The 133,262-nt window shown below is 40.7% G+C and overlaps 1 protein-coding gene across 1 annotated transcript; it reads left to right on the top strand.

Annotated features, from left to right (window-relative positions):
* Positions 1-21,458: 21,458 nt before the first annotated feature.
* LOC113998785 (thrombospondin type-1 domain-containing protein 4-like) lies at positions 21,459-96,904 on the top strand. Its single transcript, XM_039390066.1, has 8 exons — positions 21,459-21,639; positions 41,651-41,758; positions 45,564-45,633; positions 61,035-61,558; positions 75,911-76,325; positions 95,358-95,460; positions 95,645-95,656; positions 96,763-96,904. Exons 2-8 carry the CDS (start codon positions 41,730-41,732, stop codon positions 96,789-96,791), a joined length of 1,182 nt encoding a protein of 393 aa, XP_039246000.1. The 5' UTR covers positions 21,459-21,639; positions 41,651-41,729; the 3' UTR covers positions 96,792-96,904.
* The last annotated feature ends 36,358 nt before the right edge of the window (positions 96,905-133,262 follow it).

The raw sequence follows: 133,262 nt of genomic DNA, 5'->3' as shown, positions 1-133,262 counted from the left end.
CTGGCCCAGAGTCAGTCAGCTGTGCTTTGAGCAAATGTTGCTCCAGATGAAGTTCTGAGAGTTCTGTTATTCTCTATTGTTAATAGGAGCAGAATTAGATTTCCAATTGTATTGTCCTGTCTTAGAGTTCCTCTTCAACAAAAAATTACTTTCAGTATTTAAACTGATGCTAAAAACGTGTTTAAGCAATTCTAAGGTGGTTTTTAACTTGAAACAGTCATTCTTTTTGTCTGTGTTCCCCTGAAATAGCATTTACTTACCTATTACTAATGGATTTTGAAAATGTATGAGTAATCATTAACTCAATTTCATTAATTTCACCATGACCTTTTATGATTGTTATTTGCAGTTGAAAATAGCCAAGCATCTGTGACAAATTTGGGTAAGGAAATTAATTTGACATTCCTTCATTCTCCATGTGTGTTGTAACTGTGCATTGATTTTTTATTTATTTATTTCTTTTTTGATCTTACATTGTTAATACAATGCTGTGCACTGAAGAAAGAAAGATTTATGAGAACTTCCAGGTCAAGTTCAAAGCTGGACAGGCTTCAGGTTTTCTGCCTGCTACCTACAGGCCTTCCACTGGTAACTTAAGATTGTTTGTGGGCTGCAGATTGGTGCAAAGCAATGATTTCTTGCCAAGTGCCAGTCAGTGTTGGCAGACCTTTCACCAGCCCTGTTGCCCTTCTCTGGCCTTGCTCCAGCCTCTCAATGTCCTTCCTGAACTGAGGGGCCCAGAACTGGGCACAGCACTTGAGGTGTGGCCTCACCAGTGCCAAGAACGGAGGGAAAAACACTTCCTTAGTAGGGAATCAGTGAATGGGTGTCTAGGGAAGGACCTGGAAGGCACATGCTAAGATGGGTTTGGAGCCAGTTAGTAGGATTATTGCCTTCTCAGGTTATTATGCAGAGTATTGTTTGTGAAACATTACCTAAATGCTGCAGTGGGGGCTGCAGTTTCAGCTTAGACTGCAGCAGGGGAAAGGAAGGGCTTGGCTGTACTGCTTTACCTACTGGGCAGGAGTAGGTTGTCCTGGAATGCAGGAAAAAGAAAGTCACAGAATAGTTTCTGCTGTTTAGTTTAGTGAAAACTGCGAGAAGGATGGTGTTTAGTTATATGGTGCTAATTTAGGGCACCCGAGCTTGCTTCCCAGAGAGCTGGGCAGGCTCTTCAGTCTCTCTGTTTTCCTCACCTTAAAGTGAGTAAGAATATTCTGTCTGGGGTTTGTCTAACTCTTGCTAGGCTGTCAGCTTTTAGGGATGGTGGTTTGCACTTGACATTTGTAGTTGTCTGGCATTATGGGTCTTGATCTTTCTCAGGGCTCTTAGAAGCTACTGTTACACTGGTGCTGCTTCTCATTTTTAGAAGGTCTCCTTAAATCTGAATTGGTGTAGAAAATACAATTGTGTAGCTTTTTCTGATTTCTACTGGTCAGTAGCACTTGAAGAAAATGTTTGGTAATTGCAGTCCAGTTGTTAGTGGACAGATGTCTCTCTCTCTCTCTCTTGCAAAGTCTGTGTCTGCAAGTGGACTCTTTCCCTGGCAGTCTCCTCAGCTAAGTGAGACATAAGCATCCTCTTCCTGGTTACATACTTGAGGAAGAATTGCATTTGATTTCTGACTAGCAGAGCAAAATTTTGAAAAGGGACAGAAATCAGTATACCTTCTAAAGATTAACAGCACAGACACGTCCTCTGTTCTAGGAATGCAGCTGTGCTTTCTGGACATCTACTCTTCCTGAGACCAGAAAGATGCATGAGAGTAAGTATAAGTGGCTCTTGAAGGGATTTTGACTGCTGCTTTTGCCAGATGACAACCAGAGACTCTGGCTTGCTGATCACAGTATGTGGGGTGCACCCAACAGCTAGCAGAGTTCAACTTAGGAGAGTCTGGTTATTTCATTGCCATTCAATATTTGTTGTAATCAATAGTTTTTGTATGATTTTAGGATTAAGATGAACATAGCATACTACATTAATAAAAGGGAAGGAGAAATGTGAATTTAAAATATGCTCCATGCTCTTGTATGGGCCTTCTTGGCACCATCAACAGAAATGCCCAGATTTAAACCATTCAGAAATCTGGCCTTTTATTTCATTGACTTTTTTTCAACCCTTTAAACAATGAGAGGCAAAATGAGTTCAAGTCAAAATTATTCCCATGGGTTCTGTGGCAAAGTGGCTTTGCCTAATGTTATGAATGACACAAGTTTAATATCTGGCAAGAAGAAAGCCATGTTTATGCTAGGAAAATTATCTCTTGCTGATATTAAGTGTCAGCAGTATTGCAGCAGAATCACAGATGAATGTGGGTTTGCTGCCAGGATACACAAGGACAAAGTGTTCAGAACCATTTGGGGAACTGGCATTAATCTGGCACATTCTGCACTTAACTTGCAGTTGCATCCATCAGAACCAGCAATAAGTGATTTCTGTAATGTAAACAAGGATAAAGAGAAGAAAATAGTCTGAAATTATGGGAGTAAAGCAGAACTGTCGATGCAGGGTCCAGTTGCAGAACAGCAAAAACCAGGGAAGCAGCTGCTGGGAGTGATTGCCCTCACAGCAGCTTTCTGAAAGTCTGCAGACACCATTACACATTCTGAAGAAAAGAAACTCTGTGAATAAAAGATCACTAAATGTGTTTTTCTAAGCTGTTAAATGGTCATATTGGAACTTCATTTAAATTTTGAAGTTCTCAGGAATGGTGATAAATTTTGACAATTTGAATGCAAACCTTAGCACAATGTATTATATTTTACATTAATGCTGCATAGTAGAAGAGACAGAGTGAAGATCCTCTGGGGTGCAGGATGCAGACAGCTGACAGTGAATTGAATAACTGGGTTTAGAGGACTTGCTCAATATTAAGCAACAATCAGAGATGCAAGTAAGCTGTGTAGATGTTTAAAGAAAAAGATGGAAAGTAACACTGATCTTATAATGTTTTAAAAGTGAAGTTTACTGTGGCTGTACCGCCGTGTTATGAGGAGATGGAAGGGGAACAAAGGGACCTCAAGCCCCAGAAGGACACAAGTGAGAGGAAAGTAGAACTGTGTGGGTTGAAGAGAAGAGAGAAGGCCTGACTGGTGTGTTTGTACTGGTGGGTGCTCTGAATAAGTCCACCTGTGTTTCTTTTCACCTTTGCTATAACACATGGCCAAGAACATTCAAACAGGTTGGAAAGCAGTGTTTTTACAGTGGCTTTTTCCCTTCTTTTTGTGTGTGAGCAATAAGCAATGAAAATGAAACTTGTCACCATCAGATGTCAGTGAGGCCAAAAGAACTGCTGAATTCTTGTGCTTTTCTCCAAAGCAGTATCATTAGTCACAGTAAGGGGGAAAACAATAGGAGATCTGACTGGACTAATAGCCTGGTTTACAATGGCAGTTCCTGTATTTCAGTGGTATTTCTATTAGTGTTACATACAAATCTTAACTCTTGGTCAAACTTCCCTAAATGTAGTGCACATATCAAACATTTATTTAGGGGTATTTCAAAGCCCATGCAACATTCTGCCAGTTCTTAGTGAAGAACCTTAATATCGAAATGTTTGTCTTTAAAAAGCAGGTGTCTTCCTTTAAACACTCCTCCTTTAAACTCTACAAAACAATTATTCTTTCTAACTCCATATCACTGTTATTAACAGAGTAAAGCTTCACAGTGTGTTAGGGCAGGTAGTTATAGGTGCTCAGTTTTTAAAAGATTATAAATAAGGGTTGCAACCTGGCTCTGCAGCTGAGAAAATGTCACTAATTTCAGGGCACCAGAATTTGAGCCACTGGTGCTATCTTTACTGAAAAATGTGGGTGTTTTGTTGCAGTTTATCAAGATTCAATTGGTTTTTAGTTCTTGTAAGGGTTCTGTGAGAACAACAATACGCTCTTATTCTTGCTAGAGTGAAATGGAAGCCAGTGACTGTTTTTTTGAGTCTTACAGAATATGGGCTCTGACTTGTTTCAACACTGGACAGAGTTTGAGAACAGTTTTTGTGCCTGTTTGCTGTACATATTCACAGCTACAGTGAGAGTGTTTTATTGTCAGAAAGCTGTCATCTGCTGGGTTGAATTGAAAACAGTCAGGGTCGTGATTCTTTGTTGTTTGGGTTCTTGAAAGGCTTGACATCATTAACATTCTTAGAATGACATGGATTATAAACCACAGCATAGGAAAATTATGAGGATTCACTCAGGTACATGAAATTTCAGTTGCAAGGTGTGAGAAGACAATGATGTTCTTATGCTCTCCCCAGATAGTTGTTTTTTGTGCTCTGATTGCCAGCACAAAGTTCTCTGATATCCATGATTTCTCTGTCCCACTCCTTATATTGGCCAGAATGAAAAAGGATTGGAGTTAAAAGGAAAAAGACATAGTTGCAGCTCATAGATGTTCCAGCTGCTCCCCAGAGACCCTGTAGTGTCATCACACAATGTGCTTTTCTGACCTGTGCCCAAGGTCCAGGGAAACAGTCCCTCACTCTGCACCCTTTGCGGCGAATGAATTCAAGCGGGACAGACTTTTGTCCAGGCAGAACTCTCTTGTAACTTTATTACTCCATACCTATATCCAGACTCTCTACTGACCCTGGGCCCAGGCTACCCAGCCAGGCAGATGTTTCTTTATCTCCCCACATACCACACACCCATGTGACTGCTTCCAGCCACAGAGAACAGCCATGCTCCAAGCGCCTTTCCAGCTTGACCTTCTGATTCTTTTCTCACACACACTAATCTTAGCTCTGGCTCTCTCAGGACCACAATATTTTTGCTTTAGTGTTTTCTTCTTTTCTCATCCAGGTGGCTGGTGTTGTCTATCCAGCTGCTCCTACAGTCCAGGACACAAGTAAGCCACTAGTGTTACTTGTTACCCACAAGTAACACTACAAGCTATTCATTTCGAAGCTGCATAGAAGAAGAAGGGCCAGTGAGTCACTTTGGAAATTCTGGCGTGGTCAAGGTTGATTGCATCATTTGTACTTGGTCACTACACAATACTTGGTGTAGAAACAGCTGTGTCAAATATGTTCCGAAATAAACCAGTATTTTGGAGCTCCCAGAAGGTCTAAATATGTTTCTTTCATCTTTCAGCAGTGACAGTGCTCTCTCAGAAAGCTCAGTTCTCTGACCAAGAGAACAAAATTTCCCTCCTTAATATCTAAAAAACTACTGCAAAGTAGAAAGGATGACGTGTTTTCAAGTTTTTATAGGAAAACATATGAAGGACTTGAATGGCAATAAGATAAATTCTGCTTAGTGCTGGTTAATGCTTAGTTAGGGAAAATGTACTATTTCTTTGGAAGATTGTAAAATCTCTGTCACTTGGGCTTTTAAAAACAGCTCTAACAGGCAATGCCAGGTAGCTCTGATCCTGCTGTGGGACAGGGGTCCCTGGAGTCCCTGGCATGAGCATTTTCTATGACTCTGTGACTGCAGGATTCACAGCCTCTGGGGGTTTGGTTACTCTTTGAAGTAGAATTATTGGGCAACTTAATAACACGGACACAAATGAAGACATTAGAGAGACAAGTAGTCCTGCATATCAAGAAAATTACAGCTATTTTGATTTAATATAGGAAATGTAGTGAGATTGCAAGGACAGTATAGAAATAGTTTAGTCTGCATTTGGGTGCCAGAATGTCTGCACATCAGCTTTTGGGAATTACTTCTTTTTGCTGTCCATAGCTGATGCTTACTGACTCCAGCTGTGACAAAATTCTCTCCTTAGATTAATGACATCTAGACCAATTCCAGGAATGAGGATAATTTGGACGTGAAAGCAAGGAAAAGAGTTAGCTTAGAATGTAGGGTAGTTTTACAGGCAAAATTAAACTGTTGCTCCTGTTCCTTGAGACTTAAAAACTAAAATGGACTTCCAATATGTAGTATAGGAGCAGTGGTACTGAGGGCCTGGCTTGATAACTTAAGATTCTATAATGTATTGTTCTTCAGGGATATTGCAAAATCTATATCAAATTTTTCAAGCCACATTTCAGAGTATGGTTTGTTATATGATATCTTCAACTGATATATAGGATTATTTTTGCACTGCAGAGCTTGAGAAATAACTTCTGGCTTGAACATTAAATCCATGTTATTTTTGATCAGCTTTATCTTCACACATCATAACTTTGATAAGAAGTCAGAGTACAGGAAGAATGGGTAAGATGGTACTTGGCCAGTGCTGAGCAGAGGTTTGGTTTTGGAAGCCTTATTGGAATGGTGTGAGTGGACAACAAGCTCCACATCTCCTCTGGCCTGGCAGTGGTGAGGAGGGGATAAGTGATGCTGTTTCCCCCTTGATTGCTGAACATCTCTGTGACCCTTCCTTAGGGGGAATGAGCACATCACTGACTGGTAAAGCAGTGCACTGGCATCAAACCAGTGTGTGGGAGTTGGAAACAAACCTGCTGAAATGGGTGTCCCGGCAGCAGCAGTGAGTTTGAAAACAGAACAAAAAATCAACAACAAGGCTGTACAAGAACAAAAATTAGAACCCCAAGAGTCTACGTGCTTATGGTGCTGTGACAGTGAGTGCCCACAGCCACGGGAGAACAGGGAGTGTAAAGGAATGACTGCTGGAGTAAATACTGAGGAGGGAGCGTGACTGAGCCAGGGCTGATCCTCACACCCTCCTCCTGGGCCAGCACTGGCAATGGGCCAGAGTAGGTGAAACTGTTGCATCAGTTTATCATAGAAACAACAAATCAGGCCAGATTTATCTAATCAGCTTTTTGTGATTAAAATATGTCTAGGCTCCTTTTTCCAAAACTGCAAGGGTTGCAGCACCAGCGAGATTAGGGATAGACTCCCTGTCTGTGTATGTATATGTATGCATGCATCTATTTCATTTTTCTTTGAGCATTTGCCCTTTTGAGAGAATAGATGGTAAAAAAGGGATAAAACAACATAGGAGTAAGTAATGGGGAATAGTTAACAAGAGTTGGCGCTTCATCTTGGCACCCTGGAAAGCTTTCAACAGCTAGGACATTTTATTTTTATTTTTCTATTTTGAGCAGGGTGGTGGTGGTTCAAGCTGAGCTGGCAGAAGCTTTCTAGATAGCATCAGATCTTGGATGAAAATGGGTGTAATGTCCTTTGGAAATGAAGCAGGGAGGAAGCTGATATAAATTTCTTCTGTCACTTACTTTTGATTGACTTAGTGTTTAACTCATCCTTCAGCACCTGGGGGACTGCAGTCCTCTTCTGCTTCTTGGTGCTCTGGCTTCTCTCTTTCAGTGCATGATTATCAGTGATCCATGTCTGGGTCATGACTCACCTTGTTGTGTTAAAGCTGGCCTTTGGAAGTGCTCTGCTTTCCCAGGACACGCTGCTTTATGCCAAGAGCCAAGCCAAGTGGTGTAGCAGGTGTGAATGTCTGTATAGAATGGACACTTTTGAAGCCTTCTATGTTTTAAAGGGAATAGATCAATCTTTCCCATGTTATTTAGTCCAGGGAAGGCTTTTCCCTTCTCACTCCATCTCCTGTCACTTTTGGCCCTTCTATCCTTCTCAGCAGAATAAGTGTTTTTCCAAGCCTTGGGATCCTGACATCAAGAGAAGAGTGAGAATGCCAAGATTCTCACAATCCTGTGCATTGCCATAAGGATTTAAAGTTGGATGTTGTTTGGTTTTAAGTGTTACTGGTTGTGTCTTAAATGTAACAGGTCTTAGTGCTGCTCTTCAGAAGTCCGTGGAAATGTTCTTGCTTTCCTTTGAGTTACCAAGCCTTTCATAATGATTCTGGTGGCTCTACAGGCCAGGCCTCTGGGAGAAGCAAAACAGATAAAACAATATCTAGAATGCTTTTGGATTCCCTGGAGGGAAGTATTTCCAAGGGAGAGTTAAAAAAAAAAAAAAAAAGATAAAAATCTGAATAAGTAAATCTGATTAAGTGATGTGATGAGTCTATTTTGTGTTCATTTTGTGACATGGACCATGAGTCTCACAGGAGCCCTGAAGGTGCAGAATTCTGGGAGCCATGGATGATTCATAGCTTGTTTCCTACAGACCATTCCTAACTGAGCCATCCTTGGACAGCCCAGCTGGGTAAGTTTTGGGATCACTTTAAGATAGAGCTCCAGGAAGAGACAGTTCTTCCACCTTGTCAAAAAAAATCCACTGATGTTGAGATTCTTTGGTTTCTGTGGTGGTCACAGAGGTGTTCAAAGGTGCAGTACACATTTGGCTGTTTGTTCTGTGTTTCCCTATCTCCTGCAGTGAAATGGTATAATTTCCTGAAGCACGCCTAAGAATCTTAAGGCTTAGTTCTTTTTTATAGGTTCTTCCTATCAGTTCTTCCTATCAAAGGTTATTATTTTTTTTTATGATAAATATCCTTGAAAAACTAAGCCATTGTACTTCCTGGCTAGAAGGTGCTCTCAAGAGAACACTCATGTGTGAGATAAAGGATTTAATTTAATTTGAACCAATTCTGAACAAAGGACACTGATGTGTTTGCAACCTAACACACCTTTTATTACCATATTAAAACAGCCCTCGATTTTATGTCTTGATCTTTCAACAGTAGAGGAAGTGGTATAGAACTTCATTTGTCACCAGGTAAAAAAGATCTTGGCTTAGCATATGAGGAAGAATTGTATCTGTCCACTGAAACGCCTAATTTTGCGAGACACCAGGAAATTTTCTGTTGGAAAATATTGGACCCTTTTAGCAACTGAAGTTCAGTATTCTCACTTTTCAACAGTAGTGATTTTAGCACTTCTTACAATTGAGCTTTCTAGGGTTACTTTTGATGTTGCAAGCCCAAAGTAACATGAATCAAAATTAGTCTGACTAAAAGAACATAAAAGCAGTAGTTCCTACTATGAAACTGCCTGCATCTGACTTCATTTATTTGCCCTACTTTTTATTTCCCATTTATTTTTTACACAAGTGACCATACAAGTGTTCTCTCCTTGCAAAAAAAACCCCAAATAAACAACAACAAAAAACCCCCCAAACCCAATGTATTTTTAAAAAAAAGTCAGAAATTCTGTTTCTTTTGTTTCAAGATTTTTTAAATTCTTAACATTGTATTTCCATTTCTTTTTTATTGCTTGAAGTTCTAATCCCTTATGATATAGTATTTTCTGCATCAGTCTACTGTGACTCTAATAAAGCAGAAATATTTCTAAATCGTGTGTATTTAGGTTTTGTTTGGGTTTAGTTTTTCCATCTTTTTTTTTCCCCCAGGTATTTCCATCTGGCATCAGCAGAGTTCAAAAGGCCTGATTATTTTTTGGGTTATCAAAAGTTTCCTTCTGCCTGCCTCTAAAGAAGCTCTTTTAGAGCTTGGTTTTACCTTGTACTAACAGTAATCTTGGAATCCCAAAACCTCTGTAATTATTTGCATTTCACTACTGTGATGGATTATACTTTACAGTTTGAATCTTGGCACTCTTCTGGGTTGTATTTGGGTTATCTCAGCAATTAGAAAAAGGCTGGTTTTGCACCTACATAGTATTAAGCCACAGGTTTTATTTGATACATGAAAACTAGTTGGGGAGAAGATCGCTTTCGTTCTCTCTTCCTTCCCCAACCTCCTTTCCTCCCAACTCCTTTCTTTCTAAAAGAAATTGTAGTACAAAAGTGAGAAAACCAGAAAAGTATAGGAAAAATAACAAACAGGAAACTTATGATTTTTTCAGTGTAACTTCTAACTTCTTTGGAAAACTCATTATCTCAAGACTATCAACTTTCCCCTAGGGATTAAAACCCCCTGCTTTTCTGTCCAGCTCCAGTCAGAGATTGTGAGGGAATAAAATTTGTCTTCCTACTGAATGAGCCCAGGACTGGATCTCTGGCCAACTAATTATTTCCTAATCTGTCAGCAAATTCTCTAGATCTCCAAGTATGCAGAGGATTGTCTCATCTAAAACCGAATGTCCTGGCAGAACAGCTTCATATTCTTCCCTGCACATACCAGGGAACTGTGAGCTTGTGCAGGTAGAAAAACAAATATTGCAGTTGACTCAGAGTTACTTCTGCAGAGCATCTCTGTGGAGGTGCCAGAAACCTCAGCTGTGCAGAGCCAGGCTTTGCTGCTTCTCCAGCCACATTGGAACCTGGAATCCCCAAACACACAGAGCCTTGGGAGCATGGGAAGCAGAGCACAGTGCTAGTTAAGATTTAAGATCTCTCTCGACCTCTGGCAGATTTCTGGACATTGTAATGCATTTTCTATTCCTTTCATCGAGTCCACACCTTAAAGTGGAGGTTATGATGTGGCTCGAGGTGCTTGTGCTGTGCTTTGACTCACTGTCCAGACAGTGTATGTGTAACATATAGAGAGGAGCAGGTTCCTTTCTAGCTCTCTCAGAGTTGAAATTGCATCCATAATTTTAATAGGAAATGCTAAACTTTCAAGAGGAAGGCCATTGAAGAGAACTAAAGGGAACCATACTGTTTTTAAAAGTTGAACATTGAACCCTGGCAAGCGTGACATAAAGTAGGCGAGATGTAAAGATGCTTCATTGTGCAGGATGGAATTTTGGGAGTGGGTTCAATTGTCTGTGGCTCTGAACTGCAAAATGCTGCAAAAGATGCAGTGGTTACTAAAGAAATACTGGAAGTAAATTACATAATAACATGGAAAGTAATAACCAAGTGACCTGTAACAATTTTAATAGCCCATTAAAAAAAAGTCTGTTTTGCTTCAGCCTACTTGGTAGTTATGTAAGCTCCAGAAATTCTGTGTGTTATCTACGTGCTGGACTAGAGAACTGTTGCTCTGTAGAAACAGAGATTGTTAACAAAGACAGATTCTCTTACTGGTTGTTGTGTCGTTTTATAATGTGATAGTGTCCTACTGGATCAAGGGAGTTGTAGCATCTTATCACAGAATGATTTATCAAAAATAATCTTCAAAATTTACATGACATGGAAAATCTACTTTTGACTTCAGGTAAAAGCATCTAAAAGTCCCTTATGCAAAAAGCTGCTTTTATGTGACCATAATATTTCCTCTTCTTTTACACTCTGCCTGCATTTTCAACTGCACAGCCAATGTGCCCACTAATGCTGTTTCAGTGAAGATGTTTTACTCTGTTCCGTGTTTACCACAGCACAGGGATGTGCCAGGGATGCAGATGTGGAACTCTTGCGACCCAAGAATGCAGCTCAGTCTTGACAAATGAGACCAGAATGGGCAGAATTTAGTTTAGCTCTTTGCATGAGTCTCTTAAAGGTTTATGGAGAACTAGGCAGATTCTTCTTTCCCAGCCAGCAGTAGGTGTGCTTTCTCTGTTGGTAGAGTTCTCTTAGCTCAATGGTGATATTGGCCTAAAACACTGTCATCTCAGAGCCCTCAAAGTCCAAAGGCAAGGCTGTTGGTATGACTAAAGAAGTTTCATTCAGAGCTTATCTGAGAAGAGCAAAATGCCAGATTCCCCCAGAAGGAGCAACACTTAGTTGATGAAATTAATGACTTTGACAGGTGAAGATACCAGGACTAGAAAACAAGCCATGCTCTTCAGAGCTCTGAGGAATATGAGTTCTTAAGCAACCATGAGCCCATTTTTCTGTGTAAAATCATTACTTAAGAGCTGAGCATAAGCTGTTTCTTCCTTGCAGTGTACAGGTCTGACCCAGCTGCCCGAAATCCACGCGGTGTTTCTTCATTGATTTAATTCCATTTTGGATCATCTCATGTATTGAAAGGTCCTATGCATATGCAGAGGGTAGATATAATCTAGATTGATTTATGTGATTGTATTGACTGCTCTCACATCAATATGTGACTTACCTATGACTTACAAAGGCTACTTCCTAATTTGTATAAAATCTCAGAGTAGAAGTTTCGAAAACATTATCTGTTTGCAATTTAAAGCCTGAAGGGTTTTTTTTGGCTTTTACCTTAATAAAATGTCATGTAAATTGTCTTTTATTTTTCTGTGAAAAAGGTGTTGAAACCTCATATGTTTTTATGCATACGTACACACACACAAAATTCAAGAGAAGAACCCACTACTAAAGCTGGAATGTAAAAAGTCCTTGCTCTGGTGGAAATGCAGGCTCTGCACAGATGTTGATTATACACATGGGACAGGCTTCGTTCAAGATGAATAGACAATCCATAAAATGCACACTTTCCCTCCCTCATTCTTCTTGTCTATCTGATTTTTGTAGAATGATTTTAATTAACCCCACAGAACTGCAATAAACTGCAGGAATTGTAAAGTGAACATCCAGAAACGCTACAGATAGAAAAATTGCTGCATAGCTGTAAGGTTATGCTTTTCTTCTTTTGTGCCTGTAAACACATCTGTTCAAAGCTACACATGAACTTCTTTTCTTCTCTGGGCAGCTGAAAGGCATAAGGGAATATTTTTCATGAAAAAACTTAGCAGTGCCTACTTCAAAGAAATTGGGAATTAGAGATATTTAGATAGTGAGGAGTATTGCACTCACTCTCTAAACATCTCTAAGTTGCTTTTCCAACATGAGAAATGTGCCTCCCATGATAGTACTTCTACTTACTTCTTTATAGAATGTGATAAACTGTCTAATATGAGGCTCTATGTGTGCTTATATATAAAAAATACACTTACATGTCTAATTGTCCTGCTGGACAGATGCTGATATTATGTAGATTAGGTTTTATGGGAAGGTAGGTCAGTGAAGCAGAGTTTGGGTGTCTTGCTATGTGGTTTGTAGTGCATAATAGCTCTGAGAGTATGTCTGGCATGTTCCAAGCACCCTGGTCCTCCTCATCCATTTGTGCTTGACTGTGCTTGTCCCTTGTTTCAAGTGCTTGGAGTCTGTGGACCATCTGCTTGAAGTGAACTGAGCCCTGTTTACATTGAGCACAAAGAAAGGCAATATATGAGATCTTGTTTACTAAATTATTCTCATGTTAATGTTTAAATGAAATAGAATATCTTCCCTCTGGTCTCCACTCTCTTTTTTTCTCCCTTTATTTCACTGGAGCAAATAAATTAAACGCGATTCAAGTTTTATCAAGGGTTTTTTGAGAGGCCACGTTGTGTGTGTTGCTGCAGAGGGCAGGCAGAGAACAGGCAGCTCACGAGCTGCTTGTTGGGAGGGATTATCACCAGGGCTCAGCCTTTGGCTCTGGGGAGTCCAGCTCTGCTTGGGCCAGACTTTTATGTTGACAGCTCATCCTCATGCTGTGCCTGGCTGGGGAGCAGCCTGGGGATAGCTGGCTCTGCTCCGCTGGGGGAGAGAAACACAGGAGGGCTGAGGTTCTTAGGTAGCTCAGCAATGCTCAAAGGATCATCCCAGGGAAAAGATCCTTCCTGCTGTGCATTACCTGTTATTTGTGTCAGGTGTTTGGAGGAGGGCAGGAAGAAGACTATCTGATAATCAATTTTATAACCATATGTAGGGATAAATAAAGAGAGAGTTAAAAAACAGGGCGGGATTTTAACAATTCACAACAGCTTAATGCTTTTTAAGAGTCTAAACTGAAATAAATGTGTTTTGTATAGTAAGTGTTTGGCACTTGTTAATCAGACCCAATTAAACTGTTGAATATTAGACTTAGAAATTGTGCATCCTGTAGTTGCTAAATTATATATTGCTGAATTTATGGTCTGAATCTCTAGCATAGAAATTATATCCAAGACTCTTAGGACTTCTTCTAGTTACTCTGTTGGTAAACTTCTCAAGAATAAACCCTAGGGTGGGCTTATTAGATGAGGGAATTGCTGTTCGTGACTTATATGGAACATGTCTTGGTTTCTTGCCCCAGAATGACTCCCTGTTTCTAAGAAGACAGGGTAAAATCTTGTTCACATTATGCTCATAGAGATTTGGCTGTAAAGATGACTTTTCACGGTGTAGAAAGTGTGTTACAAAGCAGCTGGACAGTCTTGGCCATGACCATTTCTGTAAAAGCGTAACCTGTCCATACCCTCCCCGATGCTGTGTGCACATGGCTCATCCTAAAAGAACCTTCTTTTCCAAGAGGGAAATCGAGCACACTTCCATTTTCCACTGTCCTGTCTTTTTCTCTCTTTGATAAACTAATAATTCATTCAGTACACAGTGTTCAAGTGCACTCTTCTCAGTGCAGAATGGAAATCTTTACTGTATGAGGGCTCACAGCCTCCAGTGAGAGTAAAAGATGATGCAGATCTTATAATGTCCAGGGGGCACAGGGGAGGGGGCCACCACAGTGTTTTCTTTCATGCTGTTCCTCGTGCATTGGAAATGTTTTGAGGACAGACCAATGTTTTGACATCAGATTTGCCTGCAGATCAGCACGCAGGTTGCCTGTGATCCAACTGTTTTCATGAATCAGGGGAAAAGCATCCAGGCATGTCCACTCTAATGGGGAGGCAAGCTCCATAGCTCAGTACTTATATCATCCATAAGCCTTTTATTTATTTTTGGTAAACAGCTCTCTTCTGCTTCAAATTAATATCCTGATTGAGTTGCTGATACAAATGTTAAACTATGTAGCATCAAGTTGCCAGAAGACAGCAAGACAAGAAACTGATAGGAGTGTTCCTGCCAATGACTCGGATTCAAGTATCTGATCAGAGCATAGCACAGAGTCTGGATCTCTGGATGTTGTACAGTCATGCAGTATAGATAGCAAAATTTTTCTCAGTGGCAATGGTTTTCAGGTAATTTTAAGTTCGGCCAACAATCAGTAAATCAGAAAAGTGGGTAATGTTAGGGAGAAAAACTGTCTGAAAAGAGCCTCTATTCCAAGCTACACATGTGAGTTCAGTCTGTGTGTGTGTGTGTGTGTTTATGATATAGGGACTGTGGTCCACACTGAAGTGCAGGGGCAAGAAATAATGAGTAAAAATTAAATACTAATACTTGACTCTTGCATTCCTGGAAATACAGTTATTGTAGTGCACTAAGGCAATTAAAATCATGCCACAGAGCGAAAAATAATAATACTTTTCTAAAGTTCATTAGACCTAATTCTAATGTACTGTATGGGAATCATTTCACTGAAATAAATTATGTCGTTTTAATTTTCTTACTGCTGCAGATGAGAAAAGAACGAGGCCTAGCATGTGGCTAGTTGTAGCTGAGAAGATTTCTATAATGAAAGAGATTCATGGCTAAATTTGCATTGCTTCTGTGGGGAGGGGGAGGGAAACTGATAAGTCTAAAATTAAAAAAATAATTTGAAACAGTATTTCACCCCATAATTGGTAGTGTTCTGACATGTGTTGGCAGGAAAGCACTGAGGTGACAAAGAATACGGAGTAAATCAAATGAACAGCATGAGCTCCAACTATCAATCAAAATCCAGATTTTTTTTCCTTTCATGACCAAGCAATTGCATCGCTATTCCAAGGTCTTATTCTCGTGTCACGTATGTTGCCTTAAGCAAATTACCCCTGGGAACCCACTTGGGATGAAAAAGGAAAAATATAAAAGAAACAAGCAGAATTTTGTCAGAAGATTTATCCAAAGTCAATATTTTTGAAGTTGTAACAGCCCAGGAGGAATCCATGCTGTTCCAGTACCACAAGCAGTGCCATTGCTTCCACAGTGTTTTTTAGAGTTTCACACCTCTGAAACAGCAAATAACTTCACAAAGGCACCTCATGTGCCAGGGACTCATCCAGACCATGTGGCTCATGTTCCCTGCCCGGAAGGGTCAAAGCTCACGCTCAAGAACAATTTCCTCAGTGTCATCCTGTTATTCTCACACTTAAAGGCTCGAGAGTTGAGCTCCAGCACGGGGAGAAACGCTCAAATTTGTGGTAAGAGAGGAGGTGGAGAGCAAGGAGGACCAGTGTGTGGGTTCTCCCCCCACCGTCTTTGTGAGGCTTAAGGGAAGGGGTTGTCTTGGCTGTAGAGCTTCTCACTGGGAGCTTCTGGCCACATCTGCCCATTGTATCGAGCAGCACTACGTGTTTGTACTGCAAGCACTGCTACTTGTGCTGTCCCATTGATAAATCCCTGAGGTAGGAGCATCCTGAGGGAGTTGGGTGTTTATAACTACTCTTCTATTCAGCATATCCAGTTCTTTGTCTCATAGCTGCTTTTCAGCAGGAATACAAGATGTTTTGATTCTTAATCATAGGTCTTTGTAATTATCCCTTTGCATCCAGAGGAAATAAAGATGTCTTAGGTAAAGCTTGTTGGTGACTGGGCATCTGCAGTTTCTAACCTGTGAAAGATGCTAAAGTCCATGATTATTTCTAAGGTCCAAGAGCTGAGTTCTTACCTCTTTTCCATGGCAGTATTAAGCAATAATAGTCCTGCTGCCCAGCACAGTGCCTTCCTTCCTGCCTGCTTGTTTCTGAACAGCTTGGGCACCCTTTGCTCCCAGTTATCATGGGATATCTGGTTGACCACTAAAAGGTTTTTAACCAATGTTTTGGTCTAAATCTCGAGTTGTTTAACAGTTTTCAATAGACCTACAGCTGTGCATGGCTATTTTTGGAGGAAGTTAGGTTTTAAATAAACGGTTCAGATCTCCCAGCTCTTGCAGCGGGCAGGTCCGTTTGAAGAATGCCTCTCTGATGGCAGACAGGCTGCACCCAAGATTGTGCCAAGTCACTCTCCATTTGTAAATATTAGAATGTGTTGTAGTTACAGATATAGCAAAAGAAAGAAGGTTTAAATTATACAGCTGAGAAACAACAAAGGAAAATAAATGTAAAACAGCACATGGTGTGTGTGCTGTAGGTCTTCAGTCTTGCTTTTAGATAGGAAAGATAAGAAACACAAGCTAAAAATGTCACTCGGTTGAATGACTTTCTTGTTTTCCTAAAGGCATATTTTTGCTTCACCTAAATCTGTGTAACCTTCTGCTTGTCCTTCACTCATATTTTCTGCTGTGAATGTGTTCTAAAAGGAAGGCTTAAGCAGGAAACATGTGTAGACAGGTTATTTGACATAAATTTTGTAATGCTAGCTCTAAATGACTAAAGATGGTGATTAGCAAGAGGCAATGGAAAAAAGTAATGAGTGTGTCCACATAAAGAATACTCTTGAGGTTTTTATATGTAGCACAGTGGTAAGAGCAAGGGGTGTGGTCTGTGTAGTTTTACATGACCTGTCTGGTGCTTATCTGGAACATGGAGAACTCCTCCAGTGTGGCCAGAGAGAAATGTTTAGTATGGAGGAGGAAGGGGGAAGTCCTTTTTTTCTTTGGGTAGAAACTAAACCTGCCCTGCTGTGCTGTCGTGAAGTTTGCCTTAAGAGTGAGGTGTTGGTACCACCTACCAGGGCAGCTGCTGGTCCCAGGGAAATGTGCCATCCCTGGAACGTGCCCTCACATGCAAAGTACAATGAATATAAAATAGGCATGTTCTCCCATTCCTGTAATGTGACATATTAATTGGAAAACTTTCCATCTTCTATGTGTCTCCACTGTTCTCAAACAAGGATCTGACAGGAACAGCTGATCTAGCACCGGGGACAGGCATGGATGGGGACATGCAACAGAGGCTTTTCTGGACAGAGTTTCTGAGTTTGAACTAAAAAACACTGCTGCTGTTCAGGGATAGCTAAGCTGTAACTGAGCTAGCTACTATTCTTTTTCTTTTGTGTCGTGTGCTCTTTCTACTAAGTACTCCTGCTTGAAGAGAACAGATCAAGGGGTGAAGAGAAAACTTGTAAAACTACCCTGTCTTTCTTCCAAGCCAGCCAGCTAACTCATTGTCTCCATTTTATTTCTTTTTTTTTTTTTTTCTGTTTGCTTTTTGGATTTGCAATAGTGGGTTTTTTTCCCCTCAAGATCTTGAAATCTAATGCTCGTATAAAAGGCATTTTCCAAGGCTTAACCATGCCACTGACCTGTGCTGGACATGTTGCAAATCGGACATTGTCCTCTGTGTACCAGGCTGCAGATTTCTAACTCTTTGCAGTGTTGACGCCTGCTCTCACAAAGAGAGGGAAATGAAGCAGAAAGATCCCACTGCGACAATTAGTGGCTCACAGAGAAGTATTGAAACAAGTAATAAGTGGCTGAAACAATTCAAGGGAGGGAAACTCTAGCTTCCTACTCTACCACAATCTAATCTTCTTTCTCAGATTCTCTCTTTCCTTATCCCAATGGGGATTTTCACACACTTTCATTCTCACTGCTAGTGTGAGATGATTCTTTGTGACTAGTGAGCAGCAGTTCAGTCCTGCAGGGCAGTCCCCTGTTCTACCCTCTCATGTTTGCCAGTCTTATCATTTTATGCTGTGCTCTAGTCTGAATTTTTGAAGTAGCACTAATGTCTTGTTCCCAAGCTGCTGTAACCCAAAGAATTTTAATGAAACCAACTGAAGTAGATTCCTCCTCTTTCACTAAGGCAGCTGGCCAAAGAACTGGCTCACGGGCAGGGAAGTCTTTCAGCTCTGGAAGTAAAAATACCCCAATACCTCTTACATCTCAAACCAGAATCTTTGAAATTTGCTATGTGAGTGGTGCTGGTGGCTCTCCCTGCCCTCACTAGAGGAGACAAGATGTGGCTGGATCACCATGTGCTGAAGAAATGATCGAGTAGCTGATTCGTGTGGTTACATGTAGATGTGGCACTTTGATTTGGTTCAGTGCTGGGAGTGGCAGTGCTGGGTTTACAGCTGGATTCAATGATCCTTGAGTTATTTTCCAACCTAAATGATTTTATGATTCTGTGATTCTTGTCCTACTCAGATCTTTCTTTCCTTGGTGAGTTGATACCTCCCTTAAATACATTATTTTCTATGGCATCTTCTGCTAGCAAACTAAAGCTTTAAACAAGCTTTTCCTTTGTGAGTTACTGCAATTACATTTAATCTAGCGAATGCTGTTTTCTTTCAAGCATTATGTTTTACTCTCCATTTAAAAGATTGATGCTATTTCATATTCTCCTACACATCCATCTCTTATTAAAAAGCAACCAGTAGACTGAGCATATTGGGTTTTTTTCCTCAGATAGCCCCATTTGTTACATGAGACCACGAAAAACCTCGGATAACGTTTCAGTATAATGAGGAAACTCATAGCTCTGCAGTTGTTCAGAACAAATTGAGTGTCAGCTGCTCTGATGCACAGATAAGGTGTGGGAAGTGCTGCTCCTGCCCCCTCAGCAGCGTGACAACTTCCCGGAAAACACCGTGCACGCTGTTGGGAGCAGCAAGGGGAGGAGGAGGTGCAGGGATGAGAGACGGGATTCTGCATCAGCTCTTGGGAGGGAGCAATCACTCCAAAAGTCAAATGGAAAGCAAGAGGGAGATTAGGGAAATTAAAGGCAACAAAAGAGATTGGAAGGGAAAACAGTGGCAAGTGTATGTTCCTTGGCTTTTCAAAAGGCCTCCTTGTGGTCTCTGCTTTAATGTACCAAGGCTCCAGCTCTTCTGATGCTATTTAGTGCCCAGCTGAACCAGGACCTCCAGGGTGCAGGCTAATGCTTTTCAGCTTCCCTTTATATAGAAGCAACTCCTCCTCCCCCGAGGGCTCATAGAGTTTGGTAGCTAGTTTTCAGATTGGCACAGTTAAAGTAATCTTTCTTCAATATCAGGAGTTAGGGACTGTCTCAAGCTGAGCGTTCCAGTGTTAGTTAAGTACAGTAATTAATACCTTAGTACTTAGGTCTTTGCTCTTGAAAAGAAACTTGTCTGCAGTCCCTCTGGCTACAGTTCTGTCTCTCCCTGAAGTAAACAGGAGTCAAGTAATTGGCAGAGTAGATGAAGTAGAACATGTGCTCTGCAGCAGCAATTAGAACTAAAATACTGTAACCTGCCAGAGCTAGTCTTGCTCACATGCTACCTGGCTTAGCAATTAGTCACTTATGTATGTACTTCATTAGATCATGGTCAGAGTAGAGCAGCATTTGCTTCCTGACAGATTGGCTACCACTGCCAAACAGGCTTCAGTGCCTTCAGTGCACTTCTGATGCAGAGGTGCAGGCTTACGTGGTACCAAACCAACTCATAACTCAGGAGGGACTGGCGGAATTCCTTCTAAATTAAAGCTGTGCTTTCCAAAGCCATTTGCTTCCTACAAATCTCAGTCTCTTGGAGGTAGTATAGCTACCCCTCTCTTAGTGTTATAATGCAGCTTTTCTTTGCCTGTGAGAAAACTTTAATATGCAGCTGTATACAGCTGTCTTTCTGCAGCCAAGATCTGCCATGGTGCCTACAAGGTGTCTGAAGCTGTTTGGGAGTGCTGTGCTCTGGCAATTGCCTGCTGAACACACAGGGGAAAGTAAGTTTTCTGCAGTAGATCTTTTGCTTAGAGCCTGTTGCTATATGTGGACTTGCGAATGGACAAGTTTTTCTGGTGCAATGAACAGCACAATCAACACATCATCTTTTACTGTTTTGGCTCTGTTCAAGTGTAATTGAGCCCAAAATGTTGCCAAGGAAAAAACAACTTGTTTGCTGTGCTTTAAAGCAAATGGGTTCACCTGATTGGGCCAGTTCCAGCACAAAAATAATGGTTTTGTGGGTTTTTTAAAGCATAAAACTAAATGTTGCAATGAACTGCTGCGAGTGACTATCTGGTTCTAAGGTTTAGAGCTCGTGCTAGACACTTTATTGCTCTGTTCAATAAAAATGCCCTCAGGGGTCTTAGGTCCAGTACACTTAATATAAAGCAGGAACAGAGACACAAATCCATTTTTTTCCTGAGATGCCAACTCAAAAGTTTTCAAGAAAAGATCCTCCTCGTAGTTGCTTGTGGCTCGCTTTCCACAGTGTCAGTGTACCACTGTCACTGGCTCTGTTTCAAATCTCGGGCTTTTAAGCAAACACTATCAGGAACGCATATTATCTCCTAGCTATCAGTATTTTTGCTGGAAGCAGATGGTCTTTCATCCAGCCGGTGGGCAGGGAGATGACAATTGTCTCCCGTGTTTTCTTGTAGCGTCTGAAGGCAGCAGCGTGGGGTGCGTTAGTGTCTCCAACAGCGAAGGGCTGGAGGAGCTGAGAGATGACAATGTCCCGCATTCCCGCTGCGGTGGCGGAGCCCGGACGGCCCCGGCAGCGGCACCTGCCCAGCCGCTCCCGCAGGGGCACCGCTCCCTGACACCTCTGGATGTCACCGCACCGCGCGGGGATGGGCGCGGGGGGGATGGACACGGGTGGGATGAGCGCAGGGGGGGAAGGACGCCCGTGGGGACGGACGCGGGGGGGGGGGGGGGGCGGAGGGGGGGTGGACGCGGGGGCGGACGGACGGGGGTGAGGACGGACGCGGGTGATCCGCGGGGCAGCCCCCGCACCGCCCCCGCCACACGCCGCCTTCTCCCCCGCACGTCCGCGCACCGGCGCCGCTGGAAGGTGCCGTGCTTCCCCCCCCCCCGGTCCCCGCTGGGCATCCATCCCCGCTGGACACCCATCCCCGCTGGACACCCATCCCCGCTGGACACCCATCCCCGCTGGACACCCACCCTCTGGAGCGCCGGGGGAGGGCTCGGGACGTGCCGGGCTCGTGCCGGCAGGTGGCGGCCGCGGGCGCGAGCGGCGCCGTGCGCGGGCGGGCGCGAGGGGAGCGGGAGAGGCTGAGCCTGAGCCCCGGAGCCGCCGGGAACCTGCTCGGGTCCGGCGGGGCTCCGGCATTCCCGGCCCAGGGCGCGCCGCCTCCCATGCGCCGGAGGCCGCGCGGGGTCTCAGCCCTCTCGCCCCCCTCCCTCCCTCCCACCGAGAGCGCCTCGTCGCGGGGCGCCCGGCCGGGACGCCGGGCACGGAGCGGTGAGGAGAGGCCGGGCGGGGAGCCCCGCGCCAGGTGGGCGGTGGGCGCCGGGCGGGGGCAGCGGGGCGGGGGCGGCGGGGCCGCGCTGAGGGGTCGCGGCCCGCGGGGCTCCGGCGCTGCCCCGGCTGCGGGAGCGCGGTCCGGGCTGACCCGCGGGGCTCCTGCGCCGCGTGTCTGGGCTCTGTAAGTAGCCATTTCAAAGCTGCTCCCCTCGCACGCTCGGCTTCCAGGAGCTGCATCCAGGGGCTCCGCGAGGAGCTGCTGCGCTTCGCCTCGGTGTCCCACCAGAAGCCGTGGCTGCACGTAGTCTGAGCCGAATCCAGCAGTTTGTGCGAGAGAGGGGAAGAAGGGAATAACTCTCCTCGCGAAGAGTGCGTGTCGCAATTGTTCTTGCTTTGGGCCAGGTCTTTTGGTCTGTCTGAGCACAGCGTGCAGAGCATGAACCGCGGCTGGCGTTCGGGATCTCTCTTCACGCTTTCCTGCTTCTGGTTTTTTTGCCATCTCTCCTGCGCTTGGATTCCAGCAACACTCAAGCTGTTTGTGCTCGGTTGTCAGGAGTATATATGCTATAGCAGAGAGTAATCTTGAAATACCTTTTCTTCTCCAGCTACAGTTTACGTTTTTGCTACTGTCAGTGTGTCCACACCTGCGTGTTTTATAGCCCTTGACACACTTGCCATTAATTCATCCAAATGATTTTTTTCCAGATTCTAGAAATATGAACAGTTTAGAAAGTCTGTCAGCAGTGAGTTCCACTGGTTAATATGTAGAAAAACTATTTCCTTTTGCTTCTTTTTACTGCCTGATACTGTTTGGTTCTTATAAAGTGTGTTATGCTTGTTCTCTGCTCACTATCTTTGTACTATTTCAGAACTGTGTTCTTTCATTATGTCCCTACCTCCTTTACTTCAAGGTAAAGAATTCTTAGCTTTTTAGACGCTTCTCTTGTATAGAATTTCTTCCATATCTCTTGCCTGTGTCATCTCCTTTCTCTGTATTTTTTATTATTTTATATTTTTTTTAATCAGGGGGTCAGCAAAACTGAGCTGTATTCAAGATTTCAGTACAATATGTGTTACATAAGGGCATGATGATGTCTGCTGGTAGAAATGACAGATAAGTTGGTGCATCAGTGACATGAATAGCCAACAAAAGTAATAGAAATATTTGTAACTCACTGTGTGGTCACCTGTTATTGAATCAGTGTGGCTTAATTTTTTAATCAGAAACCACTAAGTCACTGTCTAAGTTGTTAGTAGCTCAATACAATGGTATAATGCCTAAGGGGCTCTTAATATTCTGTCATTCTGCTGTGCGTGTTCTTCCTGTCTTCTGTGGCAAGAGCAAGAACTGAAAATAGCCCAAATCTGCCTGAGTTTAGTCCTGTTTGTAGAACTGCCAGTTCACTCATACCAAGTTAAACTACCAAGCTGTAGTTTGCCAACTCAAACTTCTTTCTGGTGTGAAGTTAGTAGTTACCTACTGGTTGATGTGATTTCCACCCATTCAGTATCATCAGGGGTTCAAAATGAAACTTGATACTGCTGAAATTCATGAGATACCTGTAATTCTTGATGCTTTCTTTGCCATCACCAGGGAATTCCACTTCCAGGGTATGTAGTAGTAGACTAGGAGGAGAGACTGCCTTTCAAGGAGAAAAGTGCTGTAAAATGAGAATTTTTAGCCCAGTTAGAAATGAGAAGTCAGCTGGGGTGGGTTGTACCAGAGAGCCCTTCAAAGTGAGTATAGGTATTGTCATAGCTGTGCCCTGAATGTAACTTGTCAGGTTTTATTTAGGGGCAGGGCTAATCCCAGGTCTTGCTGATGATAAATTTAATCTGAAACAACTCCATTGTAATTGAAGGAGCAACTTTTGATTCCCAGCTAACTCTTAGAAACACTTGGAGGTGTCACGTGGTGCAGGATTTTTGTCTTTTCGCACTTCATGCAGCAGGTTCATTCAGAACTCCAGCAGATTTAATTACAGAAGGTGAACTATGTTGCTTTTAGTCACTGATGAGTTTTATGATCTCAGTGCAAAACCTTTGCTTTTGCTGTAGAACAAACTGAGTAACTGTGCTAGGCAAACATGCATTAAACAAAGGCTGAAAACAAAACAAAAATGAACAGAATCATCTCAAAGACTCAGATTGGCCTCAGTGTGTGATTCTGTGCAGACAGTGACAACATAGAAGCTGGTTTTCTACATTGTAGTCTCAGTTCTCTGTGCTGTGACATCAGCTGTGTGATATTCAGCCTGTTCACAGTGGCAGTTGTGCTGAGAATGGAGCTGAAGTGCCAGTCACACATTTAGTAGTGATACTTTGGATTTATTTTTTTTTTACTTTGAGACTCAGGTTTATTATCCATAGTGAAGTGCAGTCAGCATAGACACCACTGTGGGCTTTGAGTTGTTCTGTTTGAGAAAAGGGAGGTTTGATGGTTAAGCACTTAAAAAACCAGGGAACTCCAAAGTCAACCATGGATAAGCAATTTTAGCTGTGTCCCCTGGAGTGTTGTGTTATCATAGCAGGCTTCAGGTTTAGGAGGCTGTTGTATTTTGCAAGTAGGAAAAAAATAAAAGCAGAAAACTTACTGTGTCAGACCAACTTCTAAAAGAGTTTGGACATTGATAGTAGCACTTCTACTGCTGTTGATAGGCAAAGTAGCTTTTAATTGTGAAATGCTTCCAGTGGTTGTAGTGCTGTCTGGAGAATTCTATGACAAGTCTTGTTCCCTTGAGTAGGCACATATACAGTTGAGTTATTAGTTCTTTTGTTTTCAGAAAGCAGCTTTTCCTGGTATAAATGCAATTTGGAGGGAGACTTGGGTAACTGTAAAGGTAGCTCAGTTATGAATATTTGTGGCTTCAATGTGTGATCAATGGATGTGGTTGCATTGCTAATGTACAGTAGGTGAAGTAAGAGTGTTTTGCATTTGAATAGCTTCTTTTTTATTCAGGGTAGTACATTACACTAGATGATGTGTATTAGATTTTTAGGGAGAATGCATGGTTTAGTACTTCATTTAGAAGATTAATTAGAGGGATGCTAAGCAGATATAAATGAGATTGATCAACAGTGTGATCTGATGGGCACTGACTTTGCCTCATATCTTACTCTGTATAAAGGGAGCAGAGCTGAAACCATGTGCTTCACTGTTGCCTGATTACTTTTTTTGTTAATTTTTGTTCTTTGTGTCAGTTGACAATAACAGATTCAAACTCTGTAATTTAAAACAACTCAGTTATCTCCTCCTGGAATGTTCTGTCCCACCCATTTTTCTCCTGGGGACTTGTGAGTGTCATGTCACACATCAGCTTTGTTCGGCTTCTCCCCGCAGGGTTATGGCATTCCCAGAGATGGGTCAGTGTTCACGATTTTGGTTGCTGTTAAACAGTCAGCTCTTGTCAACGCCATCCACAGACATCTGTTACATATTTTTGAGATGGTGGTACCGAGTTAAAAGTGGGGCTTCTCCACAGGAACTGTTCTTGCACTCGAAATATGCCAGTGTTGATACGATCTCATTGCGGTCCTTGTGAGAGCAAGAGTGGCCTCATGGGCTGGTTGGGGGATATTTGTGGGAGTTGCTGGAATGTGGGCTTCTGTTTTCAGCATTCCCATTGGCCTGCTCTGTGCTGCTGATCAAGGCTCTTGGTGCCTTGTTTTATCTCTGAACTTGTTCCTTTATCTCTGAACAAGGTATGATAATTACAGGATGTTGGTCAACTTAAATTTCCTGAAGACAGTTGCATGCAAGGTGCTTTATGCTAAAAAACCAAAAAAAAGTCATTGGTGTAAAAATATTGATTGTACATTAACAAACCCAGATTATGTAGTATGTGTCTCATAGGTTTATTATTGTATTTCTTCAAATCACAGCTTAAGGTCTTGCTTGTTGGCTATTTCACATCAGTCCTATGCTGCTGCTACTTGGCATCCCACTTCAGTATTTATTTTGGTCCTGGTTTTGGAATTTCCCTTCACAGGAAGATTCCATGCTCCTTATATGGAAAAATTTATTTTAAAAAAAATTACTTTTTTTCCATCGTTTCTGTAGATTCTTTTCTCAGTAAGTGCACGAGCCACTATCTGTTTTATTTAAAGCTCTGATCTAAGAGCCAGTAGAGGCAAGGAAAAGGTTATCAGTAACTTCAGTGTCTTTGGGATGAGGGCACTCCCATGTGATGTGCTCTCGTCATTGCCAAGCATGACCACTGGTTTCAGCCATGGATTTACAGTGTTTGCTTTGATAGTACAAGAGTTAGGAACTTGTTCTTTTAACAGGAGTTATATAGTTGGTTCCTGGAACTGGAGCCTTTGGAAAACTCTCTGGGTACCAAAAAAAGGATGTTTAAATTACAGGACTTGGTAGATAAAATTCAGCCCTTTGCAGAGGAGCTGCTTGTTCCTAACAAGCTTGATCTTTTATTCTCCTTCCTTGAGGACTGCTATAAACTCACAAGTTATATAGAACCATATGTGATTGAGTGTAGAGAGAAATACAGTTGTTCAGAAAACTGCCCTTTTTTAAACTGTATTTCTGTTGATTTCACTTTTCTTACTTGTGCTTTTTTTCCTAAACTCAAGCCATTAAAATACTACAATAAATAAAACAGTTCCCTTTTTGTTCTTCAAGGGGTAACTTGTGACAAGAGAAGTTCCAGCTTCTGAACTTTTTTTATCTTTGTCTGGGTTGGATTGATCTCTTCCTGTACTGGAATGAAGTTTAGCCGAGGAACCTGGTGGTGAGCAGGTCCTGAGCCTCTGGATGCAGGAGCAGGGCTGATGTGACACCTTGGACCTTGCCTGGCCAAGAGGTGGGGCAGGGTCTGTCCTTTGTGGCTGCATGGCCTGGTGAGATAAGAGAACAGGAGAAGGCTGCCCAAAGTTTGCTGTGAGGCTGAGGATACTGTCTGTGGTGCTCATAGGAGCAGTGTGGTTTCCTGCGTGTTGCCTTCTACGTGAGTCATGATATCCAAGTGGGAATGTGTTTTCTTTGCCCTCGTTTTGGGAAAAGGATGGATAAAGAAGCCCTTTTTTAAAACCCTTCTCCATGAAACTTGCTTTTTGGTGAAAAACATCTGTTGTGCTTGGCCTTGCTGGATCAGCACTTGGATATCTGTGAGCATGGATACTGCTCCCCCAGGAGGGAAACGTCACTTGGATACTTGAATATCGTATGACTAAAATCTGCAATCCTGAATCGAGCGGATTCCCCTGACACTCTGTTTGGATTAGCTGGAGAGAAGTGCATGGAAGGACAAACTTATCTCTAAATGGCAAATTCAGCAAAACTATTGACACTAATCTGAGAGTAAATGTTGACTTGGAAGGTTTTCAGGTGTCCTGGATTTTTTTTCCACAGTAAGGATGACTGTTGTGGTCCTGACTCAGTAACATCAGACTATTAGTTAGTTGTATATTATACTTGCATTTTTGTTTGGTTATTTTTATCTAAAACATGTAGTTTCTACGAAAGTAAAAAGAAGAAATATTTTTGCTTATCAGATTGGCAGAGAGAAACAAGAGCCTGTCCAATCCCACCCTGCATAATTGCAATAAAATGACATCCCATGACAGAAACTGCCCAAAAGGGTGATAAATTACATGGAATGGATGCAATTACTTAATCTGGCAGAAATGAAAGCTCTGTCTCATTTTCTTGTAGTTCTGTGGAGCTGCATTCACTGGGGAAGTGAGTGTGGAATAGTGGGGAAACTTCCTTGCAGATTTTCAGGGTCTGTATGTGGAATTTAAGCACTTAACTAAACCAGCAGAAGAATAAGGATTTAAAATTGTGGGTTAACCATTAACTGTTAGTATTGTTCAGCTTGGATGGTCCAGGAAATACTGTTCATGTGTTGAAACACAGGGGTTAAGGCAGGATGTCAGTTTTGATCTTTTTGTAGTGATAAGAAGCCATTAAAAATGTAATTTCTTATATTCCTTTACTTCTTCAGACATTGCTTGTGTCTGTTAATACATATTGCACACCAAAAAGACCGTCTCTTTTTTAATTTCTTTCTTTCTTTCCTCGCCCCCCCCAGTTCAGGGATTTGCTCACATTGAGGTGATTGGAGTACTTTTGTTGCTTCCCATAGGAATGTTTACAGTTTTGCAGGATCAGGTTCAGATTTATTACTTAGGCACTGACAATGCTGCTGTGATTCATCGGTTTTCTTAAAGCTGTGGCTTCTGCCTGTGTTTGTTGCTGGCCATATTCATCACACCAGGACTGAATGCAGGGTCTTAGTTTCTGAGTATGTTTAAAATTTAAATAATAATAATGAACAGTTGTTTTGAACAAGACAAAAATCCCTATGCAGTTTTGAATCGTGAGGGCAAGAAAGGGCTAAAATGTCTTTGCTGCTTTCATACTGTTAAAATTGAACAGAAACTGTCATATTCTGACTTCTTTTGAACCACACTGCTTGTGATTTAACTGGGATTGTTTCTACTGCTTTGAAATGGAAGAGGGGGAGAGACTGTGTCCAAATGTATCTTGCTGGAACTTGAGGGTTAAGGAAGGTGGGGTTTGTTTCTGCTTTTTGTTTTGCCGTTTTCTTAAAGTTATGTTAGAAGGGCTTTTCAAAATTCCTGTTTACTCAGGCCATAGAGATATTATGTTTAACCAGGAAGCACAGTGTGAAGCAGTGCCCAAAGAGGGATTACATTCAAGTTGCATTCCTTTCAGCAAGTCTTCACCTATCTCCTACAGTGAGTACTCAAGTAGAAGATTACAAGTCCCTATATAAGACTTTAAGCACAACAGCAGCAGACTCATATTTAACAAAACCAAAACCAACATACAAAACTGGGTCACTTTTTCTCTTAAAAGATCACTTGATCACCTTTGGCATTGGGACTGTTTAAAGCAGCAGCTGAAGTCCAGTGTTGGAGCAGCTGCTCTTTGCCAGCATTTTGTAAAAGGCCGTTCTTGTTGTCTTGCAAATTCAAGAAGTCTCTCGTTCACATCCTAAGTCCCCATTTTTCAGTCTGTAGACTGAATATTAGCAGGGATATTTTGCCTGGAGCATTAAGTGATGTCAGGTGAAGGTCACTGCTGTAATAACCTGCCCTCAGGCACAAATAAGTTCAGGCTCTGCTGCCAAGAGGTGACCTTTGATTTCTTGTTACCCGATGCAATTCACTTTGCTTGAGTCCCAGCCATGATGGTGGCAGAGATTTCTGGACTGTAGATGACTTTGATAAACCGAATTAGATTTGGCTTTTATTGTGGTCAGAAAAGTGAAAGGTGAGAGTGGACTTCCTTGTGACTTGCAGGGCTGCCAACTCTGAAACTGCCACTACTAATTACAGTGTCTAAGCTACATCTGATCAACAGAGATAGTGAGCGAAGATGCTTATGTATTGAAACATTTGTTATACATAGGCAGAAAACAATAGTTTAATCTGTCATCATCAGAGATTTTAGCTACAGCTGTATGTGCTGTCAGCAGGTAGACCTGTGACATGGTAGTCACACTTTCCTGCTCTTGGGATCCTCCTAATCCAGGTTGAGCTGGGAGGTGCAGGGGTCCCACAAAACTAAATTTAATAATTTTGCTGTGTTGCAAGAATATTGTGGCAACCTTATTCTGAATAAAGTAGTGTATGGCTAAATGGAGAGGCAGGATACAGTCACCTCTTTACTGTGCTGTGACTGACTGCACTGCTGGTTTCCACTGTTTTGTTAAAAGGGATTTCCATTAACCTACCTTTCTTTGTAAGCCCATGCAGGAATTATAGAGAAGTATGACACTTCTTAGTGGTTTTTCTCTTCAACCAATCTGGTTTTTGCAGATGTGGGAGTGGGTACTTGTGTGCATCAGTTCCAGTGAATGACTTTTCAAGTAGCAAAGTCGATTCAGTTCTTTCAAATTCAGATTGTACAGTCATGTCTTATTCCTACTGTCAAGCAAACCTCTCTTGAAAGTAGTAGTGAATTTACTTTCAGGCTGAGAAAAACTCAAGACTAGAAGCTGATCTGGCAAGGATGACTGGAAGTTGAAAAGGAGTCTTCCTGACTCCTCAGTTTAGTTTTTTTGCATAATTCTGTTATCAAGGATGACAAGGGCTGGTGGTGGTTCTGCAAGGTTCATATCTTTTATCTGTCAACCATAGACTTGTTCTTCACAGGCCACTGGATGGCATCTGCCAAACTGTGCATTTCCTAATAGGGAGATTTTAATCTGCAGCAGATGAAATGTTTCAGCTTTGCTGCTCGGTGATTGATGGCCTGAGATTCCTTGAATGTATGATTATCTTGATGTTTTTGTGTCAAGGACTGATATCTCCTGTAGGAGTGTAACAGTTTATGCAGTTTACATTAAATGGACTGAAATACTGACTGTCATCTAGACCACCAGAGCACATGAGGCATAGCAGCAAGATTGGTAGGATGTCTAAAATCCCTTTCAAGCTGACAGGATAAGAATAAACAGCTCCCACGCCCCACCCTTAAAGGATCTTGCAGTTTGGTTTTAAAATGCAGGAGGCTGAAGAATTCACCACATGGAGTTATGATTCATACAAACATTAGGGGATTTCTGAAACCTGAACCAAATAAGGACTTCAGGAAAATTACATTCAGTGGTATCAGTCTCAGGGTAGAATTGAGAATGTAAATTGTTTCTGAACATAGGGATTTGACATTTCTTCTGCTGTCACTAGTCATGCTGAATCCTAATTTCTCTTTCTTGAAAAGACACAGTGATGGTGTTGTTTGTCATCCTTACTAATAAAGCTGAGTACCAGCATTTTCCCTTTTATCCCCATTAACATTTTCTTCCCCCAGAGAAGAGATGCACCTCTGCAAATGTACCCCTTTAAGTGGTAAAGGTTTAGCAGCACAGTTGGCATCTGATGCTGCTATCTTGGTTGCCAGTTCAGTTTTGGAAGATTTGTAAGAATCTATATATATCAAACCCAGTGGATAAACATATTGAATGTCTGTGTTGTTGTGCTGATGCCCTCATCTAAATTTTATTGTGGGTGAAAGCTAAATAGAACTCCATGAAACAGTTCTTTGGGATGTTCTCTGAGTTATCCTGTATTTATTTGCATGCAGAACTTAATATTTGCAAAAGATGTTCAAGGCAACTTAACTGCCATTCTTCCAGAGATCCACTGATAGTTGATTTTTTCATGTTGGTTTTAAGTCCTCTGGTATTCTGTTTCAAAATTAATGAAAAAAATACTTAATTTCACAGTGCTCTTGAAAGACCTCTCATTAGACCTATTATTCATCATTATGTAGGAACATAAAAGAAAACAATAAATCTTCAAATTCCATTGTTGCATTTCCGTACCAGTATGTGGAGAGCCTCACATCAGAGAGGATTTTAATGAGAAATAAATTAGAGTCTCATCATTCTTGTAGTATTATTTAATAACAGAGTAATTTGAACAGTCTTTCATAACTAGTCCATTTCAAGATGTTTCAGGAGCCCAGACTCTGAACTCCACAATGTGAGATGCTTAAGCTACATGATGAACTGGTTTTCTGTCTGTGACCTAGCAGTTGTTTTCTGATCTGCTTCTTAAAAATAAAGCACCCAAGTCTGCTATTAGGTATATGAATTTTCCCTCAGAGTGGATGTGAGCAGTTAATTTGTTATGTTTTACTCAGCAAAGGCACATTCAGCATTTTTCTGAATGCTATAGTAGCTCAGCACTATTTGTTTCGGACAAAATGTCACTTATTTTTTGGTGGTCCCTAAAATATATTCCCACAGGGGTACCTGAGAAGTTCCACATCCTTGCATCTGGCCACTAGCCAGTTGAAGCCTTATATTGCTCTCATGTACTGCAACTATTTAGCAAGTCTTTAGTGTCCAAATTCTCCCAAAGATTCCGGACTTGCTGTTGATGAAATCTGTGAACCCTTAAGAAGATGGCACAGCTCTGCCCCTCCCTGCCCGGGGCAGTGCAGCACCTTCAGGTCATTGCCCAGCTCCTTCACGACAGCTGGGTTGCACCAATACCTGAGCAGTTTAAGTAAAGCCCAATCCACGTGAGAATTGCATGATGGAAAAAAGAAATCTCTTCTTTTTGCCAAAATAAAGCAGTTTGCTGCCTGCAGGAGAGGGCTGAAGGGAAGAGGACTTTCATCATATTACGAAAGCCCTGGTCACTTTTTTTTGGACATTTGTCAGGGCAAACTGTGCATCAGTAGACAGTTGTGGTGTTTTCCCTTCCAACTATGGCAGTATTGAAATGTATGTTAAAACACTTGTCCTTGAAAGCTTGTGTAGAGAAGGATTTGATGAGTTATTTTGGGATGTGTGCCCACAATAATCTCCCTTAGAGAAGGTACAGGAGCCAGTGTCTGCAGAGCAGCACTGCACTGAATCACTGTGGGATTTGGACTACCAAGACCTTCTTCCTTTGCTGTCAGAACTCAAGGAGAAGCAGACACTTGTTTGTTTGTGGCCTGGCATGTCCATTTATGAAATGTGTTTTGTTTGAAAGTAGATGGAGTAATAAATTGACACTGAATTGCCTTGCTTTTACCTGTACTAACAAATAGGGTTGCTTTGTTTCCCCCTCCCCCAATCATTCTTCTGTGTCAAGGTCCCATTCAGGTCTTGAGGGAATGCCAACCTTCCTCTAGAATGCCTAACCCAAAGCAGAGAGCTACAAAACAGGCAGAGAAATCTCTGAAGTTCCCCAGAAATGATTTTTATCCCTTTTATAGTTCAATACACAAAGAATAATGCTACAGAAGCCCTTGGAGTCACTGGAGCTGACGTTTGAAATTGAATCCCAAGGATCTTAATGCTAATTTCAATAGATGCCTGTGTGGTATTTATAGACACATGTTCCAGTTAGTAGGGTTTGAGTTTAGAAAATGAAGCATCTCTGGCAACAGTGGATAGGAATAGCTACCCAGAGGAGAACTATTTAGTCAGTCTTTGCAAGTCTTGTTCTCTCTGGTAACTGGAAGATCAACAGTGATCTCTTCCAAGGACTGAGAAGGCTTCCATTAGAGGTTGGCTAACAAGTTTGAAAAGTGGCTTGGTTTGACTTTTGGAGTGTCCTTTATCACTGGTCTGCTCTGGATAACGTGTGAGTATTCCCAGAAATCATTGTTATTTGGAGGTATTACTTATGCAGGGAGATGATTCCCAGTGCTACTCCAAGGAAAATATTTTGTTTCTCAATAAAGCAAGTGAAGATTTCAAGTCTCCATCACGTACTCTCCTCCCTGCTGTGTCCTGACACTGGCACCTCAGGGCAAGCAGAACAGAAGGAACTTTGTGGAAGCTGATATTTTGAGATTGCATCTGTTCAGGTGCTTGACATGGACACCAATTTTTTTTTTAATTTTTCTGTGAGGACTGTGGAGATTTAAGCATTCTGCTGTTTAATTTCTACCTTAGAAAATCGCAGCTATGAAGTCCAGGATTTTTGTATTGTTGAAAATGTTTCTGTGGGTTCACAGGGCACTTGCTGGCTCTTTATATTGTCCTGTTAGTTTGAATCAGCTCTAATTTAGAGAAAGGGCAGTTTCACATGAGTTTTTCTATTTGTGTTGGTGCTATGCTATGCAGTAGGCTAATGACACACACATCTATTTACCAGTAAATGAAATATGTCTTCCAAAGGGTGTGTTATCAACAGGATCACTTGATTTTCACCTATGGATGCTGTTGAATGTTGCCTAATACTCAGTCCAAAAAAATCATTCTCTGAAGCAGAGCTTCCTATATTTTGCTCCTTTTTTTTACTATGTGGAGGATATTGATGCTTAGGCAGGTATTTACAATGTTTATTGAACAGTGTGAAAATTAATTCTCATGGTAAACAGCTTTAAAAAAATGGAAAAAAAAAAAAAAAAAGAGACTTGTGTTCTGCCAGACAGACATTCTGCTGAAGCAGACAGCTGAAAAATAATGTTTCCTCTTTGCAAAAGGAAGGTTATCTCCTAACTTCACAATAATTATGTAATATACGTGATTTTTACATAATGAGAGGGGTGTCTCCATCTGCATTACTAAGAAATAGCTGATTATACTGCTGAAATATGTTGTGTTTTACTTTCCTTGTACATGTGCCTTCAATTAGCTTTGCTGAAATATTTGTTTTCTCTGACCTTTCCAAACAGGGTGTGTTATAACTCCCTGAGTGAGGCTGGTGGCTCCTCGGTTTTCATGCAAAGGACAGTAGGTCCTCAGAACCACCATCTGCCTCTTGGTGTGAACTCCACTTAAATGCTGTTGGGAGCCTGAGCTTTGAAGACACAGACTAAGAAAGGTTGCAAGTTAGAAGCTTTTCTTTGATTTCAGAGAGATATTTTGTGTCCTGCAAACAGCATCCATTTATCAAGTCACGAAAGGAGCATAAGAAAAGCTCATTTTCTTTGACATATTTACAGGTAAAGAAATTAGTATGGCTAAAAGAGGCTCTCAGAAATTTCTGTTATTCCTAGTCGTTCTGAAATGCAGTTATATGCTTTGCTGTATCAATATTGTTGAGACTTTTACTACATAAATAGACTTGCAGGCTGACATTTCATACATAATCCTTCTCTCAATGAAGTATTTCCATCCAGGGCACTCGAACTCCCAGTCACAGCAGACACTTTAGAATGCCTCACTCAGAAAACCTGAGTTTCCACCCATTGCAGTGGGTCTCAAAGCAGTGTATGGACCAAATCCAAAACACCACTCCAGCTACTTACACTTGGTAGAAAAGTACTTAAAACAGTACCTTGTTAAAAACAGATTTGTGCTGTTACTGGTCATTTTGTAGGCAACACTGTAGTTGTTTAATAGTAGCAGAGTTCACACAGGTTTGTTTCTCTTGCTTGTCATAACAGCGAAGGATTCACCTATATTTTGTGCTTATAGAGATGTCAGGTATTTCCACCTGACTTTTTAGGCTGTTAAACATTCTTTTATTTGTATTTTTCCATGCCAGTAATCAGATTAATGTTGATCAGGATTATGGAAAGGTTAAGAAAGATTGTTTAATGAAAAGGATCTTTAACATGTCATTTCTCCCTCCCTCTTACATTTCCAGTATCTTCTACATCCTTGGTTTGGGAGACTGTAGAAAAAATGTTCTTCACAAGGAAAAAAAATATGGAAATATATGGAATATGTCTTGTTAGAAGAGGTCATGGTTTCCAGTATGTTGAGCTGTGATAAGCAGCATTTTTCATGGCTTTCAAATGCTGAAACTGCTCGAAGTTTTCAATTCTCTGGGCTGGTTAAGTGTGGAACAGGCAGCTCTTAAAGGCTGTACTGGTGTACAGTACTGGCTGAGTACTGGTGGGTCTGTGAGCAAAGGGGGTTTGCAGCCACATTTACATGACACATGTAGAATATCCCAGCTGAACACTGAGCGAGGTCTTCCATATGGGAACAGAGCTCCTCAGGCCCTCACACACTTGTCTTATGTACAGTCTTCCCAGTTTGTTCTGCACTAGGGATGCAGAACAGCTGTGGCAAGAGTTGGAATTCCTTAAATCAGTGAATGGTGACAAGCTGCTGGCAAGATTCCTATAGGAGTCTCTTCTGAGAGAGGAGGGAAGGGAAAAAACCAACAACCCTGTGGCTTGGCTACCTTAGTTGTGAGATGGGCTTCCTTTTATACACCTGCAGGTACACGAGTGCATATTTTGTATCCATCCCCTGAGCAGTAAAAACTTCCATAAAATAAAATACTAAATACATACTGCAGCCAGTTGGTCTATTAAAGGTGTTCTCTGGTTTCATTTTATTTGCCTGCAAAGGTTTTTGAAGAGTTGAGGGATCTTCTCAATAAAATGTAGTATCTGGCTTTATAACTTTGTAGAAAATTGTGGAAAACATTACCCTGACTTCAGGCTGTCCTTAGAAAATAACACAGTAAAGGCAGGGAAAGGTCAATGACCTAATTAAGCTCTGCAGGTCTCTAATTTGGAACTTAATAATGTTTTCTAAATTGTTTTCTGTAGAAGAGAACATAGATTCAAGAACTGAAAAATGCACTTTGAGTTGTGATTTCTTGACAAAACGCTGTTCAGTTAGAAATGAGGTTGTCTATCTACAGTGTCATCATAAGAAATCCTAGAGATTGTAGTTGCTAAGCACAGTTTTAAAACTAATGCCAGGGATTTGGCCAAGATTGCACAGCCTATCACATTGAAATCTTGAAATGAACTTAAGATAGGTTTGCAATAGTTTCCACACAGTTACATCCCGAAAATCTCTCTGTCAGTCTGGAGAGTTGTATGATCTCATTTTTGTGATTAATTTTATCTTTTACATAATTGTCCTCTGCCTGGGAACTTGAAATGCAGTTAAGCTTTTGTGAGAATTAGCTAATACTTTCAAAAGGTGAAAGAGGGGACAAAATCAGAGTAAAAATGGCAATTTTGGTGCTGCCTGAATCTTGAGAAAGTATCATTCTTTTGGATTATTATTTCAAAGAAGTAAAAAAGAACAGTTAATTCAGTTTTTCTGACACTCAATTTGATTTTGTGTTTGCTGAACTTTTTTTAAAATTTGATAAAACTGATCTTCACCTAAATTACCCTTTCAGAATTTGGTCATTGTAAATCATATCAGAATTACCAGTCAATTAAACACTTCTACTCCAGCATACCTTCTTTGCAGTTGAGCTGGATGTCAATGAGCTAACTATATGTCATTATTCATACCACAACAATATACTTTATTTAATTATCAAACCTATTTCTATGGTGTTAAATCCATATTTAAGCTAATTATTAAATTTAAGAGTTCTTTAGCATTATATCAGACTCGTTATTGTAATACTTTCACTTTTATGATATATTTATTGCTAGTGCACGTTCAGCAAATATATAACCAGCGTTGTGAACAAAGAAAAATTAAAGAAACAAATCCTACTAGTCATATGTTGTATGACTGCAGCTCATGACCTATAAGCAAGCAGTTCTTGCTTCTCCCCTTTACTTACAAGATTAATGTCACAACCCTTGTTGGATCCTTAATTAAATTATATGTTCTTGAACAAGGACCGACACAGAGCTGTTTGAGTTGTGGCACCCTCCAGCGTAGCAATACTTTTAAAAACCAAAATTTGCATTTTGTGAATGGATATTTTGGGAAATTTGGTGTACGATCACTGTTGCATTTCACCAACTTTGTCTCCTAGATTTTCAGAGGATGATTAAATGTTATAGAATTGGATGCTAGATAAGCAGGTAACACGGTTTCACCACTGACCCTTTGCTGAATTAGGCTCTAGGAACTGGACCAGAACTTCAAGACTGCGCCAGGATGGCCCCGAACCTCACAGTTATTGTTTCATTTGGGGTCTTTGGTGCTCCTGTGTGGGAGCAGAGCTTTGCAGAGGTGGTGGCACCTTGGCCCAGATCAGCAGGGGGTGAGGGGTGGCCCCGAGGTCCCAGGGAGTGTCTCCCCCGCCCCAAGAGCGGTGAGTCACAGCAGGTGAGTCACCGCCCGGGATGCCAAAGGGGATGGTTCCACAGGCTACTTGGAGAGCCAATTAGTTGCATTTGTGAATGTGAGAGGCTTGATCATCGCTCTGTGTATATCCTGGAGGACAATTACTGCACCATGTGTGTTTTAGGCAAAGGAACAAAAACTTCTGGAGCTCAGTCAAGCTTAGATTGGAGACAGGCACTGAGCTTTCTTGGACTGCAGTAGTTCTGGACACACCCAGAAGGAGAACTTGGAAGTTTTCAAAGCGTTTAAAATGAAACAAGAAGGCACCTTCAGGGTTAGGTGGGGTAACTTGCAATTTCTGGTTTAATAAAAGGCTTGCTCCATGTAAGCATCAGAACTTTTCATCAGATACAGTGCTAGATTTCTCTGTTATGCACCTTCCAGAGACAAGTGTATGTTTTACTGTAGTTACTGAACATTTGAAGAGATTAGAACTCTGGTGGTAGGTGTCAACAGCTGCAGTTCAAGCTGCTGGATGTGTGCACAAGTTATGTAGCCAGATAAACCTGGTGCACTGCGATGCTTTATCAAAGTCTTGTGAATGTAATGAATTTTGGATGCAATCCAGAGGACTTGCACTGAACATGATTTAATAGATGTGAATAACTAAACTAACAGATACACTGTACCAACATACTAGGCAACAAACTCAAAGGCAGTCTTAAAGGGTGTCATATTTTTTAAAAAATATTTCTAAATATTCTTTATTTATTATTTTTCCCCTCACTAAATACTACAAAAAGAGAGCTTTTCACATCAGTGGAAACGTGCCTTTGGAACAATGCTCAAGTTTTGTAGCTACTTTAGTTGCCATTGTCAGTAGCTGGCAAGATACATAATCTAACCAGAATGATAAATATTGAAGGAAGGCTTGACATAAGTTAACAAGGTAAAATAGGCTAAAAGCTCAGAACACTTTAAACTTGGTTGAATTAGTGTATGTTTCTACATGGTGTATCTCACATCCTTGTTGTGAGTTAAAATACAGGGTCTCAGATTGTTTAAGTAGGTACTGTACACATGCAGGCTAAGAAATTTCTGTTGTAGTTAATACACAGATGTATATGGATATATGTGAGTTGACAGGACTTACAAGGTTGATGCTAAAATGACGTTGGAATTCGTGGAAGTGAAAGACCGTCCACTCACAATACACAAAGGGTACAGTCACATGAAAACCTGCATGTGAGGAGTCCCGTGATAATTAAGAGTTTGGGGTAATTAATTCATGGGCTTTCTGCAAAATTTCAAACCTCTTTGTTTGAAGACGTTTCTTGAAGATAATTAGAGAAAGGGTGAAATGTTACCATTGGCTTCCCAGAAGACTTTCTTCCTCTTTTCATAACTTTCCTAACAGTGTTTGTGGTGTCTTTCCAGCTAATTCTGTGTATTGCATCATTTACCTCTTTGAGAAATCTCTTTTTGTCCATGTCAGCAAATTTCTGAGATTGCCTATGAGCCTACTAGGTTATTTTTTGGGGTTACTGCCGTTATCCATCTCTGCCTCTTTTTAAAATCCACATTACTAATTAGTATTTTTATTTTCTAAGGTCACCTAGACATTTATGTGAGCCCTGCTGACAAAGGGCTGCAGTGTGTGATTGCAAGTGGGCAACACTGTGAGAAGGGGGAGGAGACTTTAAGCAGAGTCCTTTTGTTCATCTCATTTTCTGTGACCTGATGCACGTTCTGTTATATGCAGTGAAACACCTCTCCCTTTGATTGTCACACCGTGGTTGTTTTGGAGGGAAGGTTTGAATTCTTTCCCATCCTGTGTGGTGGGTTGGTTGGTTTCTTTGACTGGGTTTTCTGGGGAGTGTGTGGTTTTGTGTTTTGAGGTTCTTTTTCCCCCTACCCAATTTCACAGGTTTTTTTCATCCCACTTGGAGATGAAATAGGGAAGACTGCTGAAATGTGAAATATTTTAGTGCAGTGGAGAAGGTCTTGCTAACTCTGTGAAGTCCAAGAGTGTGGGTTGTTCCAGCTGAGAAATCCGTATCTCTCCTCCTGTTAGTAGGGTTACTAGAAAGTCTTTTGCTAGATGGTTCTGTAATGCTTTCAGCCCCTTGTGGGAAGGTAATTTGACTTTCACATTCCAAGACCTTCTGCAGTAACTAACACAAGGACACCTCATCAGGCTTCTAGAAATTTCCCTGCCAAATCCATGTTATTCAATCCCAGTGTTAACTGTGGAGCCGTTTCACGCGTTCGTTTTGCCCTGGATCTTCTGAAGGGAAAACGACTGTCACGTTTGCACATTTTCATATCAAAGACACCACTGCCAAAATGACATTCCTTTCAATAGGCTGAAAGCACCTAAGCACTTAGATCATTTTGAAAACAAGCTCTTAAGTCACTTAAATATTTAGCAGTTTTTACACCCTGTACTTCAAATGATCCTTCAAAAAAAACGCATCTATGAGTTGCAGTAAGAAGTGCTTGGAAAAAGGCACTGAAATATAGTTGAAAGTTGAGTTTGTAATGCAGCCTGCCCTTGACAATGAAGAAAGAGATGAGCTGAAAAAACTGAAAACATATCCATGGACTTTAAGTACTCTTTTTAAGAACAATCTCCAGAGGGACACTGGAGGTCCCTCTCCTGCTTGTTTGCAAAACCAGATCTATCATAGCATCTTTTCTGCTTTTCAAATGAAGTGCAATTTGCAAAGGGGATTAAGGGAGTGCAGGTTGCTTTTCCTGTGTGTTTGTATCCTGTAGCAGTGTTCTGCTGAGATTCCCTCCACACAAGGATATTGGATAAATAGCTCATTGTGAAGTGAAAAACACTAAGGAGAACACATCTGGAAAAAACTCAAACTGATAAGAACTTGAAGCCCTGTTGGTTACAATCTATGTTACAGGCAGATCCTCCATTTCCAATAAGTGATATAAAAGACTATTGCATCAATATGCCTGGTAATTAAGAGTCAGGTTGTAGCAGTGAGACATTTGTTTCCTCCTCAGTTCATAAGGTTAGTAAGTACTGTCTGAGGGGATCTGTCTGAATGCCTTCTGTTGGTGCTGTAGGTGTGGACTTGCCTAAGGTTTAAAGGAACGGAGCTTTTACTGAACCTAGGTGCTAAAATCTCAAATGGTCTAAAGTGTTGCAGAAGATCCAGACTAAAAATCAGTTTTCAGAAGTGCTGCCCATCTCATAAAAAACGATTTTACAATGTTAAGTGGTGAAAACGTTGAATAAGTGTGAGAAAGCCTCCTAGATCTGCTGACAGCTGTGAAGGAGAGGATGAGGTTTAGCTGAGCCTTAGTGCTTTCATCCTCAGGACTGACTCAGACCTGTTGCACACAGAACTTTTGTCGTGACACTTTCCTAAGTTTTCAACTTTTAATGCCCTGCATTTAACAAACTAAACAATTCCAGAATTAAAAATAAATAAATAAAAAAAAAGTTCTTTTGAAGCTGTTGCAAGTATTTGGTGATTTCCTAAACCAAATTTGTTGTTCTTCAGCTTTTAGGAGTGGGCAGGGAACGTTTAACTTGTCCAGTTACCTGCAAACAATCCACATTTTTCTAGCAGTGGGATCTGTATGTTATTTAACTGCACATTTCTTAAGTTCTTGTCAATATTGTCCTGTTTTAGGTAGATTTTTATCTGGCTGTCTGGCAGAAATGGAGAGCTCTTTATCTGTGAACAGCAATGTTCTCTTGTTTCTGTTCACTCCACTGCATTTCAACATGTAACCACTTGTAAATAGCAAGATACAGACAACAGCTGACGAAATCCTGAAATATATGGATTTAAGTTCAGTTCTGTTAGTGTTTTATTTCCTCTTTTCCTCTCTCCTTGCCACTCTCACCCTGCCCTTCTGATTTATATTGTATTTCCTTATTTCAGGGATCTCTTTCCTGCCTGAAAATTCTGGTGTGTTTTAGGTGTCCAATATATGATTACAAGTTTACTAAGATAAAAAATTCCCAGATGTCTGAAAAATTATTTACAAACAATGCAATGATAGTACTTATAAATAAGGATCAGCTGAATTTATATTCAGAATACTGTTTAACCCCAGATTTCCTCTATGACTGTGGGCAAGGCATTTAATTTCATTGTGGATGGGTTTGCCATCTGTACTAGAGGGAACAGCACTGCTCTTCTGGTTTTTTTTCTGCAAACAGTATGAGCATTGACAGAAGAATCATCCTGGCATTGCTCACAAATAGAGATGTATTAATAATATTACTGTACATTAAAAATTGGTAACCCAGTTTCAGTTCTATGAATTCTATTAACACAAGACTTCAAATAAAGCTGTTTGTTTTATTGTCATACAAGTGACATACCAGGAATGAAAAGGCAAGTAAGTTTAACGCCAGATATGCATCCTTGGGAATCAAATCAAGATTTTTGAGTCCCATAGTCTTTTTGCAAAGCACTTTGGCAACGTTGAAGTCCTGTTGCAAAAAATGGGGTGCATACAGTTTGTTCATGTAACATACACTGAACTTTCAGTTTGAATTGCTGTAAAGTCCCAAGAATTGAAGTAGAGATGACTAATGTAGGTCAGTATACATTTTTGTAGATATCCTGGAAAATACTGAATAAGCAGTCTTAAATGTGTTTTTCCTTCTTTCTGTAGGATTTGTGTGTGATCAGCACTGTGCTGTACCACAGTGAAGAGGTATTTTTCACTTCAAGATACCTTGCATTAAAGGATCATGGTAGACAGTTTAATAGTTTCTTTGAGGTAAGTGATGCAGTAAAGCATTTAAAATCTTATTTAATGTTCTCTTAACACACTGCAATAAATATCAGTTTGGTTATCTTTTGCTGCTCGGGTGTTAAATTGTCTGCGTCATAGGAGGATAAATAAAAATCTTGTCCCAGGATCAAATACTCAAGTATATGCATACCAGACATAGCATTCTTTGGTGATAGTGAAAGAAGAAAGTTCTCAGTGATTGTTTATGCTTAGAGCATCTCTTTATGAGTGCCAGTGTGATGGCAAATATTAGTGGAAAGTGCCTGTTTTTTTGATGAGGCTGCACAACTACAATCACTGGGCTTTAATTACTGTTTTATACATTTTAGTACCTGTGCTGCAATTCATTCAGGGATTTGTATTATGCATTCCTGAAACAGTTTGCCAGTGGGCAAACATAGGAAAGACCTTTCAAACAGCTTTCCTAACAAAGGAAACATTCAGCTGTTTCTAAGCTGGTCTGGCCGGTTCTGTAGTTGGGCAAGCAGATTCAGAGCAGGCAGGCTCCACAAACAAAAGGTGGCCTCCTCCGAGGAATGACAGCTCCCTGCTCTTGCATTTGGATGGGGACACTGTCAGTAACACCTCAGCTCTAACCTTGCTCCTTGTGAGTTTGGGACAGCAATCTTTGAATTGCAATTTTGGCCCCCTCCTAATATGCCAGGGCAGATTCCACATCAAAATGGATCTGTCACGTATTATTGACACGACCTGTGTTATCTTTGCTGTTGAAATTTCACCCCGTGTAGCTCCTCCCAAGCTGTCCCAGACTTAGGCTGCTCTGCACACTTGGGAGGAAGTTGGGAATATGGGACAAGAGCCATCCTGCAATAGTCAGTACCGATCACTTGGCTAAAATGCTTTCACTTGTATCTGAACGATCCACAGTTGGCCATTATGTTCCTTCATAAAATACAACTACTAAAGAACAGCAGCCAGGTGAGAGATCTGTTTTGGTACCTCCAGCTTCATTCCTGCAGAGCTAATACTCACTGCAATGACAAGGAAGAACTCTGAGAGGTGTTTCTCAATGAGGTGTTCCTAAATGAGGTGTTAATTAGCAAACTTTTTCTTGCTACTCCTACAGTAGACCTAATACTGTTTTGCTTTGTGCTTTTTGCCTCCCCCTCTCCCCCAGTTAAAGAGAAATTGGCATTACCAGAAAAAGAAAAGAAAGTGAGCAAGTTTGCTCTTTGTAACTTGGATAGATGGACAGTTTAAAGCCTGACTTTGCTTCAAATCAGGTACTTGGCTCCCAAGTGCCTTATGTTCTTACAGAGGGTTCTTACAGAGGCCTGAGTTACACAGCCATGGATCAGCTGCAATTGGTACCTCACCTGTTCCTGGATACTTGGAAAGTTTTGCCTTGTTTTGAGGAACACTTGTTCTTTTTGGCTGTTTTTGCATTGTAAGAATACCTGAATCAAACCCACTGAAATTGGAGAAGCCTATTCTTGTAGCCTGGGAGGCCTGAGGTTAGTCAAGCATGACAAATAAAAAAACCTAGTGTGGAGAAGTTAGCCAAAGCAAGCTGCTGAGGGAAATAACATTAAAAAACTTAAATTGCCATACACTAATTTAAGCTAGAGGCTTGCCTCAGGATAGCTTAAGTATTCCTGGCAAATTTCCTGTGTGTTTGGAATAGTAGGTTGATACCATTGTTTCTGGCAGATCCAACTGCAGATACAGAAGCAAATTTAAAAAATAGCTTTATTGTCCTTGAGCCACAAACATAGGGAGGGTTATTCCTTAAAGAATGGCCAGGAGAGGCTTGGCACGGAGTAATCACACATACACTACAAGTTTGCATTTTAGAACTGAGAACTTTAATCTGGTAAGTAATTTGCTTTGAAGATTACAGCTCTCATTCAGTTCAGAACTCACAACCTTGTGCATGATTTCAGAAGAATTTACACATGGAACTCTGTAGTCAGTCAGACTGACTGTCCTGTTGAGGGTGAAAGCATTCATTTCCTTCTGCAAAGTTTGAACTTTCTTTCACATGCTCTGAGGGATTATAGAGAGTAGAAGCCATAAGGGAGCAGGGATCAGGTAGGGAGATTCTGAAAAGGAAGTTAAATATAATTTGCAGAGGACGTGGGCTGGGCCTGTCACAGGCTGCACTCCACCTACTTAGATGCTTGTCATTTTTCATTGAGAAGAGTGAGGAGATCACTTGAGCACTTGGAAAAGGGAAGCTGAAGACAGACTTGATGCTGTCATTTTGCAGTTTGGAGGTCTGAATTCTGATTCTTCCTTTAATTTCAGGTGGGATTTGCAGATCAGTTTATTCATTCGTGCCTTTGGCTTCCATCTACCCTTGTGTGATTGGGCCCTGCTCTGAACTGCATGTTCTGAGTGATTTCTTTGTAGTGCCTTATGCTGGCTCTGATTTCAGCCACCTCCTCAGTATTTTGTTTTATCATAGCTTTGTGCAATATAATACTTCCTTCTAACACACTTTTTAAAGTGCTGCTTTCCCCCGTCCCCCCAAATTGACTTGGCAGTAAAGAAGTAATGACTTTTTCTTGCCTTTAATTGGTTTATTGCTTTGAGAGAGAGGGCCATAGATGATGAGGTGATGATAGGCCATGTGCAATCAATACTTGCCTACTGGTTCCTTTTGCAGTATGTTGGCAAGGACAAACAGAAAACTCAAGAAAAACGTTCTCCCTAGTAGAAGAATGTTTGTATTGGTGGTAATGCAGTGCTTAGTATTAAAAAAAGCCCTTTCTGTTTAGGAGGTCTGTCTCAGCAAATACCTGAAACAATGAGAAATATTTAAAGAGTTACTGTGTAGGGAGCAAAGGAGGGAGCTGTGAGTAGGAAACACAGCTGGATTTTGTCTGGTCCATTAGTTTGCAGATGTATTCTGTGTCCAAATCCATCAGTTTTACTTCTGCATCGAAATTCAGCAAATCATTAGCAGCTTTCCCCTTTAGAGAGGGTCTGAAACATACTCTTTGTAGACTGAAAAGTCAAATTCCTGGTAGAAATAAAGATACCTTGATCCTATTTCTCATACCTGTCCACGTTTTCTTATGGAGTGGCTTGTTAGAAGGGGGCAAACCAGTCCCCATTGCAAATTATGGCAAACAAAAGACTGAGCTAACTGTGCCTAACTTGTAACAGGCTCGTAGGAGTCATTATGGGGGTGAGGCTTGACAGAACAGAGTTTTTTTGGGCTTGGTTCCCGTTATGACTCCTTTCAGACTGAAGATGTGGTGACTGGGGTGATGCCTGGCTGCTTATCCTGAGTCTCTGGTGGGCTGTGTCTGCTGCTTTTCACCTTCTGTGCTCATTAGGTTATTCAGTTTTCACAAGTGTTAGGCAGCTGGGGAAGAACCTATTTCTCCATGTTCCCTGCGTGCTGGAGGTGGGATGTTCATCTGGAAAGCAAGGAGCCAGAGCTAGAAGCAGACCTAGTCCACAGATGGGTGAATTCTTACTTAACACTTTAGAAAACTTGCAAAGCATATGTCAGTCTGACACTGAATGCTGAGGTGTTAAAATATGCCCGGCCAAGAATATTTTAATTTAAACATGGAGTTATGTGAAATACTGTCAATGGATTCTACTTGGTGCACTTTCTATGTATGGCCCTGGTACTGTCTGCTGTGAATAGAATGTCATCAGGACATTTCATATAGGTTAGTGAGTCTGCTTTGGTTAGTAATGGTTTTCAAGTATCTAAATATTTTCTTGCAGTATGAACCCTGTAAATAGGTTGTAGATGTGCAGTTTGTATTAGTGGTATTTATATGTTCTGTTCCACTGTTTGCCTTTTCAGACTTCTCAGTTCCCTAGCAGTGTTGGGATTTCAGTTTGTCATCCCACAGCCTTCAATTGAACACAGAAAGGTAAGCATTAGAAACATTCAGATCTTGTATACTTAAAGATAACAGTAGAAAACATTAGAGTAAGGTGTGTAAAGCAATGCAATCTGAATAAAGTTCTGGCAATAACTGCCTTCCGTATTGTGTGTGTGTGTGTGGGGTCGTTTCTTTTTATTTTTATGAATTATACTTGGTTGAAAGAGGCTCATCATGGTTAATTAGCTGAGTAATTGTATGAAGTGTTGTAAGTCACACATAGTTACTGAAGCTTTGGAGCATTTTCATCATGTGACACACAAGGGAAAAAGAATTCTTGTCAGTGAGAGCAGCACTCAGACATGGAGTGATTGGAGAACCACCCAGTTGCTCACAGGTAGTTCATTCTCTTACAGGGACAGAAATGTCTGGAACAGAAGCTGGACCCAGAGCCCTCTCTGTTGCCAGATTTCCATTGGTAGAGATTGGAGCTGGAAGCTGCTGAAGTTTCCTGTTGTGCTCCTGTGAATGGTTCACTCCTTGGTTCACTCCCAGGGCGTCCCTAAGGGGGTTTGCAGCCTGCACCCTTCCCTCCTGCTCAGCACTGCTGACATCTGGGCTGCAGCACCGGGGGTTTTGCACTGCTGTTCAGGAAAGTAGTGGACATTTTGGAGAGGAACACAGACCAGCAATGACTGTCTTCAGGAGATTTTAAAATCTTACCTCTGAGGGAAGTTTAAATGAATTCAGGTTTTTTATTCTAAACATTAGAAGACTGGTGGCAGAGGCAGATATAATCTTCAAATACTTAGAGTGCTAAAGAGAAGGCTGTTCTTTCTGTCTGGTGGAGCAGATGAGAAGAAATGGATTTAAACTGAGGCAAGGGAAACTTAGGTTTGATGTTAGAAAAAACTTCTCATGGTAAGGATATAAAGAAGAATAGATGATATTGATGGGATAATATTTAGAATTTCCATGATGGAGGTCTCTGTGAATGTGTTGAACAAATGTTTGTCAGGAATGATGTGCAGGTGTTTGTGATCCTGCCAGAGACCTGAGGTGAGACCCCTTGAATGCTGTTCTGTCTCTTTATGGGCTGTGACCTTATATCAATGTTCTCATTTCTTAGTTGATATTCAAACACAACTTTATTAAAGGTATCAAATAACCTATTTAAAAACAAGTTTGCTTTTTAATATAGACTTTTAAATAATAATGCAAGGTGCATTTTTTTTTAATAAACTGTACTTTTAAAAGGAGATAAAAGGCACATTTTCTGGGTTTCCTTTTTTTTATGCTATCTTTAGGGTAAAACATTATTTGGGCAATAGCCTCATAGTTATGGACTAGAAACCTGAAGGCATCTGATAGTCACAGTTCCTGAAGAACACAGATGTCCTGTTAACTCCTTGTGCAGCCTAATTGTAAGACAAGTTAAATGAGGTCAGTAGTGATGCAGTCTCAAACTGGCACTGTCCAGTCTGCACAAGCTGTCCAGGGGCTCTGTTCTTAACTGCTCTACAACACAGTATTCCTGCCTATCTTACATCTCTTCTCTTTTGTCCTGCAGCTGAGATGGTCATGCTGCTGCTCTGCTTTCAGTACTCGGCCTGATTAGACATTCTTTTGTAACACTGGCAGTGGAGAGATGCTGCAATCCAGCTTCCAAATAGCTTTAGGGGGAATAAATCTACTAACTAAAATAGAGTAACTCAGAGAAACAATTGCTTCATTCTGGGAAGCCCCGGAATTAATTTAGATAAAATCAGATTCTTTGTTTTCAGTTGAATGAGAAATGCCACGGGTCTGGAGTGTGTTCTGTTCTAGTTAAAGGGACTTAGGGGCATGGTAACCACCTTGGAGCCCTGCTTTGTGCTGCAAACAAGAGAGGCACAAGTTTCCTGGGGACGGTCTCACGCAGGCTCCGAGGCTGCCTGTCAGTCTGAGCTCTTACACCACTGAGAGGATTCTCTTCATGCCAAACTGTGTTTAGTCTTGAAGCCTGTGTTTGTTAAACTTTTCACAAGCCTTCTGGCACACCTGTCAGCTCCAGACTAGAGGGGCTGTTGGCAGCTCTGAAGGACATGTTTTTAACGGGGTGTGGGTTCCCAGCTTGTAGCTCTGGAAGTTCTTTCCATTCTTTTCCTGCAGTAACCTGGACACGCGTGTGCTGGCATCCCTAGGCAGCATCTCCTGAGTATTTCTGGGTGGATGTCTCTGCTGTCTGGCAGAGTTCCTTCCATGTGAGAGGAGGTTGGATTTTTCAGGAAGGAAGGGAGAGGAGGAGACAGGGATTTGATGAACAATATGGCATTTTAACAAAATAGTGAATAACAAAAGTGGTGTTTGGTAACTGCCGTATACACACTCAGAGGGTACAGAATGTGGAAACTAAATAACTACTGCTGAAGTCTAATGAAACATTAGACCATATCCCAGTCCTTATTGTGTGTTGATTTTGCAGCTAAGAGTTAAGAATGTGTGCATGACTGATGCTTTAACCTGCAGTATTGGAGAATATGGATTATGCCTTGTGCACCCTGCATATGGTTATTTTTCCTCTGAAAGCTGTGGACAGGGAAATAAAATCAGAGAATTGGACTTGGGTATTTGGCTGAGTAATTTGTTAAAATATTTCCAAATAGTCTAGATGTTTTTCTTACAGTAAAACTTTTGGGAAAATGAAGTAAAACCCAGGACAATCCCCAAAGCAGTTGATGGAAATCCACTGTAACTCCTACACACCCACAGTTCAGCTGAGATGTTGTTCTTTTAGGACTTGAGTGTGCTTAAAACCATCAGGAAATACTGTGTTCTGGGCTGGTTTGTTTTGTTTTGTTCGGTTGGGTTTTTTTAAAATCTTGCTAGTTTTTAAGCTTTTGTTTCTTCTTTGTTTAAAGTCACACTAGTTTCAGAGAAGCTTACTTAATGTAGATTTTTTAACAAAAATCTATTTGTAGTTTCCTAACTCATACTTGTAGGAGTTTTTTACTTAGCTTCAGTGTATTAGAACTGTTTAAAGTACCATTTGGCTACTCTTGACTTAGTGATATATGTTTAGGAGCTTAACATGAAGAAAGAATTTTGTCTTATCAAGCAGTATTTTTTTTTAATATTTTTTAATTTTAAGAGGAATTGCATCAACAGATTCTGGAAGAGCAGAACTCAGCAGGTTGCTTCCTCAGATGCACACACAAAAATCTGTTTCTGGCATGACAGCATGGGACTGTTAGCTGGAAGAATGAGCCAAATTACTTCCCTAGCAGGGAAGTGCAGATAGTGGAATTAAGACTTGGGGAGATGACAGAACCAAAGGGGAAAGTTGTGGGAAAACATTTGACTGGGCAATGTTTTCTGCTTTTAGGCCTTATAATTTTTAAATGACAGTCTTGGAAGCTTGTCTGACATACAAAGTCAGAATTTACCAATACAGAGTTTCTAGTTTCAGAAATACCCGGCTACCTGATTTTTATATAGAAATAGCTTTTGTGTTTATTTACTTTAAACAATGCTGTCTCTGCTGTCAGAAGTGCACAAAAACTGAAAGAGCATCCTTGTATCTTCCTATATCTGAGTTTAGGGTACTACTCTGTTTGTTAATCTCTTCTCTGTAAATGGCACGGGTTTGTACAGTAATTCAAATACATTAAATATGGTATGTTTGTTAAATAGAAATGAAAATTTTTATGCAAAAGACTCTTTATGGTTTCTTGTTGGAAACAGGGGTTATAGTGTTGGTTAGAAGCTTTTTTTTCATGATCTAACGTATTTATTCCTCATTCATAGTATAGAATTTGTATTATCAAGTGTACTCCTGTAAGGCCAAAATACTTGTCAATAATAGCAAAAAAAGGGGGAAATGTTTTGTGAAACCAAATTGCGTTTTAAAATGAGCCAAGCTCTCTGCAGCTGGTTAAACCGAAATCTTTCTTAATATTTGAATGATTAACTTTCCTTGTCCATCAGTGCTGGACATGTGAACAGCCCTCCTGCTGCTCATGAAACTCTCTGTTCTCCTTCCCTGTGCTTATTGTATTGAGATTTAACCTTGTCTGATGAGTGTCACACTGATTAAGTGACTGGTAAAACTATAAAACATAGCACTCCTTCTCCTAGACAACCACTGAAGTGTGTATTCCCAATTTTACAGAAGTCATTCCTGGGTGGATTTTTGACTAATCATGTGTTGCTGTGTTAAGACAGTAAGCTGTGGTTATATCTATGCTGTGTTCATTTTAGTAAAACTGATAATGTAAATAGTAGCAAAGTCTGTCCAAATGAAATTTCTGACATAAATATTGCATTGTTTGAACATCTCAGTTATGGTACTAAATGCTAGCATTGAAGCAATGGACTTGCTTTGAATTTATGCATATCTTTTTTGTCACTCAGTTGTAGATGAATATTGACTTCAATGGAGCTACAGTATCTAAAGCTGATTTTCAGTGTCTGGAAGCAGTGTCAGGATTTATTTTTACAAGTTTTTGATTGGGACACTACCCTACTGTTGAAGAATTTTGAGCCTGTTGGGCTCAATATAATTCCTTTATACTGGCTCTAAATTAAAGAAGAAATAAAGCAGGTTTTTTACCTTGCTATCAGACACACAATGTCTCCAGGAGAAGCAGCTATTTATTAAGTGAATGTGACTATACTCCCCACAAAATTTTGAGATTAATATGCTGTAAGATGTGTGTCATTGGGGTTTTTTGTGGTTATTTTTTCCCCTCTCTTGTATTGGATTCAATTATGCTTGTTGAGGGGTCATCACTGCTAAGTCAAGAGAAATAAGGAATAGAAGAGGAGCAAAATCCGAGGGAAAAGAGAGGAACAGGGGGTAGGAAAAGGTGACCAAGGTCCCTCATTTGGTCGTGGTGAGCAGTTAGAGCAGTTCAGCTCCTTGTGGGAATGGAGCCTGAGCAGCAATGCAGTGTAATGGCCAAGCCCCCACATTACTCAGATAGCAGTTCTGTTCATAAAAGGGAATTTCTACAATTAACATCTACTTCAGAGCAGTTTACCCAGCTGTAGTATAATGGGTTTTGGAGAGGGTGATGTTTTCTGGTTTGCCTGGAGGAGTGGGTTGGTATTTTTTTGGTTTCTTTTCAGTAGACACACAAGTATTCCTCACCTCTAGAAGGAGTAGCTTCTGAGTTACCTCTCTTTGCCTTTTTCACCTTTCTCTGTTTTCCTTTTTCTCCACCATATAGTAGCAGTGTATTGATTTTGCTGGCAGAATACATGAAATTGAGTTATGAGTTTATCAGAAGTTCATTTAAACAAATTATATGTCCCTGTGGGTTAACTGTGTGAGAGTTCTCTGCACTTTCCCTTTGCTTCAGGACAAGATGATTGATTAAAAATACTTAATTTCCCTGCTTGCCTGCTCCCATGCCCTTTAAGGAGAGTTTTAAAATTGCTTTACATTACATTTATTTGCTATAGGATAGACCTTTTTCCTAGAAGTCATGTACCTTCCTGAAGTTTGTCCTAGGAATGGAACATTTATATGTGACAAGTAAAATGAAATGCTAAAACTTAAAGGAATTCTGACATATTCTTAGGTTTATTGGACTGCTTACTTTGAGGGGCAAAAGCAAGGAGACGAGTTTGGTCACGAAATACACCACGGATTTATTTTCATCTTTGTGTTTTCCATCTTTGCTTTCTTGGACAGTCTGACTGGCCTGCTCCAGTACACTGCACTGCTGCAAAAGGCTTAAAATGGGAGGAATAATTCCTTCTACTGGGCTGTAGGAAGTGGGTGATGGAGCTGTAAGTGGGAAGGTAAAGGGAGAGTGTGCAAAGAGGGTGATAACTTTGAGTACTGTTTCAAGGGACAAGAATTGGGTTACTAAATCTGTGATGTAGTGTTTAGGATTCATATAGGAAATTCTGTGTATGAATGAGATCCAACACTTTCATTTATATTGTAATAGTGACAGTGGATGACAATGTTTCTTCATTTCCATGGTGTAGCACACCCCATAAAAGTCACTGTTGTGTTCACTGAAGGGGATGCAGCTGCCCAGTCCATCTGAACACACTATGACAGAGGACAGTGTGGAGCGTGAAGCAAATCTATAGCCTTGAAACATTGGAGGACATTGGAGTTAGACAAAGTAGTTAATATCTAAGCCTGGCTTTTGGCCAAGACATCAGGGCTAAAGCTAAAGCCTAATAGCTCTCAGGAGTCCTGTGGGATCTCCGCCACAGCTGGTCCCCACTTTGCTTTTCCCCATCCTTGGAAGCAGAAGGCCGTAGGGAAGGCCTGTTCCTCCCTGCAATCCAGGGAGGGTAAAGCTCTGCCCTGAGGGCAGTGGTGACTGAGGTGTGTAATGTGTCAGGGCTGGCTGAGCTGAGACTGCTGACAGACCTGTGAGACAGTTCTGGGCTCTGTCCTGCTGGGCTGTGCACACGAAACTGAACTTTCCTAGAGCGGCTCAGTCACCCTGGGTCTGCTCTTCCTGTGCAACAAACGGGTACAGGTGTCACACTTCTTCTCCCTGTAATGTTTTTCTTGTTTATAGGATACCTGCTGTCCATTATGATGGTATTTACATATACATTAGTTCCACAGGACGCCTCCAACTCAAAGGGAGTCCACATTCCTCTTGCAGTTTTCCACTGGGCAGTACATTTGCCTGCCTTCAGCACGGCTGCTTGGATTTTAACTGTGTAGATATACATGCTGTTCCATTCAAAAACTTTGGTAAAATAGTCTTTCTAGCTAATGATGTTCTAATTGCAGTGACCTTCACGAAATAGGAGAGGTGATTTAGTCCATGACAAGACTTTTTCTTTAAAATTAGCCTTTTAGTGCAACAGAATAGTTACAACAGCAGCATTTTCTTCCTATTTCTGCCTACTAATTCCCTGTCCTTGATGTTGTAGATTAAAGTGGTTAGGGAATAAAATTCTTCTTTGTTTGGGGAAAGGAGGCAGGATAGGGAAACATTATTTTATGTGAATACACTCTTTGAAAAATCAAGGCCATTGGTTTTGTTATTTTTAACCTGCTTTATCATGGACCACTGATATTTTTTTTAATTTTTAAATTAAAAAATACTGACTTCTTTAATCTCAGAGCAGGAGTTCTGTGCTTCTCTGGGAAAAAAAAAAAGAAAATATCTTAATTCCATTTGGATTCCAGAGCAGGTGATCTTACAGGGTCATAGATGAGCTTCTCATCTTCTTTCAGAGCAGTATTGCATTCTGTCTGAGCTGTGGATCAGAGTGATGATAAAGATGAGAAACTTTTTGGATTCACAGTTGAGTTCTTCTGTTGGGGAATGTTGCCTTCTGTTTTATGCCAGCTTGTCCACTCTGCTGCTGGAGTGATGGGTGGGTGACTCACTGAGAGATCTGAGGATGTGATATGTCTGTTACTGAACACATCAAATGTGTATTTCCACCACATGTGGATCCCAAAGAATTTTTCTAAGTGTAGAAATATGATAGAATGGCAACAACTTTGTCACAACTGTAGATGACTGACTTGGAGGAGGCCAAGGGTAGTGCAAGCTGAGTGACTTGGATCACAAGTGATAGTTAAGGATGAGGGAATCGTTTAAAAAATAAAGAAGCCTAATTTGTGATATAGTGAGGGCCTGATGCTTATCATCTTTACCTTCCTGTAAATGAGAAGCAATCCTACTGTTGATAAGGAGTGGTTGTGTGGAACTGGTGGAAGTGAGGTCAGGAGTGAACCATCTGTCACTTGAAAACACTTAATGGTCTCACAGAAAAATGGGAAGAAACCTCTCCCTCAAAACACTGGGCTCCCAGAGTGCAATGGAGGTGGTCTTGGTGTGAAAAAAAGTAGCCAGACTGGGGGAAGCTTCGAGCTTTGCTGGCACAAAAACTGTCCTGACTTTTTCCAGAACTGTTTACTTTCTAGACTATTCAAATAATGTGAAAGTTTCTTCAGATGTGGTCAAAGTTGGTTGAAGGGGCAGTGAAGCTGTCCAGGCATTGTAACTCCCTTCAGTGACTTGTGAATACAAAGGTCTTCTATTTCCAGGCTTTTTAGCCCTTTAATCTTCACAGGCGCAGATGTTCAGACAGAGATTTTATACAAAGAACGGAAACCTAAATCGTTTAAGCTGGTAATATTTACACTTACCACGTACTGTAAAATTCAAATGGTTTACTACTTCTCTGATTAAAGGCTTCCAAAATGCACTGAAGGATTAAAATAGCTGAGCACACTAACCAGGCAGACATGTACACATTGTGTCATGATGTTTTGTTTGGCCCCTGCCCCGTTTTTCTGCCAGTCTTGAGAGATCCGAGAAGTTATCTGCAAGTTTTAGGGGTTTTTTGGTAGATTGTTTTTTATCAAACCACTAAAGTTCCACATCTTTCTTATAAAAGACATAAAAAATATGGTTGTTTCAAATGAACATGTATAAAGTGGACTGTAAAGACTTTCTGCTGGGAAATTATCATGGCTTTATAGGTATGGTCTTTATTGGAAATCAGCTGAGCTAATATTGGAAGAACATGCCTTTAAGATGCTTAGATTGGTGAAGGAATTAAACGAGTTCCATAGATGTGTTTACAACACTGGCAGGGAAATACAATAATGTTACACTTGAACAGGTTCTAAAACTAAACTATCATTTCCCCAGCTCATTGAGAATTTGGCATGCTCTGCTCTCAGCAGCAGTTCAGGTCTCCTTTCTGGGACTCTGCCTGCTTTTGTGTTCACACTCCTGAAATTTTAAGAAGGCCAAGTCCAGCTCTTACTTTGTGGCTTGTTCTTTGATCACTTATATAATAATTGAAGGTGAATGAGGAATACTGTGTTCCTCACATCCCAGACGTGACATATGCATTTTAAATAGTAACAATATACTCTTTTACTGGTGTTCTGAATCCTCAGTCAGCCTGAGCCTGGCTGTGATAAAAGCTGCCTGCATATCTTTTGTGACAGGCTGTGCCCTAGCGAAACCTTTAATCAGTCAGAACTATAAAATAAAGGAGGTGTGACCCTGGAGTAATGGAATAAATGAGGAGGTCATGTTTTCCAAGTGCCTTGATACCCCATTAATAGTGATGGGGACAGCTTGGTGTCACAGAGTGGGTTATCCTGGCATGAGAAGGACCATGGAAGAGACAATGAAAAAATGCCTGAAACCTGAAGGGTGTTGGGGGATATGAACTGAACTGGAGCTCTTTGCTCTGGAGGCACAGGACACATAGGACAGTAGGAGCTGAAAATAAGAAATTACACACTGGCTTCTGCTAATTCCACTCTGTGTCCGGGACATGGATGTGATTTAACTGAGGGAACACCATTGGTAGTGTTTTTCTGAGCAGGTGATAAAATGTTCTTCTGGATACAGTTTCATGCCTTTGGGTGAAAATAATACTGTAAAGCTTTGTGGAACATACATGCATGTCTGTTATATCCCTTTCAGATGTATATTTATGAATATGATGTAATTAATTAGTTCATGAATCCATTTACATTCTGGGCATTTAACCAGAAAAAGAATTACTGGATGACATGTTAGAAATTAAATCTATGAAATATAATATTATTGTATCTAAACTGAAATTGGAAAAAAAAAAAGACCTGAAATGTCTGATTTGGTTTAGATATCTCCAAGTTTAAAGCTTTCCATTGCCTTGTATCCTTTTTCAGTTTTGAATCTGGATTGCTATAACATGCTTTGTATCTACAAAATACTTAGTAACATTGGCTGTGGTTATAGCAGCTTAATTATGTAGCTGGCTAAAATGTATGTACTGTCACTAAGCATTATAATCATTATTACTGTGAAATTCCATCATTAGTTCACATTTGGAGTGCTGTGTGCAGCATTGCACACCCGTGTAGGAATGCAGGAGTGGAAAAGGTGCTGAGAACGAGGAATTCCATACAAAAAGAGACTGGACAGATTAGGACTGCTGAATTCCAGAAAGAGATCCTGGAAGTGGGTTGTGTTAGCAATTGCAAATCAAACATCCTGGTGTGGTGGTGGAGAATACAGAATGATCATTCTTTGTTTATCACCAAGAAAGTAATTTGGGAGACACAACGAAATTGTCAGGCTGCAGGTATAACCAGAGGTAAGAAAACCACTTTTTCAATTTAAAATGCACAATTTTTTGGAAGCCAAGATTAAAAATATGCTAAAAAGGGTATTAATTGTATTCATGCAGAATAGGTCCAGTGGTGGTTATGAAAAAGAATATGGTGTTTAGCTGAAGGAAGCCCTGAAATTAGTGATTAGCTGGAAGCAGAGGGTCTGTGGATGTCTCTGAATGTGCCCTGGTTCTTACACTGTTCCCTAAATCTTTGCTTGTTCCACACAGTCAGAAACAGCACAGTTCTGTACTATACTGTAGATGGGCCTCTGATTCATCCACTTGTCCCCCCTGCTTTTCTGAACAGTTAATTTGTATGTAAGCTGTGGTTTAATGGATGAAGTATCCTACAGTATTTAAAATTAGTGTTTGTCAGGTCAGTACTGCAGTCTCTGCCATTGTGCTCCTGCACAACAACTTCAGTTTTAAGTATTTGTGGCTTTCAGTTCAAGTGACGTTTCCTCTTCAGGGACATTCTTGCATAGTATGGTTACAACAACTGCTGCTGAAATCCCAGGATGTGGATCTTATTTCTAGATTCTGACAGAGACAGTATTAGAAATCTGCACTGCATTTCTACAGTTAGTGTTCTTTTAATTTTTGCTGCAATTTTTGATTCAGGAATCAGAGTTAGTGCTGAATTACAGGAATTTGAGATAAACTGGTTTTTGTACTTAAAATGTCGTCTACATCAACTTACTGGCAGCATGTTTAATTCAGTGTGTTTTTGCAAAAAAAAAACCCAACAAGCTCTTAGAATAAAACCTGGATGTAATGCAGCTCCTGTGTGGAAAAGTAGCAAAATACAAGATGACTGGGGGAAAACCAGAAGGGGATGCAGAGCTGATGTGTAATGGAAGGGGTGACACTGCAACTACCCTGCTAAAAATCCTCCCTTGATTCAGTTTGCCACTTACTGTTGGAAAGGTGGCAGACCAGAAGATACTTGGTGCATAACAATCATTATAAAGAATTTTTGACAGCAGGTTAATAGGAGTTAGTGCAGGTGTAGGAATTGCAAGCACTTGCACAACTGGGAGCTTCTCTTACTTTTCTTTGCATTGTTTATTGTACAGCTGCACATAGTGAAATGTGTTGCTTCCACTTACAAATAACTGAAGTGTATACAGGGAAGAAAGAAAGGGGGAAACTAAGGGGGAAAATAAATTGAGTCTGTAGAGCAAAATGTTTGGTTGTTGATTAATTTGCAGTAGATAGAAATCTTTTTGATGGTGCATTTATAGTTAGAATGAATATTAATAGGTCACCCAGAGAAGGGATCGGTCATGAATTATGGGAAAGTAGATTAAATGGGTTAGTTATCTCTCCCTTTTTGCAGGCTATGTGATTCTATTAAAGAAATTAGTTAACTTGGCAAGAGGAGTTCAGTTTGTGTTTCACTTGTTCCCCAGTGCAGGCTCAAACTCTTCCCTTCAGAAAGTATGCTTATAATGGGTAGTTTTTAAAGCAAGAGGAAGAGGGACTTAGTGTCAGGAGTCTCTGAATATGTGGTGTTTCTGAAATGCTCTGAAATACTTGAGCTGTCTCCTGTAGCTACCTGGAATTTCTTGGCTGTATCGTAGGGCTGTGGTGGAATTTGTTACTGGCTACAGAGTAACTTGGAAATCCCAGGACCAAAGGAAGGGAAGTGGCCTGTGAGTCCTGTGGAAGGGCTTTGCCTGGCAGAGCTTTGGGATTGGCCTCAGTGCTGCCAGGATCTCCTCAGGCAATCTGTTCCCCTGCTTTGTTTGCCTTTCTGCTGAAGTAGTTTTCCTTACTGGCTAATTTAGGGCACCTTTGGTAAACTTTGAGTCCACTGTTGTGTGTTGACCACAGACAAGAACAGTTTGCTGCAAAGGGAAAAGGAACAGCTCCTTGTATTTATTTATGTTAACTGTTTGGAAGACTCAGTATTGTCCCCTCTGTTTTCCATTCCTAAATCCGAGCAGCTTCAATTTATTCAGTCTTTCATAGTAGATTTGCTGTGTAGATTATACCATTAATCACGTCATGTCCTCTAAAGATTCATCTGTAGCCCACATCTTAAAGTAAGAAAACAGGGACCTTCATTAAAAATAAAAGTGCATAACCTGATTTGCTACCAGAAATTCCCATCTCAGAATTTTGTCATCTTATAGCTAAGTAGTACTGATGAGTTTGTACATCAGTACAAGACATTATAATATTACTTTTTTATTAGTTTTATTGTTATGTTCTTACATAATTAGCTAGATTAAACCTTTTTGTACCGTGTCTAGACCTCTTTTACTGTGAAGATTAAAGGATGTGAAATTACTTTAGATTGCCTTCAGTCATATAAAGTATCATTTTATCTGAACCAATTCTTGCTGCAGTGAAGTTTGGCAGCCAGAAAGTTCTTTCTGCAGCAAGTTGACACTTGTCACTGTTATATCACTTTCTGTTTCTGTATAATGACATATTTCTTATGTTAGTGGTAACTTGAGTTATCTTACAGACTACTGGTTTTTAGTTGTTCCCTGCATGAGTGTCTTTGGCATTTTAAAATAACAGGTGTACTGAACCATTATAGAAATGATTAAGAAATAGTCTAAACAAGTGAAACATCATTTGTTTGATTACAAAGGACTGCTGGTTTTATAATAAATAAATTTTGCTTCAGAGTGGGTTCAGACCAGATAGCGTTCCTGTGTGTAGCTGTTCCCATTTTATATCTGAGGGAAAACCACATTAATGTGCAGTGTAAGTATGAGCAGTGAATATTTACTGTGAAAAATCACAAACTGAAGAATAGCTTGTTTAGTTGGTCAGATTGTAAGCCAGTGGTGTTCTGTTACTGGATATAAGAGCAAATGTAACAGCCAGAAATCAAGACCTTGTTGCACGTTATTCATAATTTTGACATTGTGCAGTATTAGGTTGTACAGGTTGATGCCAAATGGGGTACCCACAGGAGAAAAAGACATATTAAATACAGAGACATCTGCTCCTGTTTTCAAATTACATAGGAGAAATGGGTAACATATCACACTAAAGCAGATGCTTTTTGTTATTCAGAAGTTATAATTAAATGCAGTTTCTTCTGTGGTTGGTGATGAAAGTGTGAGAGCAGCCTCAGAGCGGGGCAATGTTTCAGATTACACAGACCACAACTGCCTGTTACACATCAGCACCACAAACCCTGGGCTGGCTTGGCTCGTTGCATTGTAACGCTCAGGCCAACCCATGTTTGCAAACCACATTCCCCTCCAGCCTGCCGTGTTCCCAGCCACGGGATGAGGAATGGGAGGTCCCTGCCCTAGGTGGGATGAGGAATGGGAGCTCCCTGCCCTAGGTGGGATGAGGAATGGGAGCTAGGTGGGATGAGGAATGGGAGGTCCCTGCCCTAGGTGGGATGAGGAATGGGAGCTCCCTGCCCTAGGTGGGATGAGGAATGGGAGCTCCCTGCCATAGGTGGGATGAGGAATGGGAGCTCCCTGCCATAGGTGGGGTGAGGGAGGAATGGGAGCTCCCTGCCATAGGTGGGATGAGGAATGGGAGGTCCCTGCCCTTGGTGGGATGAGGAATGGGAGCTCCCTGCCCTAGGTGGGGTGAGGAATGGGAGCTCCCTGCCCTTGGTGGGGTGAGGAATGGGAGCTCCCTGCCCTGCCCTAGGTGGGATGAGGAATGGGAGCTCCCTGCCCTAGGTGGGGTGAGGAATGGGAGCTCCCTGCCCTAGGTGGGGTGAGGAATGGGAGCTCCCTGCCATAGGTGGGGTGAGGAATGGGAGCTCCCTGCCCTAGGTGGGATGAGGGAGGAATGGGAGCTCCCTGCCCTAGGTGGAATGAGGGAGGAACGGGAGCTCCCTGCCCTAGGTGGGGTGAGGAATGGGAGCTCCCTGCCCTTGGTGGGGTGAGGAATGGGAGCTCCCTGCCCTTGGTGGGGTGCAGCTCAGTTACTGACCTCGCATGGGATCCGTGACTGGAGGCAAAGTGTGTAGATGTTAATCTTTTGCTATTATACAATTATTGCTGGAAGTTACATGCTTAGGTTCTCATCCTTTGAAGGGGGCAGAAGTGACACACAGACAGACAAAGCTCATTTTGAGGTAGCTACACACTGGAATAGCTCTGGAGAGGTATGGCAAGCATTTGTTTGTGGACAGTGCCTTCTTTTTGTCTCCCAAATGAATTGATATGTGTGCATGCTTGTTGGTACAAAGGTTGTTCAGAATATAAATAAACTATTTAAAGGATGCTCATTTTAAAAGGATGTTCTACATAATAATAATTGTGAGAAACAGACATTGGAAACCTGCTTTGAAAACTTGTGATTCAGCCAGTTGGTCAAGGGAAGCAAATGAAAATACATATAATTTCTATGTGACAAAGTTGAGTTCTTTGCCCAGTGCAAATTCTGAGAAATCCTGACTGTATCTAGCTCCAAGGATGGGTAAATTTGGGCCACAAATCCACAGGGAGATGGGGATGGGTAGTTGTAACTTCTTAGCTGCGCTGATATCTTTCCAACCACAAGGTCAGGATGTTGAAATATTTGGCCACAGCTTGAAGGGTTAACTCTCCTCGTGGTAACAGACCCTGTCCTTCCTAATCCTCCCCAGCTTCCTTCACAAGAGGACCCCTCTCTTTGAGGGGTCCTTCTTTCACTTTCCTTGTGCTGCTGAATGGACTAAGTGGCACTGAACACCAGAGACCAACAATTTGTCCTGTCATTTATTGAGTTTGATGGGAGTTTCTGTGAATGTAGGATTTGGTGGGTCATCTTGAACAGCTCTTTCTCTTGAAGTGATAATGTGGAGACCAGGGGAAAAGTGGTAATGTGAGAGTTAACTATAGGAGCATTTTTGGTTGGTTGGAAATCAGCCTGTCCTCTTACATTATTGCTTTCATTAAAAAGTTCCACATTAAGTGGGAGTTCCTGAAATAATATTGCAACCACTAGCAATCTCCATTGTTGGAGGCATCAGAGTGGGAGAGAGCAGCCAGTGTCTGTTGACCCTACTTCATCACCAAAACCAACCTTTTTTCCTGCTTTTGCTATTATGACAACACTTTTCAGTCTCCACATTTCTAAGCTTTGCATCATGCAGTGCTTTCCATTGCTGAGAACTAAAGAAAAACTATTTCTGTCCAGATAGTCAAAAAAAATGACCCGCCCAGACTTTTTATCTGAATGGTTGATGGCTGTAGGAAACCTCCTCCTATACTGGCAGGACAGGCCATCCTCTGGCAGGCTGGGAATGAGAGATGCTACTTCTTATGTCATCCCACTTCACTTAGGACTGCAGAGTGAATGGCTGGACAAGGGTATTAGTGCTCTCCTCGTGTTACAGCGTGAATTCTAATTCCTTAATCCATGTGTTGTGTCCGCAGGTTCCGCAGAGGATAGAAGAGCAAGGAGATGCGTCTGAGGACAGCAGTGCAGGAATCCCAGGCATGTGGGGCAACTGGGGCCCCTGGTCTGCCTGCTCCCGGAGCTGCAGTGGAGGTGTGATGGAGCAGACCCGGCCCTGCCTCCCCGCCTATTACCGGGAGCGGGATCGGGGGTACCGGCGCCCGGGGCGGCAGTTCCCGGCCTCGGACAGGACTCACCACAGCTCCCACCACGAGGACTCGCTCTCTGCCTATCCCGGCCACGTCATTTCTGCCATCCGCACATCCGTGCCGCTCCACAGGAACGAGGAGCAGCTTTGGGCTGGGCTTCGTGCCCCTGCCGGGGGCCGGAACAGCAGCCACGGGGGCAGGGGCACACCGAGGGGCAGCCGGCACTCCCAGGGCCAGCAGCATTCCCAGGGCCAGCAGCATTCCCAGGGCCAGCAGCATTCCCAGAGCCAGCAGCACTCCCAGAACCAGCAGCACTCCCAGAACCAGTGGCACAGCGCCCAGGCGGAAAAGAGGTGCGTGTCTGTGCACACACGGCATTCCCAGGGGGAGTGATGTTTTTTCAGAATGACATGGCAGATTAGAGTTGATATTTTTTAATAGTTACGGTAAAGTTATTAAAGATTGAGACTGATTTTTGCAGCATTTACCATCTTCTGTGGAAGGCTGTCCTCCCTCATGACTATATGATTATATATATATATATATGACTATAGATATGATATTACCCAAGAACACATATAATTCTTCTATAATTGTACTAAGCAGATTATCTCATTCCCCTTTATCTTATTCCCCTTTTGCATTATGATTTATTGAGAGATTTTTCCTTTTTCTGCCACATTCTCATTTGACATTTCCTTCTTCACCATAATAATAAAAATCAGAACAAATAACAGTTCTATAATTGTATTCTTAACTTCCACAGCCAGTCTGATTTTAATTGGTTGAAAAAAAGATTAACCTTTTTTTCATAAAGGATGACCAACTGTCTGTTCACTTTTTTCCTACTCAAAACTCTAGGTTTGTTTTGTATTTTTCCAAAGAATTTCTATTTATTACCTTTTTTATTTTCTCTTTTTTTTGCTTTTTTTCTTTCTACCACCTCTTTTAGCAAAATTTCCTGTTCGAAGAAAGAAACAAAATTATTTAATACACAGAATATTTTAAACACTGTATATGTTTATATTAATTTTGTAATAACAGTTGCTCAGTCTTTAAGGCTGAGTGGAACTGTGCTGTTGCAAGCAATTCCAACGAATTCTCCCATTTCTGAGGAAATACTTTTTTATCTTCTTAGATACCAATCTATCAGAGTTTTTTAATGTATGTATGGAAGGAAAATAGATGTGTTTCCAGTTTGGAAGCTGAGCAGAACAGGCATGGAGATCCCCTGGGATGGAGTGCTCCTGAAATGTCTCTGTTCTGTCTGTCTTTCTTCTGAATGTGTATTCCAGCAGTTCTCTGGTTCTTTCCCTCTCAGCTCTCTTCTGGGAGACACAAGAAGAGAAGTTTTTTGGGGTAGTTAACAAAAAATCCAACCCAAGCCAAACAAAAAGCACCGAAAAGCCATAACCAAAGAAACCTTCCTTCATATCTTCTATTTCTTTAAGATTCCTAGTGATGCAGTCAGCTGTAATCACCTCTTTAAAGCCATGTTACTGCCCCAAACAACATAAAAAAGTGTTACCTTGAGGCAGTATTCCAGCCTGACTGCAGTAAGACAGTAGAACTCTGTTGCTGCTGATAAAGACATTCTCAGCCCCTGCAAGAACCTCTCTCCATCTAAAAGAATAGTTGAAAATAGAATTAACCTATTAGTCTCAGTGAAGCATAACTTTCAAGCAGCAGAACCAGCTGTTCAGATGCTGATCTTCCCAAGTGTCCTGGGACACATTTCCTTTGTCACTGCTTTGTCAATCAAACCCATGCAAATGATGGCCTGGGCCTGTTGATATAAATGCAACATGGCACTGATGATCTTAGGGAAGTGCAGGGAATGCCAGAGACAGGCACAAGGAGTGTTAACATGACTGCACTGAGGCAAAAGTCATATTTTCTTTCTTGTGTTTTCCTACTTAATAATTTCCTATAAAGCACTCCTGTTCCGGGCTGTGCAGCGTGACAGCCCCAGGTTGTAGGACATAGCTGGGTCACTGCTAATCCTGGGGCCTGGCCTTGCACTGTGAGCACAAAGGCATCTGGAGCCTGTTTGCTCCAGCCCTTGGCACCCTCTGTGTCCAAGGGAATCCCAGCTGGCCTGGCCCCTGCAGCAGCCCTGCTGCCAGGCTGCTGGCACAGCTGGGCTCCCATCCCCACGGGCTGGCCCTTGCTGCTGGGGTGGCCCCTGCAGGCCAGCAGAGACTGGGATGGTTTGGAACAATCACTGCAGGATTGGCTGCAATGTGAGAGGATGATGAGCAGAAAATGATACTGCCTGTGTGCAGAAGTGAAGCTGTGTTATTCCCTAATAGATGCCTTGCCTGTGAAATATTAAAATGATCATAATATCTGTTGTGTCTCCACTTTCTTATATGATGGAGGCCTTTGCTTTTGAAAATTCTTGTGCTTTCCTAAGCACAGTGCAAGCTTCTGTACCACAGTTGATTTTCCACCCCCACACATGCACACTGCCCCTTGGCAAAAGACTGAGGACTCAAGGTCAGTGTTTTAATCTTACTTGCATAATAAGTTGTTTCCATCTTGTGTTAGCAGGTCCCTGGTGGCTTTAAAGCCTGTCTTATTGCATAACTTTGAGATTCTTTGGTGGTGACTGTAAAAACAGAATGAGAACAAAAAATGTTAGTAGGAAATGGAATTGTTAGAATGACAAACCTAAGAGTTTTCCTTAATTTGCAAAATCTACAGTAAAAACTTTCTTTACAAAGGAGATTAGTGTTCCTATCAAATAGATGGAAAATGGATTTCAAAATGTGAGTTACTCTAGACATGATTTTTATACTGTAGAACAGTGTTCAGTGTTCACTAAATGGATGATCCTGGAAATTCATGTCAGGCTATTAAAAAAATAACTCCTCTGTTTTCACAAATTGTACAGTCAGTGGAAACTTTTTGGGGTATCTCTATTTACCGTGCTGGACTTTATATAAAAGCTGTAATTTTAGCAGACTTCCATAAAGCAATAAAAGAGGAATGGACATTTGTGACTGAGATTAAGCTCACGTTGATAACATGGTAGAATGAAACTGGATGGATTCCAAGGCAAATAGGTTTGACAGCAACAGCAATCCTCTCCAGCAGCCCAGTATGTTTGTATCATTGAGCTGCAAGTGGAAAAGTTCTCTGCCTGCTTCCAGGCAGCTGACAAAGAACTGCTCAACTTTTTTTAATCAAAATTCAGAATATGATTTAGATATCATAAAATTTGATACGCCTTGACTTTGAAGAGGATATTCACATTTTCAGCTTTTGAAAGTTAGTTCAGTTAGGCATTAGGGAACCAGGGCTGCACTTGAAGCTCAGGGAAAGAGAGATTTGAGGTACCTACAATTTGAAGCCTAGTTTGGAAAGTTTCAGTGCATCAGAAGTGATGGTCAGTCACTGGAAGGAGTATGGAAACACTAAAAGCTGATGGTTCTCTGTGATGTCTGGCAAAGACAGGGATCATTTCCAAGTCTTGAAGAGTTGAGTTGCCATTAGCACAGCCTCTTTTTTTCTATTTTGCACCTGGCTAAACTGCGTGGGGCATACCATACAATAAGAACAAACAGGAATGAGGAGACAGTGAAAAAATATCACAGCCTTTAGACAAAAAAAAAATTGAAGCATTTAGATATCTTTATAGAGAGGCACACATGGAAAAGTAATAAGGGCATGCAAAAGGATAACATGCTTAAAGAGAGAAAACACATCTTGAAAGGAAATATCATTCATGGGCTAGTGTTTAGTATTTCTTATTCTCTGTTTTGGGGATAGAGAAGACAGAACCACAATTGCATATAAATTATAGGATGCTTACAGCTGCCACCTTCTCTCTCTCTGTTGAAAAGCGAGTGGCTTTCGTGGTGGAGTGGCAAAACTTCTGAGTCCACATCTGTAAGCACGATGTGCACCTTGTATCTGGTTCTTAGGAGCAGAAAGAAAAAAAAATAGAGTTATCACCAGAATAATAAAATAACTAAAGCATTCTTGCATAAACAGGGCAAGTTTAAAGAAATATGTTAACAAGGAAAGTGCTTCCCTAAAGCTTTTTATTTTTGTATTTGGAAAAGGAATGAGAGGAAAGATTTGCACTGAGGAAATAATCCAAAAATCATCGACTTCTCACATGGCTGTAGCTCTGTGGTCTTTATTGTGCTGCCAGCAGCTGACGTGCAAGTCTGCTGTGCTGCTGTGTACCCTGGATAGGCTCAGTCTGCTTTTCTAGGCCCGTGAGCAATGGAAAGGAAGAGTCTATCTTTTAATGTCAAACCAGAATTTCCTTTCTGAAAGTATTTCTTTTGCCCCCTCTCACAGATGGCTTTGACCAGGCAAATGTAGGTCACTCAGCTGGCAGGTCTACAATTAACCTTTAAAGGGACAATTCAATTGTTATTTCTTTAACCCATTTAAGCATCATTAGCTGTGTGTTGTGATGCAATTTCTGTGACCTGTTCTAGTCAGCTCCAGTTCCAAGAGGAGGACGAATGTGTGATTGCTGCACCTTGAGGTTCAAGAAGGTATTATTTTCTCAAGTTGTGAGGGTTTATATTTGTTGGCATGAGTGTTTGCTTTTCTTAGTATCTGGAGTGAAACCCAGCTCAAGTACTTAGCCATCCCTCCTTTCATTATTTCTCTCATGCAATGAAAATGTCGTGCATTTAACCCCAAACCCAGCATGGTTATTAAAGCTTGTTGCAGGTTGATGTGTGTACAGAAGGAAGATAGAGAGAGAAGGATGGCATCCCTTTCTGAGGATAAATTTTCCAGAAGAAATCTAAGAGCTGTGGTGGTAATCAAAAAATTCATTTTGGTAGCACTTGGGGGATTTAAAGCCATGTGAGAAAGATGTTTGTTTTCCTTCTGAATAAAATTCCAAACAGATTCTAACAGCAATAATGATCACATGAAGTATTTCCTCCCAAAATGAGTAGCTAGCTGGGGTGGTTGTGGCCTCAGGCTGACTTCATGCTGTCACACTTCTCATCTGGGTATTAATCCCTCCAGGTCTCACTTATTACTGAATTAATATCAATTTTTATTATGCTACTGTGAGTGTGCTTTGAATAGTATTACCAAAAATAAAACCCTAACATGGTGCTATAATTGCAAGCCACCCCAGAAGCTTTCTTAGTCTTACTCTGAACAGTTCAACCCTTCCTGAGCTGGGCTGACTGAAAGAGGGGAAGTGAGAACACTGCTGGTGTTCAGTCAGGTGGAGATAGTGCATTTTACCAGGGAATTATTGCCCAATCACTGAGGGGTAGAGACACAGCAAAGCTCCCATCACATTGGTAATGCATCTCAGCAGAACTATGAGGTTCTTTGCATTGAATTTCTGTTGGTTTACCTGCCAACTGCATGGTTACAGGATTCATTCAAGTCTTAAAGATGAAGCTAAGAGGATCAGAGGTATTATTGAACTCAGAGAAAAAGAGGACTGTAGTATTTGGGTTCAGATTTTGGAATCTCTCTCAGAGCTGAGTGACATAAATGAGGTTATATAGCACTTGCTGGGAGATCAGCAAAACCAAATATAGTAAGTTATTGTACTGGGCATATTGCAACTGTGCTAAACTGGGGCATTAGTGGTGGTCTCTGAGGATGGAAAATTTCATTTAAGACTGTCCACATCCCATTAATTAAACCTGTTCCAAAGAGGCAGTTTTCTTAGTGAGCTTATTCATTAATTCTACTTTCTCATAAAAATGAAGATATTTTTTGCCCCTAATATGATGTAGAAACGAGAAGGTTTGTGATATAGTGTGGTATAATCCATTTTCCTACAGAAGAAGCACTTTTTAGGTGTGGTTGCTTGCTCTGTGAATTCTAACAGTTAAAATTTTTGGGACAGCTATGCTCACAATAATTTTAATACTCCTCTGTGACATGGGAGGCAGTGCATATCCACAAATCCTGGTGTGGTTACCGAAGTTACCATGGCCATAAACCAAACGAGTTAGTGCCTTTCTTTTAGTTAATGCTGATGAAAATCAGGCAGATGAAGTGAATGCCTGCACTGAATGAAGTGCCCTGCAAGGTGCTGATGAAGCTGAACAAGGTGCTCTGGTGTGGCAGAAGAAGTTTGTGGTGCTGGCCCTGCTTCCCAGTGGCTGATGCCCCCTTGGAAGGGCTGGTTCAGCTCCTGTGACCAGCCGTTGGACAGGGATATCAGAGAGATCTGCTCACTGCTTTAGGGCTGGTTTCTAGGTCAGTGAGCAGACAGCCATGCATGTCCATAATATAAAACAGAGTCTGAGAGCTCCCCTCCTTCATTCATGTTTAAGTGATTTTCTCCAGATTGATTTGGAGCTGGTGAAAAGTGAGTCTGTGGAATGCAGAGCTGCTCAGGGCTCGGGGCAGTGCTGGGAGGGGATACATGGTGGCTTTTGGTGGGAAGCAACCTGACTGTTCAGAGCTCTCCTTCTTGAGTAGATGGAAATATATCCAGATCCAGAAATAATCCAGTAAATCATTCATTTTTCTTAAAAAGGATTCTTGTTAAAGAATCTGCTAAAATACTCTGAAGATGTAAACTCGGTAGCAGTTATGAATAGGGTAACACAGTTTATTTTGTGACTTAAACATAAGAAAAAGGGGGAAAAATCATGCTGGGCAGTCTTTTTAAAGTAAACCTTGTTAACTTTGTGCCTAAAAATATATAAAACATGAAATAGAATTAAAAGCAGTAGGAGGGCTGGAAAGTAAATGATTGACTAGGACAGTTGTAGGCCAGTTACAGTTCTGAATTATGGAGGAAATGCCAGGGGTTAAAAATAAGTATCTGAAATTATTTTAAGGATACTATTTAGGAGTAATAAGAAAAAATAAAGTACATGAAAAAATAAATACCCATACTTATTCTGTTAACAGAAACTTATGCCAGTAGGGCCAGGATTTTTTTCCATTTGAAGTTTTGTGTCTGCAAGGACTTCTCCATCTCCCTTTATTTTTCTTCTTTATTACATTTTAAATATTGGAGTGCTATTTCAATAGCTGCATTGCTGACAGGAAGAGCTAATAAGTCATTTTTAGTTCTTCAGAAACAAAATCAAGGCAACTTAAATACTTGAACTGTTTGTAAATGGGTAGTGTCATTTAAAACCTGTCAGTTAATTACAATTATGTAGTGCTGCTTAAAAGATATTTTCTATGACCTAAAATATTAAGTTAAATTGGGAATACTTACCCACAGAAATAGATTTAATGAAGTTAAAATGTATGTAATTGATTTAGTTATAGAGGATTTTGCCTGCTAACAAGCAATCCTGTTAAAACCATGATGAGCAGTAGGGCTTAAATTTAAGCTGAAGAGCTTTGATAGGGATCTGAGGGGACTGAGCTCCTTTAGAACTAATTTTCTACTTGAAATCAAAGAACTGCAGTTTTGTAGCATTTTTTGAAATAGAAATGAATAACTGCAATGCAAAAGCACAAATCAGTGTAATTTAAAAGACATTTTGCAGTGGTAAATAACGTGGAATATTGGGAAATAAAGCTATAAATCATATTTGTAACCTCTCTTCTGCCTTTTCTTCCACTTGGTCTTGCACATAAAGCCTCTGTTTCTGCTGGTCGCTGTTAAGTTCAGCATGAGTAGGTGCTGGTGGTGGATTGATTGCTGTGATGATGGGACAAAACCACAGCCAGCAGCACTTCAGGGAACAGATTATAGGGCAGCTGCTTAATTCCAGTGAGAAGGATGGGCAAGAACCTGGAGAATGTTTGTTTGGGGCCTGGGCACGCAGAGCCAGGTCAGCCCCTGGGTGCGGTTAGATCGAGCTTACTGAGGAGATGAGTTTCCTTGGCTTATTAAAGGACTTACATGTTAATTCCTGGACAGGATTCCTGGTAAAGGAACCTTTGAAAAAAGCTTCAAACTCGACCGAACTCTCAACAAGATCAAGAGAAAGGTCTAAGTGTTGGTTTCACTCTGTCTGGTGATGTGTGGGGAGATTCTGTTGTGTGGTTGTTGTGACTGGGCAAGCAGGGAAGGAAACCATCTTCCTCTGCTTGTGAAATTATTTCTGCCAATAGACAGTTTTGAAAAGAATATCTACATTTCTTGTGCAGTTTTTTTCTTCCCATCCCTGGTGAAACTGTTACCTTCCCAGAACATTACATTACTCTGGAGAAACACGGAAAGGTTGTGCATTGAAAATGTGGGAAATTGGCAGTTTCTTCAGGTTCATTCTAAGGAGACTTTCCAACAGTACAAGTCTTCCTTGGTGTCATAAATGAGTGTTTTTGCTAATGTTCACCCTTGCAGTTTTTCATTTACAAGGGAAGTACTTTGATACTACGAGATAAGATGAATGAAATGCTACAAAGCTCATGAAAATACATTCTTTATTCTGTCAGACATCAGAAGAAAAAGCAAACGAGTTATGCTTCATCTGGAGGTGAGCCAGGGAACCTCTGTTTAGAGAACAGAGGGAGAAATGTGAGGAGAGAGGAAGTGATGGAAAAAGGGAAAAAATGAAAAAGATATGTTGGAGAGAGGCTTTGTAAAGAGCACTTAAGAGAAGAGGTGGAGGCCCAGGAAATTTGTAATCTTACCTGTGTATTTTAAAGACACTGGATATCCTTGGTTCAAAGAGGGTTTCTATTCAATATAAATATTCAGCTCCGAAAGTGCTTCCTTCTTGAAGACCACTTGAGGTTCAAAGCATTGTTCTTAGCATGAGGTCTATGAGACAGTGGCAGTGCATTTATTTGCTAAGGCACACGTTTGCTGATGGCTAAAATTAGGAAAGGTACTACAGCACAGTTCCTTTTTGACACTGCAAATGTGCTAAGAAGGGCCAGTTCTCACTACTTGCAGCTGACATACTCTCATCGTGAGAGAAGTTAAAAATTAGAACACCAAGAATACTAGCTAATAATAATGATAATAATTTTAAAATGCTTGCTATAACCCTTACATTAATAGCACAAAACCTCATTTTCATACCTGTCTGGGCACATGTATTTTTGAATTAAAGAATATCTTTAGGTTGGCTTAAGTTGAAAGGGGCCCATCATTTTTTTTATCAAAGTGCTAAACAGATTTGTCTGAGCAGTCAGGGAGGTGCAGGTGTTTGTGAGAATTATACCCAAAGGAAGGACAGTGCCAGGTCTGTGTTAAACAGCTGTTATGCCTCTGCTTGAGATGAACACAAGAGATCAGAGATGTCTGCTGGCTGTGGTCTGACATGAAACACTGAATGCTTTTCTACATACGTTTTTCTGGGAGGCAGTAATTTGCCTTTAGATGATAATTCTATTCTTGGTGACATTTTTTCCCCCTTTTCATCCTAACTGACTGCAAATATTATTGAATAGTTCTTTTCCTCTTCTTATTCTCTCTTGTTCTTCTTCAGTCCAGTGAAAAACTGGAAAACTTTTTATTATTGTGTTTATTTGATATACTGCACAGTTTAGCCAGAGAGATGGCTAACAGTTGATGGAACTGGTGAGATTTAGTTGCTTTCTGATATTTCTTCCTTTCTGTTGTTTCTAATTCTTGAAGGGATATTTAGGACCTTTCCCCATGCAAAGTATTGTAGACAATCATTGTTTGATATCTTTTTATCAGAAGCAATGAAATGAAAGGCTTGTCCTACATTAAATAGTTTTATTTACCTGAATGGATCAGCAGTAGTGAAAATCTGACTGACATAAAGATTTGCAGCCAAAAGCCCTCATGTATAATTAACTGGCCTGGCATAAGTGAAACCTGGGAGCATGTCATTTCTTTACCTGAGCTGATTTGGCTGAACTAGGAGGAGGAACTTCTGTTTAAGTGAAACAGATGTAGGATATGAACATAACTGTCCCCAGTCCTAAACTGTCTCCGGGGGCTCTGAGAAGGCAGCACACCTGACAGACCTATTAAATCTCTGGCTATCAACATGAATTTACAGGCAATGGAAAATTAGCAGGGCTGTTTTGCTAATGCAGTCATATTTGGTTCAGCTGGAAAGGGGAGTGCTTTTGGAAAGATTAATGTGGAAGGTAATTGGTAACTTCCTGAGGGCTCCGGCGTGTGCAGAACGCGCTGGATTGACGCAAGGGAGGAACACGGGGTAGTCCTGCAGAGTAAAGTCCCAGGCTTCTCTTTCCTGTCACCTGTGTTTCAAACAGTTGGTGTTTTCTCCTCTCTGGGAGTTGAGTTTCTTGTGATTTTTAACTGTTTATTGTCTAGTTAAATGAGAAGTGAAGTGTTACTTTAACTGCTTCAGTTCTGAGCGTGGCAATGCTTGTACCTTAGTGCCAGTGGTTGACTTCTCATTGGAATTCAACCCTCCAATCATTCTCATGATTGGTGCTCCAATTTTTGGTGCTCAATACCTAAGTAAATCCATCTCTAAATAATATCAGCCCTGCAGGGACTTTGTTTATCAGAAGGAACCTGAGCATTATTTATTATTGCTGTTTTCTTAGAGGCTGTGTGAAGAGTTTGCACTGACACAGTCATATCCTTGATCGTGTGGTGCAGCATGTTGCAGCTTTTGGAAATGTATTAGAATCCTTTCTAAATACAGATGTTTTAGGAATTGTGCTGTGGGAGGAATATGGGGTTCAATTCTGCTACCAAACTCTTGTAATTATTTCTATTGATACTGGGGAAGCATGGACTTGTGAAGGCAGAATCTAACACCACGCTGGAAAAGCTTTGTCAAAGTTGCCTAAAATTTGGAGCCTAAAACTCAGATCTTGCTCAAGTTGAATTTTCAGAGTTTGTCTGAGAGTTGTTGACTGTGATTCAAACAGTCAACTTCACTCTGCAGCAACACATACTCAACATATACTCAACATCTTGCTCAAATGCTCTTCTTAACCATTGCTACTTTAAGAAGGATAACTTGGTTTTTAGCATAGCTGGGTATGCAAAGACTAATGCAGTGTAACCTCACTCTAATTTAGGACTGGCTAAGTAGGCACAAGGCCAGGGGTTTTACTTGCTAATGCTTTTTTCCTCCTTTACCCATTGCACTAAATGAGAGTGCATCCCAACTCTGACCTGGCTTATGATAGTGTGCATTTTAAAAACTAAAAAAAAAAAAAAAAAGGAGGAACTTCCAAGCCATGCTGTGGGGAGGAGGGAGTTATGTGGCTGAGAATGAATTTAGGTAATCATAATGAATGACAGGTAAGAATAAGCCCTGCTGGCAACTGAAAATTCCCAACAAGCCAGCAGGGCTTGGCCTATTTCTGTCTTCTACCAGCAGATCAAAGCTGAGTGGATTCAGCATAAAGCAAACAGTGTCAGCAAGCTTGGTTTAATTGTGATTAGTAAGCTAATGTAGATTTTGTCTAATTTTCCTTCTCCTTTCCTCTCCATGGTTCTCCTTTCCCTGCTGTTTTCTCGTTGTGTATAGACCAACATAACATATCTCACTTTCTCCCTCGTTGCTGCATGACATTATAAATTCTGCCTGATAATCCCCAAGAATTATAAAAGTTAATTAACACTAAGCTATTTTTACAAGCCTCTTTATTACAGTGCAACAAACTGCATTCCTAATTTATCAGGATGTTGCCAAGTGTGAATGAAAGATGCTTTAAGGCAAAACAGTGTTCAGAATAGTTTCAGTCTGGGCAATACTGGTTTAAATGAATGCATGAACACCGATAAAAGTGTTAATAATTCGAGGTTGTGTGTTGCACTTTGTTTTCAAAATTACTATGTTGAAAGCAATGTGATGTTCCAGAGTCTCCAGAAATGGTGCTTCAGTTCCTCATCAGTGGGGACATCAGAAACATTTCCAAGTTAGAGTTTAGGAAAAGAAGCCAAGATGAGGCAGGAATTAACAGCAAGAATGTTGTTACTGCTTTCACTTCCTTGTGCTGTTGCTCTATATTTCTTGCAGTGACCAACCATTTTACAAGAAAAAAATTTAATACCTTCAAAATCAATATTTTCTCATTTTTGCAAATAATTTGATGAAGTTCCAGCAGCTTTTGGACACCTGCTGCCTTCAGCCATGAGTCCTTCTTTCAGACACTTGTAATTCTGTGTTTAAGGATACTGTGCCCGTTTCAGCATTCTTTTTCCAGGCTGAAGAGTCCAAGTTCATGTCACCATTTCTTGCATGTCCTTCAGTTCTTTCCAGTTCTGATTCATGACTCTGTACTGGAGCATAACAGTCAAACATCAGTCTCATTTTTGACCTTTTGCATGACCTGTCCTCGTTTGCCAGGCAGCAGTTTTCCCAAACAATACATCTTGGTGTTCTTCTCTGGAAGAGGCTAGTGCTTGTTTAATTTGGCATTCAGAAATCTGTCATAGAGGCATATTCCTCCCATGAGCTCTGCATGTGACTTGTGGCTCAGTTATTAGCAGCTTTCTCCTCCTGTTAAAAAATGCCAGTAAAACTGTAGATGATCCATTCAAAAGGCCAGTTTCAGTTGACCTGCCACCCCTTGTCCACCTCCCATAATCTCTGCTCCCTGCCATGCAGCAGCAACTTGCTCAGTGTCAGGGGTTGTTGCCCAGGTTCATATCTCAGACACTTGGAAATTGGTGTGCTCATGTTGAGAAGAAAACCACTCTCTGTACAAATCATGTAGAGACTGGAGCAAGTGAAAAGAAGAAGTTGTATCTGTTTTCCGAGATGAACCAATTTGCTCCAAAATCTGAGATGCTTAGTGAGAACTGATACCAAAGTGTAGAATATGACTAGGAATCTTAAGAAAGATTGTTTGTTTGTTTTGCTCTTGCTCAGAAATGAAGAATTACGTTAAAAATTAAAAATATCAGCAACATAGGGGGAATCAATTTATTTGCCCATTAAAAACCCCCCAAAACACAACAATAAAACTGTGTTCATTTAAATCAAACTGGATTTAGTCTGAACTTCTGAAATAATTCCCATTCATAATTTCTCTTTCTTTCCTCTCCTGTTTACTTACAGGAAGCCTTCCTTTCCCTGCCTTAATGCCAAAAGCCATTATACTGCTGCTCTCCACTGTAACTACCAAAGCCCTGCCTCAACAATGACTGTCACTGTCAGAGCAGATTAAGGGGGATAAACACTTCAAGAGTGCTGGTCTCTTATCTGCCAGGGCAAGTCAGCACTCTTGTTCACACATCTTGAGCCAGGAAGATTGATTAAAAGCCCCACGTGGCCATAAGGCCAGAATGTGAAGTAAATGACTTCCAGGGTTCCCATGTAACAAGAATCTTAGGAGAATAGAAGACTTGGGAAGAAAGCAAACCCTAGAAAAAACAAACCCAAAGAAAGGTCCCTTTGATCTGGTGTCTGTCTGACATCTGTAACACTTCAGTTTCTAGAAAATAAGTATGTCACTTTATAACTTCTGGTTTTCACTGCAGTTCAAGTCTATTTTGTATATATATTAAAAATATAGATATATTTTATGGACAGAAAGAAAATTACTTTCCTTTATTGGTGTCTCCCTTCCTGAGCTGCAAAGGTTACCCAAAATAACTGTATTCACACGTTGCTCTGAACTGGAAGAAATAATTTTTTGCCAACTTATTCTTCAGACTATGGCATTAGAAATCAGGGCCTGGTGTGATATTGAGCTGCACAGGTTGAGAAGAAAAGCAAATGCAAATGAACCTATTGCTGGCAGATAAAATTCCAGGATTACCTCCCTTAAATGGTGAGTCATAAATGTGGTATAATTAATTCTTTGACTCTTGCAATTTGGAGCTGAGACTCCAGGCTGAGCCCGCTATGTTGCTATGAGGAAATGACCTAATGGACCAAGGCAAATTGCCTTAATTTGTTATTTATTATATCTCTTATATCTCAGATGGCATCCCAGCTGCCTGAGGCTGCTGGTACGGGTGTAACATGGCCCAAAATACAGGGTTTTCAGTGAGATCTGTGAGCAGGAGAGCAGACCTGAAACGTGATGGTCAGTGCTCAGGGCTGTCAGCTTTTGGGAATGTTTTAGTAATGGACAGTGAAAGGTGGGCTTTTATCCTGGCAACAAACTGAGGCGTCACGACTTAGGAATTAAATGTATTGGAAATCCACACTTTGCATATTTAAAAAAAAAGGTAAATCTGCTGGCCAGAGAAGAGAAAATCATCTGTGTAACATAATAAGAATATTTTCCTGCATTTGTCATGTTTTCCAGAGGTCTTTCAGTAATATTTTTATGTTCCTTATTCTTATTTCTGTTTCCATTTTTATTTCTTAAGTAGCAAATGAAGCAGAACCACAGGAGACCTTTAGAATGGATACAAAATGTTTAATGATCTTTGCCGTGCTGAATGCAAATTTTCTTCTGTCATTACTCAAATCCTCAGTAGGGATTTTCTGCTGTTATCTATCTCAAGCCCTTCTGGAACATGGTTATGAATTTTAGCAGTATACAGCTTGGATTCTCTGAATTTCCATTTTAGAGCAGAGTCCTAGGGATTAAAAGAACAACCACCACCTCACTCCAAACTGCTGTTTTATACCACACCTTACCCTCAGCCTTTGGGAGCTGACACTCAGTGACTTCCATGTGACTCTTGGCCATAGAGGGCCCAGAATTTAGTTGAACCAGTAGACTTCTTCAGAGGTTCCCAATATATCAAACAAGATTGCATCTTGAACATATTTTCCAGAAAACAGGTTGAAATTTCTGGTTACCTGTTGCTTTGCAGTGAATAACTCTGACAAATGACAGGTCACGTATAAATATCTAACTGCTCCCTCACTTATGGATTCACTAACTGTTTTCTCTCTCTCTTTTTTCAGGAGCAGAAACAGAAATCCTATTGGGCCGGGAAAGTATGGATATGGAAAAGTGCCATACATTTTACCTTTACAAACTGACACTGGTCAGCAGCCTCAGAAACTCCGGAGGCAGCGCCAGTCCTCGAGGAGCCACGTGTTCCACCCGAGCCCGAGCCTCCTGAGCCCCTACAGCCAAGCAGCTGGGCCTCCAGTCCAACATGGGAACCTTTATCAAGAAGCAAGTGGGCCTCAGGCAGGACATCAGGTCCTGGGACCCTCAGTTTATCAGTCACCATCCTTTCCTGCGTCTCCAAGTCTGTTCCAGAGCAGTGACCCTGTGCCAGCCCAGGCCCTGCAGGGGCAGCCCCAGCCCCAGAGGGCCACGGCCATCGTGTGCGTCGGCACCTACAAGCAGTACAAGCTCTGCAACACCATTGTAAGTCTGTTTTTCCGAGGAGTTTCCTGTATTTAATGTGTTGGACAGCTACGGCTTTCCTCACTATGGGAAATGTTCACATGATTGTCAAGTTAAGCTGAACGTTGTTTTTTTTATTAATTTAATGAAAATTTTTGTGAACTTATTTTAAAGCGTCTTAGGGAGTACTGAAAGTAGATCCATAATACTGCAGTTCCTTAAACCCAAACCTTCAAGGATTTTAAGCAGTCGCTTAACCTACCAACATGTACAATTCTAATTGGATAGAAGGAGAAACCAGTCTTTTTGGTGCCAAAACCTGGGAATATGAGGAATTTGAGATAAGAATAGTAACGGAGGGAGGTAGGGAGCAAAATATGGACTGAACAATGTTAGAGAGTGGAATGATCGTGGAGAATTTTTGTTGTAATTATGGTGAAGGGGCAAGGGGGGGTTTTTGTGTAAATTATCCGCTTCTGTTTGGTGCTGTGATAATGTTACTTTGATCTTTTTGGGGGGGGGGATTTTTTTTTGGTTTGGTTGGTTGGTTGGTTTGTTTTGTTGATGTTGAAGGTTGTGTGGTGAATGTGGATTTTAATGATAATTCTTAAATATGTGACTCATAGAGGCAGGGTAGTGTGGAGTGTATTGGGTTTGCATGGCCAGGTTTTGGTAACCTGTGCTGGACTGACCATAACCCCCATTGCTGTCTCCCTGCACTGCTGGGGGAGAGGAAGTGGAGTCCAGGAAAGAGAGAGGAATGGGGAGAAAGTGGTTTTAAGATTTGTTGTACTTGTTGTTATCCTGTTCTGATTTTGACTGGTAATAAATTCAGTTAAATTCCCCACATCCAGTCTGGTTTGCCCATGGTTGGTAGTGGGTGAGTGACCTCTCCCTGTCCTTAACTCATGAGCCTCTCCTTACAGTTTCTCTCCCCTGCCAGTTGAGAAGGGTAGTGACAGAGCAGCCTTGTCATCCAACCAAGGTCAAACCATCACAGTCATAGACAGGTTTAATGTTTTTTTCATGAAAGAAGTGGGAAAATGGAGTTGAGGTGGACCACGTTATGAAGGCTGCCTACTTCCCAATCCCATAAGGAAAGGTTATCTTTTGTGAGTGCCCCTCATGTTCTAGCTGGCATTTAGAGCCAGCACCCAGTAGCCCAGATCACTCCAGGATCTTTCCAGGTGCTGTGTATGTTCTCTGAGAGATGCTACTTTTCCCAGCATTCGAGCTCTACATGCTTTGATTTTGGCTTCCTAATTCATTGGAATGAAAATCTGTTCTGTGTTAATTTTTAAATAAAACTTACTCTCTCACTGCTTGATTCAGAAATGTTTGGCTGGGTGTAGCTCCATGCTCCAGGGCAGCCTCCCATTGTATGTGGGAGGCGAGTGAGGTTTTGTTCTTTGTCCCCATTAGCAGTTTTCATCCTCCTAAAATTTCCAGTTTCTGCCTGTGCCATTTTAGTATTTCCCAAAGTATCTCCTCCTAGTATTTTATCTTATTTGGGCTCCTAATCTAGCCTAATGTTGCAAACATGAAGAAGCCTGTATTTGGATATTGAAGCAGGATGTTCAGGAGAGGTCTCAATATGTTGACAGAACAGGCCATATTTTTCTGGGTGGGTGCACATCTGATTCTTCTGCCTCTTAAAAATCCTGTTTTGTTCAGTGGAAGCCTGCATAGTGGAGACGGAGCAACAGAACACAGGATAACAAAAACATGACTACACAAATTAGATGAGTGCCTTTTTTGCCTCTTAGGGTAGCAGTTATTACATCTGCTTTATTTATAAATAAAATCCATTGATAGAGACTAGAGCAGTTGATTGAAGAGACCTAATGTCAAGAAAGCTTTAGTGTATTTGTCTGGAATGGAAAACATGAAAGAGCTAATTTGAGCCTCTGAGAATAGTCTCTGGTACAAATTGCTCTTTTGAAAAACACTTTTCTGTTTTTTGAAGGAAATGGGAAATGACCTTAGTGCATGGGCATTAATTTGGAAAGTTTTCTGTGCTGAATTTTCTCAGTGGTGTCCAGGCAATACACAAATGCCCCAGTCTTTATTTCACCCCTCACTCATCAGGGCACAAAGTTGGACAGTGTTCTGCCCCTGACTTCATGTAAGAAAATCGCTTCCAGGAAAGAGGTCTTTTCAGAGAGCAAGGGGTGAGAGGTGAGGAAGTTAGAAATGAGGTGGAAGAAAGAAGCAATCCCAGACAAGGTGTGGCAAAGGAAGGCTTGTAGAGATTTGTTGAGAATGACAGGTGGGCTGGAGAGTAGAGGGCAGTGAGCTTGTGAATTGGACACTGGCAAGGTAGGCAGGTCAGTGTGATGAGGGGTTTGGCCATGGGCAAATTTCTTTTGGTAGAAGGGGAACAGAAATGCAAATATTTTCATGTCAGTTTTAGAATCTGTTGTTTAAACGAAAGAGTTCAACAGATGAAGAGAAAACATAGGTGAGCATACTGTTTCTGCATCTTTGCTGTTGCTGAGGGCATAAATGCAGTTATAAAGAAATCTTTGGTTATATTGCAGGGGACTTTATTAATAGCCAAGGGAAATTGTAGATGATGCAGCTTCTCCTAAGCGTGGAACTCTCCATAGTGATATTCTTTATTTAGTAACATTTCTGTTACCCTTGTTGAAGCTGTAATTGCTGTTCAGGGTTATTTTTCTCCCTAGAATGTGGTAATTAATGTAATTATAGAAAAGAAGTAGCTAAGAACAGTTTGAGTATAAAGGCCAGGACGAGAGCAAAACAAGGCTGATAGTGTTTCACTCTGCTCACTTGTTCTTTCTGATTAAATGCTTCTGCACGCGGGCTTTAATTTAATTTATCAGCAGTGACTTGTACCAATAGTCTTGCCAGCAAGCAGAGAACAGTATCTTTTAATTTTTTTTTCCTCAGTTCTTCCTGGCGCACGCCAAAAATGAAAATCTCATTTATTGAAGGTATTCTGTTAACCATTATCCTGGTGTTTGGCCACTCCCTCTACAGTTTCTCCTAAGGGCAGTTAATTAATAACAAATTAAGTCAATCTGCCTCGGTCCATTAGGTCATTTCCTCATTATTGTACATTTATTGTTTTTTCATTAATAGCCAAACTCATTTTACATGACTGACAGCTCGATTCATAAAAGTTAAACTTGTGAGGTTTGGTCGGGGAGACCCTCGGAAGTGCTTGTATTTGTTCAAGTGTTCCTGCAGGTCCTTAAACCTATTTTCTCGTTACACAAGTGGCTTCCCCTCTTCAGCACCTTTCCTACATGCTCCCCTCAGAACACACGGCTGCCTGTCACCTCCTTGGGCAGGAAACAGGCAGGAAACATCCCTCCTCTGCACACAAACAGGTCTAACTGAAACCATGAGCTACCTGCAGTACAATGAGATTCTTCCAGTGCAGCCTGCACTCCTCCAAAATAGGGAGCTGATGAGTAAATCTTCCTTACTTCCCCCTGCATTAAAGGAAGGAGAATTATGTGGATGTGTGGTTGAAGAGGAATTCGAATGCGACCTTCTTTGCGTGGTTTGTCGCCGGAACAAAGGAAGCAACTCAAATGGAACATTTATTTACTGAGCACTTTCTGTAATTAATTGTCTCCAGCGCTGCCAAGTCAGCAGCTCTCTGTGAGTGCCTGAATGTGTGAGAATATATTTGTAAATTAACTCCAGGCTGCAGGTCACTTGGGCAGTGTACAGAAGGAAGCTTTCAAGGCTCTGGACATTCAAGACTGTTTGTTTTGCAGTGTCTATTTGGTGATACACAGTGCCCCTTTTAAAAGTCAGTTTTACCTGATTTATTTTATTTTTTTGTAGGGCATGCAGTGAATTGTGGCTTATTGGTAAATACAATAATTCTTAGTATGTCTCTATCCTTACTATGTAGAGATCTTATTGCAGCCTTTCAGTACTTAAAGAGGGCTTATAAGATGGCAGGACTTTTTACCAAGGCCTGTAGTGTCAGGACAAGAGGCAATCCTTTTAAATTAAGGGAAGGTGGGTTTAGAGTGGGCATAAGGAAGAAATCTTTCCATGATGAAGGTGGTGAGGCCCTGGCACAGGCTGCCCAAATAAGCTCTGGATGCCCCATCCCTGGAAATACTCAAAGCCAGGCTGGATGGGGCTTTGATCAGCCTGCTCTGGTGGAAGGTGTCCCTGCCCATGGCAGGGGGGTTGACATCAGGTGATCTTTAAAGGTCCCTTCCAAGCCAAACCATTCCAGGATTCTACATTGTCCTCGGTGGAGAGCCCAGGCCTGAAGGCCCTGTTTACTCTGACAGCTTGTTAACTCTCCTCTTCTGCAGTTCCCACTTTCCAAATTGCACCAAACAGCTGATGAGGTCCCACAGTAACCATGACCACTTCAATGCTCTGGGCAGAAAACCCATAAAATAAAATAAAATAGTGTCTCTTTTGGTGATTCACTTACAGCACAACAAAGAGTATGAAAACCAGGTAGGGAAATTCATATATGAGTTTCAGCATGAAGAGCAATGCAAAAAGGATGTAAAATCTGAGTTGTATTCGAGGTATGTTTTTGACCAAATTTATATCTCAATTTATATAGTAATTTGCAAAAAAAACCCCAAGGTAAAATGTATGAAAGGCTAATTGTTGAGGGCTCACTGAGATATTTATGGATGAAGTTTTGCTGAGCTTGTCCAGTTTATTTCCAGTTACTGGTTCATATGGATTAGTGTCATGTCTCCAGTTACATTGTGTTGTCTTTCTCAGTATTTTATGTGACTGGTAGTTAACAAGAAGTAATTGTGTTTTGGAGAAGTGTCTAGAGAGGATCAGAAAACAATGATTACTTTTACTTTCTTGCCCTGACCCTTCAGCTGTGCATACTGTTATTCTGGTAGCATAGCTATGGAAAATCCAGCTTTTGGTTGTGAATAAGAGTCCTCTACTTGAATCTGTGTGTAGAGCACTTGAGAACAGCACCTGAGCAGGGAATGCAAAGTATCTGAAAAGACAATTTTGGAAATGGAAAGAGGTTTTACAATTGAAGAGATGAAGTAAGAGGCTCAAGACCAATCCCCCACTCTATTGTGATGGGATAAATTAATATATTTAATTGCCCAAAGAGCCTTAATGATGATGATGACGATACTACTTTTGACTGGTATGAGTTAAAACTTTGCCATTGAAAGGCTTTTTTTGGACACAGACCCCCAATTAAATGGAATTGAAAAGTCCTGCAGTAACATGTTGAGTTCATTAAAAAGTGATGTGCTTTTCTCTCCCCTAAGCACATAGGTAGGCATTGGCAGGCTCCCTTGGCACCTGGGATCTTGGGCCATTCACCAGCTCGCTGGTGTTTCAGTTTTTTCCAAAGTTTTCCACTCTATAGAAACTGAAACGTTTCCAAGGTTTCAAGTGTTAACAAAGGTAGGAATGGAAATGTTTAATTTTGTATGGAACAGCAAATGTAATTCCCAGACTAGTCTTTTCAGAAGTGATACAGGGTTCTGCAAGTGTGCACTCTTTATTGTAGTTGGGGTGCTCAGGTATTGAGGTAAGGACTAACAAAAGACAATGTATTTTTAAGTGAGCTTTCTTTTTTAAAACTGAAAAGCTCCTTCTTGTTTCCAAAGAGCTACTGTGTGGTTTATTTATTCTCATTTGAGATTTGTACAGAGTAGGTGTTTGACATAAGTGGCAAAGTGGGGTTATGATGACATATCTTTTCCTGAGGAAATTTAACTTTATGTGAGGAATTTTCCATGTGAACACTGTGGGACTGTGTGTAGGTCTGGTAGTCTGACATTCCGTGGGTGTATAGGAAACTTATTAAAAGCTTTCATTACTGTGGGGTTTACTGTCCTTTCTTTGACTATTTTGATATTTGCAGCAGGATTTTGTAAATATTAGTTCAGAATGCATTTCACCAGTACAGGCTTAACATACCAGGCACTGGCTCAGAGACACCTCTCTTAAAATGTAGTTTATCAATTGTCATTTGTGTACAAAGGATTCACATGGAGACATCTTTGATAAAGCTCTTGAGCTGCAGCTGTTTCCTCTCTACGTCCTTACTTTATGACAGCCCCTTCAACAGCTAAGAACACTGTATTGCAAAATATTTGGCATGATGATGTTCTTATTAGAATTTAAGTAATTATGGGAAATTGTCTGCCTTAAATCATTAGGAAAAGTATGCTGGGGTAACTTTAGAAGCTCCCTCAAAGAGTTTAATTCCACAAGTGTGCTCTGTAGTTGTGCCAGTGACAGAGGTAGCTGTTTTACACAAATGAATTATTACTAGGTTGATTACTTACTAATCTAGTAAAATGTTTATAATAAGTCCAAAATAGCACAGTTCAGAAAACCTTAATGTTTACAGGCTTGTGGTTTTTAATTGAAAATTGAGTTACTTCCTTCGCTGGATAAATGTGAGTTATTTTGAACTAGTTTAGTGTCTCAGAGTCTGAGAGTCATACCCTGTTGTGCCAAGAACTGTAAAAACACAGACCAAAAGGAAAGGTGCAGCCAATGTATACATGGCTACTGTTGTATTCTGTGTTGTCCAGGTCTGGGAGAAGTGACCTGTGGGATCTTTAATGTTCTTATGATCACTCTCAAAAACGTACAGGAACAATGGGATCTTTGACTTTCTTCAAAGACAATAAGATATAAATAAAGTATAGTGAAGCTTAGGATAGAATAAACACCTTAAGGCAAGAAAACAGGAATATTCCACTGGAAAACAAAGATTGAAAGTGTGTGTCAGTGATAAAAATCTACTAAATATGCAAGGGAATTATTAAACACAGTGAGGAACTTAAATGTTCACTTTACACCTAGAGGAATTATAAGGCAAGAAAAGCCAACACTGCCATAATTTGTCAATGAAACCATCTTAACTCTCTGCCTTGTGTCGTGCAGAACCAACTTTTCTATGATTGACACATTCTGTGACGTGCTTCTAGTTTGCATTATGGTCTGTAATGAGTGGCATCAACTGCTTTCACCCATGTTTTGCATTCAAATGTTATGAAACAAGAACTAGGACTCACACCATAGATTTGAAAAATCTGTAGCGACATCTCTGCTGACTGGTATTGTGTTCACTCCACAGACAGCAGCACTGCTTTTGAAACAGTGACCACACATCCCTTCACATTAAATATGACATAAACCATTGTAATTATGGCTCAGGACAATTTAATGGTTAAAGTTTTCTCCATGTAAAAGTCCCTCTTCTTGTAAAAATGTCTTAATAATCCTTTCCACTGCTTTCTTGCTTTTCATGCTGTTGCTCCTCAGTATCTTAGGGCATTCCTTTCTCTGTTCTTGGTGTCTGTACGTGGTAGACCATTTCCACAGTTTAGTGTTAGAGTTACACAATTCATATACATTTAGCACCATTGGTATGTTTGGGGTTCAGCTTGAGCACTCTGGGAGCTGAATTTTCCAGAGATTCTGTCAACTTCCCAATACATAGATCTCCTTGATTTTTAAACTATAGGACTTCAGAAGGTATGTTAGCAGTAGAATTTCAGTATTTTACGATCCTGCAGGAAGCACTGAGGTGCCTTTTTCTTCTGTGAGGTTGATTTGGAATTTCTGAGCCTATTAAATGGGTCTCATGGTGAAGCTGGAGAAGTCTCTGTGCTGCCTGATGTGAATTTGTGTCCAAGAGTAGCTGAAGATTCAGACCTTCACTTATGTGCAGTAGTAACATGACATAAAAATGTTAACAATTCATCTAAGTGCCTCAAAATCAAATGCACTTCAGTTGACTAAAGCATTTGTTTCCTGACTTCTTGGTGAACTATGAATATGAGATTTCACGTGGCAATTGCAACTGTCTGAGAAGTTACCTCGCTAATTATGAGGGTTAATGAAATGCTTGTATGATGGAGGAAAGAGGAAAAGATCCATAGTTATGCAATCACTTCATCAGTTATGAACAGCATCTCTAGCACTTAAAATGCTGTGGAATGATTTGGAAACTTCCTTGGGATGCTTGTCAAAATGAAGCAGATTTTCACTCTGCAGTGAAACAGGGTGGTTTAGGTGCCTGGTTATTGTTCAGTTGTAATTTCTGTGCCCAGTTTTAAAGAGGAAACTAATCAATGAAAATTTGGACTGCAACCAGATGGCTGCATTCCTGGTGTATTTGTAGTTCTGTTTAATAGGGTATTGCAAATTTGAGTAGAAATCATTTATCAATATAGTCAAGTGTTGTGGGAGGAATTTTAAGGCGTTCCAGCTTGTCCTTGTTTCTTTTTGTCAATTCATAGTGACACAAGTCTTTGTCTGAAATTCCGGTGTGTAATTCTCACCACTCCTTTAATTTGAACAAGAAATGTGCTTTTTATTCCTATGTCAGTTTAATTGCATCCAGGTTTTCAAAGCAGAGAAAGCTGCAAATGTTTAGAAACTTTGATGGGGGAAATCCCGTGATTAATTTGCAAATATTTTTTTAAATGTTGTTTTTAGGAACATTTGTTAAATATTCCCATTAATTACATGAATGACAGGTATAGAAAACACTGTCAAATGTCAGCATCTGCTTTGGCACATGGAAAGAGTAATTTATTCCAGGTATTTTTAGGACTGTAGTTCAGGTATTGCTGATAACAATGACCAAGGTTAAGGCACATTTTCAAGCCAGATAGCAGGAAAATTGCATGAATACAGAAACTTGAAGTGAAAGTACTGCCAATACAATCCCAATCCTCTCTGGTACCGACTGAGGTGAACAGAGGAAGAAGGAAGTGCAGAGAAGCTGCCAAAATTAATCTAAGGGTGCTGAAGGAGAAGTGATCTGTTTTAGTGATCTGTTAGCAGTGCTGTTAGTAGAGTTTTTAGTTTTGTGGTTTGGGTTTTTTTTTTTTTCAATTTTAGAATTTTTAAGCAGGGCTTGAAAGCAGCAAATGGCCAAAACTCGTGTAGAAAGTTAGGAAACATAATCACACATCTAGCAAGCATGTGTTCCTTTGTGTAACCACAGCTGAGCAATGGCAGCCCAAACCCTCTCCCCCACAAGTGGTGAAGGAAGCTGGCACTACGTGCCCTGTGGTGCCCAGAGCAGTTAAATAAGACTTTTGCATAAGATACATTAAGATCTAACTGCTTACAGAGCAATGCAAAGCCCAGAAATAATTAAAACTGTGGTGAGATTAAAAAAAAAGAAATAAAATCAGTCTGTGGTGCTCTGTCTCACCTTTGATTGTACTTTGTTCAGTGTGCTGTGTGTTTGCCCAGGAATAACACCTCGGTGGGCAGCATATTGCACGTGTAGAGCCACACAAGTGTAATTAATAAAACAGAGTTTTGTTCTAGTGATAGGTTGGTAAGGCTGTTTTTCTTCAAACTCTTGACTCGTGTTTGTGGAAAAAGCAATCCTGCATTTTTTCTGTGTGTCACAGCAGTGTTAGGGAGGCAGTGGGTGATCTGTGGGGGGAAGAAGCCACGGAAACAACCCTTACTTTGATCTGCAAACTGGCTTTGGGTTTTGGCTTCAGCAATCAGTAACTTGCCAGTCAACAATGTCCTGCTTGCTTTTGCTGAATGTCTGTTTGCATCTTCATTTGTTAAAGGCAGCAAGGAATCCCGATTGTCTTGATGGCTGTTTTGAGACCTCAGTTTGGGTCACTTCCTGGTGTCAATCTTTTTGATGATGTGAGGTTTTCGTTGGAGCAGAAAAGTGCCATTAAAAGGACAAAGTCAAACCTGCAGCCATTTAGAGCTTTCAGAACTGGAGTTTTGTCAACAATCATATGGTAACTCCTGTGTTAAGAAAACTATTTAATTATCTGATAATATATTATTTTACCCCAGGGTCCCTGCATAAATCAACAGCTTAGTTATGAGTGATACACTACTCAGTGTTATTCTCTTTTTTATTCAGCCCTTGGCTCCCTGCCTTAGAAATGCTCCTTGCAGAAGATGAGAAAAAAGTCTTTTCCAAAGATCAGTTGTTGATACTGTTACTGCAGTGTTTGCTTTAAAATTCACAAAGCTGCTGTGTGATAGCAAGATCTAATCTGTTGTCAGAAATGGAGCTGGGATGTGGAAGAATGATGTTTAAAAGAACTGTTCCATAATTTAGTGCCACTTGTTGAGTAGTTTGGATTGGATTTTTTCCCCCTGTTCAGTACCATATTTATTACTTGACGATAGTCAAAGCAAAATTTGCATTGGCCAAAATTTTAATTATGATTTGGCAGCTCATCTGCAAATCAGGTCCAGATGTTTTCAGTCAGACCCCCAAAACAGAAAGTACATAGTTCACAAACCAGGAGAGGACTGGATTAAATAAATTGCCCCATAGGTGACATTTTTTACCTCATAGCTGGTAGAGTAGCTGGTTCCAGAAACTGTCTTTCATGTTCCCTATTCTGTATGTCCATTGTATACCAACTGGGTTTTATAGTGAATGAGACAGAGATTATGTAAATAACTCTTCTAATTAAATATTCCTGACTCATCCCCAGAGTAGGTCCACTCTGCACACTGAGTGAGTCATAGATGATATGGAAAAAATGGTATATAATCATGTGAGAACGGACCTCACAGACAAAAAAAGCCAAATTATATAGTAATTGCATGGACAACCTGTTCTAACTTGAGATTAAACCTTCCTTTGAGGTCCTGTGACTTACTTTATAGCATCAAAACAAACAAACAGAAGCTTTCTCTTGACTCCCAGTCCCAAGATTTATCTAAGTTTTCCCAAAGTATTCCATGCATTTTAGGTACAGGCATTGGCTTTGTCCATGCTGCCTGAAACAGGCTCAAGTGGTTATAAAGAACAGTCTCTGCCCTCAAACAGACCTCAGGAGCACCTCCCAATAATTGCTGGAAAGCTTCTCAGCCTCTTTGAGCCTCAGACGTGGAACACACTTGTAAACAGATTGTTCCACCAGTTTTGCTGCAAAACTTTAACAAGTTTTGACCAAAAGCGTACAAAGTGTGTTATCAGCACTTTTTTCAAAGTCTTGTGGCCTGGCTATACTTAGGTAGATTTCCATATAAAAGGCACAGGATGCATTCTTGAAAAAAACCCAACAACACACTTTCCTGGCTGATGTCATTTCACTCATTAAAATAAAACAGGCACTTATATTTTGAAAAAAAATAATTATCAGAATATTGGAAGCATGGGAAAAAAATAAAACCCTTCTCCCCTTTGTTTTCCTTCAAACTCATTCTTGGACGAAATGCTTCAGTCAAAAAAAAATGAGACTAAGACAGATACCAGGAGTGGAAAGTTTTAGTCTGAGCAGTTAAAGTTGGAAAAACTCCCCAGTAAATGGACAGTGCTACCAGCTGCAGCTACACCAAAGCATTATAAAATAAGACAAATGTATCTGCTAGTTAGTTTAAGGTGCCTTTCTTTTCTTTTTTTTTTTTTAAGTATATGACCTAGGGAGAAAGAATATGCTGCAGGAACAGTGTAAGAGTGTATTGTAGCAGAAACTCATTTTTGATGGAACCAAGAGCTCTAGAATCTGAATAAAGCTGCAATTTCTGGTGCACTGGGTTCCTGCAAACTCATAGTAATTTTTAACCTACGTTTACAGTGCTCTAATGATGTTCCACATTGTAGGGTGCTTTTTTTTTTTTAACTAAAAAGAACAAAATGAGTTCTCTCAACAGACTTACAGTTCCCCCTAGATGTAGCAACATCTGTACATTTGCCTGTACATTCTGCCTCATATAACACTGCAGTGACATTTCAGTTGGCTGGTTATTAGACTAGAGATCATTCTCTAAAAATATTGTGATTACTGCTGTAATAAGAATTTTTTATTAAAAAGTGGAATATCCTGGTAATACAAATCAGAACTTCCCTAAACTTTCAGTCCTTCTGCTGGAACCATTCAGGTAGTCCCTCCTCCCACACAAAGGCCAGTCATTTAAGTGGAATGCTTGCAATTGAATTTCCATTGACATTGATTAAGCTTTCATACAGAAATCTGTTGGAGGATTATTCCTGCACGCTGGTGGAGCTGGTAAAATAAAAGAGTGAAGCAGTGAAACCTATGTGGCATAAAACCTGCAGTCCAGAAAGAATAGGCAGCTCCAAGAACAATGTTCTTAAAAAATGTAATAAAATACTGCTGGAAACCCTAGAGTAGGTGTTTTATCACATTGGCATAATTTTCTGCAAACTATGAGGACTAGATATATCAGCTTTGCTTTAAGTCTGTAGACTTTGCTAAGGATGAATCAAACATGAGTTTGTCTCTGGATCTTCCAAAGCTGCTACTGGTGGTGCCTTCTGGAGGGGGTTTCAGAGGGGCTGATTTTTCTAATATAAAGGAGAGTTACTATAGTTATATTAAAACAACTGTCCTTAGTACACCAACCTCCCATTTTCTGAAGAGTGCTATTGAAATATGCTCTGTTTTGCAGATGTATTGGAACAATGTAGACAGATGAGACGCTGAACCTTCCACGTTAAGGCTTTGTCAGACTTTGAGCCAGGCTGTGTCACATGGAAATAGCTTTCCATTGATTTCCCACTAAATGAGGCTATAGCGTGCAGCTTAAGCACCTTGAGCATTATGTAGTGTTGCTATAAATAGATATTTGAATGGAGGGATTCTTGTATTTGCTGGGGTTTTTTTATGCAGCATATTTATATAGAAAAGTGATCCCACTGCTGAGACTGAGAGCAGCTGTTGTACAAAGCAGTTATGATTTCTGCTGCAAATGCCAGGCTTTTGATGCTTGATTGGGATCATGTGAAGGATATTCTATGTGAACTCCTGTCTAGATACTGAAGTAGTTCTCCCCTCAGGGAACTGGGCACTAAAAGTAGTCTGGGAGAGTAAAACAGTAACTACATTTTAAAAAAAACAGCTTTGAAATGAGTTGATAGTCACCTGGTTTTGCTGGATCAAAAAGGACTAGAAACAGTCTTCAGTGCACAGGTGTGACTGGACATGGCTCTGACTTTCACAGCATGCCCAGCCCTGACAGTGGAGCCAGAGGTACCTCAGGGACAGACCCGGTGGGCAGCTCTGCCATGGACCATCTTCCTTCTTCCAAATACAAACTCATCGCTGGCTGAGTGGGATTTGGGTGGAAATACAATGATTTTGTGTCGTGCACACATCTAAGGTCTTCACCATGTGTGACAGGCAGCCTCTGGAGAGGAGTGAGGGGAAAGGGAAAGGCTGCAAGCCCGTGTTTGTTCCTTGCTCCCATAGACCGAGATGGTGTTGAATCTCTCTCTGGTCAGTAAAGCACAGCACTGGTTTGTGGTGATTGTCATTACTGAGCTTAATCTCCATTGCAGCAGAGCCTGGGTGGGAATTCATGGCTTGAGGCGGTGCCCAGAGTTCTGCAATACAGGTGCTCCTTCTTGTAAACTTGTGCAGATCCCCCTGCATCCACAGATGGGAATTCTCATTCCATGTCAAGCCACACATTTATAGTGTACTGTCTGTGGCTGTGGGCTGTAACCAGAGCTGGCTAGCACTATTTTTACTGCAGAGCTGTTCTTCACATGCATTTTAAAGTTTCTTGCTTATTTTTGTTTTTCAGGAGCATCATTTCCCTTTGAATAAAAAAAATCTGCCTGTGATATTTTGTGCCACAGATATTTCCCATACCTTATTTAATTTTATTTTGTTTTAGTTGGCAGACAGTTGTCTTCATGTTCTGTTACCATTTTAAAAAATTGGAACTATTGGAGGAATAACAGAGTCTTCAGTAGTTAAAATGCATCAGTTGCTGTCTTTCAGTACGTGTTCAGGTAGACAAAACTGGGTTGCCTTGGTTTGAAGCCCATGCACTGCCCTTGGCAATGCAAAGAGAAGCAACTTAGCAGATGAATTAATATTTGAAGGACCCCACATTCCACTTTCATACATGGATATGGAACTTCTGCAGGTTTCAGGAGGAACAAGACACGGGCAGTTCAGAGCAGAAGGTCACTGCAGACAGACATGGTGGGTTGTTGTGCAAAGACCTGGAATTTGTAGAATATGCATATTGCAAGGACATGCTACTGCTAAGAGTAATCTCTGAAAATGGAAGAGGAATCTGCAGATTACTATTTCAGAAACAAGTAGTTTAATTATTTTTCTTTGGAGGTGTGTTTATCCTTTGGGATGTCGAAGGATTAATATGATCACATAGAAGCACTACAGAAATGAAAGCTGGAGTACAACTAAATTACTTGGACTTAATTTAACCTGTAGCATTGCACACACAGAGAATATTAATTATGAATTATGCCTGAGCCTGGAGAATCAAGAAGGAACATGGGCCCTTGGAAAAAGAGTTTGCCAGTTACTGTAGGTCATAAGAACGAAACGTTGCCAAAAATCTTAGTCAATGTTTTAATTGCCTGTAGAGGTGGTTTCAGGACCAAAAAGGCCTGTTTATACATTTCCAGCAGTGCTTTATCTCAGCCCAGCGCTGACACAGGTTTGCTGATGGCAGATGTGAGCCCACATCTGCTGGCAGACTGATAATTTTCTGGTGTTCTGCCAACACTTCTTTAATTAACCAAAGTGTCAAAGACTGGTTAGAAACCTATGCTTTTTGAATGTTTCCCAAAAGCTAAAAGGCAAGTAGGGTGGTTTCTTTGTTTTACAGTCTTAGCTGTACCAGCAGCTCTTTTTAAGAAAGCTCTAATGGTACATGATAAAGACAAATACTGTGTGTTGCTGTCCCTCAGAATACTTTCATACCTGCATATTTCAGAAGAAATTGAGGCATAAATAAAGCTGCTGTTCCTGAAGTACGAAGTCACTATCAACAGCAGGCTCAGTGCATTTCAAGAAATTTGGCCTGAGGTCCCAAAACACGAAGGGATACTTCTAAAATGCTTTGTGTTAAGCACTGCCTGGCTCATCAGTGCAGTGCTGTGCTGCTGCTGCTGCTTTCACATTCTGAAAGTTCAGGAGGAAAAGTTGGCTGAGGTGTCGTGGTCGTTGAAAATGCAGCAGGGGAAGCTCTGAAAGCACCTTTACCTTGTGTGAAAATGTCCAGCACTTTGAAGGTACTTTGCTGAATGCAGGCCTACATGTTAAATTTACAGCATTGGTTTGTCCAAGCAGCACATTTTAAGTAGGAGAAATGTCATTTGAAATTATGGATTCTAGATGCTGTATCTAATTTTACAGAGCACAACTGAAAGAATAATAATTAAAAAAACCCTCTCCCACCAGAGGGTATATATTTCTAGACAACTTGTATCTGCCTCTACACAAAGGAATCTGAGATTTATCTTAGTAGATGCAAAGTATATTTTTTGCTGCTCTGGCCTCCACAGACATGGGTTAAAAAGGAGATTTTATTTCCTTTTTTACAAACATTCAAAGAGGTCATCCTGTTTTCTGTATCCCAACATCTATGGAAAACTCTAGATGACTCCATCTGTCATGATTGTTAGATGATTCCAGATCTGTCATTAGCAAAACACTGAAGTAATTTGACTTTGTTTACCAAAAAATTGTTTTCAAGTCCCTACCAGGCAGCACAACCCGAATGCCCTCATGTCACTGAGAGGGAACCGAGGGGGAGTCACACAGCAAGTTAAATATTTTAGCGAACTTAATTCCAAAAGTCTCTGGGAAATTTTGGAAAGAGATCTGGGTTGTTTAAATCCCAGCGCTCTGGCTTAGCCACAGGAACGTTGTTCATCTGCAAACATGCCAACGTGCCTGCTTTTTACAGCCAATTGCCCTGTGCCGGGCAGGGGCTCAGTGCCAGGCAGAGCCCAGCTGAGCCCAGCCCAGGTGGGACTGGATCCCACTGCAGCCCCTGGGGCTGTGGGTAAGCCTGGCTTTGTCCTCGGGCTGTGGGTAAGCCTGGCTTTGTCCTCGGACTGTGGGTAAGCCTGGCTTTGTCCTCGGGCTGTGGGTAAGCCCGGCTTTGTCCTCGGGCTGTGGGTAAGCCCGGCTTTGTCCTCGGGCTGTGGGTAAGCCCGGCTTTGTCCTCGGGCTGTGGGTAAGCCTGGCTTTGTCCTCGGGCTGTGGGTAAGCCTGGCTTTGTCCTCGGGCTGTGGGTAAGCCCGGCTTTGCCCTCAGTCACCTTCCAGTTCTCCCAGCCCTGTGTGTGAGCTGGGAAGCAAAGGATGAACTCTAGACATTGTAAACATGAGCTTTCTTTGGGGTTGCCATCTTCTCCCCACAGGTGCTCGCTGCTGTATTTTGGGAGTTTTATAGTCAAGCTACATATGACAGAATTAGTAATTAAATAGAAATGTAAAAACGGGTCGTGCTCTCAGGGAATAAATAAAAATGGGGCATCTGGGGGACCCCCCCCCCAGTGCAGCTTCACTTTTGATTGTACAGGGTCATGCTTTTTCCTTTTAATGATTTTCTGCCTTAAAGATGTGCTAAAAAGGCAGAGGCCAAGAGAGAATGCCCAGTACTCTTAGGTCTTCTGAGAAAGGCTCAAGGGTTTCATTTTCAGGGGGGCTGAGCAGCAGGCAGCATAAAACTGTCATTTCATTCAGCTATGCATTAACAATTTAGGTGGGGTTAGTAAATGGTGCATAGATGTTAACTGCATGTGGAGTATAATATAACACTTAAAACCTTAGTGATTCATAAATTGTAGTAATTTTGGCTACTTGTACTTCGTAGTTAACTCTTTCACAAAATATTTTAGAAGACATCTAAAAATAAAAGTCGTTATAATCTATATAAAGAATAAAGCAAAGCGTTTTTGCAGACCAAGTCCCTCTCTCAAATTTTGACTCAAAATTTCATATTGTAATTAAACCTTGATGAATGAAATAGAGAAGGGCAACTGAGTTGGGACTCCTAAAGTAGCAGGGGTGTTACTGAGTTAGCCTTTTCTTCTGATTTTTGGCTTCATCCACACAATGTTGAGTGTATTTGTCAGTCCTTTGTTCTCCTTTAAAGCAATGGGGCCTCTGTCCTTTGGGCAACTGTCAGTAAGTTTAAAAGCAGAAATTGTAGCTATATGAAAATGATCTTAGAAGGGATGGGTGTCACTATTTGTTGGCAACAGCCATGAATATTTTGATATTTTTATTCATACATTGCCTGCAGTTGGTATGAGCAGAGCGTACAGGAAATGGTTGATGAGCCAGAAATACTGGTACACAAGGGCATGAGCTCAAGGGTCAGAAAAGGAAAAACAAGAAACAACTAAACTTCACAATAGGCTGGTAGCAAATGTGTGCCAAAAAAAAGGGGAAAGCGTTCCAAATAGAAACCCTTCAGGCTGGGTTCTTGGCTGGTGCAAGCTGATGTTTGTTCTGCTGTGATTTAGTGTAGTGACCTTAATTTATGCCAGCTCAGGTTCTGTCCCTTCCCCTTTAGGATATGTGCAATAATGGGTTTCCATGAAAAATGTGAGTTTCCTCGCCTTGGTTGGTGGTTGTGGCTGAATTATTGTGCTGCAATGCTGTGCCACACATGGAAGGATCTGGATTTCAGTTGTGGGAATAAAGCTTTGCTTTCTGCTTTTGGCACTAGAAAGACTTTTGGTCACACCCTTCCAATGTGGTGGCTCATGGTCCTATTTTCAAGGAGGGCTTTTTGTTTGGTTGGTTTTGTTTGTTTTGTTTGGTTTTTTTTTTTATTAGAGGGTTTGTTGAGGAAAACACTATTTGCATGTACTGGAGATCTCAGAAGGGTGGGTGAACAAAGCACAGATGGCTGCTTGGCCAGAAACAGTGTTTATTCTAGAAGATTTGTTACCATGATTCTAATAGAAGATAAAGTAGTCCCTGAACCTTCCCCCAAGGCATGTCTTTGGTACAGTTTATAGCCCACTTGAAAACCTTTGACTCTGACGTCTCTTTGATCCACTTACAAGCATCTTCTTACAGAGATGGTGGATACAAAGCAAGAACTCCTCCGGGACCTCTGCTCTGCTGGCTTTCCCTGCAAAGACAACCCATCTTTCCCACTGTACAAATATAGAAGAACTGACTTGCAGTTGCATCAAGAGCTGTTCTTACAGATTCTCTTGCTGTTCTCTGGAAAAACACAGTTATTTAGCCATGCTGCTTTCATAGAGTATCAGCTCCAGCTTTCCCTTGGAATCTCTGTCATATAGAAAAAAATTCTGCTGTTTTAGCCCAGTTCTTCATGGGATTTCTACTGTTCTTGAATAGTGTTTTTAGTAGTCATATTGATTATCTAAAGGATACCCAAAAAAATGCATCTGTGCCCAAAGCTTGCCTATTTCTCCGAACATAGCAACTGTTCTAATTCACCCCCTGCCTTTTCTAGAAGTCTTTCTCCCCTTTGTGTGTGCCCACACACAGAGAAGGCTTCTGCTGTAACTGCAGTAATGTGAGGACACAGGCAGAACAAAGTAATTAAGTATTTTAACTATTTAACTTGTATTTACTTTTGTAATCTGCTTCGAATGTGAACAAGGCTGGTGTGCCAAAGGCTTGCATTGCAGGTGACCTCATAAAGGATGTTCCTTCCATCTGGAGAACTTGCCCTGCCTCAATACCTGTGTGTGCACACATGTGTGCTTATGTGTAAGAAGCTCTTCCTACTCTTCAGGTGCAAGAACTCTGAAGTTAGGACTTGAAGGCACGAGTTAAAATGCAAAGTCATGCAATGACTGTAATACCAGCATGTGGAAATACAAGAGGAAAAGTGGTAATATGGTATTGAAGCATAGGATGAGAATGAGAAGCTGGTGTGGCCAGCTTTTAGTAAGTTAAGGAAGCTCGTATGTTAAGTGTTTCAACTCTGTTGAATCTGAGCCCAGAAAATGAATGATGAAAAATATGAGGTTGTTATGGAAAGGAAATAATTCTGATCTAATTTATTGACTTTATCTTGAAGTGTTGTCTTGTTGCCGAGGAAAATGACATCTCAATTAAAGCCTTACTTTTTTTTTTATAGCACTGTTGCTCCATTTACTCCACAAATTCATTTTCTTCTACAGGCACTTTTGATACTGTTACTTAAAAGCACACTGTTTTAAAGACAAGGAGTCTCCTGATATTTCTATCATTCACCTGGATTAGAATTTTGCAATGCCTTCATTAACCTTCTAAAGTTATTTAATAAGAAGGCAATAATAACTTTGCTGTTGATTTAATGTGACTTTTTTTTATCTAAACAGATGTGTCCTGAAAGCAGCAGAAATATTAGAGAGGTGCAATGTGCATCATACAATAACAAGCCATTTATGGGTCGATTTTATGAATGGGAACCTTTTGCAGAAGGTAAGGGAAGACAACTTGGTTTTGCATTATTATACAGATTGTGTTTTGGAAAGCCAAATGTGATTTTTACTCAATGGAAGCCACGAGGATTTGAGTCTTGCTCATTTTCCTCTGTTTGTCTGCTACATTTATTCATGGGCAGACAATTAGATAATCTCACATCAGTATTTCTTATCTTTTACAGGAATGAAGGCATGTAAGTCCTACTTTGGCTAGTGTACCATCAGCTCAGTATAGTGGTTCAGCACTATTTCAGCTACTACACTGTTAACTATCTCCTTTTTTTCTCTATTTACTTGTGATGACAAAGGCTCAGTATGGCTCCATTTCAGTAAATGGAGGGGTTTTCTTTATACCAGTTCAGCACCTGACTTGTGGTGCTTACACATTCATATTAGGACTCTCTGGCTGTCGAATTTGTATTTTCTAATGATATGGTTGAAGCTGGGATGGTGACTGTGAAGGATACCTGGGCTCTGGACTTCCCCAGCTGCATGTTGGACTGACTGTCTTAGAACACAAAGCAGCAGCAGCTCTAGTAGTGCTCTGCCGCCCCTCTAGAGTCCTAATCCTTGGATGATAAAGTCTCAGTAAGAGAAAATGGTTTATGTAATACTTATTTATTTTGTTTGTCTCTTTGTACACAAGAGCTGAGCCCACTGCCTCAGATGAGGCAAATCATTAATTATGCAAATATGCTTCTGGATTCTGAGGAATTTAGTTTGTCTTTCTGTTTTAAATTACATTTTTAAAAGTTGTTTTTCACAAAACTCCAAAGACCAAAAAGGATTTATGCACAGACAAACACATCCACTGGCTGAGCTGTCTTCGTGGTTCTGAGGCCCTTCTGGTCCATGTGTCTCCTCCCAGTGGAGGCACAGTCTACCTTGAAAATTTGAAAATAAAGGATCTAGGCCCATCTACTTATTCCAGCTACATTTCAGAAGGCAAAGTGTAAGGAAGGTTATTACCTGTATTTTTTAAGTGTCTCTTAAATACAGCTTTTACTGTCTTCTGTGTAAGTAGCTACGTGTAATACAATGCACACAATGAAGCAGGAGTAATGCCATGGCTTGCAATGTCTTACAGTCAGTTTGCAGGGATTTCTCTTTGCTGGAGGATGTCAGTACTGCTCTGTGTATGTTTTACCTTCCTTCAGTCCTCAACTCATCATGATGAGTCCCTTTCCAAACTTTAAGAGTGATGCGAAGTAAGACTTGGAAAAGGAATGAGGAAGCTTCTTTCATAATGGAGGGGTTCTGCATGGTTCTCATATTTTCATTCCTCTTTTCTTCCTGATAGGTTTGGAAGGAGAAAAGGGTGATTGTTAGTGGTGATTTTTTGCAGGTAATAAACTGAGGTCAGGTCTATCCTGCAGTCTAGAGCCTGATAGTAAGTTTTGAAGTGAAAGCAGTGGGAAATACATCTGTGCAGGGCTGCAGTTGGGGGCAGTTGTGCTGCTGTCACTGAATTGCTTCTGGGGACTGAGAGAACCCCTTGCTGGACTGCATTCTGTGGCTTCTGTCCTTTGCCTCATTACACAGAGGCAAAATGCCTGTTTTGCATCAATAAAGACCCTTCCAAAGATGTGCTGAAGGAAGTATTAGAAGTCATTGTTCATTTATTTTTCAGGGGACTCAAGAAATGTTGCAAATATGTGAAGTTCCTTTTTCCTCTACTCAGAAATGGACATTTCTGTGGGTGCTCAGCATGCTGGCATGCTCTCTGTAGTTCCTTTAGATGAACAGCTTCGATCCACAATTGATATTACCTATTTTTACATAGTCAGTGCAGATTAAGGTAGATTGGTATCTAACTCCTGGCTGATCTGATAATGTTTGTCTCTAATGTAGCTATGCCTCAGTCCTCATTTTATCTGTTGCTGGTGTAGTAAACTCTTGCAGAGCTACACCCCTTTACCTCCAATTGGGAACATCAGTATATATTTACTATTTTTTTAGTTAAAGTCATGTTTGGCTTTGTGAAGTTGCCCAAAAGGACGTTTCAGAGCTGTACAACTCTGGCACTTTGTACCGTACATTTAGGCACAAAAAAGAGTTTGGTACCCCAGCAAGGCCATGGCTGAAGGCATGTTCTGCAGACACCATGACTTCTATGAGGTGACCCCAAAGACTTATGATGTATTAGCTGTGGTGCATCCCTTTTCAAGCTGCTGTTGACAGGACAGAGCCAATGCTGAGCCTTCTCAGCCCACCTCCATCTCCTTGCTTCCTACACAGCAGCTCTGTCTTGTGCCAGGAAAGATGAATCAGGGGATCTAAAACATGCCATGATCGTTTCATTTTCCCTCCCCTGCACAGCACGGCTTGCTCTTAATGTTTATATTGGATCAATAAAGGCAGCTAAACTGTAATTTACAACCCTGTCCTGATGGTGAGTTGTGTAATTATTGTTATTTTTTAAAAATGCACATATTTTTATTTCTCCCTTGTTCAGATTGGTGCAGCTGCATTTCTAACCTGTTTTATCTGCTGCTGCTCCAACACAAACTTTTGTCTTTATTAAAAAAGTCATACTAAAGGGACTATAAACTCTGTGAACTTAGAGTATTTAATGAAAAAACCCTAGTTTGTGTTGGAGAACCAATAGTATATGATAACTAAGGGCGGGATTTGAGAGGAAGGGTACAGCTGTGACAGAGGGAAAACATCACAGTGACATAACCATAAACCTGTAAGGAAGTTTAAATCTACTGAACTAATAACTGATAATTGAACTCTTTAATTTGAACTCTTAAGTTCATCTAACTTTCTTTTTTAATTGTGATGAAAAATCCACAACCTTTTGATGGCTGGATGAAAAGAATCTGTTGAAAGGAGAAAACCTTTTGGATAGTTGGAAGGGGTAACTTGGAGGGGATCTGACCACAGGAGCCTCTCAGTGAAGAATGACTGCATTTGTTGAGAGAGGGGAGACAACTGCAGATTTTTTTTTTGTCAGAAATTCTGTATAAGGTTGAAGATGAAATAAAGTCCTTTCCAGGAGAATCTCTGTCTCATATTTCATTTTCAGGAGGATACCTGGATAATCTTAAGCATCCAGAATACATTGTTAAATACAGTGTTTTCAAATCCACAACCGCAAAAAATCCTGGTTGACTCTTGCATTGAGTTCTGTTTGAAAATGTCCTCCAGGCACACGTAGCAGACACTGTTTTGTGCAGCAGTCCCAGCCCTGGGTTCGTGTTCCAGCAGCTGAGTGTCCCCTGTTCAGGGAGGGCACCGTGGCTCTGCTCTCTGCAGGGACAGGGGCCTTTCCCAGCCTGTGCTGCTCTGTGCAGGGGGGACCAGCCAGGGCAGCTGCTTTGCCCCCTTCCCTCACAGTTAAAGGAATGCAAAGTTTTCATGGAAATGATTTTATTTGGTTTTGTTTTATTTTTCCTCCATTTTGTTATTCTAGAGCAAAATTTTAATGGGAAGTTTTCTAACATGTGGACTCGACCAAGCATTTCCTCCAAGTGATGTTTTTGTTTGCTTTTTGTTGTAAATCAGCTCTAGTTTCAGTGCTCTCCTTTCAGGTGAATGCACTTGTTTGCAGGGCAGGACACTTATTTGCTGACACTGTAGTGACTGAGGGAATCCTGGCTGTTCCCAGTGCGTGTGATTTCAGGTGGGCAGCTCACTGGACGTTTGCTATAAAGGGAGTAAGGAACGGGGACGTGGCTCAAGGATCATCATAGTGGTGTCTGTACAGATGATTTAGTTCCACTTGGTTGAGTCAAGATGTCTTTGGCTTAAAATCCCGTACGTAGCCAGACGAGTTTCTAGGAACAGAGCCATGCTCAGATCTTGAGAGCTGTTTGAAGAGCTTGTTGCTGGCAGATGGTTGCTGGAAGCTGCAGGGCCGTGCAGGGTGTGTGGAGAGGCCCCAGCTCCTGCTGTCAGCCGGGGCTGGCGCGAGGGCAGCGCCTTCACCTGGCCAGGGGTCGGGGTCAGGGTCAGCCAGCACAGGTGAGCTCTGGCACTGAGGAGGATCCCTGGAAGGCCTGGCAGAGTTTGGTTCCTTCTAATTGCCAGGTCTGGCTTCTTCTTATGACTTCTCTGTGTTTTTCTGTTTATTGCTGAGAGACAGAAGTCGTATGGAGCCCATACACCACATGGCTCTTTGGAGCAGCGTTCCAGTCAGGCTGAGTTTCAGCTGGGATAAAAATTCCTGTAGCTGAAAGCAGCAGCAACGTATATAGAATGGCACTAATGTCACTGCTGTATTTTCTGTGGGAAGAAAATTTGTCCCCAGAGTCGTTGTTGCCAAACCCAGCTCTTGATGGGCACCATAACGAGTGATTCAAAATCAGCTGGGGGGGAAGATGCTGACAGGCACCAGGTGTCAGCACCAAGCCTTTTGGCAGGCTGGGTGGGCCATTTCAGCTGTTTTCTCTTGGAATCTGTCAGAATCCAAACTCTGAATGAATGGGAGGATATTTGGTCTGCATGGTTTTCACACTGGACTTCATGGTACTCTTTCTCTAAGATGACTTTCATGTCAGTGCTCCAACCTGAAGCCTGTGTTGTGTTCAGAGGAGAACTCACTGTACAGGTAGATGCTGTAAAATCATTTATTGTATTATTTTGTTTTAAAATACCTTCTAATAACTTCTAGCTATAGATGCCTGCCAGCTACAGCTGTGATAAATATAAGCTGTGAAAAAACCGAAATTTATAACTTCCACAGGTGTCTAGCAAATAGTGCTACTTCAATACTTTGTGTCAGGTAAGAAGCATTTATGAGTTAGACTGAACTGGTTCTGGTGAAGACTAATGCAGAGCTGCTACATTTATTGATTTGTGGTTTTTCTTGCTGGATTTGTAACAACAGATTTCACTGATTTTGAATGACAAAATAGCTTCTCCTAACAGATCAAAATATAGTGGCCCAACTTAAGACGTGAAGGTGCTAAGAAACTTCTTCAGTCTGCTGGCAATTGATGACATTGAAGGCACTTAATGAGCTCTGATTAATATGATTTAAGTAATTAATGGAAGACAAGCCTAATTGATCTGTTAAAAATCTTGCTCAGGTGCTGAGAGGTTCAAGTAGCATTAAGTACCCGGGAGTCAGAGGGATTGGCTTCAGAGAGGAGTTGCAGGGAATGCAGTGACCAGGACAAGGCAGACCCTGCCTGTGGGCACAGGGCAGTTGTGCTCATGTGTCAGGTTTGGGAGGTTGTGGCTCATTTGCAGACAGGGGTGTATGGGCTTGTGAGGAAAACCATTTATTCAGTTCTGAAGTCTCATCAACAAGATGTTTTGTGGAGTATTCTCCATTCAGCAGTGGATCAGCAGAAACCATCCACCAGAAGCAGCAAACCTCAGGACATCCCTTCTGGAGGTGTTTGTGAGTGTGTTAAATGAGTATGAAAATTCTGACAAGTAACTTCTGTTGTCTTTTCAGATTTTTAGGTGTTTCTAAATTTTCTGTTATTACATGGGGCAGTATATAGCTACCAAATATGCACAAATAATTTGGCAGTAAGTTTCGGGGCTAGAGATGAATGTGGCCTGTTGGCTGTTGTGTAATGTTGCAAGTAAATGACTATTCTGGGCCAAGCCTGAATATATTATGTTTGCTTTCAGTGGTTTGGTGTGTTTTTTCTTCTTCTGTTACAATTGTGAGTTATGTGTATAAACAAATTACAGATATATGTTGTTTATATGCAAGTTATTAGTGCAAGCATTCATTCAGTCTCCACTGTTGGATTTCATTGCATGTTTATAGAAAACCATTCTAGAAACGTTGTGAAGTTTGATATATACACAGAAACATAATTTTCATGTCTGGTTAAGTGGAAGTGGAATTTCAGTTTAGAGTAATTAGTAATTCTTGCATAGGATTAGTCAGGTGTATCCTGAATGCCTGTGATTTCTTGGAGAGACGAATGCAGTCCTTGAGAACCAAAGGTAACATAATCCCAGTTTATTAATGCTTGGCCATTCCCTGTGGCTCAGGACATGCTGTGCTGGACTAGATTCTCTTAGCTTTGTGTGCAATACTTTGACAAACTAATGTTTTCGCTCAAAGGACAAGAAGTCATCTTACTGTTTTATTTATACTTTCTCAAGTAACTTACTTGTAGTTAGTGACCATCCAGACATCCATGTATACCGTGACCATGTATGTATATATACACAGACACTGTGAATATATACACAGCATCTCTAGAAATAATCCAGCTGTGTTGCAGCTCACCCAGCTGCAAGGTATTATCTTCCACGAGGCAGCTGCTTGAAGTCTTCATTTCTCATTGCAGTAGATCATACTTCTCTGCTTCTCTTTTGCCTCCACCTGTTAAAAATCTTCTTGGTTGCTTTTATTCCATTTTGTGGCTGGCTGTTTTTGAAGAATGTCCCTTAATTGCATGCACTCTATTTTTAGTGTCATTTTTTGGTTGTTTTTCCTGTTTTATGTGAAATGCTGTAGGCAGATCCATCAAAGGGGCACCAGACACTTTTGGGAAATTTGAAATGTAATGAGTAGATCACGTTTGTTGATTAGCTACAACTCAAATACTGCACACTTCACTAAGATAGATATAAAACATCCTGAAGCATATACCTGAAATTACTGACAAGAGCTTAGGAAGTACAGGCATCCCATTCCTCTTGAATTCTGATGGAATATGAGCTCGGATTTCCTTTAGGCTCATTGGCAATCTTATCCAAGGCAGTGAGGTATCCATTTTTCACACATTACTGAAAATGCTATTTAATTTTTAACTGAAACATTTTTGAAGTGTTGCTGACTTATGAGATTAGAATTTATTCAAATGCAGTAGAACAAGAAGTTCACTTCTACTTTGTCCCTCTTCCCTCTTTATTTATTCCTGCTTTTTGAATGGACCACAAGAGAAAGCAGATGGAAGTTTGCAAAGCTCTAAAAGTATGGCTGTGCTAAAGTATCTGAGGCATTTCTTTGACTTCATCTATAAATATGTTTCCTGAACATCTGTTGTGTTGAGCTTGACCTGGAAATTGTAAATATCCTGTGTATTACTCACATATGTAACTACTTCTATAGCAAGCTTTAATAAAAAGAATGCTTAGATATTTATATGTATGGAAACCTAGTGCTTCCACATGGCAACTTACCTTTTATAGTTACTCTTTCTGTATAATTTTATTAATATACATATTTTGATTTGTATTTGTAGCAAGCTTAGTGGTATTAGATCCTGGCTTTTACCTGTGGTTCTGTGGTTGGTTACAATTCAAATAATAATGTATATGTGTTTTTAACTGTCCTATTTTAGGCAGGGACCATACTCTGATGGCTGAAAGGAGCCATTTCACTGTATTAGATCACATGCTCCACATGTAATGTTTCTAATTCATTGTACATGCCTTAATTTCCTTACTTTCTCCTTGCTGTTTGGAGGGGGAGATGGGCTAAGAGTGCAAGAGCAAGAATTTGTGGGTGTTTATAAGTGGACACCTGGATGAGCCTCAAGAACTGGAAATTGTTGTCAGTGCCTTTAGGAAAATGGAAAAGTGACATCCAACAAACCCTATAACAGCAGTGAATTCAGGACACTCCAAAGTGCAGTGGAAGTTAAACCATCTGAACAGAATGTATTTTTTTAGACAGGAAAGTGAGAGAAAGAAGGAGCTGACAAGCCATATCTGTCCTAATCTTAGAGGGCTTAGATAAGTTTTAGCTTTGCTGGAGGAGAGACTGTCTCCTGTGTCCCAGTGCCACTGTTTGCTGCGGTGGTTTAGAGTACCTGACCTGTCTGGTTACAGTCATTGTGAGCTGGGTGAACAGCTCAGGAAGAATTATGCCCTCATTTCAAAGCACACTTACTGGTTCTTTTGGGGAGCAGAAAGCTAAGAACGGATGTTGTGGCTTGCAGGCTCAGATGTAGAAACAAAATTGTATCCAGATTGTGTGGAAATGAAGATTCTTAGGCTAGAACAGAATGTAGAGGAAGATTTGGTGTTTGCAAGGCAAGTGTGGAAGTGACTGGTATAGTTCCTTTTAAGCCTACTTTGATAAAATTTGTCTGTTTTACCTGCTAGTGTCCCTTGAAACAAGATGCAGACCCAATATTCAGAAATTAATTTAAAAGAACCCCACACCATCCTATAAAATGGAATAAATGGAATATTTTGATCCACAAAACCCAACCTACTGGTATTAAGTACTTAGTAGCTTTATCACAGCTTTCTCACTGTCTGATTTAGCTGTCAGACAAAGTCTTTAATAAGCAGGGCTGCATGAGCCAACAGTATATGACTTCATGTAATTGGAACAGTCCACATATATATATATATATATATATATATATATTTTCCTTACACATCTTCATTTTGTCCAGTGGCTGTGCAGAGCAGTGTGAAACTTGCTGCACGTGAACAACTGAGGACTTGGATCCCTTTGATTTGGGGATCAGACTGGGTCGTGTAAAGGTGGGATGGGAATACCTTAGAAGCAGAGTCCTACTAGGGATCAGGGGGTTATGGATGTGATTAATCAGGAGTGAAAATTAGCTGAGAGGAAGGTTGCTTTAAAGTAATGTGTTCTAGGAATTTAACCAGCCCAGGCAATTTCAGGGTTGATCTCCATCTTCTGTGTCCTCTGGTTTGGATCTTATGCCAAGCAGAACTTTCTCAGAGGCAAATCCTCTGCTATGTACACATAAGAAATAAAGATAATGCTGGTCTTCTTTTCCATCAGTTCTATCCAGGGTTATGTGGTGATCTATAATCCTGCCCACCAGTAGGATTATAATCCTTTGGAATCTCCATTTCAGTTTGTAGCATCCACTCCTTTTGTATGTTGGGTTTGTCAAGATAAGGGAAAGAACAGGGGGACAAATTAAGATCTTGACTGTCTTATCAAAAGGGAGCTTTTCAGTGCTGTTGCAGTGGCATGGTTACTGTGTACAAGTGCACATGTAGAATTAAGTGCTTGGGATGCTTTAGTCATTTTTAGCTGATACTGTTGTACATGAGAAAAGTCCTCCATTAAGCTTGAGACACAAAATTTCACTCCAAAAATTTGCCTTTGCAGTTGGATCAAAATGTTTACTTCTGTTGACTTCTTTATAACAAAACACTGATGTGAGGAGGGCATCCTGTCATTGTCCCTTGCTTGTTACCAAGGCTGTGTAATCATTTTAATGTGTCATCCATTAACTTTGGGGAGTATCGAACAAACAGGGCAGCAATTAAGTCAAAGATTATCAACATGTGTTCCATTTTTCTTGTTAAATGCATGAAATATTTATTCAACACATTTCTTGTACAGTTTGCAATTTTAAAAATCAAGTATGTATTCTTGATTTTTAAATACTTTCCTCTGTGCAGTGTGGGTTGTTTAACCTAGAAGGCAAAATGGAAAAAAAATGCCTGGTGAATATTCTTTTCGTGTTTAAAAAACAGTGAACAACTGAACCATGGGGAGGAAATACACACAGTGAGTTTGGGAAGGAAAGTAGAAAAGGGGCTCCCTTTCTACTAAAAAATACTTATCAAAAGCTACCTTAGATTTTTAAAATTACTATCTTGCCTCAGTTTATGTGTGGAAACAGTTTTCGTTGATTCAATTATGCATTTCAAAAGGTTTTAAATAGTTTCCTAGTATTTTCCATGTGTTTGATTTCGGAAAAGCTTTCCCATTTATCTGTTCCAGCCAAGAGCAATTGTCCTAATGTGGTGCTGCACGTGTAGCAGGCTGCAGAGCTCCCAGGCAGGTTGCTGCTGAAGTTAAAGAAAGGCAACATAACTTTTTATAGATCCTAATGGTATAAGAATTGTTCAGGTTAGCATGAGTTTTTCCCATTCACTTCAGTGGCTTTTGGATGAGGTAATTTAGAAGAAAATTCCGCATATAACTAAAAAAGTGAACTGAGCTGATGTCTGATCCTTCAAAACTTTGTTGCAGGCTGATAATATCCAGATTTCTTTGTGTTCAGAGAATTGGTGTGTACATAATTCTGTGGAGGTGCAGGAATTCACTAGAAATTTTCAGTTTCTTTGAAAAATTATGAGTAGTTCAGAGGCCACCTGTAGCCTCTGCTCTGTCCAAAAGGAGCTGTTGCCGAGTCTGGGCACAGTTCTGTTGGGTAAGTGTCCAAGCAGGGACACATAAATGTGGGATTCAGACTTCTCTTTCATTCTGGGAAGAGTGACAAATACACAAAAAAGGAGTTGAGGACCATCTCAGAGACCAAAGTACTTTCCTTCTTCACCCCTTCCCAAAATATCTGTCTTCAGTTTTACTGAATGTGTTCCTGAGCAATTAAAATCGTGACTATAAATGAAACATGGATGCTACTGTTGAACCTTTTAAGTATTAATAGTTGTCCTAAAAAAGTCAAAGTAGTTGTGTATTCCTAGTTCAAAAACCCTCCAAATACAGAAGTAACTCTTGGAGAAATGAACCATAAAAGAGGTCCTAGTAAATACAGACTCTTTTCCATCTACCTCAAAAGACTGGCTTCTTATGAGTATTTTATTATATTGAAAAAATTACATGTTAAGATACTTCTCATTTATGCTTTGTTCATTTTGAGCCTGTTTCAGTCTCAGCTGATACAATAGAAAAGAGAACTTCAGAGGGAGTCAATTGTGAATCTAAACATTTATGTTCACAGTTTCCATTGGTGTACTCAAACATTAGTTATGCACTCAGTAGAAGAACTTGCACTTTCTGGAATATTTAGGTGCAGAATTTTATTTTCTCAATGTGATTCCTATGGCATTAAGTGGATTTTAGGAAATAACACCTACATACTGAAAAGGTAGATATGCAAGTTCTGGTTTCACTAAAATGTGTGTATTTTACCTGATTCTTTCTAAATCTTTGAGCTTTAACTATCCAAGTTTCAAAACTGAAGTTTGGGTCAGTCTGTCAGTGGAGCCAGGAGCTTTGATCATAGTTATCAAGAGCAGTGTGGTGTGAGTTCACAAGTCAGAAGTTGGAAAGTTTAGGAAGGCTGCTTGGCTACAGAAGATGTTGTGTTTCAGATCTGACAGCTCTGCTGCTGCTGTGCTTTACTAGTAAGTGGCTCACTGGTGTTTGACATTGAAACATGGTGTAGGACACTTAAAGCATGAGCAATTTTTACCCAAACCAGGAGATCCAGGCTCCCTCAGGTAAGGCCATGATTGCAGGGTTAGCAGTTGACAGGGATGCCTGGGTTTCCTCTGGAGGGGCTGTCCCAGCATGTGCCTCTGAGCTGGTGAAGTGTCAGCCCTGCCCGTGAGCTCCTGCAGCTTAATAGATACAGCCCCGGGAACATCCTGACTGGGAATGTCCATGCTTTTAGCCTGTGACCAACACAAGGGAAAAATCATTTGCTTAAGCCTCTCTAATTCTGATGAATCCTGTGGGATGTGAGGAAGAAGACTTTATCTTCTGTGGTATAAGACAAAAGCCTGCAGGGTTAGTCCCTGTGGCTTGAGCTCAGTGCTGAGACTCGCCAAGCTCAGTCTTAGTCTGAAGTCACCGTGCAGGACTTAAGGAATGGGAGGAGGGATGGGAGGTTGTAAAGATAAACTGCTACAGGGGGTTCATAAGGATTAAGTATTATAGCCTGTTTTTTAATGTGGCATTCCTTTAAGAGCCCTCAGATTGACCATTTCCAGCTTCATCTCCCAGGATTTCAAAGGAGCGCAGAGTTCACAGCTCTCACTGATGGGACTGTTTGCTAGAAAAATGAGGTTACTTATTAATATGAATGTGATGCCTGTGCTGCACATTATTATTTAAATATTGGCATTCCTCTGTTTCTGGAGTGTTCTGTTAATGTTTTGAATGGAGGTTTTTGGTAGTGCTGAGTGTTGTGAAGGGAACTAAAAAGATTTTGCCAATTTATCCAGCATAAGTAGTTGGACTGGCATTTACATATGCTTGATATTCCTTCTTGTTATGATGAATTACTATTTTCAAAGCAAGGAAACTCTTACCCACTGTGAAGGAAAAACTTATAATATGGATGAACATCAGAAGAAAGATTCCCAGTGGTAGTATATAAAATGAAAAGCAGAACTGGTTTCTATTGTGCTCTGTTTCCATTAGACAGTCTTGGAAGTTTTATAAGCACGGCGCATAATAAATATCCAAGCCACAGTTTGAGGTCTTTTACAAAGGACAGACAATTCTTGCTAATATTTTTCTGGATCAGTCCTCACTCTTACACCCAGATTGATACAAATCTCTGGCATTTGTCCACAGAGTCAACTTGTGAATTTGTTAATATGCTTTCCATATTGCACCGTATAACTCTGAATTTAAATCCAAACACCACAGATTTAAAATTAAGTTTGAAAGAGCCAGAGAAACTGTGCATTAAATTTGCTCATATGTCTACAAAGAGAGGAGATCTGCTTCTGAATAATTTTGGTCAGAGGCCTAAAAATACTGAGGTGCAGCTCAGTATGGTTGGTTCTGCTGCAGTGGTACAATGATCCCCCTGGAGAGACATCACAAAGAGCCAACTGTTTGGACCCATTTCACCACTGAGGTGGATATCAAGTATAAAACCAGAAACAGACCTCAAAAAGTTGAGCTTGATCTTTTTTCATATGTAATAATATGAGTCTGGTGACATCATCAGATCTGAAAAGTAATGTAGACTTTTACTATATTTTCTTTTCATTGCTCCAGTATAAATGTAACCCAGTGTATGTAAAATGCATTATAGCAAATCCACAAGCAATTTCCTTCATTGTAACAAATACTGAATCTCATTAGAGCAAAACAAGCCCCCAGTTATGTCACAGAACATCTGCTTAATAATTTCAAGTTCCTCCAGCTATGCTGCCAGAACAGCTAAAAAGTCAACATCTAGTCCATTACTTTGATCAACTGAAGTAGTAAAATTATAAATATGCCCCAAACGCAGCTCTGGTGAAAGGCAGAGCGGTGCTGTTGGCCCTGTGCTCAGGGCTCTGACTGGTGGGGAGGTGGCACGAGGCACTGGGGCTGGGATCCTGAGGGGGGGCAGGCTGGGATGCACAACTTGATTTCTGGCTTGCACAGATTTCCTAACAGTGGGCAATTTAATGAACCTTTCTGTGCCCATATCCTGACTCTGAAATTCAGTTTAAAATGCCCTTTTTATCTCTCATGTTTTTTCTGTAATGCATATGAGGTGCTTTAACATTACTGACAAGAGCTAAAGCATCCTTAAACAAACAGCAGGGCAGTGTTTGTGTAAAATTTCACATGAGTTGTAATGATAGTTTTTTTTATTTGTCTGCTCTGTGTGTCTTAGGAAAAGGGTCATATTTTGTTGTTGCAGTGTTAACATCTTGACTACTTGTGTTCATTCCAAGTTTGAATAACAACTGAAAATGGGAAAATTTTCCAGGAATATAAAACATTTTTAGGTGTCAAATTATTTGGGATCAATATTGTCAAGACTTAAAAACAGATTGTAATATTATATGCATTTTAATGTCTTTAAGACTTCAGTGAAATAAAATGTTTAAGCATTGAAATGAAACAAAGAAGTGGAAATTACTTCCTCTTTCCATTTTCAACCAAACAGGCATATTCTGGGGAAAATTTAAGTTTTCATGACATTTAATTTTTGAAACAGTGGGGAAAACGTCATTTGAATGACTCCACTGTATTTGTTACCAGATTGGGAAATACGCTGAAAATATAATATATAAACAACGTTCTGAAGTGCAAGTTCTGAAATTATAATTTCCCTGTGAAATTATTGTTGTGCAAGGGCCAAGTGAAGTTCCTTCAGTGAATAACAATGTGTTCCCCTCTCCCATTGTGTGGCAGTGAGCAGTGCCTTCGGTTGGTGTGTTTTTGCTGTTGGTTTTTGTGGTGGTATTTTGATTACAAACTTGAAAAGCCCAGTCAGTCACAGCCTGAACTCACTTTCAGACAGTTACCTGGTTATCCTCTCTGCCACGTGCCTTTTGTGAAACCTGAATGGGAGTTTGGTTTCTTCTGCTTTTACATGTGTTGACACTGCATAATTGCTTTAGCTGGTCAGAAATGATAGAACAGTCACAGGGAATTAAGAAAAAACCTTGAAGGGACTGTTAGACTTTTCTGGGATGTGATTTTCCTTCCCGCCTCTCAATATCCATCCCTGCACTGTGAGAAAGATACACTGAAGTGAGTCTGATGCCTTTTGATATTACAAAGTTGAAGATGTGCTTTCAGCTGCCTCAGATTTGTATAAAAGTAATTAAAAAAAAGGTTTTGAACTTAGGCAATTTTGGAAGTGTGTTAACAAACCGTGGGCTAGGACATTCTGCTTTACTTGCAAAGCACAAGGTTCTGTGGAAGATACCTGCATTGTTAGCAGGGTGAGACTGGAAAATATTGAAATACTTCATTTTAAAATCGTGATTTTTCTCCATTTTAACTGTGCCATTAAGTCTGAGAAATATCAAGTCTCCATCATGAATTTTTATCATGGAAACATTAAATTACTTCCGGGCATGATGCTTTGTGTGACTACATGAAAGTTAAAATTAAATAAAGATGTGCATGGAGACAAAAGAATACAGAACTTTTTCCAAGAAAACTGCAAACAACTATGCTATTGAAAAGTAATTATTATGGTAATTGAAGTGGTGCACTAGTTAATTAAAGTTCACAAACCAGAAGAGAAACAAAACCCACTGTGTTTTCCTATCACAATAGCTCTTGGCTGAGGTAATCAGATACAGGGGGAAGATCTGAATATCCCTTTCCTTTGGGAAGCCTGAGTGCCCTGACAGGAGTGGTTGGCAAAGCTCAGCCCCAGCGGGCCCTGCAGGTGGGACCTGTTGGAATTGGCTGGTTAAACCCAGCTCAGGACTGCAGCCCTTCCTGCCTCTGTGTGGTAGGGGCTTAAGGAGAAAAAGCCACGTAGTTTCATTGTTCTTCCACTGCAAGAATTTAACTAATGGCATTAATTAGGGTGTGGAGAGTCAAATTACTTTCATTCTGAAGGATAATTCATCCAGACAAATGCACATCCCGAAGGTTTCAGCTGTACAAGCTGTGCTACCCTGATGACAAAGTTAAGTAATCACCCTGGACCTTTCAAGGATATAATAGCCATAAATCTTTGAATCTGATGCTAGGAGGAAATGCTGGAATAAACACTGGTATTTGGAGCATTACCTTTGAATTCATCGTGCAGCTTTTGCTGTGTCACAGAAAGAGAAAACAAAGAACAGTAAGAAACAACAGTTTTGTGGGTTTTTTTCTCCTTATGCCCGTAACAGAGGATAGAGGGATACCTGGGTTTTGAGGGGATCTTTTTCATGAGGTTCTGTGAGTGTGTTGTCCTTTGGGCAGAAGCAGCTCAGACCTGCATTAAAACATGTCTCAATGCCAGAGCGACCGACAGTATATGGACAGTACTTAGTGTATTCCTGAACTTCACTCATTTCCAAGAGATTCTTACATATGGCCAAGTCATTTGAAAGGAAAAGAAGCCTGATTCTGAACAGAAACTGTCACAGGAAAGCAAAAATACCAGCCAGTTTCTTGTTCCTTGCTTTTTATACAGCATGGTTAGGTCTGCTGTCTGCACACAGACTGGCAAACCCAGCTGTGGTGTAAATGGAATTTGGTTCAGGAAGGGGGTTGGCTTCACTTGGCCAGCCACAGCCAGTATTGACTGTGGCAGTTAAAGCAGGTCAGGAGTATCTTTTGTACCCTTTTTCCTCCTTAGACCAACGTTTGAGACCATGATCTGCCTGAGCTGTTGCTACAGGGCCGTTGTCTCTCACCAGAGGAGCAGTGGTTGCCATGGGGCTTGAAGAACTTGTTAAGAGAACATGATTCCCAATGCTCATCCATTAATCAAATCTGAATTTTAGCAGCAAACATGTAGAATAAACATTAATTTTATCTCAATGAACATACGGAACATTAATAGGGAAAAGAGTCAAAAAAGATGTGCTGATTAGCCTAATTTATCCATCCTTGGTTTCATTATGTATTTAGAACTTGATTTTCTGAATTTAAATGGTCTTAATTCTCCTTGAGAAAGTTTTCCATTATTTAGCAGTCAAGTGTTTGCTTTTTTTTTTAAGTGAGTTAGGTTCTGGGCTTGGTTTTGAGGATTTTATTTTGATTTTACTTAATCCAAACCTCATATCAGCATTACTGAACATTCTTAATCCTTTTTCACGTACTTACGGTATTTTCAGGTGTTTATGTTGCTGGACTTACTTACACTGTAAATGTTTAGCTTAAGAATAATTGGAAGGAAAGCCTGGTTATTTCTTTCATCATTTACAAAAGGAGTAACTGGGTCTAAGCCTTCAAAAAAATGTGGCTTTCTCTAGTGACTTTATAAGCTTTCAGTGTTGGTTTTCTAGCACCACGGTTAGAGCAGATACTGCAGAGCAACATGGATTACTTTTTGCTTGATAGATTGAATTCTCTCTTACTTATCTTTCTTTTATGCAGACAGTCCTAGTCCTCTCTGTTTCAAATGCACAGGCACATCCTGGAGCTGATGTGCAACATGTTCCTCATTCCCCCAGGTAAACTGGGCAGGGCCTGCCAGCTGCCCACGTGTTTGTACAGCCCAGTGGGAGTGCATTGCACTGTCACCTGCTTTACAAACACCTGTAATGAAAGTGAACACCTCTTAGCACATTTTGTAAGCAGCAAGCTGTGTAAAGTATTAACAGTTTGTCTTCAGGTTTAAAATGTAGTTTATGTGCTGCGTTCTGTAAAGGTTGGGGAATTCCTCAGTGAACGGGCGAGGCTGAGACAGAGGAAATGAGATCCTGGGGCTGTACGTGCCACTATTCCTGCTCCTGCTCTATGGCCTCGAGGAAGGTTTAAATCTCAGGTTAACCTTTAACATTATTCTTCAGGAAATTTTGGGGTTCAGAATGATCTTTTAATACAGGATTGCTTTTGGCCCTTTTCCTGGCACACGCAGTTCTGTGAACTCAGCTCTGGCTCATCCAATAGCAGCATTAATTCTGTATTTTTGCCACTACTGCCCCAGCCACGGAAATTACTGAAGTTCTCAAGGACAATGAATGTTGTTTTTCAAATGAAATAGTAGGAATGGTGGGGTTAGCCTTGAAGAGCTGCAAAATTCAATTTAAGTCATAACGAAAAATATGGTGAAAGACTTAAAAAAATATTTTAAAATTCAAACCCAGGCTAACTATCTGACTTGGCAAGTCCTATGAACTCTGCCTAATGCATGCAGACTCTTGCAGATAAAACTGTTTGCACAAACAAGCTTTTACTTTTATTTTTATTACTATTCACTCTGATGAAGTGTACCTCTAATCTGTTTATCTGAGTTTCATTTTCATGGCATAAGTGTTTACAAAGAGACAAAACAGTTATCAATAGTCAGCACTGAAATATGTTCTTTAGTGTACAAGCAGATTTTAAAACTGTGTCCAGACCTAACAGCAGTTAGTCTTATCTTATTTATGCACTGTTAAATCCACCCCACCATTTAATTGAGGAATTGTGTGATGTTTGTATATGAAGGAAATGCTTGATGTTTGTATAGCACATATTATATATTCTAAATGTTGATAGGTTTATGATTTATGAAACTGCACTGCAATACATATTAAGGTATTTATTGCAACATTTAAATCACTGCAATATTCAATAAATTACAGCAATTTGCAATAATTTCACTAAGTATTTATTGAATAATTGCTTAGTGAAATATTTATTGTATTCCCATGAAAGAGGACATTTTGTTGACCAGAGCACTGTTTAGGTTGGATATTGGTCACAGTTACTGCTGGATGTTGAATTTGGAAGGCCAAGTGAAGGCAGCATATGTTCTGTGCTTGTCTTGGTCTAATCTAGTTAGCACGGACATCAGCTGCAGGGAAAATACTGTGGCCTGAGGACTTGTATATGTTGGCAACTGGCATCTACACCTACACCACAGACAGCTTAAAATATGCATACATTTGTCTTCACAGCTGCTTTTAATCACATTAGCAAGACTGATGCTCTTGTCCGTGCCAGGGGCGATCCCTGCGCTCCCGGTTAAAGCCTCTCCAGAGCTCTGCAGGGCAGGGGCCTGACTTACAAATAGAGATTTGAAAGCAGGTGTTAAGTTTTCAAAGAAGAAAAGACTGTGTTGTTAAGAGCAAATCCTGGTTTCATAAGGATTTTTCTACTGCCTGGGATATTGGATCTCTTGAGATAAGGTTCAAGTAACTGTGAAAACATGGGTATCGTAGGCATGTCCTGCTATTATCGAAGGGCCACTTCATTAATGCTCCTGTTTGGCTGATTATTTTTCTGTGTTTCTTTTCCTATGAATTGCAGTCAGGCCTGTTGCTTCAGAGACTTGCCTCCTGTCAGCTTTCTGAGCTAGATTTGGCATGAGGACAAATAAGTAATACGCCGTTTCCTAAAAGGCCTTTTTTCTAGGATTATTCACGGTAATCTTTCTTGTGAAAGTCCGTGTCCTGAGGGGCCCCTGCATTTATATCCCCATAGAGAGACTTCAGTAACAGCAGTAATTGCATTACTGTACCTTACTTGACTTTAGCCACGGTTCATGTAGCACACCCTGTGTGTTTAATCAGTTTATGACATAGGAACTCTACTGCAGCAGAGTGTAATTCTCAGATATTAGACATCTCCTTCCAGGGCCGGTGCAAATAAGCAGGCACTGAAGGGGCAGGTCAGCAAGATATTTGGGTACCTAAGAAGTCGTTAGAAAATAAAAATATTCATATTCTTTTAACTTAATGGATTGAGATTTCTGTGGCATAGAAAATATTTATCATTTAGATGCAAAAGTTTTTTGGGTCTTCAACATTTGTCTGAGTGATTATCTGCATACAATATCTGAGCAAAAGTTTTTCAGCCGTGAGTTCATCTGACTTTCTTTTTCATGAGGAATAGAAATCAAGCCTTCATATCTAACAAGAACATGTAATCTGTAAAATATAAATGAGTATATTTTAAAATAATGTTACTTAAATGTATTTAAAGGTTTGTGTAGAACAAAGAATCCAATTTGAAAAATTAAGTATTGTTTGGAGATGGATTAATTCTTAACTTTTTAAATTATTAATTCAAACTATGATGGGAATTTCCTGTTTTCTTATGTCTGTTTTAAAAAGTCCAAGAAACATACTGAAAAAGTCTAATGTAGAGAGAGCTGTGTTCCTCATTTTAGTACAGAATAATTTCTGCATAAAGCAATGTAGACACTGGCTTTGTCTACATGCACTGGGAACGTGAATTTTTGTGGAGAAAACAAGTGATGTTGAGGGTCCAGTATTTGCAGTGTATGCATTTGGGGAATTGTTCTCTAGGTTAGCTGTGGTCTGATCCCGTGAACTAAATGCAATTTGTTAGAAGGAGAGTGTCTTCCAGATTAATGTAACCTGAAAGGAATCCAGTTTGCCTGCTTAGGGATTGCTTGGCAGGATGAACTAACGATGGTTAGTAGGGATTTTGGGGGGAGTTTTGCACCAAAAGCGAATTCCTTATGCAAACTAAAATGATAATGTAGATACAGCTGTTGTATTTATTAGCATTTGAAAATGTCCAGGTGTCACTGAAGACTCACAATTTCAGTAGTTCAGTCTCAGGTGGGTTTTGTGGATAAAATGGAGCTCTACTGGCAGAGCTGTGAGGCCCCAGCTCAGGCTCTGCCCATGTCCAAGGCAGGTGCTGCTGCCCTGGGACTGAGGAGCTGTGCTGTGGAAATGGCAATTCCCAGTGACAGCTGCAAACAAAGTGAATAAGCTGCTGGAAGATCATCCAGAATGACCTTTGCCTTTGGTCACCGTGGAGGCAAACGTGTGTCACAGAGAGGAGGGAGCGTTGCTGAAGGACAAAGCTCTGCACGTGCCCGGCTGCCCCTTTGTGCTGCCTCCTCAACAGGGCCAGAGTCAAGGGCTGGTAGAAAACATGAGTGAAGAGAATGTACTGGGCTGGCACAGGAAGCCTCTCTGCCAGCTGCTGTGAGAGAAGCACAGAGCTGTGCTGAGGTATCCAGGCTGCTTAATTTGTACCTTCTCTGTAAAAAAAAAAAGGAAAATACAGTGATGCTGATATATGTCAGTTATTTAATGGAGTTTCATCTGGCTTAGAGAAAAGGAAAGCAAGAAATATGTGATATAACAAATCTGATTAAAAACATTTGAATTTAACATTTTCTCCAGTTTTATAGTAAAATATTTTCAAATATTTTTTAATTGAAATGTAGGGAAATATTGTGGGTTATGTGAAAGCCTGACCCCTTGTGCTTGTAATGCTGGCTTATGGTCTTTACCCCTGGAAAGCTCAAAAGAATGGCCAACTCTGTGTTGTGAAACAGCACAACTCAGTGTGAAGGAAAGGAGGACTGAATGCCATGTGAATGGAAGGGGAGTTCACTTGCAGAGTTGTTGAGTTTGGTTTTACAGATGCAGGTCAGTCACAGCTCCTAAATTCAGGGGATTTGCCTACTGTAAAGAAAGAGTTGTAACATCCAAATCAAAATTTACTCCTGGAAAGTCTTCAGAACTGAGAAGATGCCTTACCTTGTTACTGACAGATACACCAGTGATGTGTTTTTGTCTCTATGAAGGAAAGATGTCTTCTGTGTGTTTAATAAGGAGTCAGTTGATTGCATCCTCCTTTGTCCAAAAGGTCAAAACATGTAAGTCAGGATTCTGAGACTGTTTTCAGAGTTCAGTTTGGCCTAAAATTGTACAATACACATTAATTTCCCCCCCCTCTAGAATTATAAATATTTGGGAAAATGACATAATTTATCTCCTTATTAATATAAATGGAAAATTAGTTGTTTGGGGGTTTTTTTGGTTGGTTGGTTTGGTTTTGTTTCTGTTTGTTTGGTTTTGTTGTTTTGTTTTGTTTTTGTTTTTTTTGTGTGTGTGTGGGTTTTTTTTTTTGTTTGTTTTGTTTTGTTTTGTTTTTTAAGAAAAAAATAGCTGAAGACAGACCATGAACTTTGTCTCTGGACAGAGAGAGAAGAAAACAGAAAGAGAATTCAGACTTACTGCCCACAACCTCATATGTTTCTAGGGATGAACAGCTACTCAGCAATACAGAAAAGTAACACACAGCAAAGCATTTTAAAGTGACAAGCTGAATCACAGTTAGTAAGAATCCTTGGAAATAATCTCAGGTGAACTGCTGGGTAGGATGTTCCAGGAGCAGGATGGAGCTGTGTCTGAGCTGCTCTGGGACAGACTGTGTAGCAGATGCATGAAGGGCAGCTCAGCATCCTGAGCTGTCAGTGCTTTGCTCCTTCTCCACAGTGCCTTGGAAATGTAGCTGTGTTTGCATGAGCTCATGGGCTGGAGAGCTGCCTCTCTGCACTAAGGGTAGGGAAGGTATGCCAAGTATTTGGGGTATGTGTCCATGCATGTCCTGTAGATTGTGCTCTGTGTTCTGCAGCAAGGAAAAGTAGAGAATTGCCTTTCAGAACAAAAAATATGTTTATTTCCTTTTCCAGGGTCAATTTTTTTTTTGATAGGCTTATTTGACTGCACCTTTTAATGTTGTTACTTTAAAAAAAAAATTGTCTGTGCACACATGAAAATCAAGAAGTGTTTTAAAAATCGGACATAGAGGTTGTCCTATTTTTATCTGTAGTTTTAAGAAAAATAGCAAATATTGTGACATTTAAGATAAAGTCCAAACAGCAGGGAAAGAACTACTGACTGCTTTTGGTACAGAGTCAGACTGCTGATAAAAATCCATAGGAGTTAGAACATACCAACAGAGATGTTTCTGACTTGTTGGCTGGATGAACTGTGAATGCAGTTCCATCAGTCAGCTTTGTATGGTTTCAGAAACTTTAGAATTTAATTTTATTGCTTAATTTGTGGCACTGAAACTAAAAATGGGAGTTTGACTGTGTTGTTGCTTAGTATTCTGTAGTAGATTGCACGGAACGATCACAAATTACTGAGATCCTGGGGCACAAAGGAGTAACTCATTGTTATGTGCATTTATGCCTAAGTACCGTACACATGAGGGTTTTTGGCAAGATCTCTGGGCAAGGTGGTGGTTTCTGGATACAAAGACTAAGCTTTTCCTCCTCATAAGGGGAAATCTGAAAGAAAACATGAGCTGCAATTGTAAGTCACAGAACAGTTGGGGTCAGAAGGCACCTCTGAAGATTGTCTGGTTCAGCTCCCCAGGTCAGGTGGGGTCAACTACAGCAGTCTACCTAAGGCCACGTCCAGTGGGGTTCTGAAATAACAGATTACTCAAATAACAGATCTGTTGCATATCCTAGAATAGAAAACACAGCTTGTTTTGGACAAGATAAATGGGTAAGCTCTTAAGGCTGATTCTCTGCAAATAAAGCTGATGTAGCTGAGTGGAGTGCCTGAAAAGTAGCTCCTGCACTCTGTCAACAATTACTTGTTAAAGCCATTTTCATAAGAAACTTTACTAGTGGTGCATGCCTGAGTAGCAAATACGTATTACCACTGAACACCTTAACAACTCCATTGGGCAAATACATATTTAAAAACCATTAGGCAGCCATTTAGAGGTCCAGTGGGGTTCCAAACTGCAAAGCACAAGTACATTTTAAAGACAGAACTTACAGATGTCATCTGATCTAATTGTTCCGTTCCCAGAGGCAGTGTATGGGAAAGTTGGTGTTTCCAGTCTCAGGGGCATCAGGAAATTTGGATTTACTTTAGATTTGTGGGGCTTTTTAGCACCCATAGTATTTTTGGATGGAATGTTCAAAACCAAAAGCCAGGTGTGCTTGGAATTTGATTGGGATCACACAGATGTGACAGCAGAAGGTTTTAGATGTGGTCCCTTGTGCCAATCTATTTCATTAGTGTAAAATGAGATTCAAACTTCCAAAACCTGAGGCTGAGTTGATTTCACACAGCCTTGAATGAAGTAGCAAAGCTTTCATTCATCTTTGTGGTGTTCCTGCAACTTTCTTATATTAAAAAGGTTAATGCAGGAGCAGGCAGTTGTCAGACACACATGAGGAATGAAAAAAATACAGAACTATTTGCTAGAAAACAAAGGAAGCAGAAAAACTTTCAGTTAGTTTTTCAGTTGGCTGGAGCAGGTGCTGATCTCTCCTTTTAGGCCCTGTACAACTCAACAGTATTTGCTAGATGTTTTACATTTTTTTCATTTGTAAGAAATATCTTCTCTTTCCTGTATAAACTCACCCAGGATCCAACTGCTTCTATCAGAATTGAGTCAAAGTACACTAAAAATATTCTTTGCTATTCAGGTTGGAGTTGTGCCTATTATCATGCTGTTGGAACTAAAACTCATCAAGACAAAGCACCAAAGATGACAAAGCTTAATTCACGTAATAAATAATAGCAAGGTAACGAATTTTAATGTTCTTTCTCCAGAAACCTTTTAGCTTGTTTGGCACAACAATATTTGTTATAGTGTTTCACCTACTTCTAAAAAGCATTATTTGCCTTTGGCTAAAATGCAATTGGTCATTACACCCGTGTCCCTGGGAAGCAGCGGGGCTGGGTCAGTGTGGTCACGTCCTTGCCGTGGTGGTTACTGAGGTCTGTGAGCTCTCTGGAATTCTTCCAGCACTGCTGTGTTAAGTGACACAGATGTCACTTGCAACAAAATGATACTTCAGAAAAAAAGACAACTCCTGAGATTGTTTTTAGCATCCCCAGATTTAGGGCATTAAAACTTTTTAGGGCATTTCCCAGAAAATTCCTACCTCGTCACTGGATTTGCTTATTACTTTCCCTGTTGAGTTGATTATTTCATTAGCAGTTTATAGAGTGGAGTTTGTCATTTCCTGTTAGTATTAAGGGTGAAAATCTGCTATCCAGCTTGTGCATCTAAAATATGTTTGATACCAGCTGTTTAATAAAATCTTTGTATTTGAAGGCTTTTAATGAAAGCAGTGATGTGGCACACAAGTAAATACATGCATGTGAAGGTTTAGGGAATTTATCATTAGAAGTGATCAAATTAGCATCAGATTAGATAATTTCTTTTTTTTCTTTCTTTTCCCTCCCCCCTTTTATTTTGTTTTTAAGTGAGTTATTTCCAAAGAGCATTGGTAACTGTTTCAGGCATTTGGAGCAAATTGTATTGTGTCAGCAAGTAAGACCTGGAGGTTTTGCTTCAAAAGGTTTACATGTTTCATTATTAGTGTTTTTAAATCAAAGTATTTAGCACTTCTGGTTTCTGAGGCCAGTGGAGAGTGTTGGCCCTTCTCCCTAACCCAGGAGGAGTTGACACCACGCCCAGAGTCTGAAGCAACCCTTCTTCTGCAGAGCTTAATTTATTACTTGGACATGAGACTTGCTCTGTGGTCTACCAAAGGAATCAAGAGGCTCCCTGTAGGTTCACTCCTCCTTAGGTAGGAATAACTTGGCTCCCTCCCAGTCGTGTCTTGATAATTGATCCCTCTGCCTTTTTCCTTAGAAGGGCAGCACGTGCTACTGCCCATGGATCAGGCTTGTGGAGCTGTGCTTTCATGTATCATACACTGAAATTCGTGGGTAAAAAAGGAATTACGTGTGTTTCCTGGGCCTTGCAGGTGGATATTTGGGACTGGTTGGTGAGTTTCTGGTAAGGCCTTACAGAAAAAAAGAAGAGCCAAGCATGGGTGGGCAAGGGATCAGAGAAAGCTGGTCATTCTTTCCACAGACTCCTTATATGCAGAAGCCTGATGTATCTCAAATACATACATTTATGTTTTGCTTTTAGGAGGCTGCCAAGTGCAAATAGAGGGTACATAGGTTCACCTCACCCTGCTGGTGCTGTGATATGGTTTAGGCAGGACACCTGGATTAAATCCCTTGCCCTGTCCAGATAAACCAGCGAGGCATCAGGGAGAGGGAAGCACTGCCTGCATCCCACCAAGGACCTGAGCTGGTTGCTGTGGGAGGAAGCTTCATCCTCCATGAACTGCTTCAAGCTCTGTATTTCATGAGGGTTTATCCTGTATTCTGTCTTCAGGTTGGGAAGCCTTGGGAAATGGGAGCTCAGCAGCACAGCCAACCTTGCACCTGAGATTTCTGAAAGTAGTTTTGTGAAGCACCACTAAGTATCTCCAACATGTATATAAATATTTCTGAGTGTTAGTATCTTGAAGGATGGGTAGAGTGATATTTTTTGTTTCCCAGGAGTAACAGAAAGAAAAAGCTAATCCTGTGTGTGTCATGCTGTCCTCTTGGATCTTTTTAACCCTTCACTTCATGCTGGTATGGTTACAATTATCACGAATCCTGTTGCTATCTAGATAGTTACACAAATTTAAGTTATTGAGCATGTGGAGTCTCTGCTGAATATGATCTTGTTTTAGATCCAGAGAATGGAGATTTTAATGCCTTGCCTTTAGTTTTTCTAATAAATTACAAGTTGAAATGACTAGTGTACCTCATAGAAAGATGTGAATTGCTGCTTCTTCCAAGAGTTGCCTCACTTGTTCTGAATTTGGAAATATTTCCAGTGGGCTGGAAGTGCTTTCTGAATTGCTAGATTACCCATGCTGTGCAGGCCAGGTCAGGATTCATTTCCTTCTAGAACTGTTGTGTATTTATGCTAAGCTGTTGTCTGTCTGCAAGGTTTGCTCTCTGCTGCCCTCAGTTTATTGTTGGGGTCCTGTGTGTTTCCATGTGCATCCAGTTATTTTCCTCGAAGGAGTCGGTTCAAATAAAGGAGTGGAAACTTGTGTGAAACCAGTGACCTGCATCCAAGAGCTGATGGGCTCACGGTCTAAGAATGTGAGCTGCAGGCAGGAACCATTTTGTGGAATGTTGGTCTTGTCACTGAGTGCTTAGGAAGTCTTTTAGTACAGGTATCCTTCCAAGGGCCATAGAAAATAGGTAATTTTTAAGCACAGTTTAGAGCTTCTGTACTTTTTGGTTTATAAGTTGATTGCTAATACCCACTGATCTTCTACAATCATAGAATCATTTAGGTTGAAAAAGATCATTAAGTCCAGATCAAGCTAGTTACAAATACAGAAACAAAATAAACTCAGTGCAGGAAAAAAGCCCTACTTGTGTTTTTCGTAAGAGCTTGACTGGTAGAGAAAAGCAATTCATTCCCAGACTCTCAAAGGCTGTTATAAAGGAGCAACTCTTAAAGAAAAGAAAGCAAATAAATACTCAGAAATGTGTTTTACTTATGGCATAATTCTTCTTATTGAGAAACACAATAGAAGAAAAAAGGTCACTGAGTCACATATTGTTTGCAAGCTCTAGAAGAGCAGTGAAGTGCTGTGAAACAGAAGAATGGGGGACAAACTGAGCAAGTTTTCCAGGAGGAAGATTTAACTTTGCCATGTGATTCAGCATAAAGAACTGCAGGAACAGGAGGGAGGGGAGTCAGAGCTGTCATCATTATTGGGGCCATTTGCTTCTGGGTGACCTTGAACAATCAACTTGACCTCTGGGAGCTTCAGAAATGGAAATAGTCAAAAAGCAAACCCAGAGTGGTGTCACTTCTCTGAAATTTCTACAGTAATCTACCAGAAAGAAAAGAGAAGAAAGCTGAACCTTCCAGCTTCCCAACAACAACACCAAATGCTGCTGAAAGTAAATGTTTCTTATTGCCCTCCTCTGTACTTCACTTTAGTCAGGTAAATAGTCCAAACAAGTGAGGGACTGTTAATGTTCTAGAAATAAGTATGTATAAATACAGTTCCAGAATCAAAATCTAAAAATGAAGCAGCAAATCAGTCTCTGCTGTTTACTTTGGGATTTTGTGTTGACTGCTCCCAGTAACTAGATGTGAGGTCTTACGGCCTGGCATAAAAATCCAGAACTCCCAAACTGGGACTGACCTATACTGTCAAATGTCTCAAAAAAAAATCCACAGGCTTGCTGACCGACTGACTGGAAATATTTTTTTGATCTGTAGACTTTCTGAACTTTAGTAAATGCAATAGTAGGAGTCACGGGTTGCATAAAAATGGCACAGTCTGATTCTGGTACTGACTTCCTGGTAGTCAGTCGGAATTTTACCATCCTACCCTTTTTCATGTGTTGGTGGAAGATTATTTTTTATGATGCTCAGACTTGTACATCTTCTGGAGAGGGGAACTGTGTGAGGCTGTGGTCCTGCACAGAACACAGACTGGGGGAGCTGGTGTTCCTTTGTGTGGGTGTGAATGCTTCACTTTGTACAGTGTCTGCCAGGCAGCAGCAAAGGCTGGCAGATCGTTAGCATAAATCCCAGCAAATAGGATTATGGAAGTGTTGATGATATTACTTAAGTGGCAGTACAATGGATTCTAGCTCAGTTTGAAAAGCATGGTATTAGTGGGCATTACCCAGTTAACTGGAAGTGTATATTCCTGGTACATATATAACCAAGGAATCAGTTGCATTTGCCTTTCCAGTTCTGTAAGAAAATAGGGCTTTGAAGAAGCACATTATATGAACAGATTTCCATGGAGTTTGTTTATTTATAGCTTGTTCAAATGGTAATCTAGGAAAGCAATAAATGAAAAATTATAGTAAAAGGTGAGTTTTGCATCATCATCAGTTCCTTCTTATCCTCTGACATGTGTTTAATATATAGGGTAGATTATGGACTGTGATCTAATTTACTCACGTCTCTTGCATTGAAATTGTGGAAACACCTTCTTTAATCAAACACTTCAAGTCTCTGGATATACTTGCATAACACGACAAAAAAAAATTTCTGATCTCATTGTGGTTTTTCTCAATTTCCTGAAATTTTAAGTGGATTAAAATCTTAGCTATTTCCAGAAGTAGTTTATTTGAGTAACTCAGACCAAATAGGCTGCATTAATTTAGTTTGTTGTCAAGAATTGTGTGTCGGTAATTGTGAAAACATACAATTTTAACGTATCACATATTTAGATTATTATGGAAATTTACTGTCCTTGTTCCTCTCCACAAATATAAGTGTGAGAAATAAGAGGTCGGTAGCTATAAATAAGCCAGTACCAATTTCTTAATGGGAATAACAGGCAATGTTTACACTTTTCATTTGTTCCCAGGCAGACCTAATGTTCTGTGTGTGTCCACATCTCTTCTTCATTTCCTAGTTCAAGAACTCTCCGAGTGTTCAAGCCCTCAGTCTTGTGTGTGACCTGGAGCTGTGCTGGGAATCTGGCTGGCTCTGTTCTAGTGACATCAAATGCTTCTTTAAAATTCCCCATTAGAACAGAAGTTGCAGTCACCCACTGAGCTGGGTTACAGCAGTGACAACCCAGCATCCCAAGCTTGAGGCTTTCTAGTTTTCTTTGCCAGGTTGGCAAGGAACTCCCCAAAAACTCAGTGACAGGACTGCTGGTAATTGTGGCTGGAGTGCTTAAATCCTACTGGAAAACTCTCAGTCTTTGGGGTTCACTGCAGGTGGGCTGGTCTGGACTTCAGACAAGGAACCAGAAATAACCTGCAGAGGACAGGTGGGGTGGAAGTGTTGCTCAGCTGCTCTGGTGGGTGGGTTTGGCTGTACCTCCCGTGCCAGGGGTGTGACAGCACCGAGGCTGGAGATTGGAACAGCAGCCACAGGCACCTGCTGTCCCTGCGGGGGTGGAGCAGAGCGGGGCACAGAGCGGGGCACAGTGCGGGGCACAGAGCAGGGCACAGTGCGGGGCACAGAGCAGGGCACAGTGCGGGGCACAGGGCAGGGCACAGAGCGGGGCACAGAGCGGGGCACAGAGCGGGGCGCAGTGCGGGGCACAGAGCGGGGCACAGGGCAGGGCACAGAGCGGGGCACAGAGCAGGGCACAGCACAGGCACTGCGGCGTTTTCGTCCTTGTGCTTTCAGGTTTCTGCAGTTCACGTGTGAAACCAGACTTCCTCAATTCTAACAAGGTTCTGCTTTTCCATGCTGCAAAACTGGGATAGAGCAGGAAGTTCTTGGTGCAGCCCTGGGACCAGGCGAGTTGCAGAAGACGAGGCTGGAGAGGCACTGAGGGACAGTCTGGGATCTCCCGCGGACCCTGTGCCAGATCCAGCAATCCTCACTCACGTCAAGGGATTTCAGTCCCTTGAAGTTCAGGTTCTTCCCTTTAATTTCAGTAGGGGTGTTTCCCCCAAACAAGGACTACGTGATTGATGTGCCAGATCTGATTTCCTTCAGTGCTAATTTCTCAATTTAATCAGCTTGATAGTCACCTACAGTTTTGGAGCAATTTGGAGGAAGGAATGCTCTCATCCTTTCGTTGTTGTTGAATGCAGTCACATGAAGAAACTGAATACAAACAGATGTCTGTTTTTAAAAAGTCAGCATATTGTTGAAATTTAATATTTTTGTTAGCGTCACCGACAGAAATTTTATTGCAGAACACTCAATCTCTGGTTTGTGTTCAAACAATATTAAGAGATTGTTGCTGCACTGAAATTTGGAGGGTTTTCAAATAAGATCATTCTGCAGCATTTATTTATTTATTTATTTATTTATTTATCTATCTATTTAGTGTCCTGACTGGCAGAAACTGGAATTTGTAGCCAAAGTTCCTTTGGCTACTGCTACTCACCTTAGGGAATGGGGTGTGGGCAGTGACCCGTGGTCTGTCTTTGCCCTTCCAGTTGTGCAGAGAAGAAGGAGCCTGAGCCTGTGTTCTCCTTTGCATCAAGCCTGTATAGGAAGCCAGAAGGTTTAAGCCAGGTCTTTGAAGCAGAACCAAGGGACTTTTTAGTTGAGAGTGGTGGCTCAGTGAAGTGCCTTGGCAATGCAAAGGGATGGACACAGGGACTGGGTTCCTGTTCCAGAGTGGGAGCACAGGGAAAATGTGAGCAAAATGAACCATGAAAAAATATCAAATTCTTTCAGGTATTGTACAGGTTCATTAGCTACTGGTTCAACAAAGCAATATTTAAATACTTTAAGTGCATATGAGTCTGGGTAAGTCCAAACCTGCATGTTTGCTTTCATGCATGTGTTTAAGTTTGCTGAGGGGATTGTCCACCACAATGGAGCTTGAGTAGCTCCTGCTAAAATCAGTCAGAGTTATCTAAAAAATTGTTTGCAGTAATTTCTTTACCACGTTTGCAGCATCCTCATTTTAAAGGAAAAAAAAAAAAAGAACTTTTTCAAGTGCTAAGAGCTAAACTGGAAAGTTTAACTTAAAAATGTCAAAGGTCCTGTTGTCTGGGGACAGCAGCTTTTGCTGCATAAATCTGCATTTGGCCAGATGGAAAGTTCTTACAGTTAACTGAGTCGACACGTTTAGCCCTTCAGTGCCTCAGGTTCTGCTTTCTTTTGGGGTGGGAGCTGGGAACACAGAAAAGATGCAGCATATATAGGAAGAAGGTGAACTTCCTAAATTAAAATTTTGTTTTTCTTTACTAGATTAAAACATTATGTTGATGGAAACAGCACACATTAGTCACTGGGAAATTAAAGAAGATATTTCAAATATGTTGGATCTGTTGTATGAAAATCACTTTAGAAGTCATCAGTGGATCAAGTCTCCTTGGGGTTATTGCAAGAACACTGGATAAAATCCAGTTTAAAATGAAGTCAGATTATGCTTGCAATAATATCCAAATGATGGGGTTAGCTTTTCCTGCCTGAAACAGCTGCAGATAGAATTGATGCTGTGTCTGCTGAATGAAGATTTGTGGGCAGTGCTCCTTCTCAGAAATTCGTGCCTTTAAAAGCTACACCTGTTTTGAAGACCCAGGTGCCCATTTTGTCGTGCTTTCTCAGTCTGAATGCTGTTTGACTCTGAACATAAGCCTGGTTTAATCACAGTGATATCTTGCTGGATGTGATGCTACTCAGCGCTGGGGAGCAGGAGACTCAACCTGTCTGTGTAGTCATTTTGCTCTTGTGTGCTATGTGAACATCTCAGAAATTATAGGAGTACTTCTGGGAGAAGGGAAGTTTTATCCTGATTCTGTGGTTTGTGATTTATAGAACATGTCTGGTTACTATTTCGTCCAATGCAATAAAACAAGTCTTAGCTATGGCAGGATCTAATATGAAGCATTCTGACTAAAATGTGATTTATTCTATCCATCATCCTTGAGCCCATGAAAGGAGAAACTAAATGTCGTGATTAATTTAACTCTTACAACTATAAATGAGTTTTTGGCTGAAAGACTGATGAGAAAGACTTCTATCTTCCCAACGTTGTAAGCATTTTGGGAATTTCTCTGAAACCATCTCAGCTGCTTGCAGTGTAAATACAAAAGGAAAATATTGTTAATTGCTCATATTTGCTGTTAGCTAGTCCATCTAAATTAAGCATTTTGAGTCATATATAATTCCAGCAGACATTCTTCTTCCCATGTCTAGGGCTGCTGTGTTGTGCCAGGCCACCCGTCAGTCCCATCATCACCCTGTCCCCAGTCAGCACCCTCAGTGCAGGGATGGTCTGTCAGTGGCAATAAATTATTGCATCAAGAATTGTTTCCTTACTCCAATTATCTTGTAACACGCTCGGCTCAGTTGAAATACATCTCATGCACATCCCATTCCCGTGATCCATCCTTATTGTCTTTTGAGGGACTCGCAGCCAGCGTTGAAGAGATTCTGTGGGAACTTTCTGTGACTCCTGTTTGCTGCCTATTGCAGGGTGGAATCATGGCCTTGTACTTACAGAGGTGTTTGCAGGTGGAAGTGGACATCTAGAATCAGTGACAGAATCTGACCAAACACATACAGACTGGAGATTCAAGAGAGCTGGAAAATATTTAGAAGATAAAGCAGTTTAAATTATGTCATTTAATTTAAAAAACACAATTTAATGTCAACACATTTGCATCTGATCTTCTACCAGTTCTAGAAAACTTTTCTAAAGTTTATACAGGTATGTCAGCCTATGAGTCCTTCCATCTGAATTCTTACCATCTCTTTCAAAATGAGCATGATTGATCTTAACTGCTGTGAATTAGCTTGTTGCCATAAAGCCTATTTCATTTTAGAAATGGAGAGACAGCCTAGGTACGAGATTTCTGTGCTGTACAGGTGGTGTACAGGAATTGAAATCTTGCTAAAACTCACTGTTAGACAACTAGTCTGGTGTAAGAAGTCCCAGCTATGGTAGTTAGAAGTACCAGCCTGTGTATTGCTGTTTCCCCATCCCATGTAACAAACTGTGCTGCTCTGCATTATTTACTTAGTGGCATAACTTAAAGCTTGGAAGGTGTTCCAGTCAGGAAAAACGGAACAGAAACAGTTTTCTTGGTGCATCTGTGCATCCCAAGGCAGTGCAGATTTTGGACTGGACTCTCATGTGCACTGTAGATGTTAAATGTCTAATTTAAATACCATGCAGTGTGCCTGTGGCAGAGATCTGTCTGCAGGAACTCCCAGTTGTAACTAATCCATCTTCCTATTTAATATCGTGAAAACACCTCCATATGTTTTGAATCTCCTTGCGTCTTCACTGCAGTTCTCCAGGGTGTGCTATTAATTTAATATGTGATTTGGTTCTGTGTTTGTGTTGTGTGTAGGCTGGTCAATACACAGGCAATAAACTCTGGAGTAGCTGAAGTGTTTGCATATGTCAGGTTTCTCTGCACAAGTGCTTGGTAGGGTTAGTGTCCTTAGCTACATGGTCACAGAAGCTCACTGGTCTTTCAGAGAGCCACAGAATTCAAAATATTTATTTCATCAGTAATCTTCTCAGAATCTATCTGAACAGGTCATTTGCTTGGCAGCATCTCTTGTTCTGTAATTATTAATTCCAGAAGAATAGCGGCAAATGCAACTTGAGAGCTCCTATATTTTCCCTCTGACTCCCCTCTGTTTTCTGTTAAAGGCACAGTTGTTGCACTAGATGAAGTTTGGCTGTTCCCTTGCAATGCCAGGGTAGTGCCAGTTCATGTCCATGCTCCTGTTTCACTGCCCAGGATTTTGGAATTTAGGAAAATGCCAAATAAAAGAGTATTGAGTGAGGATGGGTATTTAATTGCTTTCATTAGTCTGGGTATTGAATCACAGTGCAAAACCCTCTTGTGTTTCTTGTTTAAAAGAAGCAGTGGATTTTTTCCCCCAAATCCATGATTATGCTCTGTGGATTGGGCATCACATTGAGCAGGCTGCTTACAGGACTTAACCAGCTTATTTTCACCAGAGGAGCAGGCAGTATTTCAGAAAGGGGGAGGCTGGGCTGCCTAAAGCCTGTGTGAGCATATATAGTTTTAAAGTGTTTGAGCCAGTACTGAATGGTTTCAATGGAAAATGGGTAATGGTTAACATCAGCTTTTGTACAGCTGCTTTTTGGCTAAAAGAGAGGTAATTTATATTTAAAGTCCGTGAGTGTGATTCGTTATTTTTCACAACAGTGTTTGGCTGAAGTTTCCCCTTCTTTGCCCCTCAGATTCTTTAGTTAGCAAAGCTACCTCTGCTGTTCCAGCAGTTTCTTCCTCTGTAAGGTCTGTACCAGGTGAACCCTAAATCACAAACTGTGCTTGCCCTCCGTTTTTGGATAATATTTGTGAATAGTTTACATATTTGGCTGCAGTCTTACTGCCAGACTTGAAAGGATTGCTGCATTACTGTGTTGCACTGAGTCCAACTTGGGGTAGGGGCAGGGAGAAGAGCTGTAGCAAATTTTCAGGGAGCTGTAGTGATGTGTGTCCTTTTTTCTACACTGTGTGAGCAAGCATTAATTGATACAGACATTTAAAAATGACTTGCACAATTAAACATTCATTCCCTCTCCCCCCTAATTGCTTTGGGAAGAACAAATGTAACTAGGCTGGACACGGTTTATTAACTTAGCTTTCTTGAGGGTTTGGAAACGTTTTTGCAGTGTCCCAGACTCCACTCCAATTCTGTATTGTTTTGTGTCGAGTAGCCTGGCTGCACAGGCACAAAGCAATAGGTTAATCTGCCTCACACAATCATTGTGAGGTGATTATAAATTTAACACCTTAAAATTAATTTTCAGAAAAGTGAGAAACTTCATTATTTCAGATCTTGGGAGTGGTTCTGATACTTTCACACGTAGGTAACTGTTGGCTACTGTGGTATGGAGAGGAAAAAGTGAAGTGTTAAACAAATGTGCCCTGTATTGCTCCCTTATGGTGGTAACAAGTATATTATCGTTTCAGAAAAGAATTTTCTAGTTTTGAAGGCTGTACTTAATTACCAGGTGATCATCCTGATAGTTTCATTATTAGAGTTTCATGGTTTGACCTCCAGCATCCTATGAAGACATTTTTAGTGACATGGTTCAAGGTAGAAACTAAGGTGTTTCAGGGTGTGTAAGACAGTTGGAAGCAGTTGCAGCATATTTCATTGCAGCAACCTTTAAATCATAGCCTGAAACCCAGATATATGTCTCTGTTTTCTAGGCACTTGATGCAGCAATTACTGTATGGGTTGCTGCTGGCATAATATTTAGGATAATTGGTGATAACATTTTTAGAAAGGTTTTGAGATGTTATTATTTACACCCTTCTACTCTGTTATACTCACAACTCTCCATTGAGCAAGCTGGAGATGCTTTCCTTATCCAACTTTAGGGACAGAAAATTATGTACTTTAATTATGCTTTCTGCAGCCCAGAATGAGAGGTAGGATAGGCAAGGCTGAAATGTCAGTGCTTTCTAGAGACAAAAACTGACTTACTGGAAATATTTTTACAATCAAGACTTTATGCTCCTTGGTGCAATTCTCTGGGACAGACTCCAGCCAGGTGCAAGAAAATCTTCCTGCTTTCTCATTTTGAACTCTGAACATATGGGCATCTAGGACTGTGCTTGAGCATTTACATTTCTTTGGGGAGAAGCCACAGTGAGAAGTTTATTCATGCAGAAACTATTTTTATTAACAGTAACAGTTTCCTTGATGGTGAACAACATCTTAACATTTACTGCAGGACAGCAAATATATTCTGAAGGAAAGCTACTGCTGTATCTATTATAACTGGGCACTGTGGAAGGAGGCAGGAGTCAATAAATAAACACAGGAGGGCTTGTGCACTCTGTGAGATCTTAGATTAGGAAATGGAACCCTTTAGAAGAGCACAGTTAGTGCTCCATAGTGGTGGAGATTCTGCAGGTCTCCATAAGTAAATGGTGCTTAATTATTCCTTCTAGTGGAAATTTTTCTCTGACATGTAATATAGATTTCCATGCTACAACTTTGGCCCATTACCTCCTGTCCAGTTCACAGCCCACATAGGAGCACTTCTCTTCCCTTCTGTACTTTATCTCTACCTAGGGAATGTCATCCCCTCTGTTGTTTTTTTGTTGTTTTTTTTTTAAACACCACCACTATTTGAGTCTTCCCTCTTTGGCTTTGTTTTCTAGAGCACTGGTCACTCACTGTCTCCTCTGACTTGTCTTCCCCTGGGCCATCAGAAGTGGATGCAGTGCTCACTGAATGTTAGTTCCTGATGTGATTTGTGGTCTGTCTTCTGCTTTATACTTACCCATACAGTACTTGCTTTTTTTTTGTGAAGTTCATGCCTTCAGTGTCTCATGTGAAGTGAAATCCACTGTCACTGCTCCAGATTCCTTGTGTAATTACTGCTTCTCCATTAGTTTTGCATTCTGTGTTTGTGCAGGTGGTTGTTCTGTCATAAATGTAGGATATCACACCAATCCCTATTACATTTCATCCTGCCTTTCCAGACCCTTCCCCAAGCTGTCAGCATCTTTTTCAAGCTCTAATCCTTCTCTCCAATATTGTTGTTGCCTTTCCCAGCTTGGTGTTACCTGTGAATCTCTCTCTGTATTCCATAATCTGTTCTCACTCAGGAGGTACCAAATCCCAACCAGTGAACTACTGAGTGTAGTTTTGTAAACAATTTTGCACAACCCTTATCGTAACTTCTTCTAGATGATGTTGTCTGAGCTTGAAGAAGTGTCAGACACCTTAGAAAAGCCAAGCTAAACCACAGCCACTGCTTCTCCTGCATACAGAGCCTGTTTGTAGAAGGAAATTAAAGGGGTTTGAAAAGATTTTTATCTTGACAAATCCATACTGGTTGCTACTGCTGCCCTGATTTCTTTATGGGTGTTTAAGAACACTGGGTTTGAATTCTTGCAGTATTTTTTCAGGAAATGAAACTGAGTTGACTTGTTCAGCATTTCTCAGCTCCTCCCTGTTCTGCTCAGAAGCTGTCACTGTCTAGTTTTTGCCATCTGACACAGCCTCCAGAATTCTCAAAGATAAAACTGCTCTGAGACTGCCTCAGGAATTTCTACAAGTGCTGAGGGTGTGTCCATGAGCCCAACTGCTTGAGGCACCCCAGGGCTGTCTGTTCTCTGACCATTGTAAGGCCTGATGGCAAAACCTACACTGGGAGCTCTTTGCACGTGTCTCCAAAAGTAACTCTCTGGGAGAATATGGGGGATGAGAGGAGAAAGTTGTACTTAGTTTAGTGTATCCAGTTCTATTTACTGCATGTGATGCTAATCCAATCAAATGTGTGGGCACACGGACACATCACATTGGAAAGGACTCTGGTGTGCAAATTCCCTACACTGGGGACTGCATCCTTCCCCCAGGCCTTCCCCAGCCCTGCCCTGGGCAGCCCAGTGCTGTGCTGGGAGGAGTGGGATGGACAGTAATGCCACAGGCGAGGACAGGAGAGACAGATCCCAGTTTCATGGGGCAGAACTCTCAGTGTGAAAATAGCCTTTTACCAGACACTCATTTTCCCCTTAGCTGAGAGAGATATGGGAGGTAAGGAGAGAGCTTCCTCTCTGTTGTTTTGAAATCTAGTTGCCAAGAGCACAGAGACTCACAGTGCCTGGGTCAGAGCTATTGGAGAGCAGCTCCCAGCATCAGGGAGCAGTAACTGCCTCCCGGTGCCTTCCAGTTGGATTTTCCCAAGTTCAAGGTCACTGAATTTGTACCTTTCAGTTTTCTGCAGGAATCTGAACATCTAGCAGTCAAGGCACACAAACTCTGAGAACGTAAAAGAAAAATTAGAAAGCAAATTTGCCAAGAAATCTTGAGCTTCAGCAATGATCGTTATAGCTTTTTATATAAGAATAGTCTTAAAAATAAATGTAATGTGAAACACTGAATGTTCAGAATTTTATCTGCTATCAGAAGGAAAGCAGCTCCCAAGTTAACTGACTGAGCTGTGGGTCACTGGCATCCTGTTCTAATGAACGTTCATTTTTTAAACTGATGTTTATGAGAATGGAGGAAATAAATATCTTTGAGTATGTAAATAAAAGTACAGAATGTTTTAAGTAATCCTTAAGAATTTATATGCCTATTAAAGGACTGTGGCAGGAGGCCATGGAAGTACACTTAGGACATTTTAGACCAAATAGTAGCTATATTAATATTTAAATGAATACAAGTCTATTTTAGTATTTCAGAAACACTCATCACCCCATAATAGTTTTATTTTCTTACTTAAGACAATCTGTAAGTGTGTAAGTAAGGCTCAGTCAGAACATACTGACATATATTTCTTCTGGGGCTGACTTTTAGCTGCTGCTTGTTTCTGGTTTTGTTCTTTCTGCTGAGACTCCTCAGGTGGTAGTTTCTTGGTGTTATTCCAGAGCAAAGAATCTGCAGTTAGAAACCTTTTAGAAAAGGAGTTTAGTCTCCTCTCTTGCTTTTCCCATTGATGCATCCTGTGTATAACAGGTGTAAAACTTGTTTGTTTTATGCAAGCACAGGGAGTGGATTTTAAGTCCATGTTCATCAAAGAGCTTATCAGTCAGAGAGGTATGAAATGATTTCTGGTCTATTAATCAGTCCAGGAATTGGATTTTTTGAAAAAAAAATATGTTTCAGAGTCATTGCCTCCTCTGGAGACAGCAAGGAAAAAGCAGCAGGGAATGACAAGGATTGTTATGGGTTTATCCGAAATTATTTGTCTGGGAATTTTTGGCAAATTCAATCTCTTTAAAGAAACTAAAAATTTGAGATAAATGTAAACATTATTATTGTCTCTTAGTTGTACAATAGAAGTAAAATGAAAGTTGATTCCTATATACAAAATTTTTAAA

This window comes from Pipra filicauda, unplaced genomic scaffold (genome assembly GCF_003945595.2).
Source record: "Pipra filicauda isolate LSUMZ 115617 unplaced genomic scaffold, ASM394559v2 scaffold7_size6619720_pilon, whole genome shotgun sequence".
Lineage (NCBI taxonomy): Eukaryota > Metazoa > Chordata > Aves > Passeriformes > Pipridae > Pipra > Pipra filicauda.
The sequence above is the reverse complement of the archived record's forward strand: the minus strand, read 5'-3'. Positions and strand labels throughout refer to the sequence as shown.

What these genes read in the sequence shown, in the direction of transcription:
- LOC113998785 (XM_039390066.1), top strand. Translation starts at nt 41,730, where the DNA reads ATGGTAGACAGTTTAATAGTTTCTTTGAG. An exon ending in AGCGCCCAGGCGGAAAAGAG is followed by an intron (nt 61,559 to 75,910) that starts GTGCGTGTCTGT and finishes CTCTTTTTTCAG; the next exon opens with GAGCAGAAACAGAAATCCTA. An exon ending in ACAAGCTCTGCAACACCATT is followed by an intron (nt 76,326 to 95,357) that starts GTAAGTCTGTTT and finishes TTATCTAAACAG; the next exon opens with ATGTGTCCTGAAAGCAGCAG.